This window comes from Mobula hypostoma, chromosome 11, assembly GCF_963921235.1.
Source record: "Mobula hypostoma chromosome 11, sMobHyp1.1, whole genome shotgun sequence".
In the NCBI taxonomy this organism is placed as follows: Eukaryota; Metazoa; Chordata; class Chondrichthyes; order Myliobatiformes; family Myliobatidae; genus Mobula; species Mobula hypostoma.
In genome coordinates this window covers 82,412,438-82,534,333 of record NC_086107.1, presented here as the reverse complement: position 1 = coordinate 82,534,333, position 121,896 = coordinate 82,412,438, and the positions used below count along the sequence as shown (strand labels likewise).

Here is a 121,896-nt window from a genome sequence, read left to right as displayed (position 1 = left end):
GCTGCTACTCCATCAACAGCCAGTAGGATCTCAAAGTAACTGACCTTTCAGCAAAGTGATCATCGCACAACCCAAACTGTGTCAGGGTTACCAAAATGTGTGTGCCACGTATGGACAGTTCTAAATGTCAGTCACATCCATAATGTGCTGAATGCCGCTGGTTAACCCAATCCTTTTGGGGTTCGATCGGAGCTGGGGATTCTTCACTCTCACTCTTTCTTCTCCTCCGATGGCGTAGCTACCAATGGTGGGCTCCCAACAAAACGAACTACGCAACAACTGCGGTTTCCCCTTATATACCAGTTGGAACATGCCATCACATGACCCCACTATCACAAGACAATTATATCATTCCAAAGGCACGAGACCATTACATCATTTCAATAGCATAAGACAATTACATCATATTCACGAGATACTCACGGGACAGGTAACATCACAAAAAACCCCAGGGTAATTTCTAAGGAGGTACAGGCCTCTCTTGCATTGGCTAATGTCAGTGTTCATGAGTCAGGCAAACACTGAACAACAATGGTGTGTATGGCAGGATTGCAAGGAGAAAGTCACTACTCACCATGAAGAATATTGAGGATCATCTAAAGTTTGCTAAAGACCATGTGGATAAACCAGAAGGCTATTGTTATAATGTTCTGTGGATGGTTGAGTCCAAAATATAACTTTTTTGGCTTAAATGAGAAGTGTTATGTTTGGCGAAAAGTAAACACTATTCCAGCATAAGAACCTCATCCCATCTGTGAAATATGGTAGTGGCATGCCATGGTCTGGGCCTGTCTTGCTGCCTTGGGACCAGGATGGCTTGCCATCACTGATGGAACTATGAATCCTGAATTGTACCAGCAAGTTCTACAGAAAAAATGTCAGGGTATCCATCCGTGAACTGAAGGTCAAGAAAAAGCAAGACAAGGATCCTAAGCACACAAGTCAGTCTACCAAAAAATGGTTAAAGCAGAAGAAATTTCATGTTTTGGAAAGGCCTAGTCAAAGTCCTGACCTTAATCCTATAGAAATGTGGAAGGACCCAAAACAAGCAGTTCATGCAAGGAAGCCCAACATCCTAGAGTTGAAGCAGTTTTGTAAGGAGGAATGGCCTAAAATTCCTCCAAGCCGATGTGCAGGACTGAGCAACAGTTAACCAGATATGTTTAGCTGAGGTTATTGCTGTACAAGGGGGTCACACCAATTAAAGCAAAGGTTCACATACTTCTTCCAATAAGTACATGTAATATTGAATAAGTTTTCTCAATAAAAATGAAAAAGTATGATTTTTGTGTTATTTATTTAATTGGGATCTCTTGATCCAGTTTTAGGACTTGCATGAAGATCTGATCACATTTTAGGTCATATTTATTCAGAGATAGCGCAAATTCTAAAGGGTTCACAAACTTTCTAACACCACTATATCTCCGTTTTCATTAAGGATATTGCACCAATACAAACCAAAGGTTGGCATAAGACGGTGGGAGTCAGATACATCTATCAAGGAAGCCATCTATTGCTTGCCGCGAAGACGGCCCAGTGAGCCCGATTGACAAGGATTACAATCCTCTCCTATCAGATTCCTCCTCCTCCTCCAGTCCCTTACCTTCCCCCATCACCTTCTAGTTTGTCCTCTTCCCCTCCCTATCTTTTTTATCCTGGTGTCTTCTCTCTTCCTTTCCAGTCCTGAGGAAGGGTGGGGATCGACACCGCCTGGCTCGCTGAGCTGAGGTGCTCCAACACGTGCGTGTGTGTTGCTCGGGACGACGCCTCCACTTTGGGACCTCGTTCAGAGCAAAGGAAATAAAGAATGTCGGTGGCCTGATACCAATTCAGATATTTTTTAATTCGCAAGACCATGTTGCTTTCTTTTTTAAAAAAAAGTTACAACAAAATTGAAATTGACTTTACGGAAAGGGACGGAGGCGGAGACGTATTTGATTGAACTCCGTGTTCCCCAATAGGATGGAAGAGATTCGCGTCTCTGGAAAGCAGTAACCAATAACATCTCAATATTGTGGCTGTTATTGGTGATTGACGTTTACCTGGTCCAACCAGAACGCGGTATCTACAAAGCGCGCCAATTATCAATAAAAATCTGCAGATGCTGGAAATCCAAAGCAGCACACACGAAATGCTGGAGAAACTCAGCTGCCCAGGCAGCATCAGTGGAAAGGAGCACACAATCGATGTTTCGAGCCGAGACCTTTCATCAATAAAATATATGCAGTCCAATGGGCGAAAGGTGGGCGGTTTCGCCGCGTCAATCGCTGAGTGGAGACCAATCAGAAGGACAGGATGACAGATCTGGGGGCGGAGCATCTCTGTGAGGTCATCACGCGGCGCCGCGCGCAGCGGAGCTGGTGGTCGGAGAGGCTAGTAGCGACGGGACGGCTGGGGTCCGCCGAGAGGTGAGCGGGTATTGTGGTCACGGGGGAGACGGGGCTTTGCTCCGGCCAGAGGGATCCATGGCCGAGGGTCTCGTCACAAACCGGGGGCGCATCCTGTTTGGCTCTCAACCGGCGCCTCCACCCAGCGGAACCTTCTAGAAATAATAGGGCTCTGAGTGCAACTACCTGGTGTCCGTGGCTTTGGTGTGAAGCCGAGATCACCCGCCCCACCTCGGCAGTCAGCGCGGTGCAGCCCATGTTACAGGGGAACGAGGCGTCATTCTCACACAGCAAGACCCCATGATTAGTGGGTTGGGCGACCCAATGGAAGGGTAAGGTGTTAGCCCTGGGTACACGGGGTGTGGTGGAAGGGCTTTCCAGTTGTGTGGACAGACACATGTGGCGAACCGTGGCCATAATCCCAGCCTGAACCAAAAACATTGTGTGCCCGGGATGCCCATTGGATAATGGGCAGCGAGTGAGTGTTTTATAGAACCAGGATTCAAAACCAACATCACCCATGTCACCACGGCAGAGAGCCTACTAAGTACTGCTTGCTATGGGTTGGGGGAAGAGTTGTTAACGTTTAGAAAAGCAACGATTCATTTTAGTTCTGTTTTCTCTGTGAAGTAGATAGCAACTTGCACTTTACGACTTGTGTCAGGTAATACCTGCCTTATGTGACAGAATGGAAAAGGTTGCAGTTACATTATAATCTCAGTCTCAACTTTTATGATTTTTTTTGTGTGGCAGCAGTACGCAGCAAGACATAATTGCTATAAGGCACAAAGAGAAATAAATAGAGAAAAAGTAAGGTGGCATTCATGGACTGTACAGAAATCTGGCAGTGGGAGGGAGCTATTTCTAAATCATGAATAAAATATTTTATTCACAATATTTGAGTAAAAGCATCATCAGGATGGTAGCAACACACACAAAAGCTGGTGGAATGCAGCAGGCCAGGCAGCCTGTATAGGAAGAAGTACAGTCGATGTTTCGGGTCGAGACCCTTCGTCAGGACTAATGGAAAAAAGAGATAGTAAGAGATTTGAGAGGGGGAGGGGGAGATCCAAAATGATAGGAGAAGACAGGAGGGGGAGGGATGGAGCCAAGAGCTGGACAGTTGATTGGCAAAAGGGATACAAGGCAGGAGAAGGGAGAGGATCAGGGGACGGGAGGCCTAGGGAGAAAGAAAGGGGGAGGGGAGCACCAGAGGAAGATGGAGAACAGGCAAGGAGTTATTGTGAGAGGGAAAGAGAAAAAAAAATTAAAAATTAGGGATGGGATAAGGGGAGGAGGGGCATTAACGGAAGTTAGAGAAATCAATGTTCATGCCATCAGGTTGGAGGCTACTATACAAACTTCACAACCATCGTATCCCTACTTATCTCTGTCGGTCTCAGCTTGAATATACTCAGTAACCAAGTCTGCATAACCCTCTTGGGTAGACTATTGTGGAGGTGTAATGGGGGCTGCACCTTCTCGAGCACCTCGCTGACTGCTGGAGGGTAGAGGTGGTCAGTAACAGTGGGGGGCTGATCTTGGTTTAACATCAAAGCCACCGACACCGGGCAGTTGCAGTCAGAACTGTTTTATTTCTGGAAGGATCTGCTGGGTGTGGGCCTGTGTGGTGAGTTTCTGCAGCTGAACATCACTACACAAGTTTGAACAAGTGTGCTTTTTTTTAAATTCTCTTGCTCTGTCTGCTTCTCTCTGCTAATGTCAAAGCACGCCCTAGGTTGTGAAAAGCATTTTATGAATTATTATTTTATTAATTAGCCATTCACTGATCTGTAAACTCACAGAACTGATTAAAGGCACAAATCATTTGGGATGCTCTCATTTGTTAACTGAGGCATAGAAAATAAAGGCACGAAACTTGTGCAACGCACACAAAAACTGGAGGAACTCAGCAGGCCAGCGGCATCTATGGAAAAGAGTCAAAGATATCTTGGGCTGAGACCCTTGATCAGGACTGGAGGGAAAAAATGGGAAGTCAGAGTAAGAAGGTGGAGGAGGGGAGGAAGAAGTAAAAGATGGCAGGTGATGGGTGTAATGGGAGAGGGGTGAAGTAAAGAGCTGGAAGTTGATTGGTGGAAGAGATAAAGGGCTGGAGAAAGGGGAATCTGAGGAAAGGACAGAAGGCCATGTAAGAAAGGGAGGGGGAGGAGCACCAGTGGGAGGTGTTGGGCAGTTAAGGAGATCAGGTGAGAGAGAGAAATGAGAATGGTGCGGGGGGGGGCAGTAATTACTGGAAGTTCAAGAAATCGATGTTCATGCCATCAGGTTGGTGGCTACCCAGACGGAATATAAGGTGTTGCTCCTGAGTGGCCTCATCGCAGCAGTAGAGGAGGCCGTGGACTAACATGTCAGAATGGGAAGTAGAATTAAAATGAGTGGCCACCAGGAGATCCGACTTATTCTGGCGGACATAGGTGCTTGGTGAAGCCGTCTCCTAATCTATGTCTGGTCTCACCAATATGCAGGAGGCCACACTGGGAGCACTAGATACAGTCGATGACTCGAGCTCATAGGTGAACTGTCACCTCACCTGGAAGGGGCCCTGAATAGTAGTGAGGGAGGAGGTGTAACGGTGGGTAACACTTGTTCCACTTGCAAGTATAAGTACCAGGAGGGAGATCAGTGAGCAGGGACGAATGGACAAGGGAGTTGCGTAGGGAGCAATCCCTGTAGTGAGCAGAAAGATGTGGTTGGTGGTGGGGTCCTATTGGAGATGGTGGAAGTTATGGAGAATTATGTGCTGGATGCGGGGGCTAGTGGAACGGTAGGTGAGAACTAGAGGAACCCTATCTGGTGGTGAGGGCAGACATGCGCAGAATGTAAGAATGTGGGTGAGGCAGCATTGATAGTGGAGGAAGAAAAACCCCCTTCTTTGAAGAAGGAGAGCATCTGTAGAAGTTTGTGAGTGTATTTGTTAACATATCAAATCTCTTCAGACTATTAGAAGTATAGCCGCTGTCTTGCCTTCTTTACAACTGCATCGATATGTTGGGATCAGGTGAGGTCCTCGGATCTTGATACCTAGGAACTTGAAACTGCTCACTCTCTCCACTCCTGATCCATCTATGGGGATTAGTATGTGTTTCTTCGTCTTGCCCTTCCGAAAGTCCACAATCAGCTCTTTCGTCTTACTGACATTGAGTTCCAGATTGTTGCTGCAGCACCACTCCACTAGTTGGCAATCTCACTCTTGTACGCCCTCTCGTCACCACCTGAGATTCTACCAACAATGGTTGTATTGTCAGCAAATTTATAGATGGTATTTGAACTACGCCTAGCCACACATAGAGTAGAGCAGTGGTCTAGGCACACACCCGAGGTGCACCAATGTTGACCATCAGCGAGGAAGAGACATTACCGCCAATCCGCATAGACTGTGGTCTTCCGGTTAGGAAGTCGAGGATCCAATTACAGAGGGAGGTATAGAGGCCCAGGTTCTACAACTACTCAATCAAAATTGTGGGAATGATGGTATTAAATGCTGGCTATAGTCGATGAACAGCATCCTGACATGGGTGTTTGTGTTGTCCAGGTGGTCTAAAACCTTGTGAAGAGGCATTGAGATTGCATCTGCTATTGACCTATTGTGGTGATAGGCAAATTGCAATGGGTCCAGGTCCTTGCTGAGGCAGGTGGTCAGTCTAGTCATGGCCAACCTCTCAAAGCTTTTCATCACTGTAGATGTGAGTGCTACTGGGTGATACTCATTAAGGCAGCTTACATTATTCTTCTTAGGCACTGGTATAATTGTTGCCTTTTTTGAAGCAAATGGGAACTTTTGCCTGTAGCAGTGAGAGGTTGAAAATCTCCTTGAATACTCCCGCCAGTTGGTTGGCACAAGTTTTTGGAGCCTTACCAGGTACTCCATCGGGATCTTCTGCCTTGTGAGGGTCTATTCTCTTTAAAGACAGCCCAACATCAGCCTCTGAGACAGAGATCACAGGGTCATCAGGTGCAGCAGGGATCTTCACAGCTATAGTTGTGTTCTCCCTTTCAAAGCCTGCATAGAAGGCATTGAGTTCATCTGGTAGTGAAGGATCGCTGCCATTGGGTTTTGCTTGGAGGAAGTAATGTCTTGAACATACCCCTGAGGTATTGTGTTTACTGAAGAGAAAATCACAGCTGCTCAAGAGATATGTGAAACAAAATGAAGACAGCAGTGTAGTGAATGTGGTGACAAGATTCCCCACGTAGGCACTTTCAGAAGGTCAAAAGGCACGGGATCCAGGGAACTTGGCTGTGTGGATTTAGAAATGGCTTGCCTACACAAGGCAGAAGGTGGTAGATGGAGCCCGGAGGTCGGTGACCAGAGGTGTTCTGCAGCAATCTGTTCTGGGACCCCTGCTCTTTGTAATATTTGTAAATGACTGGGATGAGGGAGTGGAAGGGTGGATTAGTAGGAGACGCAGGTGTCATGAAGGTTGGTGGTGTGGATAGTGTAGAAGGTTATCATAGGTTACAAAGGGACTTTGGCAGGATGCTGAACTGGGTTGAGAAGTGGCGGGTGTAGTTGATAGGGTTACCCTGCACCAAGCTGTTAGGATGCTTAAGAAGGCGTATAGTCATTAGCCAGGGGATTGAGTTCAAGAGCTGTAGGGTAATGCTGCAGCTCTACAAAATTGTGTTTGGGCCAGCTGGAGTGTTGTAGTCAGTTCTGGTCATCTCATTGTAGAAATGATGTGGAATCTTGAGAGGGTGAAAGTGATTTACCATGGTGCTACCTCGATTAGAGGGCACATGTCTTGAGTGAACTAGGGGTTTTCTCTCTGAAGGGATGGAGGATTAGAGATGACTTGATAGAGGTGTACAAGATGATAGGCATTGATAAAGTATATAGGCAGCACCTTTTGACCCCAGGGCAGAAATGGCTAACACAAGAGGGGATAATTTTAAGATGATTGGAGGAAAGTATAGGGGAAGTATCAGAGGTAGGCAAGAGTGGTGGGTGCGTGGAATGTGCTGCCAGGGGTAGTGATAGAAGCAGATACATGAGGGGTATTTAAGAGACGCGTAGCTAGGCAGATGAAAGAAAAATGGAGGGCTATGGGAGAGGGAAGGGTTAGTTTGAGAGGTTAAAAGGTTGGCACAACATCAGGAGCCAAAAGGCCTGTACTGCTGAGTGTTCTATGTTTTGGAGAATATTCATATTATCAGGAAGGTGCGATTTGCAGCCTGCTAGCAAATTAGGTAGATAAATTCCGTAGGTCTGACCAAGTGCATCCTCAGAGAGGAAAATGTGGAGGCTCTTGCGATGATATTTGCTTCATCATTAGCTACTGTTGAAGTGCCTAAAGACAGGAAGCTGGTGAATGTTGTTCCATTGTTTCAAGAAGCAGTAGCAAGTAAAAGGCAAACAACAGGAATTCTGCAGATGCTGGAAATTCAAGCTACACACATCAAAGTTGCTGGTGAACGCAGCAGGCCAGACAGCATCTCTAGGAAGAGGTACAGTCGACGTTTCAGGCCGAGACCCTTCGTCAGGACTAACTGAAGGAAGAGTTAGTAAGAGATTTGAAAGTGGGAGGGGGAGGGGAGATCCGAAATGATAGGAGAAGACAGGAGGGGGAGGGATGGAGCCCAGAACTGGACAGGTGATTGGCAAAAGGGGATGTGAGAGTTCAACGCTGTCCTCAACCGCACCTCTTTCATTTCATGCACGTCTGCTTTCACCCCATCCTCCTGCCTGGGATAGGGTTCCTCTGGTCCTCACCTACCACCCCACCGGCCTCTGCGTCCAGCACAGAACTTTCTGGAACTTCCTCCATCTCCAACTGGATCCCACCACCAAGCATCCCTTTCCCTCCACCCCTCCCACACTTTTTGCTTCTACAAGGATTTATGCAACTCCCTAGTCTATTCATCCCTCCGTCCTGGCACTTATCCTTCTAAGCGGAACACATGCTACACCTGCCCCTACACTTCCTCCCTCACTACCATTCAGGGCCCTTGTCTTCCAGGTGGGGCAACACTTCATCTGTGACTCTGTTAGGGTCATATGCTGTGCCTGGTACAACCTCTTGGTTATCAGTGAGACCCGATGTAGATTGGGGACTGCTGTGCCGAGCACCTACACTCCATCTGCCATAAGAAGCTGGATCTCCCAGTAGGCACCCATTTTAATCCCACTTCCCATTCCGATATGCTAATCCATGGCCTCCTCTACTGTCGCGATGAGCTAGGCCACACTCAGATTGGAGGAACAACACCTTATATTCTGTCTGGGTAGCCTCCAACCTGATGGCATGAACATTGATATCCTGAACTTCCGGAAATGCCCCTCCCCCACCATTCCCCAAGCCCCTTTACCTCTCATACCTGTTTGTGCCTTCCCATTGTCTCCCCATTTTCTTTTTTTCCCATGGCTTTCTGTACTCTCCTATCAGACTCTCCCTTCTCCAGCCCTGTATCTCTTTCACCAATCAACTTCCCAGCTCTTTACTTCATCCATTCTTCTCCCATCTTGTGTTTCTCTCTCACCTCCCCCACCTTTTAAAACTACTCATCTTTTTGCTGCCTGGCCTGCTGATTGCTTCAGCATTTTGTGTGTGTTCTTAGGATCTACCAACATTTGGACAGACAGAATCTAAATAGGAGTTAGCATGGCTTTGTACATGGGAAATCATGCTTAATGAAACTTCTAGAGATGTTTTTTTTGAAGTATCCAAAACGGAAGATGAGGGTAAGTGAGTGGATGTTGTCTATAACAAGATCCCACATACCAGGCTGGCCTGGACTGTGAGATCCTGTGGAATCCTGCTTGATCGTCGTCAGGTGGATTCACAGTTGGCTCAGAGGTAGGAAGCACAGGATGGTGATTGAAGGCTGTTTCTCAGGAGGCCAGTGACTAGTAATGTGACGCTGAGGTCAGTGTTGGGATTATAGTTATTTGTTATTTATATAAATGAACTTGATGCAGATGCACAGGCTTGATCAGTAAATTTGCAGATGACACAAAAGTTAGGAGATTCTTTGATAGAGAAGGTTATTGTACATTACAAGGGGCTCTTGGTCAGTTAGGGAATTAGGCCAAGGAGTGGCAAATGGATTTCAATACAGTTAAGCTCAAGGTAAAGTCGCTTGGAAACCTAAACCAGCATCACACTTGTGCTCTGAATGCTAGGACACTAGGGAGTATAATGAAATGGAGGGACCTAGGAACACGAATGCAGAGTTCATTGAATGCAGCGTTGCAGCTGGACAGTGTAGTGAAAACTACGGGTTTAGCATGGTAGCCTTCATTAATCCAGACAATGAGTTGGTACAAATATCATTCTTGAAGTTGCAGAACCATGTACAGTTTTGGTCACACTGTAATGGAAAGATGTGATTTAACCAAAAAGAGTACAGAAAGGATTTACAATCATGCTGCCATTACTAGAGGGTCTGGAGCCGGCCAGATCTGATCTCAGAAAATGTTTAAGATTACACGAGGCATTTAGATCCGGTGGGCAGTAGCAGCCTTCTGCTCTTGCCCCACCCCCAGGACAGGGTGTCCAGATTTAAAAGAAATCTGAGATGCAACTTTTTCCACAGGGAGGCTGGTGAGTACAAGGAATAAGCTGCCATAGCGACGGGTTGAGCCAGGTACAGTAGCATCATTTCAGAAGCACTTGGGTACGTGTAGGGGTGGGGCTCGGAGGGATATGGGCCAAACACAGGAAATTGGGACCAGCTGGGTAGACACTGATCACCACAGACTGGTTGAGCTGCAGAATCTGATTCAATGCTATATTGCTCTATGACTCAAATAGATGTTTTACCATAAATCTAATTTTGTGAACTAATATTCTCAGGGAAGAAAATCTGTCTTAATCTTTGATGGACCCTGTACCTGTGCTACTCTAAACCAGGGTCTTGGTATTGGCCTATGGCATAAATCAGGGGTCCCCAACCTTTTTTGCACTGCGGACCGGTTTAATATTGACAATATTCTTGCGGACCGGCTGACCCGGTGGGGGGTGGGGGTAGAGTTGCCAATGGACAAGAGTAGCAGTCAAATACATTGTGTTTACCCAGAGAAAGACTACAATGACCATGAAGCCTTGCGTGGGCACCAGTGCGCATGCGTGTACCAGCCGATTTTTTTTGTTTTCTGCAAATCATTTTTGGCGATTCTGTTGGGGGGAGGGGTTAATCACGACCGGAATATAGGTGATAAGTAGCTAATACACTCAATTTTTTTTGTAAAATGATTTATCTAACGAATTTAATATTAAACACACAGCGCATATTTTCCTCACATGAATATAGCGATAAGTCAATTATCAGGGGAGCTTCAGGTAAGTGTTGAACGAACTTCCAGTAGAAGTGGTAGAGGCAGGTTTGATATTATAATTTAAAGAAAAATTGGACAGGTATATGAACAGGAAAGGAATGGAGGGTTATGGGCTGAGTGCAGGTCAGTGGGACTAGGTGAGAGTAGTGTTCGGCACGGACTAGAAGGGCGAGATCGCCTGTTTCCGTGCTGTAATTGTTATATGGTTATATAAGTAAGTCAGTAGCATCATAACATTTTAAGTGACGTTTGGATATTAAACACACAGCGCATATTTTCCCCGTATGGACATGTAAAATCATTGCAACACACCAATATCACTGAATCAGTGGGAGCCCTGGGCTTGTTTTCCTGCAACAAGACGGTCCTATCAAGGGGTGATGGGAGACAGCGATACTCGAAGGGGGTTCCTTATGTCCAGTCTATTCCGCAATTTGGTTTTTGTTGCATTCATTGCAGAAAACTCCGCTTCGCAGAAAAATGTTGGAAATGAAAGCAATGTTTCAGTGCTTTTGTTTCTATCTCAGGATATTTAGCCTTGACTTTGATCCAGAATGCTGGCAGAGATGTTATATCAAACATACTTTTCAGCCCGCCGTCATTTGCAAGCTCGAGAAGTTGATCTCCTTCCCGCGCTGACATGGATGACGCGCTGTTAATGACCTCTCGTAAGTTCAAGCTCAACAGTGGGTGTGTCAGGGAATGAGGAAAGGTGCAGCTGACTCCTATCGCCAAATCATATCATTTCCTCGTGGCCCGGTTGTGCATGCTTTGCAGCCCGGTGGTTGGGGACCGCTGGCATAAATAAAGACTGGGAAACCCTGCCCTAATCCCACCAATGCAGCTAACTCTTCAGCCCATCAGGTGTGTCTCAACTGATCCTTTAAAATTATTCCTACAGCAATCCCACTTTTATTTTTCTCACACTCACATTAACTCTCCACATCTCCCCCAGTTCCACTACTTACCCACATACTAGAGGCGAAATATAATGACCAAGTAATCCATCAACTCTCACATCTCTGGGATATGGGAGACCACCATGTAATCACTGAGACAATGTGTAATCTTTGTGCGCACACACAGTACCGGAAATCAGGACTGAGCCCAGGTCTCAGTGCTACCAGACAGCAAATTCGTGCCAATGTACTGCGCCTTATCACATTATTCCTGGGGCAGCACGGTAGCGTAGCAGTTAGCACAGTGCGTTTACAGCGCCAGTGACCTGGGTTCAATTCCACTGTGGCCTTGAGTCTATACGCTCTCTCCGTGACCACGTGGATTTGTTCCAGGTTTTCCCGTTTCCATCCACGTTCTAAAGATTAGCAAGTTAATTGGTCACAAGTGTAATTGGGTGGCGCAGGTTCATTGGGCCATAAGGACTGCTGTATCTCTAAATGAATAAATAAAATGTGACAGAAAAATGTGTACAAAGTACTCTATCTGTGGCTTATCGAGCACAAGTTTCCTTAACACCAGACCCAACCACTTCAAAGCTCTCTGCTTCTTTCTGGACACCAGACCCACCAGTTCTCCTCCGTCTGGTAGAACTGGTCTTCTCTCAATTTTTCCTTCAGTTCCTCCCTGTTCTTTCAAACAAAAGGTGTAGCCATGAGCACTCACATGGGTCCAAGCTATGCCTGCCGCCTTTTTGCCAGCTGCGTGGAATAGTCTGTGTTCCAAGCCTACACTAGTATCACTCCCCAACTTTTCGTACGCTACATTGATGACTGCATTGGTGCTTGTACACTTTATTAGCTTTGCCTCCAACTTGCATCCTGCCCTCCATTTTCGACACCTCCTTCCCCTTTGTTGATCCCTCTGTCTCTATCTCCATCTCTGGAGACAGCTTATCTACTGATATCTTTTATAAACTCACTGATTCTCACAGAGGACTGTACCTCTTCCCACGCTGTAATTTATAAAATGCTAACCCCTTCTCTCCATTACTCCATCTCTGCCGCATCTATTCTCAGGATGAGGCTTTTCCATCCAGTACTAAGGAGATGCTCCTTAGTTTGTTTTTCTATGGCTCTTGAGACACTATTGTATGTGTGATTCACAAATACCTGAACAGTCACAATGAGTACCTAATGGCCCAGTTCATCATTGATGTGCTGAAGCTGAATCAGTCTATCACAGCTATTCTTCAGCTGATGGAGACTGGTTAGCAGACTTGATCAGTACATACAAGGGCAAGGAAGGGTGCTGTGCACGGTGGGAAGTAACATGCCCGAAGAAAACACTGTTTGAGTTTAATAATTTATCCATCTGTTGACATTGACTTCCAGATCACAGAATGGAGGGGGAGGTCAGTTTAGATTCTGTCTATCAAGCTGTTCAAGCTTTATACCATCATCCAGATCCACAGGGTAAAGAGAGAGCTTCAGCCTGGCTGGGTGAATTCCAAAAGTCGGTGAGTTCAATATACAATGTAGATCTGTGTTGTAGCCCAGTGTTGGTCTGTCTGTGGTCTAAGAGAAGAAATGTATCTTTACTGACTTGCATTAACATTAAGTGCAATTCCAGCTCTCCACGCTCCATTGTTGTACTTACTTTACTCCTGTGGTCTCCTCAAGAGAATTAAGGGACTGAAACCCATAGCATTGGTCCATTTGAATAGATGGTGAGATCTGATCAATTAGAAATCATTGACTAATCACGTATGTGGTGTCAATGATGCTTACCAAGCTGGTATTTTAATATCAAATCCAGTAGTGTCCATAACTTAGGTGAATTTACCTTTTGTGGCAACATTACAGTTTTTCTCTTTATTGAAAATTGACACAAGAACCAGAATAAAACGCAGGGCTCCCTTGTCATTTCTGTCCTGGCTGATGAACTTCAGCCCCCTGTCATCTTCCAGAACTGGTTGTGTTCATTGTTTATACCTCTCAGTATTTTGACAATATGCTTGTTTTCACAGCGATGTCCCTGGAGATGATATATTGAGGGACTAGGCAGGTGACATAGACTAAACGCAAACATGAGGAATTCTGCAGATGCTGGAAATTCAAGCAACACACATCAAAGTTGCTGGTGAACGCAGCAGGCCAGGTAGCTTCCTAGAGATACTGCCTCCCCTGCTGCGTTCACCAGCAACTTTGGTATGTGCTGCTTGACATAGACTAAAGGTGGTTTATTACATTGAAGTGTAGCCTTCTAGATAGTGGAAATTAATTAATTAAATGAACTTGTTCTAAGCAGGAAATTTTTACACGGCCTGGGAACTGTGCTGCTCTTTATATCAACATTATAGAAAAGAAAATTCCAACAAAGCCTGTATGCACGGGAGCATTTCAGTTACTGCGCGACTGTGCACCCTTGTGGCTTAGAGGGAACAGTGGTAGTTGTCGTGATCTGGGTGGCACACGAACTAAAGCTCCTCACTATCATGGTGCACATGCTAACAGTAAATCAACACCAATTCCATGTCTGATGGTATTTCAGTAAAAGAAAATTAAGGTTTGGACAAATGAAATAACTTGTATCAACTTCTGAAGACTCTTAAATTTCAGCTGCTGTGGTAAGTTTTAACAACTTCCTGTTGCTTCTCTTCTACTGGCCAGATGTTCTCATGGCAGATATCCGACCAGCTGTTGAGACTTCAGCGTGACATCGAGTCGTGCTACTTCGCTGCCCAGACTATGAAGATGAAAATCCAGTATTCATTTTACGAGCTACCCCCTGAGATGCATTCATCACTTCGTGATTCACTGCTCACACATCTGGAGAGCCTGAAGGACTTGTCCCAGGCCATTGTCACACAGGTAGCGTGCATAGGAACTTTGAAGGAGCTGGATGCTGGGGTCAAAGCAACACTCACAACACGCTGGAGGAACTCAGCAGGTCGGGCAGCATCCGTGGAAACGATGAGTCGACGTTTTGGGCCAGAACCCTTCGTCAGGGCCGAAACGTCGACTCATCGTTTCCACGGATGCTGCCCGACCTGCTGAGTTCCTCCAGCGTGTTGTGAGTGTTGCTTTGACCCCAGCATCTGCAGATTATTTTGTGTTGGATGCTGGGGTCACTGTGTCTTTTTCACCTGTGCCTTCTCTAGATTTTGATTCCCTTGGCCTGGGGAAAAGGAGTGTGTATTCACCCTGTCTGTGCCTTCATGATTTTATACAACTGTGCGAGGTCACCCCACAGTCTTCAGGGAGTGGAACTAACCTTCTCTATTTGTAACTGGGTCACTCAAGTCCCAGCAATATTCTTGTAAATCTTCGCACTCTTTCCATTTTCTGTTGTCCTGTATCATATTATTTCCCATATCTAACTGTTGGATTTTCTTTGATATATTTTTACATAATATTCTGTGCTTGGCTTTGCTCGCTTGTGCTACTTATAAATCTTTTTTTCAGGATCTGGTTGGTGCTGGCCAGCCCAGAATAGTTTACCCATTCCTTTTGCTCTTTGAGAAAGGGGTGGTTGTACAGCCAGGCCATTTCAGGAGATATTTAAGAGTTGACCATGTGAATGGTATTTGATGAGGAGTCACAGAAAGGTTGGACAGGATGAGGTGGCTAGCTTTTTCTCAAGCGCATCAGTGAACTGGGTAGCTTTTAAGCTACAGGTGAATACCTAGACTGAGGGTTGGACTGCTTAGGGATAAAGAGGGAAAAGTCCTCACAAACAGAAGGTCCTTATTGAATAATTCACTTCAGTATTCAGTAGAGGGACTTTAACAACTGTGAGGTCAGTGTAGAACAGCTCACTGTGCTGAGCATGTCAAGGTTAAGAAAGAAGCAGTGTTGGAACTCCTGAGGAAAAAACATTAGTATAGGTAAGTCCTTGGGGCCAGATGGAATATAACCAATGCTACTACAGGAAGCAGGGGAAATGATTGCTAGGACATTGATCATGATTGTCGCATCCTTTGCAGCAGCTGTAGTACCAGAGGTTTTAAAGATGGCAGATGTTCAAGAAAAGTAATATGAATAATCCAGGGATTTGTAGAGCAGTGAGTTTTAGGTCAGTGGTAGGCAAACTATTGGAGAAGGTTCTTAGAAACAGGATATACGACCTTTTGGAGAAACAGTCTTAATAGGGATACCCAACATGGTGTTATAAGGAGCAGGTTATACCTCACCAGCCTGTCTGAGTTTTGTGTGGAGTTAATGAAGCAGATTGATGAAGGTAGAGTGGTAGATGTGGTGTATATGATCTTAGTAAGTTGTTGACAAGGTTTCCTATAGCAAGCTCATCCAGAAAGGCATGAAGCGTGGAATCTTGGCTGAGTGGCATTGGCTTGCCCGCAGAAGGCTAAAGGTGGTAGTAAGTGGAGTGCATTTGGCCTGGAGGTTAGTGACTAGTGGTGTTCCCAGGACTTTTCTGGCACCCGCACTCTTATGATTTTTATAAATGCCTTAGATGCAGAAACGGAAAAACAGGTTAGTAAGTTTGCAGTGGCGTGAGGTTTAGTGGTATTGTGTGTAGTACAGAAAGCTGTTGTAGGTTACAGTGCAATATAGAAAGGACACCACTCTAAAACTCAGGTTAAACCTCACAGTATTGTGTTAAGTCCTGATTGCCTTATAGGAATGAAGTGGAAGCTTTAGAGTGTGCCAGGAAATTATAAGAATATTACCTGGATTAGAGAACATGTTTTATGAGGAAAGATTGAATTAGCTAGGCCTCCTTTCCTTGGAGCACAATACCAGAGAACATCCATGGAAGGTGAAAGTAGGATGACAGGCATGTTTTTTTTTCCCCAGTGTGGTATGTGAGTGGAATGCACTGTCAGGTGTGGTGCTTGATACAGTAGGAACATTTAAGAGACTGTTAGGCAAGTGAATATAAGAAAATGGAGAGTTATGTGCTGTGTATGAGGGAAGGGAAAGGTTAGACTGATCATAGAATAGGTTTATATAGGTCAGCACAACATGATGGGCTGAAGGGTATGATTTGTGCTACACTGTTCCATGTTTTAACAAACTTTGTGGTATTTTTTACTTGCAATGTTTGCTTTTTTTTAAAAAAAACAATTTTCAGAGTACAAACAGAATTTAAATCCTAGAAATACCCTGGTGAGATTTGAACTCTCATTGTGATGTTAGTTCAGCTCTCTGATTTTTTTTCTTTCATATCTTAACTGACAGGCCAATGCCATTTGATTGCATAATGCATTCCTGAACTTCTCAACTTTCTGTTTAAACAGGAAATGACCTCAATTTATTTAAATCTCTTCCAGTTAACTGTCTGCCCCTCTGGTTTGGAAACCAAATGTGACCTGCTACTTTCCAGCAATAAGTGTGTCTCATTAGGTCATTATCTATATTCCCTCTGTAATCTGAAGAGACTTTCCAAACTGGTCTTTATTTCTGAATAGCAAACAGCATGCTGGTGAATCTCAGAATCCTCTCTGGGCTTAATTGTTCTTGCACTGTGGAACCCACCTTTTTCATTCTATTCTGCTGTTGCATTCCTGCTGACACTTATCACTTCACATTTCATCTCTCCTATAAATTGTAAAACATAGTTGTGGTCATCATCATTATGTGCCATGTTGTATGACGTGGGCAGTCACGGTCTTATGACAGATTACTGTCTTTGGCAAATTTTTCTACAGAAGTGGTTTGCCATTGCAGCCTTCTGGACAGTGTCTTTACAAGACAGGTGACCCCAGCTGTTATTAACTCTTCAAAGATTGTTTGAACCAGGATTTGTGATGTACACCAGCTGCTCATACAGCCATCCACCACTTGCTCCCGTGGCTTCATGTGACCCTGATCAGGGAGGTGGGGGTTAAGCAGATGCTACACCTTGCAGGCTAAGACCTTGCAAGGAGTGCCTTATGCCTCCTTTTGTTAGTGATACATCTCCACCCTGTCACCCTAAGCGTAGTATTCCATTTAAAAACACAAAGATGCTGAAACCATACACTTGAGGAAGTCTACAGATGCTGAAATCCAAAGCAACATTCACAAAATACTGGAGGTGCTCAGCAGGTCAGGCAGCATCTTTGGAAATGAATAAACTGTCAGTGTTTCGACCTGAAACTACTTATTCATTTCCATAGATGATGCCTGACCTGCTGAATTACTTCAGAAAATGCTGAAAGCAGCTTTTGCTATGCTGAACTATATTTTTCTGCCTTGTCCATTAATCTTGCCTTCCCATTTTTTAAGCATACTTTAGGACTCGGTTGTCTACTCTTGTTTAAGTATCCTCTGCAACTTAGCACTGCACTTGTTCTGTTTATGTTTCTGGTGTAGGGAACTGCAGACAGCAGATCTTAACCTTATCTGATAATTCACCTAGTCAAAGACAAGAATTAGGATCTAAATTCTAATCTTGAGACTGACTGGTTAAAGGGATTTGTTCCTGTGCATTAGAATGGGAAGGACACTATAAACCAGGGGAGCAGAATTAAGCCATTTGGCCCATCCAGTCTGTTCCACCTTTCAATCATGTCAAATATATTATCCCTATCAACCCTATTTTCGTGCCTTCACCCCATAGCTTTGACACTCTTACTAATCAAGAACCTATCAACCTTTACTTTAAAAATTGAGTTATCTTAAGACTACTTCTATTTGTGAAGAGGTCCAGAGCTGTAGAATTTCACTGTTTCCTGCTCAGTGTATTATAAGCTGCAGTATTTCTCCCAATAACATTTAAACAAACCTCTAATAGAGTGGGTTACTCACAACCTTTTGCTGCCTTGATACTGCAACAAAAGTCCGCTATCAATTAACCCCAAAATTTCTGTCGTGCTGTTTTTATAAGGGTAATTCCTCATTTTTTTTCCGCTTTGGATCATAGCTGGCTCTCGCTGTTGCAGACCTTGCCATACAGATGACATCATGGAAGAGCTGTGTCCAGACACTAATTGAGAAGTGAGTATTGCCTTTACACTCAGTGGTAGCAACTCAAAGCGTAAAAGTATATAGGCATGGTCAAGAGGTTCAGTTGTTGTCAGACATCATCAGAATAGAAAAGAAATGTTATCTAAGTGACCTTGAGTGTGGAATGATTGTTGGTGCCAGGCAACAGTTCGAGTATCTCAGAAACTGCTGATCTCTTGGGATTTTCACACACAACAGTCTTTAAAGTTTACAGAGAATGGTGCGAAAAACAGAAAAATGTCCAGTGAGCAGTAGTTCTGTGGGTGAAAATACCTTGTTAATGAGAGCGGTCAGTGGAAAATATCCAGATTGGTTCAAGCTGACAGGAAGGCGACAGTAACTCAAATCACAAAGCGTTACAATGCGTAGAAAAAATCTCTAATCACACAAGTTGATGGGCTACGAATATACACTCAGACAGTTTATTTGGTGTGGGGGTACCTAACACAGTTGCCACCAAGTATATTGGGGACATGCCTTCCGCTGCTGGTTGCTAGTATTTCATTATATTTCCTCGCGTTAGGCATCTGAAATGTATGAACAGGGAGCCGTGATCTATTAAGTGCTCAGTTTGCTGGTACCGACTAAGTCTGAACTACTGTCCATTTATTAATAGTAGGTGTCACTGAAGATGGCTTTCAGAACATGAAATATCCTATATCTTGACCAAGTATGTCAGCTTGTAACACTCAGCATATTGTCCTGTCAACCAGCGGTGTTTTAGATAGAGGAAGGCATCTCCAAAATACCCCAGCATTCTTTTCCCCTAATCTTGATATTTTCACCCCCTAGGAAATTGTAATATTTCTATTTTCATTCTTGTAAGTTCCTGGGCAGGAAATGGAAGTTCAGTGAAGACCCTTCTGTATCTGCAAAGATTAAGCTTGTCAACAGCTCCCATTGATATTACTTTTTTAAGATGGGAAAACGTCCCCAGTCATCTCACCAAGACCTGAGAAAAATGGAAGAGATTTGGAGAGATATCTACAGTCCCAACCAGCATCTTGGAGCTCTCAAGTATTAGCAAGAGACCCTAAGTATTTCCAGTACTTCCTCCTGCTCTTGTTTGTCTCCATGTTATTGTTGGTTTATGGAACTGTGACCACTAGGAAGGGAATGGAGAAATTTGTATGAGTGCTTTGTGAAGGGACTAGAGGTTGGCAGTGGGGGAAACACTTAGCTTCGTGCTGGATTGAAATCCAGTTCTTGAAACAGGATGCCTCTAACGCTCCAGACAAATTCAAATTCGCTTCCAAGTTTCATCTTACTGGGTTTGGATGTCATGTGTTACTTTTGGGTGATTAATCTCACTCTTTGTGCTGTCTGCCCCAGGTATGGCAATGATGAATCTGCTCTACCGTTCCTGCTGGAGATTCTAACTGTCCTCCCGGAGGAGGTTCATAGTCGCTCATTGCGAATTGGTACTAATCGAAGGACGGAGGTCATTGAGGACTTGGCGTACCATGCCAGCCTGGTGATCGGCTTATTGGTAATTCATTGTGGGCATGGAATCTCATTTTGTGTGTGTTGGGTTTTCTTGTGTATATTTATAAGACCATATAACATAGGGGTAGAATTAGACCATTTAGCCTATCGAGTCTGTTCCACCATTCAATCGTTGCCAAGTTATTTTCCCTCTCAACACATTCTTCTGCCTTCTCCATGTAACCTTTGACACCCTTATTGATCAAGAGCCTATCCTAAGCTTTAAATGTACCCAAAGATTTTGCCTCCACAGCTGTCTGTGGCAATGAATTACACAGATTCATCACCCTCTGGCTAAAGAAGTTCCTCATCTCTGTTCTAGGGACATCCTTTTATTCTGAGGGTGTGCCCCCTGGTCCGAGACTCACTCACCATTGCCACGGTAGCATAGCGGTTAGCGTTACACTATTATAACTCTGGGTGTTGGAGTTGGAAATTCAGTCCGAGCATCCACGGTAAGGAGTTTGTATGTCCTTACTGTGGAATTTGTGCGTTTTCTCTTGACAGTCCAAAGACCTACCAGTCAGTAGGTTAATTGGTTATTGTAGTTTGTCCTGTGAATAGGCTAGGGTTAAATTGAGATTTACTGATGGTGTGTCTTGGAAGGGCTGGTAGGGCCTTTCTCCGCACTGTATCTCCAAAATATTGGAAACATCCTCTCCACGTCCACTTTCAATATTCAGTTGCTAAATGGCATTGTTGCTAGATCAATAGTTCCAGCCTCGATTTGGAGGAGGGTTAAACCTCCTTGCTGGAGCATGCCAGAGACTTTGCACCTGCCACAGTAAGGAGAACCTCGCTCAAAATCTGCCAGTCGTAGCAACTACTTGGGAATGCTTGATTCTGACACTGATGGAAAAAAAATGTTTAGCACCCCATTACTGACTACACTACAGATTTTAATTAAACCTAACTAAAGCCAAAAGGCATTACAAAACAAATCATTATACAATCAATTTAAAAGAAATATTAGCACAGCTTCTGCAAAAATGCTGGGAAATACTCTAACAATGATACATTACAAATGGAAACATATGGTTATTATGTAGGCCAAAAGGAAATTAGTTTAGTTGGACAGCACACAAAATACTAGAGGTGTATGTACAAATGTGTTGAAATCCGCACTGTTCAGAATTGTTTCAGAAATTTAAAACAGTACAATCCAGGCCTTTTGGCCCATGATATTGTGCTGATCTTTTAACCTGTCCAATGACCAATCTAACCCTTCTCTACCACATCATTTTTCTTTCATACACGTGGCTGTTCAGGAGTCTCTCAAAATGTGCTCCTACCACCTCCCCTGGCAGCTCATTCTGCATACCCACCACTTCTGCAGAATCATGGAAGCAGAAGCCTTAGTCAGTTGCCATTCAATGCTGGTTCCAGTAACCCATTTTGTAGTTTTTAAAGCAGGTCCTTGATCATGCATCTTTCTACCCGGTGATGCTCCAAAACTTTAGCTTAAGCCAAACCTCTAGAGTGATAAGAAAAGGCTGAAGATCAGTCAGCTTCTGTTCATCCTCAACGTTAATCTGTTCCATCGGGAATAAACTTAAAAACAGAATTTACAAAGGGTTTTTTTTAAAAAGGTGTAAAGCAGCATTGATTGCATATTTGCATGGTCTACGTTTTGTAATGTCTCTGGGCCAGTTGTATCTGCAGATGTTTCAACAGCTTCCATTATATTTCAATATGGAATTGCAATGGCAAGCATTGGTGGATATGCAATGGCAAGCATTTAAAGGTTGCATGGATGAACTACAACAATTGTTCATCCCAGTTTGGCAAAAGAATAAATCAAGGAAGGTAGTGCACCCGTGGCTGATGAGAAATTAGGGATAGTATCAATTCCAAAGAAGAAGCATACAAATTAGCCAGAAAAAGTGGCTCACCTGAGGACTGGGAGAAATTCAGAGTTCAGCAGAGGAGGACAAAGGGCTTAATTAGGAAGGGGAAAAAAGATTATGAGAGAAAACTGGCAGGGAACATAAAAACTGACTGTAAAAGCTTTTATAGATATGTAAAAAGGAAAAGACTGGTAAAGACAAATGTAGGTCCCCTACAGACAGAAACAGGTGAATTGATTATGGGGAGCAAGGACATGGCAGACCAACTGAATAATTACTTTGGTTCTGTCTTCACTAAAGAGGACATAAATAATCTTCCAGAAATAGTAGGGGACAGAGGGTCCAGTGAGATGGAGGAACTGAACGAAATACATGTTAGTAGGGAAGTGGTGTTAGGTAAATTGAAGGGATTGAAGGCAGATAAATCCCCAGGGCCAGATGGTCTGCATCCCAGAGTGTTTAAGGAAGTAGCCCAAGAAATAGTGGATGCATTAGTGATAATTTTTCAAAACTCGTTAGATTCTGGACTAGTTCCTGAGGATTGGAGGGTGGCTAATGTAACCCCACTTTTTAAAAAAGGAGGGAGAGAGAAACCAGGGAATTATAGACCAGTTAGCCTGACGTCGGTGGTGGGGAAACTGCTGGAGTCAGTTATCAAAGATGTGATAACAGCACATTTGGAAAGTGGTGAAATGATCGGACAAAGTCAGCATCGATTTGTGAAAGGAAAATCATGTCTGAGGAATCTCATAGAATTTTTTGAGGATGTAACTAGTAGAGTGGATAGGGGAGAACCAGTGGATGTGGTATATTTGGAATTTCAAAAGGCTTTTGACAAGGTCCCACACAGGAGGTTAGTGTGAAAACTTAAAGCACATGGTATTGGGGGTAAGGTATTGATGTGGACAGAGAATTGGTTAGCAGACAGGAAGCAAAGAGTGGGAATAAACGGGACCTTTTCAGAATGGCAGGCGGTGACTAGCGGGGTACCGCAAGGCTCAGTGCTGGGACCCCAGTTGTTTACAATATATATTAATGACTTGGATGAGGGAATTAAATGCAGCATCTCCAAGTTTGCGGATGACACGAAGCTGGGTGGCAGTGTTAGCTGTGAGGAGGAAGCTAAGAGGATGCAGGGTGACTTGGATAGGTTGGGTGAGCGGGCAAATTCATGGCAGATGCAATTTAATGTGGATAAGTGTGAAGTTATCCACTTTGGTGGCAAAAATAGGAAAACAGATTATTATCTGAATGGTGGCCGATTAGGAAAAGGGGAGGTGCAACGAGACCTGGGTGTCATTATACACCAGTCATTGAAAGTGGGCATGTAGGTACAGCAGGCGGTGAAAAAGGCGAATGGTATGCTGGCATTTATAGCGAGAGGATTCGAGTACAGGAGCAGGGAGGTACTACTGCAGTTGTACAGGGCCTTGGTGAGACCACACCTGGAGTATTGTGTGCAGTTTTGGTCCCCTAATCTGAGGAAAGACATCCTTGCCATAGAGGGAGTACAAAGAAGGTTCACCAGATTGATTCCTGGGATGGCAGGACTTTCATATGAAGAAAGACTGGATGAACTGGGCTTGTACTCGTTGGAATTTAGAAGATTGAGGGGGGATCTGATTGAAACGTATAAAATCCTAAAGGGATTGGACAGACTAGATGCAGGAAGATTGTTCCCGATATTGGGGAAGTCCAGAACAAGGGGCCACAGTTTGAGGATAGAGGGGACCGAGATTAGGAAAAACTTCTTCACACAGAGAGTGGTGAATCTGTGGAATTCTCTGCCACAGGAAACAGTTGAGGCCAGTTCATTGGCTATATTTAAGAGGGAGTTAGATATGGCCCTTGTGGCTACGGGGATCAGGGGGTATGGATGGAAGGCTGGTGCAGGGTTCTGAGTTGGATGATCAGCCATGATCATAATAAATGGCGGTGCAGGCTCGAAGGGCCGAATGGCCTACTCCTGCACCTATTTTCTATGTTTCTATGTTTAAATAGACAAGGATCCAGAAGAGGACTGGGAATACACGGGAGACTTGTGAACACTCCAGATAATAAACATGAGATTCTGAAGGTGCTAGACCACTAGGAAATGAACAGAGAAGCAATTGTGTGATTTGTGAATGAGTCAACAGGTTGGCAGTGGGGAGAAGCTTGCTTAATGCACTGGATTCAAATCCAGGCCTCGAAAGGATTTGAATTCTATTCCCTCTTTATTGGGTGGGATAACGTTTTATAATTCAGTCATTAGTGAGGACCGTTACAAGAGCTTGATGGTGGGGAGGTGGGTGCAGGGTGTATTTGATGTTGGAAAGAAAGTTATATCCACCTGGTCAGTACCATTTTAACCTCACCCATAATTTGACATGCCTCCCCTTGGCACTGTGCAGTCTCATCCACACCCTTTGTGTAGAATCTATACCTATTGACATAATAGCATTTTCACTTTATCCTGACTGTGGCTGTGCTTTCTCACTTAACTTCCAGCACAGTCTGTATGTACTTGATATAATCTCAAACACATTGTAGTTAGATCCCACCACCAAGTACGTCTCTCCCTCTCACCGCCACTTTCTGCCTTCCGCAGGGATCGTTCCCTACGCATCTTCCTTGTCCATTCATTCCTCCCCACTGATCTCCCTCCCAACACTTATCCTTACAAGCAAAACAAATGCTACACCTGCCCCTACACCCTTCCCACACTATAATTCAGTGCCCCAAGCAGTCCTTCTTGGTGAGGCGACACTTCACCTGTGAGTCTTTTGGGGTCATCTTCTGTATCCAGTGCTCCCGGTGCAGTCTCCTGTATATCGGTGAGACCAGATGTAGATTGGGAGGCTGCTTTGCTGAGCATCTACACTCTGCCAGAAAAATCGGGATCTCCCAGTGGCCACCCATTTTAATTCCACTTCCCATTCCCATTCTGACATGGCAGTCTATGGCCTGCTCAATTGTTGCGATGAGGTCACACTCAGGTTGGAGGAGCAACACCTTGTGCTCCGTCTGGGTAGCCTCCAACCTGATGGTGTAGACGTTGATGTCTCAAACTTCTGGTAACGCCTTTCCCACTACATCATTCTTCATTCCAATTTCCCTCTCTCCTTAACTCCATAACTGCCCTTCACCTTCTGGTGCTCATTCCCCCTTCCTTTTCTTCCATGGCCTTCTGTCCTCTCCTATCAGATTCCCCTTCTCCAGCCCTTTATCTCCTTCACCAATCGACTTCCAAGCTCTTTATTTCACCCTCTCTCTTCACCCCCACCTTCCCACTCTCGGTTTCATCGATCACCTATTACCTTGTATTTCTTTCTCCCCTCCCTCACCTTCTTACTCTGACTTCTCATCTTTTCTCTCCAGTCCTGATGAGGGGTCTCAGCCCGAAACATTAACTGTTAACTCTTTTCTACAGATGATGCCTGACCTGCTGAGTTCCTCTGGCATTTTGTGTGTGTGTGTGTTGCTTTGTATTTCCAGAGTCTGCAGATTTTCTCTTGTTTGCAGTAGATGATGCAGAAGGCTAGCTGCCAATGTTTAGAGTTGTACAGATACAGCACAGAAACATGCTCTTCAACTCACTGGGTCTGTGTCAGCCATCAAACACTATTTACACCAATACTGTGTTGGTTGCATTCAGTCATTTGCTTAATAATGTCGGATCGATGTAACTTATCACAAACCAGGGTATTATAATTTTTTTTTTTTACCCTTTTTCTTCCTACGTTTTTGTCAGGGAGCTCTTTAAGGTGTCAGCTGGTCTGTGGCTTTTATGTTGTCATGTGTCATTGAGAAACTTGACTCATTACTCTGTAAATTCTCCAGACAGCCTACATGGAACGTTGCAGCCATGATGAGAAGTTGGTGATAAAGGTTTTCCGATGTCTGATGAGTTGGATTAACCTGGGCATCCTGCATACCGACCACATCGCCAACAGCCAGCTGCTGGTAGCCCTCTTCCAGGTCCTTGTAAGTATCAGTTAAGCAGCTTTGATGTCATCCCAGCATTGGTCTATGCATGAATCCAGTGTAATGAAGGACACTTCTAGCATCAGCACAACCTGTACCTCCTTTACACTAACAGTGTTCACTACATTTCTCTAGTCTGACTTCTGCTAGATGTTGTTCTATGGACAGCAGTGCCTAAAATTTCCCCTTGAAATATAGTGGATTCTGGTTAATTGGGACCAGTACATTTTGGCCCAGTTAAGCAGCTGCTGTTAGTTAGTACAGTACAGCGTATTTCCTTGATCTTCTTTGAAATAGCATAGAGGATCTGTTATGTCTACTTGGAGGGGAGGGTGGGGGACAAATAGGGGCTTAGTTTAATATCTCATTTATTCATGATATGTTGGGCTACAGTGTTTAATACTACTATGTCTTAGTCAGACTTGAACCTTTAGTTACTAGTAGTCTTACATTTACTAAAGTGACAATTTTCAATGCACCAGTCCTGCTTACCTATCTGGTGCCACCTGCTGGGTAATGAATGTATGTCCATTGGAAGAGGATTAAACTAAGCTTAAGGTAGCTGTGCATGTTCAGGTAGCTAATGAATAATTAGAGACTAGAGAAGCACGGGGAGTGGGTGAGTGTTGTTTTGGTGCAAGGGAGGGAAGTGGCCAAAGTGAAAAATTTGGCTGACAAGAGAGAGCATTCTTGTGTCTGCACTTCAGCATTATAATTGTCAAGGAAACCCTTTGGGACGTGCTGAGGTTATGGAAGTCTTAACAGGGATGTAGTCATCAGTCCCAGTGAGTTGAGGAACTGCTCTCTACCTAATGAATCTGTTCCTGGTCATGAACTGCACTAAACTGCGCACTCTTGTTGGAAGGCATAGGGAAAAGAGGAAGCTGTCCTGACGAAGGGTCTCGGCCTGAAACGTCGACTGCGCCTCTTCCTATAGATGCTGCTTGGCCTGCTGCGTTCACCAGCAACTTTGATGTGTGTTGCTTGAATTTCCAGCATCTGCAGAATTCCTGTTGTTTAGGTGTTAATCAGAGTCGGGTTTATTATCACTGATGTCATGAAATTTGCTTTGTGGTAGCAGTGCAAGGCACAATACAATGTAAAAAGGGAATAAGAAAGTAGAGTTCATGGGTTCAAAGACCCCATGAGCACTACCTCTCTTATCCTCTTTCTGGTGATGGGAAGAAGCTATTCCTAAAATCTTCAGTGTGGGTATTCAGGTTCCTGTGCCACCTCCCTGATGGTACTAGTGCAAAGAGGGCATGTCCCAGACTGTGAGACCCTCTAGAGATAGATACGACCTTCTTGATTCACCACCTTTTGGATGGCCTCTGTGATGGGGAGTGTTGTCCCTATGAAGTCCTCTGCAGCCAATTTCAGTGAATTGAATTGACTTTATTTCTTACATCCTTCACATACATGGGGAGTAAAAATCTTTACGTTACATCTCCGTCTAAATGTGCAATCATAATAATTTATAATAAATAGAACAATCAGTGTAACATGGAGTACACTCAAATCAGCGTGAGTTGATCAGTCTGGTGGAAGAAGCTGTCACAGAGCCTGTTGGTCCTGGCTTTTATGCTGCGGTATCATTTCCTAGATGATAGCAGTTGGAATAGATTGTGATTGGGGTGACTTGGGTCCTTTTTACACACCTGTCTTTATAAATGTCCTGAATCGTGGAACGTTCACAACTACAGATGCGCTGGGCTGTCCGCACCACTCTCTGCAGAATCCTGCAATTAAGGGAGGTATAGTTCTCATACCAGGCAGTGATGCAGCCAGTCAGGATGCTCTCAGTTGTGCCTGGTAGAAAGTTCTTAGGATTTGGGGGCCCATACCAAACTTCTTCAACCGTCTGAGGTGAATGAGGTGCTGTTGTGCCTTTTACACCAAACAGCTGGTGTGTACAGACCACATGAGGTCCTTCGTGATGTGGATGCCGAGGAACTTGAAGCTGTTTACCCTCTGAACCCCAGATCCATTGATGTCAATAGGAGTTAGCCTGTCTCCATTCCTCCTGTAATCCACAAGCAGCTCCTTTGTTTTTGCAACATTGAGGGAGAGGTTGTTCTCTTGACACTGTGTCAGAGAGATGACGTCTTCCTTGTAGGCCACCTCATTATTTTTTGAGATTAAGCCAATCAATGTATTGTTGTTGGCAAATTTAATTAGCAGATTAAAGCTGTGGGTGGCAACACAGTCATGGGTATACAGGAGTAAATGAGGGGACTTAGCACACAGCCCTAGAGACACCATGCCAGGCAGAGATGCAACCAGGCAGAATGCTCTCCATGACATCGGTAGAAGTTTGCTAGAGTGATGATATCACTGGTCAGTTGAATAGTTAATCCTATTCCAGTGGCCGGTATACATCTACCAAATGAACAAGGTAGAATTTCTCAGAAAATAATGAAATGGTGTCTGAGTAAAGAGTCTCCATTTGAACATTAGCTCCAGAGGCTTTAATGTAGTTAGTGAAACATGAAAGTCATTCAGATTAGAAGAATTCTGGTTCACTGTCTGATTAACTGGTCCCACTTTTCCTGCAATTCCCTAATTCCTGCAGAAGTATGTGTGCTGTGTAAATACTGGACATATTCAGTATGGAGCTGGTTTTCTGGTGACCTCCCATGAGTTCAAATAAAAATTGACCTCTTGAATTGCATGCCAGCATCAGGACACAAGACCTGAGAGGGAATGAGGAGGGTGGAAAACTAATAGTTTGAGCTTGTTTCGTATTTTCTAACTTTTTTAAGTGTTTGTGCCTTTGAAGGGTGAACTTTGCAGCCACTGGGTTGACTTGGTACACTTAACGGAGGTTGACTTGGGATATGGATAATATTTAGCTAAACATTCATCTTTGTGTGAGTGGGATTTAATACTGAAGAGAAATGTGGTGCAACAGGTAATCAGAAATGCTGTAAAATCAACTGTTCTTGTATTTCAGAGGCATAACCAGACATCCTCAAATCTGCATGAGGTGGCTAGTGATTGTGTCTGTGCTGCCCTCTATGCTGTTGAAGGCTTGCAGGAGAGTTTACGCCTGGCACTGCAGTTGCAAGAAGGAGTGTTGGCACTTGAGGACGCTTACCACAATGCAGTTGCCTGTGAGGATATGGACAAGTAAGTATTGACCAGCTTGTCTATTCCATGGCGTGAGAATACCAATCATTTGTGTATGCAATGGCATTGAAAATAGTTTTGTGGTAGATTCCTTGAGTGTTCCACTGGTTAATGAGATGGCTACTCTCCTACTTGATCCTGGTCTGTACAAGGTTACCTGACCTTTTCAGCCAGTAAGTTGAGGGCAGAGCCAGACTTACAATAGATACGCTTAGGTGATAGTATTAAAATAGTGAAGTGGTTTTGAAAAGAAAGTAAGAGTCTAGTTAAAAAGAATATATAAGCTATTTTGTGCACTCCTCAAGAAGATTTGATTCTTCATCAAAATGACATGAGTACGTATGGTCATATCATTTCTTAAAGCTATAACTCGAAATTTTCTAGATCTGCTAAAGAACCAACAGATCTGTAGTTGATGCAGTTAACATCGATCTGGGTCTCATCACCCTGGCTGCCTTGGTACATGTGTTAGGATATCCTTTGTCAATTCCAGTTCAGTCTTCAATGCAGTCATCCTTGAACATCAGCAAGAGAAACTCCCCACGTTTAACGGACCAGGTTCCATCTGCAGGTGGATCGGAAACTTCTTCCCTAAAAAGAGACAGTATGTATGACTTGGCATGCATTACTCCATATTATCGCTCATCAACATGGGTGAGCCGGAGGAGTGTGTTCTCTTCCTTCCCCTGGGTGGGTTACTGGGTTGAGGTGTTTATCATCCTTGCTGCTTGGATAAAGTAACTGTTTTTGAGTCTGGTGGTCCTGGTGTGGATGCTATGTATCCTTCCTGATGGGAGTGGGACAAACAGGCCATGAGCAGAGTGTGTGGAATCATTCATGATGTTACTGACCCTTTCCTGGCACCTTTCTATGTATATGTCCTGGGTGGCAGGTAGGCTGGTGCCAGTAATGCATTGGGTCTTACTGTCTGCCACAGTGCAGCTTCCGTACCATGCAGTATGTTCGGATGCTGTCTACTGTGCATCTGTAGACTGTCATTAGTACTGATGTACATGGTCCAGCTCTCTTCAGCCTCCTCAGAAAGTAGAGAAGTTTGTGAAGAGGTAACATCGTAAGACATAGGAGCAGAATTAGGCCATTTGGCCTGTTGAGTTTGCTCTGTCATTCCATCATGGCTAATTTACTATCCTTCTCAATCCTATTCTCCTGCCTTCTCTCTGTAAACTTCGACACCCTGACTATTCAAGAAACTAGCGACCTCTGCTTTAAATATACTCAGTGATTTGGCCTCTACCTCCACCTTTGGTAATGAATTCCACAGATTCACTACCCTCCAGCCAAAGAAATTGCTCCTCATCTCTGTTATAGATGGTTGTCCCTCTATTCTGAAATTGTGCTGTCTGGTCCTAGACTCGCATGCTATAGGAAGCATCTTCTTCACACCACTCCAAACCTTTCACTATTTGATAAGTTTCTATGAGATTTCCTCCTCATTCTTCTAAACTCCAGCAAGTACAGGCCCAGAGCCATCAAACACTGCTCTTGTGTCACCCTTTCATTCATGGAATCATTCTTGTGGACCTGCTGTGCAGCCAGCACATCTTTTCTTAGATAAAGGGCCTAAAACTGCTTGTGTTACTCCAAGCATGGTCTCTCCAATGCTTTATAAAGTCTCAGCATTACATCCTTTCTTTTGTATTTGAGTCCTCTCAATGTTTGCTAACATTTCTTTTGTCTTCCTTACCACTGACTCAACCTGCAAGTTAACCTTAAGGGAATCCTGTACAAGGACTGTGCATGTGGATGTACAAAGTCCAGCTCTCTTCAGCCTCAGGAAGTAGAGGTGTTGGTGAGCTTTCTTGATTGTGTTCTGGACCATGAGAGGTTGTGTGAGATGTGGACTCCCAGGACTTTGAAACTGCTCGTAGTTTTCACCACTGTGCTGCCAAAGGAAAGTGGTGTGTGAGTGGTGCAGTTCTTCTGAAGTCAATAACCTCCTTTGGCTTACTGACATTGACAAAGAGGTTATTTGCCAGGCACCAAGCCTCGGGCTCTTCCACCTCTCTGCAAGTCGTTGCAATGTTGTTGGTGATGAGCCCCACCACTGCCGTGCCATCGGCGAACTTGACAGTGTACTTGCCATGTAGTCATGTGTGAGTAGAGTGTACAGCAATAGGCTCAGCACACAGCCCTGGGGCTGGCACCTGTGTTGAAGATAATGGAGAGGGAGGAGCAGTTTTGCACCCTGGCCATCTGAGCTCTTTTGTTTGGGAAGTCCAAAAGTCCAACACCTAGTTGCACTGTGGTGTATTTAGACTGAGGAGTAGGAGTTTGTTCACCAAAGTCTGTGAGACAATAGTGTTGAAATGAAATTCAGAAACAGTATTCTGACATAAGTGTCCTTCAGTGATCCATTAGAGTTTGTGGACGACAGTGCTGTCATTGGACTAGTCACCAGAGGCAATGAATCCAAGTGCCACCACTAATCAAACTCATGGAGGCGCACATTTCTAGTCTCCTCTCGCTCATCATCAACAACTCTACCGTTAACAGCATAGTTGTAGCAGGCACATATGGTCCACAAAGCAGTTTGGTCAAATGACCAGTTTCTATGCTAAAGCCTCCATGTAATTCTGTGTACTTTTATGTGGAATGGTCAGTAGAGATGATCCCATATTGTCTGGAATTAGACAAATCTGTGTTGCACTCCTGGCTATAAAGGTAAAGTTGGGGTCAGATGTTCAGTGAGGGATCACTTTAAATTATGAAACGGTGAAGGTACATTTGTGGGAACAAGCTCAGAACATTACTCTGAATGTGACAAGTGTTGAACTTGATGAGACAGTAGCTTTATTACAACATGAAATCTTAATGGGCACAGTAGAAGCATCTTTTGTGGTAGTTCTTTCCTATAGTCTGGTGGCCTTTGTGTGTTCCAGAGCCCTGAACTACTGCCGTATTTTCACTGAGCTGGCAGAAACATTACTGGAGATGGTTATCCGCTCACCAGGCCAAGGACTGGGTGATCTTAAAACACTCAACCTCATCTTGAACTGTGTTGGACACGAGCAGTACGAGGTGAGTTCCCACCCTTTGTGTTTTGAGCAGCTGAATATGTAGCTCACGTAGCTTCACCTATTGAGTACATAAGGCAGTAAATGCCTTTGACCATTCAATAGGTTTCAATTAGGTCACCCCTCGTTCTTCTAAATTCCAGTGACTATAGGCCCAGAGCCATCAAACGCTCTCCATATGACAAGCAGTTTAGTCCTGGCATCGTCTTCTCTCTCCATCTCCATTATCTTCTAAAATAAGTGGCCCAAAACTGCTCTCAGTACTCCAGGTGAGGCCTCACCAAAGCTTTATAAAATTTCAACATTGCATCCTTGCTTTTATCCTGCAGAGAGACCTAGATAGTTTAGGGGAATGGGCAAAGAAGTGGCAAATGAAATACAGTGTTGGAACGTGTATGGCCATGCACTTTGTTGGAAGAAATGAGCAGGCAGAGTATTATTTAGATGGGGAGAGAATTCAAAATGCAGAGATGCAAAGGGACTTGGGAGTCCTTGTGCAAGATACCCTAAAGGTTAACCTCCAGGTTGAGTCAGTTGTGAAGAAGGCCAAGGCAATGTTGGCATTCATTTCTAGAGGTATAGAATATAAGAGCAGGGATGTGATGTTGAGGCTCTATAAGGCACTCGTGAGACCACACTTGAAGTATTGTGTGCAGTTTTGGGCTCCTTATTTTAGAAAGGATATACTGATATTGGAGAGGGTTCAGAGAAGATTCATGAGTATGATTCATTCCAGGAATGAAAGGGTTACGGTATGAGGAACATCTGGCAGCTCTTGGGCTGTATTCCCTGGAGTTCAGGACAATGAGAGGGTATCTCATAGAAACATTCTGAATGTTAAAAGACTTGAACAGATTTGAAATGGCAAAATTATTTCCCATGGTAGGGGATTCTAGAACATATGTGGAGAACAGATGTGTCCTTTTAGAACAGATGTGGAGGAAGTACTTTAGTCAGAGGGTGGTAAATCTGTAGAATTTGTTGCCATGAGCGGCTATGGAGGCCAAGTCATTGGGTGCATTTAAGACAGAGATAGATAGATTCTTCATTAGTCAGGGCATCAGAGCGTATGGGGTGAAAGCAGGAGTGTGGGGATGACTGGAAGAATTGGATCAGCCCATGATTGAATGGTGGAGCAGACTCGATGGGCTGAATGGCCTACTATATCTTATGGTCTTGTATTCTAGTCCTCTTGAAATGAATGCTAACATCACATTTGCCTTCCTCACAGCAGACTCAACCTGCAAACTAACTTTTAGGGATTCCTGCACAAGAACTCCAAAGTCCCTTTGCACCTCAGTTTTTTTTGGTATTCCCTCTCCATTTGGAAAATAGTCAACCCTTTCATTTTCTCTATCAAAGTATATGACCATACACTTCCCAGTGCTGTATTCCACTTCTTTGCCCATTCTCCTAGTCTAAGTCCTTCTGTAGCCTCCCTATTTCCTAAAATTACCTGCCCCTTCACCTATTTAGGTAACGTCTGCAGACTTTGCAACAAAGCCATCAATTCCATCATCCAAATCTTTGACATATAATGTGAAAAGAATCAGTCTCAACAAAGACTCCTGTGGAACACCACTAGTTACTGGTGGCCAACCAGAAAAGATTCCCTTTATTCCCACTCTTTGCCTCCTGCCAATCAACCACTGTTTTATCCCTGCCTGAATCTTTCCATGGGCTCACAGCTTGTTAAGTAGCTTTATGTGTGGCACCTTGCCAAAGGCCTTCTGAAAATCCCAAATACACAACATCAACTGATTCTCCCTTGTCTGTGCTGTTTTCTATTCAAAGAATTCCAACAGGTTTGTCAGGCAAAAAATTTCCCTTGAGGAAACCATGCTGTTTACAGCTTATTTTATCGTGTATCTCCAAGTACCCCAATACTACATCCTTAGCAATAGTCTTCAACAACTTTTGATCCACTTTTTCCCAAGATAGGGAAGTCTAAAACTTGAAGGCATGGATTTAAGGTGAGAGGGTAAAGATTTAAAAGGGACCTGAGAGACAACTTCTCTTGGAGTGCAGTGAATATTTGGAGCAAGCTCCCAGTGGAAGCTGTAGAGGTGGGTGAGGTTAGATATTTGGACAGGTATGTGAATAGAAAATGTCGGAATAGGGCTAACATAGGCAAATGGGACTAGCTCATGAACATCTTGATCAGCATGAACAATGTAGGCTGAAGGGCAGTGGGCCTTTCTGTCATGAGATCCAGGCAGACACACTGAACGTACTACTGAGAAAGCCATGATGGGATCAAAATACTGTGTGAGGAGGAGACAATAAACCTGCCGGTCTGGATGGCCATGACACTGAGGTGAAGGGTGCAGTGGCCAATATCATTGAGTACAAAGGATTATCTGTTCAATGTCTCCTTGCTACTTGTTGGAGCTTCCCGTGTGCATGATAACTAATATGCTTCTTATAATATCAAATACACTACACAAACAGATGGTATGATTAGTTAACTATTGGCCTTGTCACTAATTACACTCCAAAGCTCAAAACAATTCTATGAAATGTGACACCTTATACAGTTGTGTTTGGTTAGTGTAATGCTATTTACAATGTGAGTGACCCAGACTCAATTCCACCTCCCTCTTTGAGGAGTTTGTATATTGTCTCTGTGACTGTGGGTTTCCTCTGGTTGTCCTGGCTAGCAAGTTAATTGATCACATGGGTGTAATTGGGCAGCATACTCTAGCTGGGCTGGGAGGGCCTGTTCCTGTGCAGTGTCTCTAAATGTATAAAAACAACAGAGCCCTGGGTGTGTGCAAGTTCTTCAGTTTTCATTGTGCAAGTTCTTCGGTTTTCATTTGGCAAGTGTCATTGCAATACTTAAGCCTGGGGCATAGCTCTGACTGCTTAGTGTGAGACTAGCAGAGCTATGACTGAGATTTACTTAAAAAGGCAGAATCTAGAACTATGGATCAGTGTAAAAGTAAAAAGTTGTCTGTTTAAGACAGGAGGTAAAATTTTTGCGCTTGGGAAGTTGAGTATATTAAGATCTCTTCCTCAGTGTCATTGAAATCAGTTTTTAGATATCTTTCAGATAAAAATAGATTCTTAAAATAGGGGGTGAAAGTTTACAGGAACTTACAGTTGAGGTTAGTAATAGCTGTGACTTTTTATTACGGTAGGCTTGAACAGCTTATTGACTTGCTCCCATCAATGCCTATGTATAATGATGCTTCATTTAAAAATTGTCTTGCTGCTGCTTTGTCCTGATAATATTGATGTGTTTGTGCAGGTGGCGGAGATCACGTTCAATTTCTGGTACAGACTGGCGGAAACGCTCCACAAGTTGAAGGATCCCTCGGTGAATCAGATTTTCAGACCGTACTTCCAGAGACTCACTCAGTCTCTTACCTTCCACTCTCAGATGGACCCTGATCATGTAGGTCACGTGGACTTGTGCACAGTAATGCATTGGGAGTTGAAGAAGTGGCACTGATTCTTAAATAAGCCACCCTTGTCGACTCAAACCTTAAGAGTCTACAGCAGGCAGTCTACTGGAGGAACTCAGTGGGTCGAGCAGCATCTGACCCAATGCAATTTCAAACTGAAACTTTTAACAATTCCTTCCCTCCCTACGGATGCTGTCGACCCAGTGAGTTCCTCAGACTGTTTGTTGCATCCTTGTTAACTTTTTTATGATAGTGTCGTCTTTTTTTTTGGACCACTGTGATGCTTTCAGTTTTCCATTGCTTCTGAGAGCTTGGAGAAAAAGGCATAAGACATAGGCAGTACTCATTGGTGGTGTAGGAAATACTGACCTTTTCCTTCACTAATGTGAATTCAATGTCACCAAGACCGATTAAGTTGAAGTCTCCTGCTTTCGCTAACTAAGTTTTTGTATCAAATGACCACATTGTAGTTCCTTTTTTGATTCCGATTGAGGTGGTGTCAGGGTAGAGTCCTATTGTACCAAACTGCCATTAATTTGTCCCTGAACTTTTCTTGGGAAGAAAACTGGGAAAAATACCTCAGCAGTTCAGTGAAGGAAATGCTGCTGCTTCAATTGAGGTGGATTGTGAAGCTCCCTCTTTCATTGTGGCATGTATCTGAAGGTGCCTAATACCGATTAGTGAAAGTGGAAATGCTCTCCTGTGTAAGCGCTTTTTTGAGTGGGTGAGCTATGTATCTTTTTAGGGAAAAAAAAACTCCCCAATATCCTTTTGATTCAAGCCAATAACCCCAAAAAAAAAATTATAATCCAGGAGGTTAAAATGATACAAGTAGATGCACCATGTCAGGTATAGGGAGAGGAATGGTATAAATGCTGAGCTTGGGTTTGGGTTGAATTGGGGTTTTTATTTTATTTCTAAGCCCTCCTGTAATATGAGCTGTATCTTTACCTTTACACAAACCGGTATTGCTACTGCAATGTTTCCCTAACAGGAAGGAGTTCTAGATGAGGCAGATGAGTTTTTCGAGTTCAGGCTACGGGTTTCCGACTTGTTGAAAGATGTTGTAGTCCTTATTGGTGCTTCAGAGTTTTTCCTGCAGGTGAGTAAGAATCCTCTTAACCATTGGTCATGAGGGCACAATGAACAAATCAAAGGAAGTTTTTGTTTGTGGAGGGGGGATGGGAAGCTGGGTTTATCTATACAACAAGTTCTGTCAGTTCACTTTTTCCACTACCTACCTAACCCAGCCCATCCATGCCTACCTACAGTTAATTCCATATTCTGCCTTGTCCTTGCCCCTCGCTTGAGCAACATCCTCACATCAGTTTAAATTCTCTTTTGGTCGTTATTTTAGTTTGGCATAACTTTGGGAATGCATTTGATGACTTGGGCCATGTTCTTTCCCAGTTGTATTCGACACTAAAGGAGGGCAGCCCGGCCTGGGAGGAGACAGAAGCAGTGCTCTTCATCATGACTGCATTAGTCAAAAACTTAAACCCGTGAGTGTGAATCTGTGGAGCTATTTGGCATTCTGTGAATAATGTTATTGTTTAAGACTAGAGCTGTCTTTGGCTGAGACTGTATAGAAGCATAGATTTAATTTCGAATGCTTGTAAGATTAGGAATTCACTGTGTACACAATTACCTTGTTGCCCCCTCATCAGGTGACACTTTCTATATCCTTGGGTAATCAGTAGGTGATGATTTGGGCCATGTCCTTTCCCAGTTGTATTTGACACTGAAGGAGGGCAGCCCGGCCAGTTTTTAGCCATTTTGGAGCAATGATGCACAATTTGGATAGGAATTGGGGTTGTAGTGTGCAAGGGTACACAGCAGGCAGGGGAGAAAATGTCTTTTTTAAATAGACGTGGGAAATAGTTGTTTGATTTTTAGAAATGTCTTCATTATCAGCAGAATTCTGACCTTTGATATCTTTATTTAGTACTCCCAATCCAAGTCAGTTGGTGTTTTTGCCTTCTGCATGTAGCACTTATTAATTTGGAGTTTGCACTACAATCATTTCAGTTCTTCGCAGCCGATTATATTCCACATAACTCCATAAAAGTGGTTGCGTATGGAGAAGCAGATGTGTCTTGGCAATGGGTCTGTCCCATGATCAAATTCTCTGCTAAATGTTCACACTCAGGTTTGCATATGAATAGAAGCTCCTTAAATCAAGTACTGCAAAGCTTCAAGCATTGCAGAGCAACCAGGGACGGCAAACATCAGAGATCCTGCAAGTTTAAATGAAGAGGCAAATTTAAAAGGGGAAAATATTCTGAGACTTAAGAAAGTAAATTAAGCCTAAAAGAAACGCTATGACATTAGTTGCTTGTTTTTTTAAATATTCATTCATGGGATCTTGCCATTTCTAATTGTTCCCTGAATTGTGTGACTCTCAGGACAAGAGGGGGCACGGTATAGCAGTGTAGCGGTTAGCGCATTTCCTTGCAGCACCAGTTTTCACTGGGGTTCAATTCCCGCTGCTGCTGTAAGGAGTTTGTTTGTATGTTCACTTTGTGATCGGGTGGGTTTCCTCCAGGTACTCGGGTTTCCTCCCACATTCCAAAGATGTACATTTAGGATTAGTAAGTTGTAGACACGCTGTGTTGGCGCTGGAAGCAGGGGATACTTGCTCAGCACATCCTCGCTGATTTGATGCAAAAGCACAATTCATTGTATATGCGACAAGTAAAGCTAATCTTTTCAGAGCAGTTCAAAATCTATCGCAATGAATATGAAGTTGTGCTGGAATCCAGTTTTGGGGTACTGAAGAGCATGATTGTAGTAGATGAGGCTACATGAAATTTATAGCAGTTTTATGGTCATCATTGCTGCTATCAATTTTCTATTCCAGATTTATTATTTAATTTCCGATGTGGCAAAGGTAGAATTTGAACTCTTGTCTCTAGTTATCCAAACATCTGTATGTTAATCCACTAACTTGACCATATCTTAAAGGGGAAAAATGATTCTGTATGAATGTCTCTGAGATTTGCTGATCTGCTGGTGAGCTTTACAGTTGTGGAAAGTCACTTTATATCTGAAGACTGTTTGTTACAAGTAAAATGTTGACTTTCCTTTACATTTAGGGAAAAGGAGTTGCGGCTGGGAGATGTTGTTCAGGCAGTGATCAACCTCCCTGATAATACACACCTGGCGGTGCAGCATTCTGGAGTGCAGCTCCTGGGGGAGCTGGGAGAATACATCAACAGCAATGTGCAGTGCCTAGGTTAGTACCGATGGGTTTGGGCAGCTCCCTTTCTCCATATGAGTGACATTGTGTGTTGGTTGCATTGCCACTGACTTGCAAGCAGACTTGACCGGTCATTCGGAGGAGTCATCATATTGTGGGTCTCATATAGAGTCATAGAGAATTACAGCACAAAGACAGACCTTCTGATCCACCTAGTCCATGCTGAACTATTAATCTGTCTAGTCCCATTGACCTGCACTTAGAGTTAGACCATAGCTCTCCTTACTCCTCCCATCAATGTACTTACCCAAACTTCTCTAACTTTTCAATCAAACATGCATTCATCGCTTACACTGGCGGCTCATTTCACATTCTCACAACCCTCTGAATGATGAAGTTCCCCCTCGTGTTCCCCTTAAACATTTCACCTTTCATCCTTAACCCATGACCTCTAATTCTGGGCTCACCCAAGCTCAGTGGGGGGAAAAGTCCCTTTGCATTTACCCTATCTATACCCCTCATAATTTTGAATACCCCTATCAAATCTCCCCTCAATCTTCAAAGTCTGCTTGTGTTTGCCCCGTCTGTGCCCCTTTTGCATTCTGCTATTCGGCTCTAGCCTATGTTAATCTGATTCTACAAAATCAGCCTTTAATTTATTGCAAACAGGTACATAAATGGGTCTGTCCTTTTGATTCAGTCCATAAAGCAGCTCTGAAAGTTCCCATGGTTTCCTCTCTGCACATTTTTCTCCATGGTTTTGCATTCCCTCAAAACCATTGCCATCCAATTTAAAACAGTAGGCCATGAAGACAAGGTTCAATAATTGATTTACAGATTAATTGGGGCTTGGCCTCGAGGCTCAAAGAAAATTAAGCAAGTCTCCTCTCCTGTTTGTTATCCGTAAGACATCGGAGCAGCATTAGGCCATTTGGCTGATAGTCTACTCCACCATTCAATCATGACTGGTGCTGTTCTCCCCCCTCCTCAACTCCATTCTCTGGCCTTCTCCCCGTAACCTTTGATTGTGTGTCCAATCAAGAACCCATCGATTTCTGCCTTAAATACACCCAATGACCTGGCCTCCATAGCTACCTATGGTAACAAATTCCATAAATTCACCACCCCCTGGTGAAAGAAATTTCTCCACATCTCTATTTTACATGGATGCCCCTCTATCCTGAGGCTGTGCCCCCTTGTCCTAAACTCCCCCACCAGCGGGGAAACATCCTTTCCACATCTACTGTTTAGGCCTTTCAACATTCGAAAGGTTTCACTGAGATCCCTCTCATCCTTCTAAATTCCAGCGATTACAGACCCAGAGTTATCAAGGGAATTGCTTTTGTGCATTCCCAGGTGAGAATTGGTGGAGGTCCCTCTGCTAATCTCAAGGCCCATTGCTGAGTGAACGAATAACACTAAAAATGGCTAAGATGCTTCAGTGTGGTGCAGCTTGAGTTAATGATAGGGACTTTGGACTATAGACTTTTTTTCAGTTTTAGTTTTTATGTTCTGTGATTTTCGCCTGATCTTTCTCATTTTTTTGTGCAGGAAGGGGGATTTAGGGGTTGATGTGCCTGTTCCGTTTTCATTTGTTTTTTTTATGCGGGGCGGTGGGATTTGGGGTTGATGATTGTGCTGCCTTTGTTGGTTTCATGGCTACCTGGAGAAGAATTTCAGATTTGTATACTTCGATAATAAATGAACCTTTGAACCTTTAATTGAGTACAGGAGTTGGAATGTTAAGTTGAAATTGTACAAGATATTGGTGCAGCCTAATTTGGAATATTGTCTAGATTTAGTCACCTACCTACAGGAAAGATGTAAATAAGGTTGGAAGATTGCAGAGAAAATTTACAAGGTTGTTGCTGGAACTTGAGGACCTCAGTTATAGCGAAAGGCTGAATAAGTTAGGGATTTATTCCCTACAATATAGAAGATTGAGGGGAGATTTGATAGAGGTATACAAAACTATGGGCTGGTTGGTGGTGTAGTAAATTAGCACTAGACTTGGAGGCAGATAGTTCTGAGTTCAAATCGGCCAGTTCCCAACCTGGGCAGCAGTGGTAACTGAAAGAAAGGCCTGGCAATCTATTTCTGTAGCTTGCTACGAAAGCCCTATGGACAGCTATGCTATCAATAGTGGCTCCATGAGTCGATGATGACTTGGCGGCATTTAACAACAACATATAAAATTGTGAGGGGTATAGATGGGGTAAGTGCAAACAGGGTGAAAGGTGAGATATTTAAAGGGAACATGAGGATGGTGAGTGTGTGAAATGAGCTGCCAGTACGTGTAGTGAATGCCGGGTCAATTTCAACATTGAAGAGAAAATTGGATGGGAGGCATATGGAGTGCTATGGTCCAGGTGCAGGTCGATGGGACTAGGTAGATTAATAGTTCAGCATGGACTAGATGGGTTGAAGGGCGTGTTTCTGTGCTGTAGTGTTCTATGATTTTACTCTAAAATATTTGGGTGGTGGGTTTCCCTGCTTAAACGGAGAGTTGTAAAACACTCATCAGTAAGCTTTCCTTAGCTCATTTGGAATAAAGTCAGTCATCTTATTTCTGTAAAGTGGAGTGGTGGAGGGAATGCAACTGTAGGGAGGTGTGAAATAAATTATAAAGTGTTGCAAGTGCTCAGCAGGTCAGGGTATACGGAGAGAGAAAAATTCAAATTGATGAACTTTCAGAACAGTACAACTTAGCCTGCTGCATATTTCCAGCACTCTGTGTTTTTATTTACCTCTTTGTTAAAACTGTGCAAATTAACCAAATTAATTGGTTATAACTTCCACCAATTAATTACACATGCACTTTAATGGCAATAGTCTGTCTTCCACTGTCTGCAGCTGAGAAATATTGGGCCTCTTCTTGAGTTTGAAGCAGGAGTGGGCTATTTGGTACCCACAACAGCTTCATCCTTCAATAAGATCAAGCCCTTCAATAGTTTATCTCAGTGCCACTTTCTCGCAGTAACCCCACATCTCTTGATCCCCTAACATACAAAACTTTATCATTCTCTATCCTGGATCGTGTACCATAGCTGCGCTACATGAGAGCAATCCCTACAGTAGGGTTTTTAATGCCATGGAACCCTGCTGTTAACTGAAGGATCTGTGGACCCCGGGTTGAGAACCCCAGCTCTATAGCCAGCAATGGAGAACATCAGACTGGACTTGAGTAACGATGGCACACAATCATCTGGTTCTTCTTCTATACTGCCGCACCTGAGCCTAAATAATTATGATTCTGGTTGCTGATCCGTGCCAGCAGTAAATTTTCCCTGACTGTTAGTGTTCATTTCCTCAGAGCCAGTGCTAAATTTCCTGACACAACGTTTGAAGCAGAGGGAGCTAGCGAACGCTGCGGCCAACTCGATCCAGAATATCTGCGCCATGTGCAGTGACCCGATGACACGGCACTTTGAGGGGCTGCTGCAGGTGGCCTCATCCTTGGATGCACTCCCCATTTCACACGACTCATCCATCGGACTTCTCCGAGGTACAGAATCGTTGATGTTCTCTTGCTGCAGTGAATGTCGTGAAACAGCCAGCAGTGTGCGCACCAAGGTTGGTTCACAGCGTAGCACACTAGCGAGCACATAGGCAGGGCTGGTGTCAGTAGCCTATTTAGAATCATTTGCAAGAGTGCATAATATAGTGCTGTTGTTGGAAATAAAATCAGCAAAGGGCATGAATCCTCATTAAGCCAAGTCACTTGTTTTGGTGTGAGTTATCAGTGTGGATATGTAATTTCCTTTAAATTGGCACGATATGAAATGTTAACTTTTTCTTTCCATGGATGCTGTGAGACTGCATTCGGAGTAACTTCTCTTTCTATGTTAGATTCTTTCATCCCACTGAGAAACTAAATTCTGTCTCTTTCTATTTCCTTGGAGCTGTTTATTCAAAGTCAGATTTTGTTCTGGTGCTGTCCTCTGGAGGATAAAACTTGTAAAACATGCAGGGCTTTGCTTTTGGGACGACTTCACTGGGCCAGCAATTCTGCATTAGTCCAGGACAAGATGCCTTCTCCAGAAATTGACCAAATTCATAAATGTTAATTTTAATTGTACTAATTAAGTGGACTATATAAAAAAAAATCATGATCTTTGTATAAACCTGGTTATAGATAAAATGAAGGTGTAAGTAGTCTGACTAACTGTCGTGGTATTAGTGCATCAGTGAGCTAGATGATTGCTGTATTGAACCTTGCAATGAGCTAACTGAATTTTGGCCATTCCAGCACTGCCACAAATAGTATTTGCATCTCTAGGCCCCAGGAAGTAGGGAAATTCTAAGCAAATTTATTATGAAGGTATGTATATATCACCATATACTACACTGAGATTCATTTTCTTACAGGCATTCATGGTAGAAAAAGAAATACAATAGAATCAATGATAAAGTACACAGAAACAAAAACTGACAAACAACCAATGTACAAAAGAAGACAAACTATGCAAAAACGTAATAAATAAATATTACTGAGAATATGAGTTGTAGAGTCCTTGAAATTAAGTCCATGGGTTGTGGAATGGGTTGAGGTGAATGAAGTTATCCATGCTGGTTCAGAAGCCAAGGCATCTCTACCTCCTTCCTAATGGCAGCAATGAGAAGAGAGCGTGGCCTAATTGGTGGGTTCCTTGATGATGGATGCTGCTTTGCTTTGGCAGTGCTCCTTGTAGATGTACTCAATGGTTTGCGGGGGGGGGGCAGGGGGAGGGGGTTGTTTTTTGCCTGTGGTTGTCTGGATCCATGATGGGTTCCAGCTGCTGTTCAGTATGTTGGAGAGCTTGTGCTGCCTAGTAACAAAATCATTTTCACATACGTGGAAAATATTAACTGAATGGGTTCCAGGAATCTGAGGATGCTTCTGTGGTCAAACCCTAGAACATGTCAGGATCTTGAGAGGGCCCAAACTAGAGAAGGTTGTATCAGCTAAACTATTACGAAGTGACAAACTGTTTCCATCTTGTCAGGCATTTCTTTGGTGTTGGCTCGGATGCCTTCAGAGAAGATCGAAGAAACCTTCCAACGCCTCTGCTCCATGCAGGTTACTGCTTTAAAGAAAGTAAGAAATGTGGTATTCATTGGCTTTCCTACTGATGGTTTCTTAGATAGCATTTTCTGCCCAACCAAGGAGAAGCAGCGCAGAAAATTGAGAAAGACTAGCTTGTCTTTACTAAGGGGTGGTGCAGTGGAGAACATCGTCCTAGACTTGCTGTAGAACTTAGTCCTTTTGTTGCCACTAAATACATGTTAATCGATAAATATGTATGTGGGGCACAGCAACATGGCTGTTAGTTTAATGCTATTACAGTGCCAGAGACCTGGGTTTGATTCTGCTGCTGTCTGAGGAGTTTATACGTTCTCTCCGTGACTGGCATGGGTTTCCTCTGGGTGCTCCGGTTTCCTCCTATATTCCAAAGATGCATGGGTCAGTAAGTTAATTGGTCACGCAGCTGTAATTGAGTGGCACGGGCTCATTGGGCCAGAATGCCCTGTAACCATGCTGTATCTCTAAACTTAAAGAAGCATGTCAATGTCCTTTTGAAATTGTGTACCACAAGCTTCATTAGATGAGAATTTCAAAAGCAGAATTCATTGCCTGCATTGCCAAGATCAAAAGTTCAGTTACTGATGAGGAGTTTCTGCCTTTGATGTTTCCCTTCTTCAAGGCTACCTGGAGTAACATCAGCAGTCAGGGTTAAGTGCAATGTTGTGTATATCTCAAACAGAGTAGCCTTTGGGCATTCCTGTTATTGAACCTTCAGCCCTCTGCTCCCCTGCAATTTCCGTTGTTGTACTTCTGGTGTATCAAATGCTGTTTTGCTGCATTAAGTGTTGAATCTCCGAACTTCTCTTTCAAGCACCTGGCGTCTGACATGACCAATGGCATCTCAGCGGACCCGGCCGTGTGGTTGGATAGACTAGCAGCTATTTTCAGGTAGAACCACTTCACGTGCTATCCATAACTTGTCGAACTGATGCACCTGAGTAACTAAGTCAATATTTTGCCATCAACTTGTGTGACAGTGTTGTACTGGCCACCAGAAAAGGAGATGCCCTAAGACTTTCCATGTTACTCTGTCTCAGTACTAGTGTGCACTGCCGCTGGACATCTGTATGCTCCAAGAAGGAGGCCTTGCTCTTTCCCTGGTTATTCTCTTGCCCTTACTTCAGCTCTGAAATGCTCTAGGAATCTCCTTAATCTTGTCTGTGTGATTGCACCATGTTTCTTTTACATACAACCCCTCCGCTGCCCCCATCCCCTACATTTTGCAGTGAAAAACTTGGCTGCAGCAGCATCACAGGCACTTGGGTACAGACAACACTGAATATAAATTACATGAAGAGGAAAAAACTGTGCAAAAGCAAAGACACAATCGTAGACAATACCTACTTTGTTCTCTAAACCTGCCATATGCTTCATTTTTATTCTTTATTCAACCCTCCATCCCTTGACATCTCTGGTTCTGAACTTGATATTCATCCTTGGGACCAGAATGGCTCCCACTTTTTTTTGCAAAGTATAGAACGGTACAAGCCCTTCACTCCATATTATGTCAACCCTTTAAACAGCACTAAGATCATTCTAACCCTTCTGTCACATGAGCTTCCAGTTTATTTTTTGTTATAATATTGAAATCAGCTTAACTCTAGCTCGGGTCCTAAATTTCTGGTCTATCATCATCTTTTTCCACAACTATCTTAAGATGTGGAGCTCTGATTATCATCTCCAAGATGTTTTCTCGCTAACATTCCAAATTCATCTCCAACTGTATTCCTGTGTCCAGTGTAAAATAGGGAAGTGTGCTTTAATATACTTTGTCACTCCTATGATTTGACATACAAATGGATCAACAAGAAGGAAATATCTTCTGGATGCAAATCCTTTCTGGGGTCAACTCTTCATCTACCACTGCCTCGGGTTTGGCAGTAATTGGCACAATTCCCAGTCTCATTCATTGTGGTCACAGATGCTGGTGGAGTCTTTAATATACCGGAACATATCATTATGCTGGCAGTCAGTCCTGAGGCAGCTCTACATCATGATGACATTTTCAGTTCAAATTTCCTTATCATTGAGGATTATTAAAATAAAATTGACTATCTCAGAGCCAGGGTGCTGTATCAAGGGGACATTAGGACCGCTTGTGTCCTTTATTTTACAGAATCTTGTTAACCCTTTCTGTGCCAGACAGTGATTTGAATAGACTGGTTCACCATTCACCACCAAGATAGGTCAGTCAGGTCTCTCAAAAGCAGAGGTGGAGGTGTGTGCTTCATGACCAATACCTCGTGGTGTACAAATCTAGCATTGCTTTCCTAATCCTGTTCACCAGATCTGAAATACCTCATGATCAAGTGTCGTCCATTTATCTGCCATGAGATTTCAGCGATTATTTTACTAGTAGTGTACAACCCACCTCAGGCCAATTTCAGACAGGCCCTAGACTAACTGAGCAATGTGATCAACAGGCGTGAAACAGCACATCCTGAGCCTTCCCCATCATTTTGGGGATTTTAACCAGGCCAACTTGATAATGTCACTAAATAATTATCCTCAACAAGTAACATAGTACGAGAGGAGGCACACTGTAACACTAAGATCAAAAGTACCTACCATGCTATTCCACATCCACAGTTTGGAAAATCTGATCACCTGTCTGTACTTCTGCTCCCTGAGTATAGGCAGAGACTTGGAGTGCAGCACCAGTGATGAGGACCAAGAAGGTATGGACAAGGGAGGCACAGGAGTGCTTATAGGACTGCTTTGAATCGGTGGACTTAAATGTATTCGGGGATTCATCTTTGAGTCTGGATGAGAATACCACAGTTGTTACTGACTTCATTAAAACCTGTGGGATGTGTGCGTGCCTACAATGACATACTGTGCATTCCCAAATCAAAAGCTGTGGATGAACCAGGAGGTTAGTCATCTGCTGAGGGCTGGATCTGTGGCATTTCAGTCTGGCGACCCAGGTCTGTACAGGAAAACCAGGTATGACTTGGACTTCAAGGGCAAGAAGCAATTCCAAGAGAGGTTAGAGGCAATGTTGGATGCTCATCAACTCTGCAGGGTTTATAGGTCATTACTTTCCTCCAGAGCAAAACCCAACATCATAAATGTCAGTGATGTCTCATTTCCAGATGAGCTCAACACCTTTTATGCTCGCTTTGAAAGGGAGAGTAAAACTACAGCTATGAGGATCCCTGCAACATCCAGTGACCCTGTGATCTCTGTCTCGGAGGTTGACATCCGACTGTCTTTCAGGAGGGTGAACCCTTGAAAGGCAGCAGGCCCCAGTGGAGTACCTGGTAAGGCTCTGAAAACTTGTGCCAACCAACTGGTGGGGGTATTCAAAGACTTTTTCAATTTCTCATTGGTAGGGTTAGAAGTTCCCACCTCCTTCAAAAGGGCAACAACTAAACAGTACCAGTGCCCAAAAAGGGTAGTGTAAGCTGCCTTCACAACTATCGTCCAGCAGCACTCGCGTCTACAGTGATGAAATGCTTTGAGAAGTTGGTCTTGGCTGTGATCAACTCCTGTCTCAGGCAAATTGCAGTGGGTCCAGGTTTTTACTATCATCACAATAGGTTTACGGCAGACATGATCTCAACGGCTCTCCACGCGGCCTTGGGTCACCTGGACAATACAAATTCATATGTCAGGATGCCATTTATTGACTATAGCTCAGCATTCAACACCATTGTTCCTACAGTCCTGATTGAAAAGCTACAGAATCTGAGCTGCTGCACTTCCCTCTGCAATTGGATCCCCAGCTTCTTAACCGGAAGACCACAATCTGTGCAGACTGGAAATAACATCTCCACCTCACTGATGATCAACACTGGCACTCCACAGGGATGTGTGCTTGGCTCACTGCTTGACTCTCTTAACACCCATGACTGTATGGCTAAGGTGTCGCTCAAATGCCATTTACAAATTTGCTGCTGGTAGAACCACTGTTGGCAGAATCTCAGATGGTAATGAGAGGGTGTACAGGAGCAAGATGTACCAGCCTGTTGAATGGTGTCATAACAACAAAGTTGCACTCATCATTAGTAAGACCAAAGAATTGATTGTGGACTTCAGGAAGGGTAGAACAAAAGAACACAAACCAATTCTCAAAGAGGGATCAGAAATGGAGAAAGAGAGCAATTTCAAGTTCCTGGGTGTCAGTATCTTTGAGGACCTAATCTGGTTGCCACTATAAAGAAGTTAAGACAGCAGCTATATTCATTAGGAGTTTGAGGAGATTTGGTTTGTCACTTAAACACTCTAACTCTACAGACCTACCATGGAGAGAATTCTGACTGGCTGCATCACTGTCTGGTATGGGTGGGGGTGTGGGGGCGTGTCTACTGCACAGGATCAAAGAAAATTGTAAAGTTCATCAGCTCCATCATGGGTACTAGCCTCCATAGTATCCAAGACATCTTCAACAAGCGGTGCCTCAGGAAGGCAGCGTCCAGCATTAAGGATCCCACCACCCAGGACATGGTCTCTTCTCACTGTTACCATCAGGAAGGAGGTACAGAAGCCTGAGGGGGCACATTCAGCGATTCAGGAACAGCTTTTTCCCCTCTGCCATCCGATTTCTAAATGGACATGGAACCCATGCACACTATCTCACTATTGTTTTAAAATTTATTTCTATTTTTGCACTACTTTTTTTAGCTTAATTATTTAATATGCATATTTATACTTGCTGTAATTCAGTTATTCTATAGTTATCGTGTATTGCATTGTGCTGCTGCTGCAAAGTTAACAATAAATTCATCATTTACCAATACATGAATGACCATCAATATAACCAAACAAAACAATGTTCCTCTGGGGCCAAAGTGTAAAACACAGTATCAACAGTCATACTCAACACAAGCCATATATAGATGGCAAGTAAACATACAGTTACACAAGAAACTGAGACAGTACTGTGCAAAAGTCTTAGGAACCATGTATAGCTAGGGTGCTTAAGACTTTTGCACAGTTCTGTAGTAATTTTATATATTGCATTGTACTGCTGCTGCAAAAAACTGATTTCATGACATATGAGTGACAATAAACCTGATTCTGATGTGAGTCTGTATTATGGACTGAGAGTGGGAAGGGAGCAGGGAGAGGGGAATCGTGGTTGGGAGGAAGGGAGGGAGCCGGAAGTGCCAGAGAGACATTCTGTAATGACCAATAACCTAATTGTTTGGAATCAGATGACCTTACCTAGTGTCTCGGGGCTGTGTGTGTCTGTACCCACGCTACCCCTCGCCCTGGCACTCCTCCTTTGCCACTCGTCCTACACCCCTCCCTGGTGCCCCACTCTTGCATTCCTAATGTTCTTTGCTCCCACCAGATTTGAGCTGGCTCCATTCCAGGTTGACAAATACAGTACCGTGCACATACACACACCTCAGACTTTTGCTTAGTACTGTTTATAACCCAATTCCCATGTGCTGTAAATTGATGGTGCACGGTGTTACCGGCAAGAGCAAGCAGTTCTCAGCACTGATTGAACACTGGAGGGTGGCACCGACAGGAGGGGCCAGTCCCCAATCCAGCACAGACACCGTGACACACCACCTTCTTTGCTGGATACAGCTTGAGGCCTAGTCATTGCTACGACCAAGGCCACACAGCTCCGCTGCTGCCTTGTCTCGCCCATAAACAAGGGAAAAGCATTTTACATTATCAATATCCAACAGGGTCTTGTGATTGCAAGAGAAACATTCGAGACTATTACCGCAGTTAGACTGCACACACCACCTTTGTGCACTGAATCTGATGTCTTCCTGTAGCAGGCAGTAACATGGTCCATGCTTGCTAATGGGGTAGTCCTGCAATGCATGAAGTTCTTAATGTCCAGCATTTGCTGCAGTTGTGAAAAGATGCTTTAAAAAAGGCAAACAACAGGAATTCTGCAGATGCTGGAAATTCAAGCAACACACATCAAAGTTGCTGGTGAACGCAGCAGGCCAGGCAGCATCTCTAGGAAGAGGTACAGTCGACGTTTCAGGCCGAGATCCTTCGTCTGACCTCTTCCTAGAGATGCTGCCTGGCCTGCTGCGTTCACCAGCAACTTTGATGTGTGTTGCTTAAAAAAGGCAAAATACTTTCTGGTTCTTCTCCCCCCTGACCCCCCCCCCCCCGGTGTTGAGCTATGATGGGATGGTGAAGCAGACTCGAATGGCCTAATTCTGCTCCTATGTTTTATAGTCTCATTCACTATAAGAGGCATGCTCTTTCTTTTATAATTATAAGATTATTGTAAAGCATCCAATCAAATTTTTTCCTCTGATTTAGTTTCCTGATCTAACGTGGTAGTGCCTAATTTTGTTTTTTAAAACGGCAGACTTTCTGTTGGCAATCCAGTGATAATCCTCTGCCATGTCACTCCAACAGGCACACGAACGCCACTGTGGTGGAGGGGAGGCCACACCCCTTTCAGAAAGTCATCCAGGAGGTAAGGTGACCTGAAGTCCTGGGGGTAAAAAAGTGTAAATTTGAAAAAGGATTTGGGATTCACAACCAGGAAACAGTTTCTAAAGTTAAGACAATGAAGAATTTACACAGATAGGGTTTACCTTTTCACCAGGTTCAGCGTAAAGTACACGAGATTCGGCAGACGCTAGAAATCCAGAGCAATGCACACAAAATGCTGGAGGAATTCAGCAGGTCAGGCAGCAGCTATGGAAAGAAACAAAGAGTCAATGTTTTGGGCTGAAACCCTTCATCAGTCCTAATGGAGGACCTTGTCCCAAAACATCGACTCTTTATTCCTTTCCATAGATGCTACCTGACCTGCTGATCTCCTCTAGCATTTTGTTTGTGTTACTCAGCATAAGGTAGGGTTTTTTCCCATCAGGATGTAAGTAACTTGGAAATGATGCATCCGACATGCTAATCTGCCTTAACAGGTGTAACTGAGTTGAATCATGCTCACCTTGCTTAAGTAACACCCCACACCCTGACTTACAGCCCCCATATTGATTTTCTGATGTTTGTGACCCTGCTGGTCAAGAAGCACTCTTAAGTCTGTGGAATAGCCAGAGGGAAATTGGCAAGCTAGGCCTCAATCCTGAGACTTCTGCCTTGTGATTTTTTTTTTTCTTTTTTTTGACAGCTCACTCCTACTGAAGACCACTTCAACTAATCCAAGTCATTTAAACATGTAATTCCTCAATCTGCAATAGTTCATTTTACAAACTTGAACTTTATCATTGATAATGTGAAAGACTTGTACATTATAATGGTCAGAATGCTGGCTCAGCTTTTTCCTGTAACCAACTTTTTGCTGGGACGTTATAATAATGTCGAGAGACCAGTCTCTAATTTAGAAGCAGTTAATAGTGCAGCTTAAGCTTCGTTCCTCAGGCAGACCATGCTGGGGAGTGTGTAATGCTGACAGACTCAGCCAGTTGGCTGCCATAATCAGAAAGCCTTTTGCCTTGGATAATGCAAACATTCTATTTATTTCTTTGAAATATTATTTGGTTTCATGATTGCAAACTAAGGGCATCTGGTTCTTAATAAAACCGACATTTTTAAAAATCAACTTTCTTCCCATCTTTGCCACTGCAGATCTGGCCAGTGATTTCCGAAACCCTGTACAGGCATCAGGCTGATAATCGGATGGCAGAGCGATGCTGTCGTTGCCTGCGCTTTGCAATCAGATGTGTCGGTAAAGGATCTGCCATGTTGATTCAGCCTCTGGTGTCTCAGGTGCGTGTGTGCTCACATACCTATGTGTCTGTTTGGTTCTGTGAATGTGCAGGTTGAATAACTGGGAATAAGAAATAATTATTGAGCCATAGGGAAATGAGCTGCCACCATAACCATAAAAATCATACTTTTGGTAGCCTTAAGTACACAGTGGCACAGCTTGTAGAGCTACTGCCTCAGTGTTGGTGACCAGGTTAGATCATGACCTCCAGTGCTCTGTGTATGATGTTTTCATATTTGCTGTGTGATCACATGGTTTCTATTCATGCATAAGGACCGTATCCCAAAGGTACATGGATGGGTAGGTAAATTCGCCACTATAAATTGCCCCTTGTATGTGGATGAGTGATGGAAACTATTGAGAGTTACTGGTAATGTGGGGAGAATAAAATGGACTTGATGTAGTAGGATGAGTGTGAGTGGGTGCTTGATGTTCTTCACGGATATGGGCCAAAGGGTTTGTTTACAAGCTGTATGACTCTTTGATGGATGGTTGCTGCAAGGATAAATTTGGAGTGAGCAGTTAGTCACCAAAGTGGGACGTGGGTTAAATGGAACTTTAGAGAGGAGCAGAGCACTGGGAAGTGGTGGACAGGAATTTAATAGTAAGAATTTTTAAGTGTATGGATTTTTTTTCCCGGCTGATAGCTGGAATTGTTGGTCAAGGCGAGGGTGCTTTCTTTTGTGTCAGGCACCCTCCCTGCCTTGCAGCCAACACTGATGCAGTTTGCAAATGGGAATGGGGAAACGTTCTCTTAGCCGAAGCTGTGTTCTGCACTGCTTAAAGCTTTCCAATCAATACCTTTTTGAGCTTGCCTTTCTGAAATAGCTGGCCGGTGGCATAATGGCATCAGCGCTGGACCGGGGCGAGACGTCCCGAGTTCGATTCCAGCCAGCACCCTTGCACGCTCTCCATCCGCGTTGGGTTAAGAGCTGGTGATCCCTTTTATTTAAAAAAAAAACACACTCACCCGGCAGAAGGCAATGGCAAATCACTGCTGTAACTTGCCTCGTACACGATTTCCCAATACGTCAGAGCGGTGTGGAAGGAAATTGCCCGCTAACCAGAAAATTCCGGATGTGACAGACCTTTCTGAAATGCCAGCTCTGTTTATGCCACATTTTTCCGTGAGGTGGTGACTTCACATCACAAAATAAACTGGAATCGTTCGGAGTCATATGTTATGAATTCCTATAACGACATCTCTTTCATCTTTTTAACCCCAGATGGTGAGCGTGTACCAGTCCCACCAACACTCCTGTTTCCTGTATCTGGGTAGTATATTGGTGGATGAATATGGCAGTGAAGAGAGCTGCACACAAGGTCTACTTGAGATGATGCAGGTTAGTTGATGAATTATGCACACATTTTTGTCGGACTGTTTTATAAGTCTCCTGATCAAAAATCAGTTCTCCTCACTTGATCCATCGAATTGCTCGGTCCAAAATATCTTGCTAAATTACTTTATTATTGTCCCATGTACTGAGGTACAGTTTTTAAAAAAAGATATCCTGCATACTGTTCATATGGATCAACTTGTTGAGCTAGTACAAGAGAAAACAACTATGCAGAATAAAGTGCTGCAGTTACAGGGTGCTGGATCATAACAAGGTAGGTTGTGGGGTCAAGAGGCTGGTCTTCCAACCTGAAAATGTAGCTTCTAATTGAGATGTAGCAGAAGTCACTGTAAGAATATTCTTTTGTAAAGCTTTTTTGAAAAAGACCTTTTTTGAAGAGTATAGACATTATGGTCCTTCAGTCTACAGTGTTGTGTTGACCTTTTAACCTACTTGAAGATCAATCTAACACTTCCCTCCCACAAACCCCCCATTTTTCTTTTATCCATGTGCCTATTGAAGTCTTTTAAATCTTCCTGATGTATATATTTCTAACACTACTCCTGGCAGTGCATTCCATGCACTTACCATCTGTGTTTAAACAAAAACTCTGACATTTCCCCTACGCTTTCCTCCAATCATCTTAAAATTATGCCCTCTTGTATTCACCATTTAAATTCTGGGTGAAAAGGCACTGACTGTCCACTCAAGCTATGCCTCTTGTACAGCTCTTACCCTGCTCCACTCCAAAGAGAAAACCCGTAGCTCACTCAACCTTTCCTCACAAGAAATGCTCTGTAATCCAGACAGCATCCTGGTAAATCTCCTCCGCACTCTTTCTAAAGCTTCCACGTTGTAGGAGCCAAGTATCTATTCTCTGTTTGTATTGTATTTTGTGTTGCACATTTATTATGGGTAGTTTGTCACCCGGGTTGGGGTGTGCTAGAAATAAATGAGCACAGTTACATACTAAGACTTTTGTCTTAGTTATGAGATCATTAATCTTTTGGTTTCATAATAAAGGATGGAGCATCCTTTTCGACTTGGAACTTAGTTATTCTAGAAGTGCATCATACAGTGTCGACTCCTGTACTCAGTCTCTCAGCAGTTTTGGTTTGTTTTTCAAGTGACCGGGGGGACTTCCGGTAGCGCTCATGGAGTGAAGTCGCGTTCTTGACTCGCTCCATTACCTCTGAGTTTTGTTTCTTCTGATCAGCTATATTTTAATTAACCATTAAGGCATCAACTTTTACAATACTTTGAATTAAATTGGGCTCTTCGATAACTGGATGCGTTTAAGATCTGCTATGTCTAAGAATGGGAAAAACGGGAAGGATGGCAAACCTCCGGTTAAACCGAAAGGTACCGATTTCCCTCCGACTGAACCACCGGTGACTTTGAAAGCTATATCGGAGTTAATTCAAAGGGAAATTTCAACCTCTGTTACGGAGCTGATTCGTGGGGAAATTTCAATTCAGTTCCAGAAAATTGCCGATTCAATCGATAAGATACAAACATCTATTACGGAACATCAGTCGGCTATATCTGATCTTCAAAAATCCACACAACAAAGTGAGCTTAAGATGGGGAAAATCGAAGAAACAATTAATGTAATGAAGAAGAAACTTGATTTTCTGACCTTTAAAAACTCTGACTTAGAATCTAGAATGCGACGGCAGAATCTACGAATGATCGGGGTGCGTGAAGCTGTTGAATCTGATAACCCTATGAAGTATTTTCCTCAACTTTTAAAAGATGCATTTCCTACTGTATTTCCTGACCAACCACCGTTATTGGATCGTGTTCACAGAGTTCCATCATACTCGCCTAGGTCAGATAGACCTCGACATGTTATTTTACGGTTTCATTACTTTCAAGGCAAGGAGAAACTGTTTCGTTTCGTTCGATCTAAGGGTTTCATTGATTTTCTGGATCTTAAATTCCGATTCGTGGAAGATTTCAGTAAACCAATCCGGGATCAACGGGTTCGTTACAGATCTGTGATGTCGGAACTCTACAAGATGGATTTAAGACCAGCGCTGCTTTACCCTGCACGTCTAAGGATTCGTACGTTGGATGGAGCCCTCCGTTTTTTTGACTCTCCATTGGATGCCCAGAGTTATTTGGATCAATTTTCACCTTCAACATCTTAATTGTAATTTTTTAACTATCTCCGCTGATCGGAGGCTGTGAATTTGTCGGTCTTAATTTTTTTTTGCCTTATATGGGCAGAAAAGTTTATTTTTGATTACTTAATATGGTTGCTAAACTTTCTTTTTAACTGCGTCATTTCTTTCCTTTTCCCAGGGGATTCTGGGTGGTTACTTCCTTATTGTCATTTTACGTATTTCCTTTGTGGCCTTAAATTTTGTAGTTTTTTTAAAATCTATTTTGTTTTGTAGGTTTTTATAACTAGTTTATGTTAATAATCTTATTTCTTTTTTGTTGTTCTGTTTATTCATGGGTCTGGGGTTTATTGCGGTTTTTTTCATGTTTTTTTTGAAGTGACCGCTACACACATCCTTCCTATAATATGGTGCCCAAAGCTGAAGTCTAACATGTTTTATAGAGCTGCAACATTAACTTGCGGCTCTTGAACTCCATCCCGTGACCAATGAAGGCCAATACACCTTCTTAGCCACCCTATCAACTTGCGCTGCACCTTTAGGGGATCTATGGACATGGACCACAAGATCCCTCTGTTCCTCCAAATTGTTAAGAATCCTGTCACAACAGCAAGACGTGAGTGACTGTCAAGGAAGGATGAAGCATCGAGACGTATATGGAGGAGGTCAGCAATCATCCTCCACAGAGGCCACGCGTAGGTGGTAGTTGATAGCTTGGTTGGTGGCACTCAGAAAGCTGCAGATCGGTGGCATGGCAGTTGCTGTTCATGGAATGAATGAGTTCAAGCAGCTGCTCTCCTTGACTGATGGGAGGATATTTTTGAAGTTCTAATATTTATGCGATTACTAGTTTATGTTGCTCTCCTTCAGTTTTCTTTCTTGTTGCAGATTGGCGAGTTGGAGTTTCAAGTGGGCGATATGTTTTTTTGCAAGGGAGGTTTAGGGGTTTGATGGTGCTGTATTTCTGCAAAGGAAGGCATTGGGGGTTAGGGGGTTAATGACATTCTAGCTGCTGTTTTCTGGTGTGGGTGATCTGTTTTTTTTTGTGCAGGGGAGGTTGGAGTTTGCAAGCTTTGTGTCTTTTTCCTTTTCATGTGGGGAGGGGGTTGAAGTCTTTCAATGATCCCATGGTTTTCCTGTATTTCATGGCTATCTGGAGAAGACTAATATCAGAGTTGTATTGTACATGCTGTTACGTACCCCGTAACTGGGTTGCCAAACCAGCAGAAATGGATCACTCAGTTGGAGTCTGGAGTACTAGAACTAAGAAAGTTTTATTAAAGAAACAAGCAACACAGTAATCGAAAGGATAATAAATGCAACAATTCAACAATGATAACCACACATGTGCACAGAATTAAGATAACAGCATCAATCAAGCTCTATCGTTGTCTAGGGGTAAATGACCAATTTCAAAATGACTCAAAGTTCAGTTCGCAGTAATCGTTGCCATGGCGATGGACAAGGTGGGGGAAGAGAGACCGAGAGAACAACTCATCATTCAGCACAGCTTCACTCACAGACCAGCGAGATTGCTCACGAGCAACTTTTGGGCGGGTCCTTGGTGATGTCACCTGAGGTCACCGACTGTGACCCCTCCTCCAGATGCGGTCGATCCTCTGCAGTGAACCCGGCACCCAGGCAAGGGCGGACACACACCGGGTTCCCGCTGATCGTACCTTTCCACCCTGTGCGTTGTCCGGTACTTCTCACCACTCGTGAGAGGCGCACCGCTTCCAGGGTCTCGTTACCTCGGGTGGCGTGTGTGTGTGTCTTAGCGAACCTGTCCCCTTTTTATCCCCCTGCTGGGGTATCGCCTGTCCATCACTTCAAACAGTTCAGGGTTCAAAGGGGGGAGCCGCTCCAGACAGCTCTTCCTCCCACATCCCTTCATTACACATCCCCAGACGCTGCTCCATTGTTCCTTATCTCTCCTTCCCCTGAGGGCAGGTGGCAGACCAACTGCTGATGCCACTGATGCTAGCCCAGGCCAGCAAACATCTTAATTTTATGTGTATTCTCGTAACACTTCCCCCCTTTAAGGATTTTTACCGGGAGGTAAAAATTACAAACATGACTACATTATCTGATACATACACAATATACATCTTTAACAGTTATTTAGCTAATACAGAGAATTTGAAGCTGTCAACACCTTGACAGACAGTCATCACATTTTCTGTTCCTTTTACACGTGTTATTAATAATCCCTTAGACCAGGCTCCAACTCAGCAAACTTCATAGTGGCCAAAAACACTGATGAATTGCGACCAATGTAACCTCTCATTTGGTTTTTGTCCCGGACCACAATAACAAGGGTCGTCCCATTCCGACTCAATTTTCTCTCGCAAGGGCTTAGTAGGAGGGGGACGGGTATTGACCGCAGAGTTATTGCAAAACTTCCTGCAGTACCCCACCATCTCCAAAAGCCTTCTGAGGGCCCTCTTGTCTGTCGGGGTTGGGAGGTCAGCGATAGCCTGCACTGTAGCTTGCATCACTGCCAGCTGCCCCTGTGTCACCACAATTCCCAGGTAAGTGACTCTCGTGTGGCCGAATTCATTTTTTTCAAGGTTCACTATCAAACTGGCTTCAGACAGCCGTGTTAAATTGCCAATACACACCTCTGTGTTCATCAGCCCTTTAGTCACTGAATTACTCGAAAAATATGGGTGTTGTTTACTTGGCTGCCCTATTGTAACAGACATAACCCAACGTCCCAGTTCTTTGCATTTCCTCGGGACAATCAAACACATGGGTGCGAGTCGTTTAATTACTCCTTCGGGGATTAAGGGAGAGACCTTATCAGTAGACCTGGCCAAAACAATAGCCTTCTCCCATCTGACCGATCCCATCCTAATCTTTTCAAAATGGTTTTTTCCTCTTATCAAGGGGCCCCTAGCATCATTGATTTCCACGCTAACACCGACTAGGTTTGTTAGCATATCAAAAGCCGGTGACCGTCTCAGTTCGCGTCGGTCATGATCAATAACATTCTTCCCCCTGGGCAGCCGGTAAATCTCTTTCATGATTCCACCAACTGTTTCCTCCAGCACCGCAAAATGTCCACCGGGGGGTACCTCGTGGGCCATGTTAAAAACCTCATCCCCATAACTCTTTTGCACCACCCCCCATTCCTCATCTGCGGGTACTGTACTTGATTTCCCTTTCTTCCTTAGCACTTCCTCCTCCGCACAATAGCTTGTCAAGGCTGTGTCAGAGAGAGCGGTCTCGGCAAAAACCATCAGCCCCTCGTCTCGCTCTTGCGTCTGCACAAATTCTTTCCTGGCTACTGCTACGTCCGTCCCAGCTCCCTCACTACCTCTTATCTCACTACACCCTGTCTCATACAAGGTTGGCAGAAATGTTTCAGCCAAATTCACCATCGCGGGCGGGGCCTCCATGCTGGCAGGCTGACCCGTCAATCTCACGACTGGGAACACGATTCCTCCGGCGATGTCATTACCGAGCAAGACTTCCACGTCTTTCATCGGTAATTCGGACCTCACCCCGATCGTGACTAGTCCAGAGACCAGGTTGCTCTGTAAATGTATCTGGTGCAAAGGGACCGACTCTGTCCCTTCCCCAACACCTTTGACCTCTACCTCCCCAGTCTGGGTCTCTGAGCTAAACTCTAATACACTCTTCAGTATTAGTGACTGACACGCTCCCGTGTCTCTCCAGATCCGCACTGGAACTGGTTTTAACCTCTCCTTCACTGACACCAGTCCGGCCGAGATAAACCTCTCGCGCCCTTCCTGGACTTTTTCAGACCTGTCCTTCCCTAGCGGTTCGCTTAACAGCTCAATACAGCCATTCAAAATTTCCGCTTTTCCTTTCCCCGTCTCCTTCCTTGGGGCAAAGCACCTGGACGCAAAGTGTCCGACTTTCCCACAATTATAACAGACGACCCCAGGAGACTTCCTACCAGACTGCTCCCGGTCTACCTTATCCTTTTCACTAGTCCCCGGCTTACTTTCTGACTTTTCCGGTGGACTCTCCCCGCCGTCCTGACTACCCTTCTGGTAGCCTTTACTCGGGGCAACCTTCATTTTATGCGTCAACGCATACTCATCCGCTAACTTAGCAGTTGCGGCTAACGTGGCTGCCTCTTTCTCATCGAGGTAGGGTCTCATACCCTCAGGGACACAACCTTTAAACTGCTCAATCAGAATCAGTTGCAGCAGTCTGTCATAATCCCCCTCTACCCCTTTCGAGGCGCACCAACGCTCACAATATGTTTGCATCTCACGAGCAAACTCCAAATACGTGCGGTCCCACTGCTTCCTCGCATTCCGGAACCTCTGCCGGTATGCCTCCGGGACCAACTCATAAATCCTGAGGATGGCCTCCTTCACCACCTCATACTTCTGGGCATCTTCCGCGGATAAAGCGGAGTAAGCTTGTTGGGCCTTCCCTTTCAGTACACTCTGAAGTAAGACAACCCACTTATCCCTCGGCCATTCCTGACTTATAGCCACCTTTTCGAAGTGGAGAAAGTACCGATCCACATCGGTATCGTCAAATGGGGGAACCAGCCTTACCTCCTGGGTCGCCCGGAACCCTCCACCTTGGTTCGGCACGAGCCCCTGCTCGGCCCTTATCCTTAACTTTTCCAGCTCAAATTCCCTTTCCCTCTGTTTCTCCTCTCTCTCCAACTGTCTGTCCCTCTCTCTCTCTTCTCTCCAACTCTTTCTCTTTCTCCCGCCTTTCTAACTGTCTCTCTTCGTGTTCTAACTGCCGTACCCGGAACTCGTGCTCGAGTCTCAGTTTTTCAAGCTGTACCTGTACCGCGTCTCCAGCAGGTTTTTCAATAGACACCACCCCCAGCTCACCTTGGGGAAACACACCTTTAGATACATAGTGCTCTACAATAGCTCTGTGTATCTCCTCTCTCCTCATTGTCGACTTCACCTTAGCAAGATTCACCCGTTTGGCCACAGCTATCAATTCCGATTTCCTGGCATCCTCTAATGCCTCCAAGGTCAGCGCCTTTATAAATTCCTCAACCTCCATTTCTGCTGTTTGTCTTTTCTTTCTTTCGGGAATTTTAACCCAATCAATTTACTCCGTCCCAAATTTAGCGTTCAAAATCGCGGACGAGAACCCCACTTATGTTACGTACCCCGTAACTGGGTTGCCAAACCAGCAGAAATGGATCACTCAGTTGGAGTCTGGAGTACTAGAACTAAGAAAGTTTTATTAAAGAAACAAGCAACACAGTAATCGAAAGGATAATAAATGCAACAATTCAACAATGATAACCACACATGTGCACAGAATTAAGATAACAGCATCAATCAAGCTCTGTCGTTGTCTAGGGGTAAATGACCAATTTCAAAATGACTCAAAGTTCAGTTCGCAGTAATCGTTGCCATGGCGATGGACAAGGTGGGGGAAGAGAGACCGAGAGAACAACTCATCATTCAGCACAGCTTCACTCACAGACCAGCGAGATTGCTCACGAGCAACTTTTGGGCGGGTCCTTGGTGATGTCACCTGAGGTCACCGACTGTGACCCCTCCTCCAGATGCGGTCGATCCTCTGCAGTGAACCCGGCACCCAGGCAAGGGCGGACACACACCGGGTTCCCGCTGATCGTACCTTTCCACCCTGTGCGTTGTCCGGTACTTCTCACCACTCGTGAGAGGCGCACCGCTTCCAGGGTCTCGTTACCTCGGGTGGCGTGTGTGTGTGTCTTAGCGAACCTGTCCCCTTTTTATCCCCCTGCTGGGGTATCGCCTGTCCATCACTTCAAACAGTTCAGGGTTCAAAGGGGGGAGCCGCTCCAGACAGCTCTTCCTCCCACATCCCTTCATTACACATCCCCAGACGCTGCTCCATTGTTCCTTATCTCTCCTTCCCCTGAGGGCAGGTGGCAGACCAACTGCTGATGCCACTGATGCTAGCCCAGGCCAGCAAACATCTTAATTTTATGTGTATTCTCGTAACAATGCATACATTGACAATAAAATGAACCTTTGGGTGCCACTAATGCACTTGGGAAATGCTGTGACACAGTAGTCAGCAGTTTTTTTTTATTAAACATAGTTTATCAAACATTTGCCTGGATTTCCAGTGAGTCGAATGATTACAGCACTGAAATGTTTTTAAAATGTTTGCTTGTGATTTCTTTCAGGCATTTTGTGGACCAACATTCCATCTTCTAGAACAACCTAGAGGGTTCCAGAATCATCCTGACACTGTAGATGATCTTTTTCGATTGGCAACAAGGTATTGAAAACTTTCCTTGAAGGGTTATTTGGTCTTTGCCAGTTTTTCACAAGTTGAACATTGTGGTTTGTTTATTTATTGAGATACAGCGTGGAATAGCCTTCAAAACGTGCTGCCCAGCAAATGCCAAATTAACCTGATTGGGACAATTTACAATGAGCAAATAACCTACCAACTGGTGCATCATTGGATTGTGGGAGGAAACCAGAGCACCCAAAGGAAACCCATGCAGTCATGGGGAGAATGTACAAACTCCTGACAGACAGTGGCGGGAGTTGAACCCGCTTTGCTGGTATTGTAAAGCATTGTGCTAACCACTACGCTACAGTGCCATTCTCTCATGAAATGCAAAGGAAACTGTAATGTTGATCAGCAAAGCTTCACGTGTGCTTGAGTATGTTTCAGGACTGGTGGTATGAGGTCCTTGTAATGGCCTTGAATATAATGGCATCTTCAGTTGGAAGTGTTCAGCATAGAATGGCATTGTGAAGCAACTAACAGCTACTACCTCACAGCTCACTGACCAAGGATCAATTCTTTCATACTTTCTGTACAGAATTTACGATACACTTTCTCTCTGTGACAGTGTGGGTTTCGTCCATGTGCTGCAGTTTCCTCCAGAGTCTCGAAGATATGAAAAGTAGTATGTTAGTTGGTCACTGTAAATCTCTACTTGGAGACAAGACATGCTGAAATCTGGAGCAAAAAAATCATAGGAGCTCATCGGGTCAGGCAGGATCTGTGGAAGAAAATAAATAGTGGATATCCACATATTGGTGAGGGATATAATCTAGGGGAGTTATTGAGAATGAGGAGAGAATATATGAGAGAAATTTGATGCTAAGTGATTGCTGTGTGAGCCAAAATGGCAGCCTCTATGTCACAAAGAAATATGGAAGCCAACTTCAGTGCCACCATGGATATGAATATCAACCTGGTCATGAGGACAGGAATCATGCCTCGCTGCTGACTAGATGCCATTGTTTTATAGGTAAATAAATTTGCTGCTGGTTTCTGGGAGGAGAATGGCTGCAAAAATCAGCTTCTGTGTGTCCTCAGTTTTTAATAGTTCTCACAAGTGTGTCATTGCCAGGCTGGCATTTATCACCCAAACTTAACTGCTGCAGTCTTTTACAGTGTAATTAGGAGATTCAGGATTTTGAATTCATGATGTTGAAGTGATGATGTTGGAAAGTGTGTGGTAACCTGTCTCAAAGACAATCATCCAGTAGCACTTGTTCTAAGAGTTTGGTGATGAATCTTATCAATTCCTGCCTGAGAAGCAACTTGGATCCATTCTAATTTGCCTACCACATAGCAGGTCCACAGCTGATGACATTTCATGGGCTCTTCACGCAACCCTGGAACACCTGGACAGCAAAGGTGCATACACCAGGATGTTCTTTATCGACTACAGCTGAACATTTAAAAACTATCATCCTCACAAAACTAATCAATCTTTAAGACTTTGGCCTCAGTACCTCCTTGTGCAACTGGATCCTCAATTTCTTCACTTGCCATACCCTGTCAGTTTGGATTAGTAATAACATTTCCTATACAATTTCCATCAGCACAGGTGCACCACAAGGCTATGTGCTTAGACCACTGCTCTACTCGCTTTACACTTAAGACTGTGGCTAAGCACAGCTCCAATGCCACTTTCAAGCTTGCTGACAATGCCACTGTTGTAGGCCAAGTCAAAGGTGATAACGATTCAGCACATATGAGGGCAACTGAAAATCTGCTCAGTGTCAGCAGGACCAATGAGCTAACTATTGACTTCAGGAGCAGGAAACTGGAGGTCCTTGAGCCGGTCTTCATCGGAGGATCTGAGGTTAAGAGGGTCAACAACTTTAAACTCCTTGGTATTATCATTTAAGAGTTCCTGTCCTGGGCTCAGCACGCAAGTGAAATCACATAGAAAGTATGGCAGCGCCTCTACTTCCTTAGGAATTTGCGAAGATTTGACATGGCATCTAAAACTTAGACTAACTTTCTTTCTTTCTTTTCAAATCTTTTTATTGTGTGTGTGTATATATATATATATATATATATATATATATATATATGAAAAATAACATGAGTACATTGAAGTAACAACACTTACAATGCCTCAAAAAAAACCATCATCTTAAAGATTGAAAACAAAATTTTGTGATAACAAAAAAACCCTACTGAGCAGAAAAGTGAGAAAAAAAAAAGAGAACCCATTAGGTGTACAACCCCGGAGCCATGCATCATACAAAAAGCTTCTAAAAATAAACATCAAACCGCCAGCAAGAAAAGAAAATACACTAAAAGAATTTACAATTAGATCGTGGAAAAATTATATCAATTAACTCAAATTATAATAACGAGCAAATGAGCCCCATCTTTTCTCAAAATCAAATAATGGTTCAAAGGTTTGACTTCTAATTTTCTCCAAACTAAGACATAGCATCACTTGAGAGAACCATTGTGACAAAGTGGGAGCTGATGTATCCTTCCACTTCAACAAAATGGCCCTCCTAGCTATCAATGTAACAAATGCAATAACATGTTGGTCAGACACAGAAATACCATGAATATTTTGAGAACTATTCCAAAAAGCACAGTTAATTTATTAGGTTGTAAATTAATTTTAAGTGCTTTAGAAATTGTTGAGAAAACCGACTTCCAGAACTGTTCCAATATAGAACAAGACCAAAACATATGTGTCAGTGTAGCTATCTCAATGACTATCAACATTAGGAAAGATTTTAGAAAGTCTCTCCTTTGTCAAATGATAACGATGTACAATTTTAAATTGAATCAATGAGTGGTTAGCACAAATTGAAGAAGAGTTAACCAACTTCAATATCTGCATCCAATCCTCCGTCATAAAAGTCAAAGGCAAGGCTGTCCATTAAGTCCTTTGTTGTTTAATTTAATATTAGAACCCCTTGCTATTGCTCTTAGTGAGGCTAAAAATATCCATGGGATATTTGTGAATGAGACCATGCATAAGGTCTCTCTTTACGCTGATGATTTATTGGTTTATATATCTAACCCTGACAAATCCATTCCTACCCTGTTAAAATTATTTAATGAATTCGGAGTTTTTTCAGGATATAAAATTAATTTTAGTAAAAGTGAATTACTTCCTTTAAATGATTCTGTTTCTATATATGATACTCCTTTTAAAGTTTCAGACTCTTTTAGATATTTAGGTATTGTAACTACTAAAAAAAAAATAAGGATCTTTATAAAGCTAATTTTGTTCCCTTAGTAGACTCTACGAAGTATTTATCTAGTAGATGGAGTCCACTTACATTATCACTTGTTGGTCGTATTCATATAGTTAAAATGATGACTCTACCGAAATTTTTATATTTGTTTCAGAATATTCCTGTTTTTTGACTAGGAAGTTTTTTGATCGGATTGATTCGATTATTTTATCTTTTATTTGGAATAATAAAAGACCAAGAATTAGTAAATGTCATTTACAAAAATTGAAAAAGGATGGAGGTCTTGCTTTGCCTAATTTTAGAATGTATTATTGGGCTGTTAATCTGCGATATATGTCTTTTTGGTTATACTGGGTTGATAAGACTGATCGGCCAATTTGGGTAGATCTGGAACTAAAAGTTGTAAAACAGTTTTATTTAACGTCGTTTCTGGGGGCTCCTTTACCTATGCAATTAGGTAAAGTTGTTAATTTAAACTTATATCCTGTGGTTAAGTATTCTTTACAAATTTGGCTCCAGTTCCGCAATTCTTTTAATCTTAAAGAATTTAAACTTTGTAGTTTAATTTACCGAAATTACTTTTTTAAGCCTTCTTTGAGTGATCCAATTTTTCTACTTTGGAAAAATAAAGGTAATAATTCTTTTTTGGATTTATTTAAAGAAGATAGATTGATGTCCTTTGAACGATTAACTGATAAATATTCTCTTTCATATTCACACTTTCTGCAATACCTTCAAGTTAGATATTTTTTACAAAAATATTTAGGTAATTTCCCTTACATATTGGAGGCTGACCCGTTAGATACTATTATGAGTATGAATCCTCTGATTAAGGGTTCTATTGGAGGAATTTATAATTTATTATTACAACGGGATAAGCGTCCTTTATCTAAGATTAAACAGGATTGGGAAAAGGAACTTAACTTAGACTAACTTTTATAGATGCGTAGTGGATAGTATATAGTATAGTATATGGCTGAATCATAGCCTGAATGGCAACACCAATGCCCTTGAATGAAAAATCCTACAGTTGTTCACAGGTAAAGCCCTCCCCACCATTGAGCACATCTGCACGGAGGGTTGTCACAGGAAAGCAGCATCCATCATCAGGGTCCCCCCCACCCAGGTCATGCTTTCTTCTTGCTGCTGCCATCAGGAAGAAGGTACAGGAGCCTATGGATTCTCACCATCAGGTTCAGGAACAGTTATTACCCCTAAACCATCAGGCTCTTGAACCGGGGGATAACTTCACTCAACTTCACTTTCCCCATCAATGGACAGTTCCCACAACCTATGGACTCTCTTTCAAGGACTCTTCATCTCATGTTCTCTATTTATTGCTTATTTATTATCATTATTTTTTTTCTTTTTGTATCTCCAGTTTGTTGTCTTATGCACAGTGGTTGTACGCCCAGTTGGTGCAGTCTTCCATTGATTTCATTGTGATTAGTGGATTTATTGAGAATGCCCGCAAGGAAATGAATCTCAGGATTGTATATGGTAACATAGATGTACTTTGATAATAAATTTACTTTGAGCTTTGTAACTGAGGAACCTTGTCCCTTCTTGAGAACTTTGGCAGCTCTGTGACCCCATCTGTAATCTCTGTTACGGGTGCTTCCTTTGTTTTGGATATGAAAAAAGATCATCAACATGAAATAGAAATCTTTATTTTCGGTCACCAGGTCCTATCTGGCCTGAATATTTCCAGAATTTCCTCTTTTTGTTTCACTTTTTAAGACGTAAAGGCATAGGAGCAGATTTAGGCCATTGGGCCCTGCCATTGCATCATGGCTGATGTATTATAGCTCTCAACCCCATTCTCCAGCCTTCTAATAACCTTAGATGCTCTTAATAATCAAGAACCTATCAACCTCCACTTTAAATATATACAAGGATTTGTGATGGACACAGCTGTCTGTGACTGAATTCCACTAATTCACTGCCCTCTGGCTTAAGAAATTTGTGTTCATCTGTATTCTGAATGGATGACCTATTCTGAGGGTGTGCTCTCTAGTCCTAGGTTCCTCCACGATCAGAAACCTTTTTTCCACATCCACAGTATCTAGGCTTTTAATACTCAATAGGTTTCAACGAGGTCCTCCTCCATTCTTCTAAACTCCTGTGAGTACAGGCCCAAAGCCATCAAAAGCTCCTCATACGTAAACCCATTTGTTCCTGTGATTATTCTTGTGAGTCTCCTCGAGACCCTCTAATGCCAGCACATCCTTTCTTAGGTAAGGGACCCATAACTGATCGCTGTTTTATAAAGCCCCAGTATTATTGTAAACGTAAATTTGCTGGATCAAATAACCACAGCACAAAAAGATCGTTACTTATCTTTTCACCAGTTTATTTCTTAGATCTCAGCCGGCGAGTGATCTTGGTCCCGACGTCAGGAGAGAAGCGTTCTTATCCTGCCGACGGTTCAACAAGTTCACTGCCTGACGTCAGAATTGTTACAAGTTATAAGGCCACCGATACAAAAGAACAATCAGTTCGATAGACATCTCAGCTACTCAAATACAGCAAAAGTTAATAACTTGGGTAAAAGACTCCACTGAAATTTAAATTTTAATTGTTAAAGGAATGTCCTGTCTTAAGCTCCATCAGCAACAGCCTTTTGTCGAAACCAAAAGGTGTGAAAAGTCAGGAGACGTCTTTTGTGGAGAACTTAACAACTTTTCATTCCCTCCTTTTTATCATTTGATGATAAAATTTAAAGTAATCCATCATGTTTACAACAAGCTATAAAAAGGGGACTAACATATCTTATAAGAATTACTATAGTTATAATTAAAACTATTATCATAGCTACATGCAGAAGCATTCCCCAGAAGTCTCCAAATATGTTAAAAGGCCATGGCCAGGTTCCCTTACCATCGGTAAACTCATGCATCTTTTCTCCAATTCCCTTAATTTTCTGGAATTCCTGAGTGATATGCTGAGATAGATCTGTAATATTAGAAGCCTCATCTGGAATATAAGTATAGCATTCCTTTCCTATGACAGCACATGTCCCTCCTTTCTCTGCTAGCAATAAATCCAATGCCATCTTATTCTGTAAAACTACCATCCTCAGAGCTACTATTTCAGTAGTTAAATCCTTAATCTGGGTCTGGACATCAGTTAAAACCTCAGCAGTACTAATCGCCAACTCCTCCAGTGCGGCTGCCAGTTTGATAGTTCTCACGAATTTCAGGCTCTCCTATAGAAAGGAAAAGCTATCATCTAAAATCTCTCGCTTTCTGTAATTCCTCTCCTATTTCGTTCTAGCTGAGTATGATGAGAAGTGTTGGCTAATGACTATATAGAGGGTACTACATAAGCTAAGTGGCAACATCCCATCCAATTTCTCGCTGTGATAGTTCCCTTGTCATTATAAGGCCCTGAGAGCCATGGCTAGGCCCTCATACCACATACCCAATACGTTCCATTAACAGCGTGCAGAGGGAGATCAGTCCCAATTTCTGTACAAGAGCTATTTCCCAAAAACGTTCCCTCTTCCTCCAGTACAGCAATAGCAGGTCCCATTTACCCCTCTCAGGGTATGGGCAAGTCTATAGAAGGTCTCTCAACCACTTCTGTAGGTATACGCAAATGCCATCCCTTAAAACAGAGACACCCACAATTCTGGGTTGATTTACATCCTGATATCCACCATTGTTCCAAAAATGGGTCCGAGGATTTACTCAAAGAATTCATAAATCTCACAGATTACCTTTGAATAGTAGTGAAATGTTCTCTTTCCAAGGGCATTCCTGACTCTGCCTGCTGGGGTAACCTGGCACATACCCAACAAGCTGACTGCCTTATTTGTTCTGCATGTGTGTGGCATAGAGAAAGGAAAATATTCATTTGGAGACTTGGGGTACATAGTATAAAAAGTAACATTAGTACAGTCATCATGATATTATTCCCCCTTCCTTTCTCCTATTTCCTTAACGACGGGTTTAAAGTTGGTTAGGTGAATCACCTTGGTTGCCCTTCCACCTTCACAGCCATGGGTGTGGTCAGCAGCACCTGATAGGGTCCTTTTCACCGAGTGTCCAATTTCTTTCTGTCCCTAGGATTAACAGTGAGATAGTCCCCTTTAGCTTGATCCTCGTCCTCTTGGTGGGCCTGGCGAACCTGCAAATGCAAACTTTGGAAAGTATTGGTTGGCTGACACAAATATTTTCCCATTTCCTCCCCTAGAGTATGCATATCTATTTTATCAGGGAGGGGACAAGTTAACCCCGGTGTCCATGGGGTATGCATAGGCTTTCCATAGATGATTTCTGCTGCGGATAATCCAGTTTTAGTCGAGGGTGTAACTCTCATATGGAACAAAGCCACAGGTAAAACCTTAAGCCAGGTTAGTCCAGTTTCTTGCATAAGTTTAGTTAGCTTATTCTTTAAGATTCCATTTGCTCATTCTACTATACCAGCTGTTCTTGGATGGTGAGCACAGTGAAATTGCTGTTTTATTGCCAGTTCTTTACAGATTTTCTCATTTATCTTAGCAATAAAATGAGGTCCATTGTCTGAACTTATTGATTCAGGTAATCCATAACGGGGAATCACTTCTCTCAATAATATTTTTACAACCGTCATAGCAGTATTATCAGTAGTGGGTATAGCCTCTATCCATCTGCTAAATACATCTACTATTACCAAGCAATATTTATAACAATATACCCTAGGTAGTTCAATAAAATCAAGTTGTAGACAGGAGAAAGGTCCACCTGGCAAGGAGGTGTTCCTGGGGGCACAAGGTACCCCTTCCCAGCATTTGCCTTTTTACATAACAGGCATGCTTTAATTCATTTTTCCGCTGCTGGTTGAAAATCAGGGTGCCACCAGGATTGTAATAATGTGGTTACCATTCCCTCCTTGGCCAGGTGGGTACAATTGTGCACATAATCAAGACAGGTAAAAAGACATTTGGAACGCAAACCTGTCCCGCAGGGGTCAGCCACAATTGGGTGTTTTTTTTATCATAGTGACATCCCATCTGAGACCATAATTGGCGTTCCTCAGCAGGGGCATCCCCCTGAAGTGCGTGAATTTCCCCTATGTCTGGCATACCAGTTTGCTGTGGTGATTGAACTGTGGCCTGTTTGTTCCCCATAGGTATGATAAGTGGCTGGTGGAGAGCTGCTTGTTTTGCTGCCTCGTCCGCCCTGGCGTTTCCCCGTGATACCACATTGGAAGCTCGTGTATAATAGCTGCTTTGGATGGGAGCTGAAGAGCCTGTAATAAGTGACAAACATATAGGGCATTACTAATGGGCTGTCCAGCGGAGGTTAAAAACCCACAATGCTCCCACAGGGCACCATAATTGTGGGCAACACCAAAAGTGTAGCGGGAATCAGTGTAAATATTGGCTGATTTGTCTCTAGCTAAAGTACAGGCACGAGTGAGGGCATAGAGCTCTGCCTTTTGTGCCGATATAGGGGTCTCAGAAGATCCTTGTTCAATAACTGTGGAGTCAGTGGCGATGGCATATCCTGAGCATCGTTAACTGGTAGGGCTGACAAAAGAACTGCCATCGACATAGAGGTGGAGGTTGGCATTAGACAATGGTTGATCAGTCAGATCTTCTCGTGTGGTGGTGAAAACACGATTTCGTAATAGACAATCATGTGCCGGAACGTTCAAGAGTTGTGGTGGGTCATTTAGGAAGGTCATAGGGTTCAGAGTTGTGCAGTGAGGAAAAAGTCGGTAGGGGATTATTCAGGAGAGCCATCTCGTATCGGCCTTACCGAGCTTGTGTTAGACGTTGAGTCTGGCGAGTAGTAAGGAGTTCCACTGTGGAATGTGGTGTGAGCACAACAACTGGTTGGTGTAAGGTAAATATTTGAAGCGACTGACACAAGTGTGTATACAGCTGGGAGAATCTGTGTGCAGGGTGGCAATCCTGCTGCTACGGGATCTAATTTGGTAGAGTAATCGGCTACTGGACGCTGTCGGTCACCATGTTTTTGAGTGAGTACTGCAATAGCACAATCATCTTTAATGGTGACATATAGCTGAAAGGACTACCCAAAGCAGGGGCTCGTAATATCCTGTCCTTTAATTCAGTGACAGCCTCTCTTTGTTCGGCAGTCAGAGTGAAGGTAGGCGGAGTGTTTGGGGATGCCAACGGAGATAGCTGACGGATGTAAGTGGCAATATTCGGTATCCATTGTCTGCAGAAATTCAGGAGTCCGAAAAAGGCCTTCATCTGTTTCGGCGTAGTTGGAATAGGGGCATCTGCAATCAGTCGTATTCGGTCTTCTGTCTGCTTCCATTCGGCTGCTGAGAACAGGATCCCTAGAAACTTCTTTCTGGGAACGCTTTACCTTATGGGGTGGGATCACGTACCCCAACGAGGGGAGAAAGTTCAGTAGTATCGTTGTGTCAGTTACAGAGGCTGAAACGCGAGCGCTGGCGATCAGTAAATCATCTATATACTGTATCAAAGCTGAGCTGTAAGCAACTGCAACTCATGTAATTGGCACTGGAGAGTCTGCGAAAATAGCGTTGGAGAATGAATAAACCCTTGGGGCAAGCGAGTCCAGATGTATTATCCTTGGTACATAAATGCAAACAAATATTGGGAATCTGGATGTATTGGAACGTGAAAAATGCATGTTGCAAATCTACTATTGTAAATATAGAGGTGGCTGCAGGTATGCAATTCGAAATAGTTGCAGGGTTTGGGACAAGGGCATGTGGGGTGCCACAATTTCACTTATCTTCCTTGGGTCTTGTGCTAGGCACCATTCTTTTCTTTCTGGCTTTGGAACGGGGAAGATTGGTGTATTGCAAGGTGATTGGCAAGGGACCAAAATTCCCTGAGTCAGAAAGGAGGTTACAAGGGCTCGTACTCCTTCTGCCTCTGGTTTCAAGTGGTACTGAGGAACTGAAGGCAACACCTGGTCCTTTTTGAGTTCAGTGCAGACAGGGTTGCAAGAGACTTCGTGGGGGGAGGTCACCCATAGCTGTGCTGCTATCTCCGTCGTTGGGTTAATGCTGGATGCATGCCGGGTCAACTGTCCAGTCAGGTTTTGTGGGCATTCCCAAAATTGTAGGCGTCCCTGAGGGAACTGCTGCCACGATCCTTCTACATCCTGGGCAAGTTGCGTTAAGGTATAGGCGAGAGTGCCCAGACTTTTTGCCTTATAACCTGGATTAACGGTTCATGTAATATGCAGAACCACCAGTCCTGTTTGTCGCTAAAGGTAATCAGGGATCTGAGCAAGGTAAGCAGTGCCTTTCTTACCTGCTATTTCTCTGATTATGGAAATCGGATATTCCTTTCCTTCGAGAGAGGTATAATACTGGTTTTCTTCAACCGAAGCCCCAGTGGCGTCATAACAGACTGTTACATGAGGATCAGCTGTTGAGAAGGGAGGCACGAAAGCGGCTGGGTCTAGGCTGATTCCCCACCATTGGGGAACAGCAAACTGGGGACACTGCCTTCCCCCAGTCAGTCCCAAAGTGATGCCTTCATCTGTGCAGAGTATTTCAAACCCTAGTAGACAGAGCAAATCTCTCCCTACCAAGTTGCATCCTGGATAGGTGGTCACTGTAAATGGAATGACACAGTTTTGTCCACAGTATTGAACAGGCAGCGGCATAGTTTGACGATACACATTTTCGTGTCCCTCAAATCCTTATAAAACCACAGTTGTATCTGATAATTGGAATCCTTTGTCCTTTACTGTTTCCTGATCAAGGGTTGAAGCGGTTTCCCCTGTATCAATCATAAACTGAATTGGAATTCCTGCCACTTGTAGCATAACATGTGGTTCTTGATTAGGGGACGTAGTGACGACTGGGAGGTTTTGCCCCTTGCCTCGTGAAAGGATTGTTCATAGTGAATGAGGCTGGAGGGAGGTTCTGTCCTTGATTGATAGGGACATTTTGCCCTCCAATGGCCATATCTTCCACAATTAAAACAGGGTCTAGCCATTGCTCCGGGTCGAGGCTCATCTCTGGGCAGTACCCGGGGTCTGGTTCCCTGTGACCAAGGTCTACTATCAGGTCCTCCTCGATTTCCCCTTCCAGAGTCCTGGCTGAAAGGGGTTAGTAGGTGGGTACCGCTGAGCTGGTCTCTGGGGTAAATTCTTCCCTCCATAGAGGTACTTATCCCATCCTGTATATTGGCCCCAGTCTGCCATATCAGGATTGGGGAACGGAGATACCCAGTCTGGGTATTTCTGGTCAGGATTTCTGGGTTCCTTCCCACCGTCCAAAGGATCCCCTTGCCCCCTTGCCTTCATGGTCGTTGAACATACTCAGTCTTCACCTGGGATTTGGAACGTGGTTTGGTCTCATTCTGACCGCTCCAATAATAAACAACAACTCGTCTCATCTGGGTTCGAGTATTGTCAGACCAATCCATACTGTTAGTCCGAATCATATCTGCAACACTGGGAGGAACACACTGCAATAACATGGCATTAAACAAGGGCGAATCTTGTCCTTGGTTAAAAGTGAAATCTCCAGCAAAGGTTCCATAACAGGCAACAAAACGTTCCCAATACTCACTTCCTGTCTCTTCAGGCTTGGGCTTGCATTGGAGCACCCTGTTAATATTTACTGGTTGCTGAACGGCTTGCTGCCTTAAACCCTCCTTTCTGTCTTTTTCGGCCTTTTGCTGTTTTCGCTGTTGTTCTTTTTCCCTTTTCCTTCTACCGTCTACCCATTCACATTCAGCTTTAAGGGTTTCCCAACTCTTAGAAGTTCCGTCAACAGCACATACATCTATTCCTCTATCGCATGCATTATTCCTCCAACTGGCCAGTAAAGTATTATTCCATTTTACATCCGCTATATCTTTCCATTCCTTAATCAGGAATTTCTATTTCTTTCCACAGTTCTTTTTCCAGGTTAAATTAACCACTTGTTCACATGACTCTATATCCCAAGCTCCCCCCAGGGGCCAAATTTCAGATCCCAAACGTTTAGTAAGTGCAAAACTTAATCTTTGTAAATCGTCCTCTGATTCAGGTAATTCTTCACACATACTTTGGAGGAGAGTTTCTTTTCCAGCTGTATCAAGGGCCTGTCCCATTATTGCCCTTTTATATTACCAGTTATTTATCTAGTCAAGTCAAGTTTATTTATATAGCACATTTAAAAACAACCCACGTTGACCAAAGTGCTGTACAAAGCAAAGCAAATAGCTAAAATCACAAATACACAAAACACAGACAAACCAACGAGGCAAACAGCTTATAGGCACAAAATACACAAGGGCCTAGGCACAAGCCAAAAAACAGTCACTGTTTATGCCACTGAGTGAGAAATTTAGCCAGCCTGCCTCCCCCTTAATCAATTTCAACCAGCCATATTATCAGGAAGCAGCTGATATGGTCAAATCTGTCAGGTAGCGGTGGCCACCTCTCCTGACCGGGGTCCCCAGGCCCGACTCTTTCCTTAGGAACAATACAGAATACCCAATGTCGCCCACAGCCTTTAATTCTCACAAAAACTGTTAGCCTATTTTCGGTTAATACTCGCCAAAAAAAAACAACACTCACATACTCTAGAGGCCTTTCCTCCTTTATCCTGAACTTGTCTCATTAAATTTCAACCAGCCATATTTCTGCTGCCAAGGTGAGAATTTTACCGGGCTGCCAGTCTCGTATCATTTTCAAATTTCAACCGGCCATATCTTGAGACATGCGTAATCCCTTTTCCGAATCATCAAATTTCAACCAGCCATATCCTGTCACCCACAGCAACATAAAAGAGACAACTGCTTACCTTAAATCTTGTATCCAAACAGGTTGTCTGATCCCGTCAAGGTACCAGTCTCAATGGGCAAGGGGCAAAAATGCTCCGTTGGACACAAGGAGTAGCCAGAGGTAAACTGCCTTGGTGCCCTGCCACTCAATTGTGTTCGATTCAAGCCCCCTCTCACTTACTCAGCCCAGAGAGACATTTCCTATGTTGGGATCCGAGTCACGGCACCAAATGTAAATTTGCCGGATCAAATAACCACGGCACAAAAAGATCGTTACTTATCTTTTCACCAGTTTATTTCTTCTATCTCAGCCAGCGAGTGAACTTGGTCCCGACATCAGGGGAGAAGCGTTCTCATCTCTGGTGGTTCAATAGGTTCACTGCCTGATTGTTACAAGTTATAAGGCCACTGATACAAAAGAACACTCAGGTTAATACAAAAGAACAGTTGGATAGACATCCCAGCTACTCAGAGCAAAACTTAATAACTTAGATAAAAGACTCCACTGAAATTTAAATTTTAATTGATAAAGGAATGTCTTGTCTTAAGCTCCATCAGCAACCACCTTTTATCGAAACCAAAAGGTGTGAAAAGTCAGGAGATGTCTTTTGTGGAAATCTTAACAACTTCATCATATCCTTGCTGTAATATTCTTGTCTTCTCAAAATGAATGCAAACATTGCACTTGCCTTTCTTATCACTGACTAACCTGCAAGTTAATTTTCAGGGAATCCTGCACGAAGACTCCCAAGTCTCTTTGCACCCCTGGCTTCTGCATACCTATAATTTTTTTTTGATTGACATTTATCTGGGTTTTCTGCAGTTTTTTTTTGTGAACACATTCCTCTTTTACCTGAGCCCCAGAGGAGTTTTGAAAATGTCGATTCTCAGTATCTGAAAAGTCAGCCCTCTTTATTGATCTGCTGTAAAGAGTGCAGAAACCTACAATCCTCTCAAAGGCACAGAATGGTTGCAGCATGGCGTTTATGGGCCAACTTGAGGTGGTAGAGCCTGGGCCTGAGAGTGGGGTACGAGCTGCTAGCGCAGACTTGGAGGTGATTTGAAGCGGCAGAGTTGAGACAGCAGCGCCCTGGTCCAAGAGTGGAGGTTTGACCAGTTTAAGCGCTGGGCTAAGGGCCAAATCAAGGAGATGGGTCCCTGGGCCCGAGTGTGTATGGAAGCGGTAGGGCTCTAGTCCAGGTGCAGGGATCAACATGCTGTATGGCCCATTTTAAGCACTCAGCCAGATGGAAAAGATCAGGGTGCTGAGGCCGGAGGCAAGTGACTGGCTCGTGTTCACCTTGCTGCTCCGCGAGATTTACTCATCTCTTTGCTGAATTGAAGCTGTGGCTCCTGGATCGGCTGCTGTGATGCCTGCTTCATGGCTTTGGGATTGCTTTCATGAGCTTGAGTTCTCCTGGGTTTCTTTGTTTTATGGCTACCTGTAAGGAGACACATCTCAAGGTTGTATATAGTGTACATACTTTGATAATAAATGTACTTTCTACTTTGAACTGCTCACAATTATATGATGCAAGAAAGAAGCAATGTTTTTGGAATCTGATCTGATCTAATCTAATCTGTCTGACAGTTATCACCTTTTGGAGCTATGAAGCTGTTGCCTTCTGTATTAATGTTTTGCTGGCAACAGTTGTGCCCTGGTAGTGTAGCAGTTAGTCTGACACTATTACAGCTTTGGAGTTCTGTAAGGAGTCTTTATACATCCTCCCTGTGGAGTGCTGGGTTTTCCCTGGGTGATCCAGTTTCCTCCCAAGCTCTAAAGACTTACTGGGTAGGTTAACTGGTCATTGTAAATTGTCCCATGATTAAGTTAGGATTAATTGGGGTTGCTGGGGCGGTGTGGCTCAAAGGGGCGGAAAGCCTCCTGAGCTGAATCAATAAATAAGATAAATGCTCCTTCAGGGGTTGTTCAATTACAGCTTTTCCAGTGCAAACCATAATTTTCATATCCTGCATTTCAATGTATTCATTGGTAAACAGAAAGAGCTTAAAAATTCCAGTGCGCTCAGTCACGTATGCAAGTGAATTCCTTCCCTGGCTCTGGAATCCTGTGCCTCCGGGTGATTTGCTGCAGTTTGCTAAGGGGAGAAACCTAAGGAATGGTAATTTTCCACCCACACTCCATGTTTACAGCAATACCAACTTAATGATCTCTATTCATAATATTTTTCTTACAAAAATAATCATAAGGCATTTCTATCATAACAAATTCCATAAATATAGTTCCCAAGTGCAAGCTGCTGAGAATCTCTCAAAAGCTGGCCTCTGTGGGATTATGGGTCACTGACCAGGTCTGTCTTTATTTTATCTGCTGACAGTGATGGAGCATTCAATTAAATATGTATTTTTTAAACTTTTGCCTCATCTGAAATAGCATCTCTCTATGCAGGAAGTTTTGGTAGGTTGCAAGTCTGCAGTTTTACCTAGCATTAGAAAATGTTTTCAATCAAGCCCTTTCTCTCTATGGTTCAGTGCTGGGTCAAAAAGCCATCTTAACCAACATTCTGGATGTTAAGATACTGTATCAGCAAATTTGTGAATGACACCAGGATTGGATGTATAGTGGATAGCGAGGAAGACTACCTAAGCTTGCAGTATGATCTGGACCAGCTGAAAATGGCAGATGGAAGTTAATGCAGACAAGGGGTAAGGTGTTGCACTTTGGTAGGACTTGCACGTTGAACAGTAGGGCACTGAGAATTGCAGTGGAACAGAGATATCTGTGAATACAGATCCATAATTCCTTCAAAGTGATATCACAGGTAGATAGGTTCACAAGGGAACTTTTGGGATGTTGGCCTTCATAAATCAGAGTACAGGATTTGTATTGTTTGGTTGAAGTTGTACAAGACTGATGCCTAATTTGGAACACTGTGCAGTTCTGGTCACTAGGAAAAATATTAATGGGGTTGAAAGAGTACAGAGAACATTTACAAGAATGTTGAGGACCTGCGTTATAGGAAAAGATTTGATCAGTTAGGACTTCATTCCCTGAAGCGTAAGAGAATGAGGGGAGATTTGATAAAGGTAGAAAATTTTGAGTGGTATAGATAGGGTTAATGCAAGCAAGCTTTTTCTCACTGAGCTTGGGTGAGACTAGAACTAGAGGTCATAAGTTAAGGCTGAAAGCTGAAATATTTAAGTTACCTGAGGGGGAACTCTCGCTGGCTATCCATCCCATAGGATGATGATGGTTCCTTTTATTCAGTTAGTGGAGTTTATACCCCACTCCTCAGAAAGGAACAGCGTGTGCGTGAATGGATTTTAGGTGAGTAGGGGGTTGCACAGGTCCAGACCCACCCTCTCGACATCCCCTCACGGATCCAGCGACATGGTGGGGCCCAAGACAGCTGGGGGAGGTTCTGTTGCAGTGAATGGCCAGACCAAGCTTCGAGGCAAGGGATGACCTTTACACGGCACGTGTTTGCTAGATGGCTGTTGACCCTACGAGAGGGTTCATCTGCCCTTTGACAGGTCTTGTTTTTCATCCTGCAGGGTGTCTAGCCACCCTCCTCACCTGGCAAGCCTGGTGGGGGAGCTGGTTTAGTCGCCAACCGCTCGACCATGCAACAGGTAGTACTGGGTTACATGGTACCAGTAGCACTCAGACGAATGACCTGACCTGAGGGGAAAACTCAGGGAGTTGCAAGTGTGGCACGAGCTGCAGCGTAAGTGGTGGATGCGGGCTTAATTGCAACATTTAAGAGAAGTTTGGATAAGCACATAGATTGGAGGGCAGTGGTCCAAGTGCAGGTCAATGGGACCAGGCAGAGTAACAATTCGGCATGAACAAGATGGTTCAAAGGGCCAGTTTCTGTGCTGTAGGGCTCTGTGGCTCTGGAGTTGTGCCACTTGAATTCATCTGTTCTTGATGATCTCTGATTTAAGTAAAGAATTGTTCCTATTTGCACTTCAGAAAGAAAGAACAATGTTTCTGTCATGCCGTTTAATATCCTTTCCAGGGTTTCAAAGCATTAATTTTGAACTATGATCACTTAGAAATGTGGCAGCTAATTTACATTTAGGAAAAGATGCTACAGTCAGTATAACAATAATCTGTAATAGTGAGGGAAAATGTTGCAAACATTTGGCATTTCTGGAAAGAGAAACATATATGGCCACGCTCAACTGTTGTACGTTGTGTTTTATAAGATTGCTTTTATATTTATATTTTTTTAATGCTGCATCCGAGCCAGAGTAACGATCACTTTGTTCTCCTTTGTATTCATGTAATGAAGAATGACAGTAAACAATCTTGAATCTTTTATTTCGTATTTTGAGATGGGTTGGGAAGAAGTCAGTGCTGGGAAAGGAAAAGGGGGTTTTCAATAGCAAAGAAGGTGAGAGAAGAAAGAAGTGAGTTATTGGGAGCATGAATAATGTTTCATCTGTATAATAAAATCTACAGAGAATCTCAAAAAGGAAGTGGAGAAACTGGCCAAAGTTGTTAAGGGCAGTAATGGCCAGTTCTAATATGGTTTGAAAGAGCAAGTCACCTGAAGTTGGAAAATTCATTATTGGGTCCAGAATCTGTTTTGAGGTTGACCAGGTCAGGAATTTTGAACAGATAGTGTCTTGGCATTATCTCATGCAAGTATGAAGCATTGCTGTGTGCCATAACAAATGAAACAGCTTACTGTACTCTATACAAGTGACCAACACCTAGATGTCTAAAACAATGCTATGAGAACATCACAGCTGAACCCATTACTTCACAAATGTTGAAATAGGTTTTCCCATTGAGATAAGTATTGGGAATCCTGGCTGGTTACCTTGTTTTGTGTAGGGTCAGCCTTTTCAGTCTACAGGTGTGACGAGGTGCCCACAAACCTGGAACATTTCTGTCCCATATGGTTAAGTATCATCGATTTTAGCTGTTTTAACAAGTTTGAAAATTTCCTTTAATTCTGAAGCTTTAAGGTTCTTGGCATTGTCTCATTTTAGCCATAGGTTTAAGTTGACAATAGGTGATTAATTTTCTGTTGTATAAACCAGAATCAGGTTCATTATCACCAACTTGCATGATGTGAAATTTGTCATTTTGTAGTAAATTGCAAGGACACAGAAATAAGTAGTCCAAATAAAATGGAATAATGAGCTGATGTTTATAGACTACAGAAATCTGATGACAGGGGAAGAAACTGTTTGTTTCTGAAGACATCTGATGGCTTGTACTGTATGTCATACATTTTGCAGAATAATATTGAGCCAAACAGATGAGTAAATTGTGTGGTTAATCACTCACGCCAGTAATCCCCCTGGTTGTGCAGAATAATCCTACTCTAATAAAATGGAAAATCATCTAGGTTTTGTGAAAAAGGATGTGGAAGCCAGAGACAATATTCCTGATTATCCTTCGGTATTGGTCCACATGACGTGATCTGTAAGTGGAACACAGTTCCACAGAGTGCTTAATGTCCTCGGTCTGGGAACAGAGAGCAAAATGAGGTGAAGTCATTGAAATGAACACTTTTCTTTACAGATTCATTCAGCGAAGCCCGGTGGTTTTAATCCAAAGTCCAGTCATGTCTTTGATTATCCGTTGTGCATTGGCAGCAACGACACTGAACCATCGTGATGCTAACTCCAGTGTGATGAAATTCCTGCAGGATCTGGTTCATGTTGCGACCGTCAATGAGGTGAGTATGCACTTTAACCACAGTCTGCTATATCTGATCTATACTCACTTTACAAATAGTTTTTATCCTTGCTGGTGTGGTTCGGTTGTTGCATTTTCTTTCAATGTATCAGCAGACAAACTCCATCCATCCATTGTGCGTACTATCCAGTGACACTGAAATACACGGCTCTGATTGTGCTGCAAAGTACAAGTATGAACACAAAGCAACTTGAATCCATTCCAATTTGTCTGCTGGCACAACAGGTCCACAGCAGATGCCATTTCATTGGCTCTTCGCTCAACCCTGAAAAATCTGGACCGTAAAGATGCATACGTCAGGATGTTCCTTATTGACTACGGTTCAGCATTCAATACTATCATCTTCTCAAAACTAATCAATAGTCTTTGGCCTCAATACCTCCTTATGCAACTGGATCCTCAGTTTCCTCACTTGCAGACCCCTATCAGTTCAGATTTGCAACAGATGTTTTCTCCAATCTCCATCAGCTCAGGTGTACTGCAAGGCTGTGTGCTGTACTCAGTTTACACTTATGACTGTGTGGCTAAGCACTGCTCCAATGCTATATTCAGGTTTGCTGGACAACACCACTGTTGTAAGCTGAATCGGAGATGGTGATGAATCAGCATATAGGAGGGAGATTGACAATCTGGCTGAGTGGCACCAGAACACCAATCTCTTAATGTCAGCAAAACCAAGGAACTGATTTTTGACTTCAGGAGGAGGTAATCGGAAGTCCATGAGCCAGTCCTCACCGGGGTTCAGAGATAGAGAGGGTTAGCAACTTTAAATTCCTCAGTATTAATATTTCAGAGGACCTGTCCTGTGCCCAGCACATAATGCAATTACAAAGAAAGCACGGAGCACCTCTACTTCCTTAGGAGTTTGTGAAGATTTGGCATGACATCTAAACTGACAAACTTCTAGAGATGTGTGGTGGAGAGAATATTGACTGGCTGCATCACAGCCTAGTAGGGAAATGCCAAGGCCTTTGAACAGAAAATCCTACAAAAAAGTACCCAGTCTATCACCAGTAATGCCTCCCCACCACTGAGCACATTGACACAGAACATTGCTGCAGGAAAGCAGCATCCATTGTCAGAAACCCTTATCACCCAGGTCAATGCTGCTTTTTCCCTGCTGTTGTGAGGAAGGTTGTACAGGAGCCTTAGGACTCACTCCACCAGGTTCAGGAACAGTTATTACACTTCGCCCATCAGGCTCTTGAACCAAAGGGGATAACTTCAGTTGCCCCATTACTGAAATATTCCCACAACCTATGGACTCGCTTTCAAGGGCTCTTCATCTCATGTTCTCAATATTTATTGCTTATATATTTATTATTATTATTAGTTGGGTTGAGTTGTTCTCTGACCTAATAAATTTTCAATTATTATTATTTATTCTCTCTTTTTATATTTGCAGTTTGTCTTTTGTGCCCTTGTTGTCTGCCCTGTTAGTCCAGTCTTTCATTGATTCTGTTACGGCTCTGGCTCCGGCTTGCGGCTTGAACCTTGACCGCCAGCACCTCCTGGTCAAGACTTTACACGCTACCATTGGACCCCCAGTTTCCCCTTCTCCCAACACCACTTTGCAACCCCGTGTCTCTCAGGGTACCCCCCCCCCCGGTCAACTCTTGGGTCCTCGGAGCCTCCATCTTCCTCCCAACCCACCTTCCCAAACACCCCTACATTGGTGAGACCCATAGTAAAATAAGGAACTGCTTCGTGGAGCACCTCCACTGCATCCACCACAAGCAGCAGGTCCTGGTGGCCAAACATTTTAATTCCCATTCCCATTCCTGTTCCGACTTGTTAATCTATAGCCTCTTCGTGCCAAGTGAGGCCACTCTCAGGGTGGAGGAGCAACACTTTATATTCCATCTGGGTACTCTCCAACCTGATGACATCCTTTCTCCTTCCATTAAAAATATTTATCCACGCCCTTTCCTCCACTCCTAACTGACCTTTTACTTCCCCTTGGGTCCCCTCCTCCTTCCCTTTCTCCTATTGTCCACTCTAGGTGCTTTCTTCTCCAGTCTTTGACCTTACCAACCTACCTGGCTCCATTTATCACCTTCCAGCTAGCCTCTTTTCCATAGATGCTGCCTGAGCTGTTGAGTTCCTCCAGCGTTTTGTGTGTGTGTTGTTTTATTATGGTAATTTATTGATTATGCCCACAAGAAAATGAATCACAGGGTTGTATATGGTGACATATGTGTACTTTGATAATTTGCTTTGAGCTTTTGAACTTTGAAGGCAGTCTGCTGTCCTTTGGCTAAATCTAGCAGATGTGGGCGTAAGCATATACTGTGGCTTTTCTGGAGGAAAGGTATTGGAGGTCCCACATTACCTGACCAGCTTTTGCCCTAAGGGCAACCCTAAAACTGGCTGCATTGGTCATTTATTTACTTTTGGAATTTTATTCTATCCAATTCATGGCTGCCTTTGCCTTTACTTACAATAATAAACCTTTAACTGCTATGGGAGCATTTTCTAAGGAACTTTATAAATGTAGTGCAAAAATGTGCATTTCACTGTATGTTTCTATATACATATGACAAATAAATCTGACTCTGTCCTCTGGTTGCTCTACTTTGTGCAGAACCAAGGCTTTTATAAGTTACTGTCAAGTAATGAGCAAGGCATTGACCTCTGTGTAAGCAATATCATTTCCTTAAAGGTGCACACTGTTCCACATTATTTTTACGAATGTACAAAAAGTTTTTTCACTCACAAAAACATAGAATAATCAGTGGTGTATAAACCTATTTACAATTTCAGATTAAAATAAGATTACTATATCTACAAAACAGTCAAGCCCTTGAAGGGTCCACCATTCTCAAAACTCTCCAGCTGGGCCTATAGAGACAGCATACTCATCTCCAAGGACACCCGGGCCTAGACATAACCATGGAAAAGGGGCAGGCAGTCAACTCAGGCAGGGCCCAAGACTGCCCGCCACCTGGACCAGTAAATTACCTTCCTGGCCAGGCCCAGAAGCAAGCTGACCAGGAGAGCCCCCACCCCCCACACTTCCGTATTGGATGACGATTGATCAGCAGCATGGGTCTGAAGGGCAGTCGGAATTTGTGGAGCTGTGCTTGAGATGCCATAATGCTGTACTTGTAAATCAGGAGATCCTGTAAAGGTGTTCAGTGTCCAAGTAAGATTACTTTAATTGCATCTGTTGTTACTTTTCAGCATAAGGAAGACTTTGAGCTTCGAAAGAACCTGGTTCACGGATTCTTGGGGGAGAGTGGGGCATTGTTAGTTGCACAGCTTGTACAGGCCTGCTGCTTCTACCTTGTGCCAAGCATGCTTGGAAACGTGGCAGACGTTTTGTGGGAACTCCGCATTTTTGATCGGAAGGTGAGCTGGGAATGGAAGCTGGGTGATGTCTTATTTCCTGACCTTGTCTGCTGATACTTTTTTTTGGGTAAGTGCACTGCATATGCAAAAGTGGCAGCAATAGGTTATTTGGCATCTTGGTCCTTACCAATAAGAACATGGCTGATTCTACACTCTTGCACCAGTTCCTAATGTCCTTTGGTACTGTTTGTCAAAAGCCTCTTCCTTAGTATTGAATATAGTCATTGACTAAACATGCAGAGGCCTCAGAAATAAATCATTACAAATATTTATAACCCTATTTTAATTCATAGATAGCTCATCGCTGATGGTTTTCTCAATTTCTACTTTCTCTCAGAATCTACCCTATTGATATCTGTCATAATCTTATAAGAAAATCAACTTCAGTGAGCACAGGATAGTCTCCCTTGGTTTCTACTGAAGGACGTTACCTTCGGTCAGGGAATGAATTTAGTGAATCTACACTCAGTGGCCACTTTATTACACACCTCCTGTACCAAATAAAGTTGCCACTAAGTGTATGTGGCAGTAACTCAGTGCCAAGGGCATGCTTCACAAACAATGCACAACAGAAGTTTGTGCACATAGTACACCAATTCCTTGCACTGTCCCCTTTAATTGCTAGTTATACTTTTAAGTTTACTGCTTCTGTCACAGTAATCATCATACCAGGATACCATGCCATGCCATGCCATGCCATACCATGTCAATATATACTTGTTCCATCCATTAAAAGAAATTCTTCCAACTTTTTAGTCTTCCTTTATAATCTCAGTTTTTTTTCCGTATTCATTCTGACTCTACATTCAGTTAACCTGTTTATATCCCATTGTAGACGTTTTTTCATCCTCGCTTTTTCAACATGCTTCATGTGGTTGTGCTATAGCGGGGCACCAGCTGGATCTGTGCTGCATTTCCTGATCTTAATAATGGTGTCCAGAACTGGCGGGACTCCACCTAATCCCTGATCCAAACCTAATGCTCCCATCCGTGTAAGTGAATGAATGTAAGTAAAATAGTTGAATGTCCTGCATTTTTTTTAATTCATTCACTTTTTGGGATCTGGATGTCACTGGCATTTCGAGTGATTCAACTTGGAGGATATTTAAGAATCAACTAAATCAGAAGGGACAATTATAACTGTCCAAAGGCTAGATAAAGGTGATGGATTTACTCCTCTGAAGAATTTTAGTGTAACATTTTTTTCAGACTAACAGTTTTTTCCCTCCCTTTTCTGTTTCCACCGAACACCTACAAACAGCTATCTCAGCACTCCCCATCGCTGTCATTCACCTGACTCCATCTACCTGTCACTTCCCCTCCTCCTTACCGGTTCTACCTGTAACCTATCAGGCTGTATCTAATTTCTATATTCTGGCAATTTTTCCTCTACACTCAGTATTGATACAGCGTCTTGACCCAGAAAGGTTGACTATCCCTTGTCTCTGGTGATACTCCTCAATTCGCCAAGTTCTGAATTTTGCTCAAGGTTCCAGTGTCTCCATTCTGATCTCTATTGTTAGTGCAGGTTCCTGGGCTACCAGTCTGATGACCCGATCACTGTGTGCTCTAATGTGGATGGGGGAGAAAAGCCGCATTCAGCTAGTGGCCCACTATATGTCAGTACGAACCATCTTTTTGATGTGTGGGGGGAGGGAAGTAAAAAGAGCACAAAAGAAGGATTAATCCAAGTGGTTTGTAGAAATCTTGAAGGAATGAATTGTTACATTTGTGCAGTATAGGAGAAGGCTTTTAAATCTATCCTGGCTCAGTCTCCTCGCTCAAATTCACCCTCTAATCTTCCTGAACCCTTGTAAAATTCTCTGTTGAATGGCTCAGCTCCCCTTGATTCTTTTTCGCTGGAGGTGTGTGAAAGCAGTTCTAGCTGGTACACCTGAATACCGGAATACAAGGCTGGCCTCTGAAAGGAAAAGGCAGTCTCATTGGAGGAAGAAGTGCAAATCATCCTGGGTTGCTGGTTTACTGGGGTAATATACACATTAAACTACTGATGCAGAGGTATGAGTGTAAATCCCACCATGGTAACTGCAGAATCAAAGTACCTTGTAATTGTTTTAATAATTGGTTGTGAAACACTGGACTGTGCTTTTAAAAGCCCACCCAACTCACTATCATCCTTCAGGAATGGAAATCTGTCACCATCCAGACCATCAATTGCCCCCTGAGTCTAGTTTAGATGAGCAGCAAGTGAATGAATTTATTTAAGTATTTATTTACTGTTTATAGTTTGGATTTCTGACATCCACCATTCTGTCTCTGTCTAATGAAAAATTTTTTTCACTGGAGCCTTTAGTGGAAATGTTCTGAAGTATTCAGTAAAATAAAATATTAAGTTCTTGCTGTTCCCCTGTTTTACCTATTACCTTTTTTGATTTTGCAGAAGGGAGTCATTTGGGGAAGTGAATCAGACTACAAGTTTGCCTCTGGGACTGGGATTGAAATTGAGCACTCCGCACTAGACACTCATTGTTCAGGAGTTGCATTTAAAAATGGGCCCACTGGCAGTGTTGACTTCTTTCTCCCAGATGATGTCACTTATGAGCTGAACTAGTTTCCAATAGTAGATGTCAGAAAACTCTAAGTTAAGTCAACGTACTAAGTGTTATGGAACTGAGATATGCCGATGAAGTTGAGATCCAAAGCAGCCACTCTCTGAATAAAGAAAGCAGACAGGCTTAAAAGGACCAAGTGGCTCATGGGGGTCAAGAAACTTGGTGCAGATCTGGATACAAATGCGGCCACTTATTCTGTTGGAAAATTGTTGAGGCCTGCAAGAATTAATTGAAATCTCTTTAGGCATAGTGTATTTTAGGTGTAGTGTTTTTAAGTGAGAACATTGCAGTGCATTGCGTGCCTAATTTGCCTTGCTCTCCATCTCAAATCAATCTGAATTCTGGATACTGTCATGAGTCTGCACTCAGCTAGATTACATCAGTAAGGTGAGCTGAACAGGCAGATAACTCTTGCCTTGCAATTTGGGATTGTATATTTCGTGTCAGATGGACATTCAACAGCAACTTAAGTTAATGTTGCACACTTGCTAACCATATCCTAGGTGTGTGTGCTAAAATATCCAGCCAGCTATTGCCAAAACCCATGGCTAAGATCTGAAATATCTGGGTATTGAGCAATGAGGAAGGGTTAGTTAGCAATCTTGTCGTGCGAGGCCCCTTGGGTAAGAGTGACCATAATACAGTGGAATTATTCATTAAGATGGAGAGTGACATAGTTAATTCAGAAACAAGGGTTCTGAACTTAAGAAGGGTAACTTTGAAGGTATGAGACGTGAATTAGCTAAGGTAGACTGGCAAATGATACTTAAAGGGTTGACGGTGGATGTGCAATGGCAAGCATTTAAAGATCGCATGTATGAACTACAACAATTGTTCATCCCAGTTTGGCAAAAGAATAAACCAGGGAAGGTAGTGCACCCGTGGCTGACAAGAGAAATTAGGGATAGTATCAATTCCAAAGAAGAAACATACAAGTTAGTCAGAAAAAGCAGCACAGCTGAGGACTGGGAGAAATTCAGAGTCCAGCAGAGAAGGACAAAGGGCTTAATTGGGAAAGACAAAAAAGATTATGAGAGAAAGCTGGCAGGGAATATAAAAACTGACTGTAAAAGCTTTTATAGATATGTGAAAAGAAAAAGATTGGTGAAGACAAATGTAGGTCCCTTACATTCAGAAACAGGTGAATTGATCATAGGGAACAAGGACATGGCAAACCAATTGAATAACTACTTTGGTTCTGTCTTCACTAAGAAGGACATAAATAATCTTCCGGAAATAGTAGGGGACAGAGGGTCTAGTGAGATGGAGGAACTGAGCGAAATACATGTTAGTAGGGAAGTGATGTTAGGTAAATTGAAGGGATTGAAGTCAGATAAATCCCCAGGGCCAGATGGTCTGTATCCCAGAGTGCTTAAGGAAGTAGCCCAAGAAATAGTGGACGCATTAGTGATAACTTTTCAAAACTCTTTAGATTCTGGATTAGTTCCTGAGGATTGGAGGGTGGCTAATGTAACCCTGCTTTTTAAAAAAGGAGGGAGAGAGAAACCAGGGAATTATAGACCGGTGAGCCTGACATCGGTGGTGGGGAAAATGCTAGCGTCAGTTATCAAAGATGCGGTAACAGCACATTTAGAAAGTGGTGGAAATCATCGGACAAAGTCAGCATGGATTTGTGAAAGGAAAATCATGTCTGACAAATCTCATAGAATTTTTTGAGGATGTAGTAGATGGGGAGAACCAGTGGATGTGGTATATTTGGATTTTCAAAAGGCTTTTGACAAGGTCCCACACAGGAGATTAGTGTGCAAACTTAAAGCACACGGTATTGGGGGTATGGTATTGATGTGGATAGAGAATTGGTTGGCAGACAGGAAGCAAAGAGTGGGAATAAACGGGATCTTTTCAGAATGGCAGGCAGTGACTAGTGGGGTACCGCAAGGCTCAGTGCTGGGACCCCAGTTGTTTACAATATATATTAATGACTTGGATGAGGGAATTAAATGCAGCATCTCCAAGTTTGCAGATGACACGAAGCTGGGCGGCAGTGTTAGCTGTGAGGAGGATGCTAAGAGGATGCAGGGTGACTTGGATAGGTGAGGTGAGTGGGCAAATTCATGGCAGATGCAATTTAATGTGGATAAATGTGAGGTTATCCACTTTGGTGGCAAGAATAGGAAAACTGATTATTATCTGAATGGTGGCCGATTAGGAAAAGGGGAGGTGCAACGAGACATGGATGTCATTATACACCAGTCATTGAAAGTGGGCATGCAGGTACAGCAAGTGGTGAAAAAGGCGAATGGTATGCTGGCATTCATAGCAAGAGGATTTGCGTACAGGAGCAGGGAGGTACTACTGCAGTTGTACAAGGCCTTGGTGAGACCACACCTGGAGTATTGTGTGCAGTTTTGGTCCCCTAATCTGAGGGAAGACATTCTTGCCATAGAGGGAGTACAGAGAAGGTTCACCAGATTGATTCCTGGCATGGCAGGACTTTGATATGATGAAAGACTGGATCGACTAGGCTTATACTCTCTGGAATTTAGAAGATTGAGGGGGGATCTTATTGAAACGTATAAAATTCTAAAGGGATTGGACAGGCTAGATGCAGGAAGATTGTTACTGATGTTGGGGAAGTCCAGAACGAGGGGTCACAGTTTGAGGATAAGGGGAAGCCTTTTGGGACCGAGATTAGGAAAAACTTCTTCACACAAAGAGTGGTGAATCTGTGGAATTCTCTGCCACAGGAAACAGCTGAGGCCAGGTCATTGGCTATATTTAAGAGGGAGTTAGATATGGCCCTTGTGGCTATGGGGATCAGGGGGTATGGAGGGAAGGCTGGTACAGGGTTCTGAGTTGGATGATCAGCCATGATAGTACTGAATGGCGGTGCAGGCTCGAAGGGCCGAATGGCCTACTCCTGCACCTATTTTCTATGTTTCTATGAAATGCTATTTGTTCATGCCGCTCCATGGTTATGGTTTTTTTTAACCTATAATGTGGCTTGTCCTGTTTTTTTGACATCAGACATTCTGTCGGTGGCTGGAAGATGCGCTCAAGAGTCTACCAAAGGAACTGTCAGCAGGGGCTATCACAGCGACAGAAAAGCAAGTCACAGAGTTCCACAAACAGGTCATGTGGTAAGGCAAATGTTATTAGGTGCCGGCATAGATATTCCTGTACCTCGTGTCACTTTATGTACGCACAATCATTTTATGTATATAAGCTAATCTTGTGTGTTTATATTGAATTTTTTTTGTGTGTTCCTTACACTTGTGTGTTTTGTATGCTGCATTGGATCAGGAGTAATATTCATCTCATTCTCCGTTATACTTGTGTACTGAAGAATGAGAATACCCAGTCTTGAATCGCAGGCTGGTCCTGCACTGGCTAATCTAGAAAAGAGCACGCATTTTCTGGTATAATTCTTTCTGACTGTCGTGGACTACATTGTATACTGACAGCGATGGAACTGCTGGTATCTGGACAATTAGTCACTTGTCTGCTGTTTAAAATGTTCCTCGTTCTCACTCTGTGAATTAAAATTTCAGATCTTTCATCGTGGTATCTAGAATATGAGACCACAGAAGCAAGCCAGCACAAACTTTATCTCACTCCATCAGTTTGCCCACCGAATTCCTCTGTTGCTTGGATTGAAAAGTCTGTACTTTGCCTCTACCTGCCTCTGCAACATTTTGATGCCCTGATCGTGATCTGCCTGTTTGCTCTCTTTATTCCACATTTTCTCTCTAGTAATAGCAGTTAGCAATCCCCCAACATTCAGGATCTGTCTTGCCTTGCACCTCCTGTTTGCTTGACACTTTCAAAACAGTACCTTCAACTGGAGAATAACTGGCCATTCGGCCCATTTTTTTGCTTCATGCTTGTAAGGCATTTCATTAGATCTAGGGGTGTTTTGTTCGGATGGTTTTCAGCATTTTAGTAATAATTTACTAAAAGCATTTGAAATATAAAACTTCTCATTATTTCCTTTTCCCTTTGCCTTGCAGTGCTGAAGATGCTGCAATGATAGGTTGGTCCTTAATGGAATTCTCTGGCTTCTACAGATAACGTCAGGACATAACCACAGACTTGCTATGTAAGTGAAAAATCAAGAAATTACAGGTGCTGAGAATCTGGAATAACAACAGAAGGTGCCGATAAGATTCCACAGGGCAGCCGGCATCTGGAGAGAGAGTGTATGGTGTAGGATCTCCAACCTGAAATATTAACTGGTTCTGCCTGGCCTATTGAGTGTTTCTAGCACTTTGGTTACTATGTACGTGTGCTTCTTGATACTTGTATGAGTGCTTTTAAGATTTCCTTGCAGAGAAGCCCTATTAACACAAGGGTTTCTTCCTCTCCAGCACTAAATCTCAATTTGAAGTGTTTGGTGTAATTTACAGCATCAACACCAAAGAGAAATACTTAACAGGAGTTTCTGCAGTCTATCATATCCTTAAGCTATTTTACTGTCAGGGTGTGGCCACTGTTGCACTGCTGTTTAGAAAGTGATCTTGGACTGAATACATGCCATAAAGACCCAGAGGATTAACGAGAGTGTGGAGTTGAATGGAATGCTCTTTTAAAAGCAGAGCTTGTTGAAACAGTAGGTTGTTAACTCCCAAAACCTAAATGATATACATTCCAAAACTTTGAAAGGGATAGCTATGGAGATGGTGGATGCTCTGATTATCACCTCCATAAATTTTCTGCAATTCTATGCATAAATACTCTGCAATTAATTATTCCTGCAACCTACCATAGTTGTGGTTGCGTTGTTTGTACAAGAGGCAGTGCAGGGAGGGAACTACAGACCTAACATAAGACTATCAAAAATGCTGCAATTTGTAATTTATTATCTCTTTTGTACGTGACATGAAACTTGGTGTTTTGTAGCATCATTGCAGAGTAAATATATGGCATTACTATAAATTACAAAAAAAATCATGCAAAATAAAAAATAATGAGGTGGTGTTTATGAACCATTCCAAAATCCAATGGAGACCACTCACAGAGCTGGATTTGCAATCCCGGGTCATCACACTAGATCAGGGGTTCCCAGCCTAGGATCTATGGACCCCTAGTTTAATGGTATTGGTTTATGGCATTAAAAAAAAAGGTTGGGAACCCCTGCGCTGGATGGAGGAGATGCTTTAACCACACTCCCAGCTTCCTGTCTGACTATTAAGCAGTTGATATCTGAGTACAAACACACTTTATATCTAGTGAATTTAGTATATATTTTAGAAATGGGTGTGTAACCCTGAGAGATTTGCTTTCTGCTCGGTGTTGCATATAACCATCCTTAAGTGGGAAAGCACCAGTATTCTGCACATCATGTTTTTGTGTCTCTGGATATGGTATCCCAGCGAATTTTAACCTAATGTTGATACAATATCGATGCTGTGGTCTGGAGCAACAGACAAAATGTTCAATCTGAAATGTTAACTGTCAATTTCCCAGCATGGAAATGTTGTGTAACCAAGGTATATATAACCATAGTAACCAAGGACCAGTGATGGGTGGTACAGCAGTTAGACCTGCTGGTAAAAGGACCCTTCATTAGTGTCCCAGCACATTTTATAAGCACGCAGGACCCAGATCAATCAGATGCATATATGCCTTTGGCTGATTGCCGTTAACTTGTTTATAGGATTTTTCATTTCACTTAAGATTGTATGATATGTTGGCAAAATCCTGTTCCCGTGGTAGTGTAACAGTTAGCATGGCACTATTACAGCTCAAGGCTTCAGAGTTCAGTTTCAGCGCCATCTGTAAGACGTACATTCTTCCCATGAGCACGTGGGTTTCCTCCCACATTCCAAAGTTGTACTGGTTAATTGATCATTGTAAATTGTCCTGTGATTAGGCTGGTGTTAAATAGGTGGGTTGCTGTCTAGCATGCCTTGTTCGGTCGAAAGGGCCTGTCCTGATAAAGAAAGCTTTATCTCTCACCTTGGGCTGGGCATGCTCCTTAAAGGTTATATATTGAAAGACTTCTGGTATAATCCAGCATCCAGAAAGGATTTGGAAGGAAGGAACCAGGGTGAAGGAACCTAACCTGCCTTGTCAGTCCGTGTTGGGTTGAGCAGTCTCAGCAGCAGACTCTCTGGCATTGGTCATGTGCTACCTATTGAATTATCCCACAGAAAAATCCTCCAGGAGAGGAGTAAAGAAGAAAATGGAATTGTGGTCACTAATAAATCCCGTAAATAATTCGGACAAACTTCTCTCTGCGTGCTGGTGGAAATGTGAAATTCGGTGCCACATGAAATAATACATTTAGTGGAAAACTGGGGCAGTGCAGGCTGCTGGGTTATAACTGGAGCACTAATACTAACAGAGACCAGATTGACCAAATCGAACATGGAACACTACAGCATAGGATCAGGTCATTCACCCCACGGTCTGTGTGTGTTCCTATTACTGGTGAATGGAGGCACGTGAATCATGTGCAGGCAGATTTAGTACCATGGTTGCTACAGACAGTGTACTGAGATGCTTCTTTGCAGTGCACTCTTCATATAAGTTTGGGGGGGGGGGCAGTGGAAAATGGAAGTGGTTGAAAAAGTAGTACTAACTTGAACTTTTCTTTCAATCCCTAGATTTGTACGACATTCCTTTCCAGCTCCCAGACATCACGGCCGGTGCTCAGTAAATGCCTGGAAAGACAAGAAACTAACAGGGAGCAGGGTGCTTTTCCCACTGGAAGGGCTTGTCTTGCTGCTGGTGTGGGGAGGGGGGAGGGTACACGTGAGGTTAGAGGGAGCTGCGATTCAGCAACTGCGGCTTCAGCAGCAAGAGGGTGGGAGAAGCGGGGTCTTGTTTGTCGTACATCAGATTGATTAATCAGTTTTGTTCCAATGCACCTTGTTTTAATTTTGGCATCAGGAATGTGATTATCACTTCCAAAGAAGAGATGGACTTTCTCCTGTTGGTCTGCCTTAGGCCAGACAGCTATTACGGAAAATGTTTAAAGCATTAATTCCTGATACTACTTTTGAGTCAATGTGGAACAAAGTGCAAATGTGGCATAACACTTGCTGACAAGCTGCATATGGAGAGCGGTGTTGAGCAAGGAGAAAGTATTTTAAATATAAATATCATTTGTTTTATACCCAAAATGTGAATACTAGCACTAGTTTATCACCTTGAATTTGTTCGAGTTGACCATTTTGCACCAATATTAGTTTTGATTGGTAGCCAGCAAATCAATGATCATGACTGCCCTTTGATCAGAGATATTGTCATCTGATTAAACTCCTGGCCCAGGGTATGCACATCACTCGCCAAACCCTGCCTAGCAACTAGAGCAAGGATAGACGTGACTGACTTTAGCTGCACTCCCTAGAGTCAGGAGGTCCAGGGTTGGAACACACTCTTGGACATGAGACTGATGGTCCTGTATGGCAGAGTGCTGCACAGTTGAAGATTCATGAATTAGAAATTAAAATGGATCCCAATAGAAGGCACTGTTCCACCTCCAAATGCAAGTATTTCTCATTTCATTTGCTACTTGTAGAATTTCTGTCTGCAAGGTAGCTAACTGCCGTTTCCCTGTATGAGTGATTAACTTATTTTGATTTTAAAGATTGAGGCCTTTCTGGTGGTTGAACAACTGCAGCTTTGTTCCTCCTGCCTGGGTCCCAGGTCCCGGTGAGATTCCTCCCTGTCTTACCGCAACCTTCACACTGCAAAAACAGATATAGTTGGTGAGATTTCAGGGACAAACACCAGTCTCATAGCTTATTTACAGGAAACTTGGTGCCCTCTTTCACTCTAATAATAATTTCCTGTATTACAAAGGAAAGTAATGTTCTTAATAGAATTATTACAATCTGTCAGGTCTACAGGATATGCAAAAGAATTGATTACGGCATAGAGGCACCTAATAATTTTATATTTTTAAACATAAGTCAAAGCCAGCTCTTGTACTCCGGTGATGGTTGTACTGGTTGTTGAGGGAAAGCAATCAGAATGAGCCTTTGAGATCATGAGGGAACATGCAATGTTACAGTGAAGTTACTCTTGAATGAGCACTGGGAGGTTTTTTTTAATGCATCAGTAATGCTTTTTGAAGACTGGAGTATTTTGAAGTTGTCAGGTCTGTCCCTATAATCTGGAACTCCTATAATATGCCAGTGGAGGATCTGCATAGCACGACTGTGGGCAATCAGCAGAATAAAGCAGATGGTAAGCCCCAGACTTGCATTTATTTGTAGCTGTTCTTGCAAAAACCAGTGAGTGTAGATCTTCCTCTTTGTTGGAAGACCTGAAGGTACAAAGCTGTTAGCATCGATATTGAAGTGAGTAGTACCATACTAGCACCACAGCAGCCAATGCTGTGACATGGCACTGGTCTCCCATATACTGCCCATTGCAGCCACACCAAGTCATGGCTGTAACTTGAGAGCTAGGCCCCTTACTGCTAAGGAGATGAGGTACCCTATCCTGTGCTTGTTTTGGGTGATAGATGGATGGTGCAGTGCACCAGAAGTTACAGAAACTTTGGCTAAGTTTGGATCTCCATGTCTAGATGCCACAGTACCTACTGGTAAGTGTACACAGTGGAAGTTATAGAGACCAGCCATGTGTATGATGGCTCTGGTAAATGACACCTAATCTGTGAACCTGGTGTCACATTTTAAGAGTTGTTTTTAATAACTGGCATAAATTTAAAACTTTTTTTCAGTTTTACAGCAATTTAAAAAGTTAAAATATCAAATGAATCGTTTTTGGTGTACTGTTCTTTAATTTAAGTATATGTCCTGTCAGATTATGTGAATTGTTTTGTCAGACTCATGCCACTGTACAGAACTTTTTCTATTAAACTTTGAAAATATGTCACTTGCTATGTTTGTATCTGTGCCTTTTTAATCCTTAACACAATTTGTTTTTTACTGGTATAGGGGAGTGGGGACTCCCCTGTTCAGTGGATAAGTAATTTCTATTGTTGGGAAGAGAACGGGAGGCCTGTGTCTCAACTCCATTCTTCTCAGGCAGTTCTTTGGGATGGAGGCTGACTTATTCACTGAGTTTTTAAGCTTCTGTAGTGGTTGATGAGGCTAATATGGGAACTATAGATTAGCTTTATTCTTTGAAACATAGTGAAATTCATCAACAGTGAACAGTTGGAGGATTACTTGGGTCAGCCTGCAAGTGTCACCACAATTCTGCCCACAATTTAATAACCCTAACCCCTTTGGAAATCTGGGAGGAAACTGGAGCACCTGGAGGAAACCCAAGCGGTCACGTGGAGAATGTACAAACTCCTTACAGACAGCAGTGGGAATTGAACCTTGATCACCAGTGCTATAAAACATTGTGATAACCACTATGCTACTGTGTTGCCACCCATCCAATAGATGAGGCAGGTGGGTAGGTATTTGTGAGGCATGGGTGGACCTCTCCCTGCAGGGCCTCTGTGCTCTTCAATACAATCCTGAATACTACTACCTCACTTCAAGTAATCCTGGGCCAGAAGCTCTCAGGAATCAATAGGGATGTTGCACTTCAAGTGGCCTTTGAACACATCCACTAACCTTCTGTCCAACTGTTAATTTTACTTTATGGAGCTCAGGATCTGTTTGATTCTTGGGCATGGTAACAATGTGCTTGGCTAACCATAGGTATGGATGTTGATCTGGGAGAAGGTGTCTATCCCACAATGCAGTTAGTTTTCAAAATTGACAGGTTTAGAGTTAATTGTTACCCCATCAATTGCTTTTCACCAAAAACTGTAAAAACTTATACCACTCTGTACTCTTTATATTTTATACCACTCCCACCTCTCTACTTCCTTAGTGCTAAGCAGAAATGTATTTTGCCCACCCCAACAGTTTCTTAGTTTCTGGACAAATCAACACTTGACCCACACAACATCTGAGGGATGAAAAGGAATAGAAGATGTTTCAGGTGAAAACCGTGCATCAGTCACAAAACATCAGCAATTCCTATCCTCTTACAGATGCTGCTCAACCCACTGCATTCCTGCACCTATTATGTATCAAACTTTAATCCAAATTCAGGGGAATTCCAAGCAAATGCTGACAAATTGTGAAATGCTGGGAGCACTCAGCAAGTCAGGCAGTATCTTTAGAGAAATGTAAAGATACAAGCCTATTTTGTAATTTAATCTTTGTTGTTCAGGCATCTTTCATTATTTTAATTGGATTTGAACTCTTGTAACTGGGTCTCTGCTGCTGTAATTAATTATGGCCCCTGATGGGATTGTGAGGCATGATTTTCCCCTTTAAAAAATCATGCTGACTTTGGCCTTTTTTTTTTATTATTATGTGCTTCCAAGTACCCTGAAACCTCATCCTTAACAACCAACATGAGGTCAGGCTAATTGGCCTATAACTTATTTTCTTCTGCCTCCCTTCCTCAAAGAGTGGAGAGACATCTGTAATTTTCCAGTCATCCGAATTCATTCCAGAATCTAATGATTCTTGAAAGATCATAATACCTCCACAATCTCTTCAGCTGTCTCTTTCACAACCCTGGGGTATAGTCCATCTGATTCAGGTGACTTGTCTACCTTCAGACTTTTCATTTTCCCATGCACCTTCTTAGTAATAGCAGCGACACTCACTTCTGCCCCTGATACTCATTTCCGGCATTCTGCTAGTGTCTTCCACGGTAAAGACTGACACAAAATACTATAAAGTTTGATGTCATTGCTATCTCTCCAGCGGTCTGATGTATCTCTTTTACTACTTGTATATTTGAGAGGCAGAAAAACTTAGTATGTACATTGTATACATTTGACATAAATGGGTTTCAATAGGTACATTTAGCTTTTCTTTATGGCTTCTTTAGTTGCCTTGTGGTTGCACGTGGCCAAGTGGTTAAGGCATTGTGCTAGTGACCTGAAGGTCGTGAGTTCAAGCCCCAGCCGAGGAAACGTGTTGTGTCCTTGAGCAATGCACTTAATCACACATTGCTCTGCGACGACACTGGTGCCAAGCTGTATGGGTCCTAATGCCCTTCCCTTGGACAACATCGGTGTTGTGGAGAGGGGAGACTTGCAGCATGGGCAACTGCTGGTCTTCCATACAACCTTGCCCAGGCCTGGGCCCTAGAGAGTGAAGACTTTCCAGGCGTAGATCCATGGTCTCGCAAAACTAACGGATGCCTTTACTAGTTGCCTTGTTTTTTTAAATTCCCGAAACTCTTGCCCTCTCCCTTCAGAATGCTGTGGAACTCCTTAATAGCAAAAGTCTGCTAAGGGAACAGTTGTTAAACCAGAGGGGATCTGTATCCAGTACCAGTAAAGCCTATAGAATTCTAGGAAATGAATCCAAACTGGTCCTTGCAACAAGAGATATAGAACACTATATGTGTTTCTCAGAACATCATGTAGTCTGGAGCCAATGCAGTGACAATAACGAGGCCATACTTGAACAAGTCAAGCTCCCTCCCATTCAGTGGTTAGTATGCATGATCTTACAGTGGCAACAAAGGTTTGGCTTTGCACATTTTCATCCCTGAAGGCTTCATAGGAGCATTATCACAAAATGGGACATCAAGCCCGATAAAGGACAAAGTTGGACAAGGAGCAGGGATGGAGATGGTGGTTAGTGAACAGAGTTTCTACTGGCTTTTGAAGATTAGGGAATAAAATTGGAAAATACTGGAGATCAGAAGGCACAAAGTGTATTAGCCTTCGTTAGTTAGAGATTGAGATCAGGAGCCACAAAGTAATGTTGCAGGTCTATAAAACCCTGGTTTTGAGGCAAGTGTGTTGGGGACATTTATGAATCTCTTAGACATGGATAGTAGAAAAATGATGGGCAATGAGGGAGGAAAGGGTAAGATTGCTTTTAAAGTTTAAAGGTCAGCACAACATTGTGGGCCGAAGGACCTATTGAATACTGTATGTTACTGTGCTGTAATATTCTGAGAGTCGGGTAGCATTGAAGGCCTTCATTGGAACTGAAGATGAGGATTTTGGTCTTCCCAACACTCAGAATCTCTCAGCAGAGAATCCTGATGAAGGGTCTCAGCCCAAAGCAGACTGTTTTCTATAGATGCTGCCTGGTTGTCTGAGTTCCTCCAGCATTGCGTCTATTACCACGATCTCTCAGCTTGTCTTGTACATGGAGTTAGGGAAGTCTCTGGCAATATGGGGAGGTTGAAAGGGACAATATATGGTTGAGAAGCAGAGCTGTTCTTGGAGCAGTGGGCTGTTGAAAATTACAAAAGGAATGCAGTTAATCGGTTAAGAAATCCTTGACTGAACTCAGGCTGAAACTCCGCATGGACAGGCTTGCAGTGGCTGTTGAGTGGATTCTGGGAATTTTGTCCATCAGTTTGGAGGAGACCTTCCGTCGGAAGGCAGACAGAGCTCCACTGCTGGCCACCTCCCGGTAAAGCAGGCTGAAGACAGCCACTGTTTCTTCATAACTGTCCCGGGCTGAGATCTCAAAGAACGGGCACTTGAGTGCCTGGGCAATGCTGCTGCCCTCTTCCGTGGTGACCATCCGGTCATACTGGAGGTCCTTCTTGTTAGCAACGATCACCACTGGGGGCAGTGCGTCACCATGCCGCTTCAGACCAGAGTGAATGTGGCTGATCAAGAACCGAAGCCGCAGAATCTCGTCAAAGCTGCAACGGTCTGTCACCGAGTAGGCGATAATAAAGCCTTCCGCCCACTTGATCTTTTCCTCAATTAATATCGTGTCTTCTTCCTTCACAAAGAAAACATTGCTATTATTATTTTTTAAAAAGTGATTCGATGGAGATGGAAGTGAATTTAAGAGCAGGTTAGTGTGTCACGTTCCTCATTGGAGTGGTGATTCGTTGAGTTAACTGGCATCCTTTAACACACAGACAAAAAAAAAATGCTGGTAGAAGTTCAGGATGTTCCAAGGATGGAGGAAATGCAGGTTAACTTTGTTGAAGGGTTCTAAGTCTTAATTAGCTCAGATCTGGAACATTTCCTCCAAAAGTGGTGGAAGCTAGGTCTGGATATTTCATAAATCAGACGTTAATAATTTTGAGATGAAGTTTAGCTTTATTTGTCACATGTACATTAGAACATGCAACAAAATGCATGATTTGTATCACATCCATAAGGATTGTTCTGGGCAGGCTGCAAGTGTCACATGCTTCAGGTGCCAACATAGCACACCCACAACTCACTAACCCCAACCATGGAATGTGGGAGGAAACTGGAGCAACTGGAGGAAATCCAAGTGGTCATGGAGAGAATGTATGTAAAACTCCTTGCAGACGGCAGTGGTAACTGAATCCTGATCGGTGTTTGTTGGCTTTGTAATAGAATTATGCTACCATGTCACCCTTAAACGGGGGGGGGGGGTTGGAAGATTACGGTGGGGGAGATTATAATTAAATCAGCCATGATTTTACAGTGACAAAAGACTTGTGGGGCCAAATTTGTTGGATGTCCTAACCCGGGAATAAATGCTGGGCTGTGTGGCATTACCTGTCCAGCAGTATCGAGAACTTCAAACTGCACACACTCTCCATCCACTGAGAACACGTGTCTGTATATTGTTTCTGAAAACAAGAGGAAATAAAAATTTAGATATTGCACTAACAACTGTGGCTGTTCTGGTTTTAAATATGAACTACTGAACACCCCCCCACACACATTTGGATGGACCTCAGCACCAAATTCTCTCCCTATATCAGCAATTCAATGTCCCCTCCACTTTAAACTTCTCTGAGCCTCTTGGGCTCAGTGGCAGACACTCACGGGATGCACTTTGAGATACTGGCTGAGCTCTATCGCACAGCTCTACTGCTCTTTGAAGGAGTGTACCTTCTCCCCAAGACTGTGTGGGATCTCCCCCGGCTCCTCCCAAAGACCTCCTGTATATGTGAGCCGGTGAGACTGGAGTTCGAGGCCTACTCTTTGGGGTCCTGATTTCAAAGAGTGTGGAGTTCAGGGTCCTCATTGTCATCATTAGCAAGTCCTGGGGTTGGGGATCAAAAGTCTGGAAGTCTAGACCAGATAGCCAATACCTGGATCTGCAGATCTCTGTGATTCCACTAGGAAAATCAATGGCCCATTGTCTGTGAATCTGAGTCCACTGGAGATTGGAGCTCGTGGCCTGTCCTGGGATACAGCACCGTCTCTGAATCAGAGAACACTAGAGATGACCTGTCCTGGGGTCAGAAAACACCAGAGATGTCCTGTCCTGGGGATAAAGCACTGTCTCTGAATCAGAGTCCACTTGGAGGACTAGAGATGGCCTGTCCTGGGGATAAAGCACTGTCAGTTTGCGGGTGGGTGGGAGGAAGGTAAGTAAAGGGCTTGTTTTGCTGTTGACGTTTGTTTCTGTTGTTCTTTGAACATGGTGGGCATGCTATGTTGACGCTGGAATTTGCGTCCCCGCCACATTCTTGGGTTGTACTGGCTGTTAATGCAAATGGGACATTCGTTGTACTTCTCAAAGTGCATGTGATACAGTACTGTGCAAACGTCTTAAGCACACATACACTTGTTTAGCTAGTGTGCCCAAGACCTTTACACAGTACTGTACCGTAAATAAATGGAATTTGAAAGGCATGCAGTTCGGTGGGTTAACTGGCCGTCTGCAGCGTAGGTGAGTGGTGAAGAAGTGGGGGGAATTGATGTGAATATAGCAAAATAAAACAATGGGATTAATACTGGCCTAGTGTAAATGATTAGTTGGATGGCCGGCATGGAGAGTGCGAAGGGCCAGTTTCCATGACATTACTTTACGTCAACATCACAAGTGTACCTGCCTTTAATGGACTTTCAGTTTATCCCTGACGTGTCCAGTAAGTAACTGGAAAATGAGATTACAGTATTTCATTGTTTACAAATGGCTTGGTTTTCACTGCTGTGTGTGAAGCCCTACTGGGTTTTTATTACCTAGGTGTCGGTGAGATGTTAGGGAGGCACACAGTCGCTCTCATGTTATAGACTAGAACCTGTGCTCACTCATCTATCTCTGCCGGCTCACCGGGGCTTAATGTGGCTCAAACTCACCCAAGGTCGGATCATACTCCCCAATGAATCTCTTTGTGATGAAGCGAACTGTGATGGCTGGAAGAGAAAAGGAGAGTTTGATCTGAAGCCCGAGTCTGTTTTAACCCAATCATGTGTCCCTGTGCCCTCTGGATCTGTAATGAACTGAAGCAGACTTGACTAGCCCAATCTGGAGTCTGTGCTCCATTAAGGTCTATTCCCACCTCTCCTCTTGGAAACCTCTCACCATGTTTTCCAGTTGCTCTCTGCATCGTGAATATTCATGTTTCCATTAAATACATTATCTGCATCTCAGATGTTTCTCTCCGTAAAGACATCTCTGCTGAGCTCTACAATGAATTTACAAATGAAGCAGCCATCAGGGCGATGCCACAGGAAACTCAGGACTCACACCACCAGGTTCAGGAACAGTTGCTACCCTCAACCATCAGGCTCTTGAACCAGAGGGGATAACTTCACTCGCCCCATCACTGAAATGTTCACACAACCTTTGGACTCACATTCATTCACTATTCATCTTATATTCTTGATATTTATTGTTCATTACTTTTTCTTCCTTTTTGTATTTGCACAGTCTGTTGGCTTTTGCACAGTGGTTATCCACCCTGTTGGCTGCGTTCCTTCATTGGATCTGTTATAGTTATTGGATTTATTGAGTATGCTGGCAAGAAAATAAACATCAGGGTTGACACATTTATATTAATAATAAATTTACTTTGAACTTTGAAATGAACATCTTCCATTTAAGGTGCCTGGTTTGGCTTCTCCCCAAAGTAGAAACGTTTTTACTTGCATACTCCATTAAATCAACTCACTTAATTTTTATTTTTTGAGTTGGTCCCCAAGTCTTGACAAGCTGATTGACACTTGCAGCTTTGAACAAGCATTTTCCAAATCTGGACCCAGCCAGATAAATTTTGAACAGTCTTGCCACTGAAGCACATTGTCTGCATTTGGAGAAAGCCTTTGGCAGCTGTATCTGTGCAAGTGTGTGTGTCTGCACACACCCATGAGCCTAACCAACAAGAGCTGCCAAGCTATTCAGCAAGGGGAAAGGGCAGTCTGTGCTGGGGGAAAAGAGAATTGCAGAAACAGGTGGAATAACACCCTTCCTCAACTTACCCATGTGGACTAGGCTGATACAAGCAACAATTCCTTAACCACCTTCACTGGTGCAAGTGTTTCCTGCCAAGGCTCCATGACACTGGCCCCCACCCTCGCCATGACTCCAGGACACCACTCTGATTCCTGTGGTGGCTCAGTAACACCATTGCAGTAGTGGTTCACTCTCTTGCCAGAGTTCAGCAACAGTGCCCCCACTCATGTGGCTCAGTAACACCACCCTCAATACTGTCGTCTGCTCAAAGACACCCCTCTCACTACTGCCGTGGATCAGTCACATGGCCCTCGATCCTGTCGTGGCTCAGTAACTCCACTCCTGTCCAAAAGACATAGAAGCAGAATTGGGCCATTCAGCCCAGCGAGTCTGCTCCAGCATTCCATCATGGTTGATCCCAGATCCCATTCAACCGCCCTCTCACCATATCCCTTGATGCCCTGACCAATCAGGAATCTATCAACTTCTGCTTTGAATATACCCACAGACTTGGCCTCCACCGCAGTCTGTGGCACAGCATTCCACAGATTCACTGCTCTTTGGCTATATATAAAAAAAAAATCCTTACCTCTGTTCCAAAAGGTCGCCCCTCAGTTTTGAGGCTGTCCCCTCTAGTTCTGGATAACCCCACCATAGGAAATATCCTCTCCACACCCATCCTATCTAGTCCTTTCAACATTCAGTAGGTTTCAATGAGTTCCCCACGCATTTTTCTAAATGCCAGTGAGTACAAGCCCAAAGCTGCCAAACACTCCATGTTAACCCTTTCATTCCTGGAATCATCCTCATGAACCTCTGCACTCTCTCCAATGACAACACATCCTTTCTGAGTTAAGGGGCCCAAAACTGTTGACAATACTCCAAGTGCAGCCTGACTAGTGTCTTATAAAGCTTCAGCATTATCTCCTTGTTTGTATATTCTTTTCCCTTTGAAATAAATGTCCACATTGCATTTGCCTTCTTGACCAAGATTCAACCTGTGAATTAACCTTCTGAGAGTCTTGCACGAGGATTCCTGCCAAAAGGTTCCCTTTTCAACCACTTCCAGAACTCTGGGATGTAGACCACCTGTTTCATGTAATTTATCCACCGTAAGACCTTTCCGTTGTGACAAAAGACCAAGTTATCAGAAGATTGATGCCGATAAGAGAGACAATGGGGAAACATTCAAAATGCTAATATGAGAGACGAGAGAGATTAATGAAAAGAGACACAGTTCCAAGTATTGTCAGACCGGTTGCTTTGAACCTGAACTGTTTGAAGTTTGATGGACAGGCGATACCCCAGCAGGGGGATAAAAGGAGCAGGTTCGCTAAGGCAAGCGACACACCACGACACCACGAGATAACGAGACCCTGGAAGTGCGGTGTGCACCCCCCACAAGTTGGTGGGAGTTTTGGAGGTCTGGTCACAGGACCGACCATAGACGCACAGGGTGAAAAGGTACGATCGGCGGGAACCTGGTGTGTGTGTCCGCCCTTGCCTGGGTGCCGGGTTCACTGCAGAAGAATGATCGTATCCGGAACGGAGGGGTCACACTCGGTGACCTCAGAAGATATTAAAAGGGCTCGCGCCGAAAGCTAACTGCAAGGAATATCAAAGGTCTGTTTGAATCCGATTTGAATATCATCATTCACTCCCCCTCTCTCTCTCCCCAACGGCACAACAGTGATTACTGCGAACTGAACTAAACTGAACTGAATTCTGCGTCACTTGAGACTGATCATTTTACCCCTAGACTGCGATAGAGCTTGATTGATCCTATTATCCTAGTTCTGTGTACATGTGTTTTAGCATTGCTGACCTGTTGCATTTATATCCTTACTATTAGAGTACTGTGTTACTTATTTCTTTAATAAAACTTTCTTAGTTCCAGTAATCCAGACTCCAACTAAGTGGTCCATTTCTGCTGGTTTGGCAACCCAGTTACGGGGTACGTAACACCGTTTACCTAGCTCTTCTTCCTTTGTAATAACAATGGCTCTCACTCCTGCTTCCTGACACTCAGACCTCTAGCATATAGGTAGTGTCTTCCACAGTAAAGAACTGAAGCAAAGTAATTATTAAGTTCATCTGTCATTTCTTCGTCCCCATTACTACCTCACCAGCATCATTTTCCACTGGTCCAATATCAACCCTCACCTCCCTTTTATTCTTTATATATTTGAAAAAACTTTTAGTATCCTTTGTTATCAGATAGTTTGCTCTCATATTTCACCTTTTCCTTTCTTTTAGTTTTTAGTTGCCTTTTGTTGGATTTTAAAAACTTCCCAATTGTCCAATTACCCACTCGCTTTTGCTACCTTTTATGCCCTTTTCTTGGCTTTAATGCATCCTCAATGTCCCTTGTCATCCACGGTTACCTAGCCCTGCCATTTGAGACCACCTTCTTCTGCAGGACATATCTATCCTGCACCTTGTGAACTATTCCCAGAAACTTCAGCCACCACTGCTCTTCCATCATCTCCAACAATATCCTCCTCCAATCCATCTGAGAAAGCCTCTGTAATTCCCTCTGGCGAAAAATGATACTGTCTCCATTAAATAGAGGCCGTGGACAATTCTGACTTGATAGAGATGGATGTGAAAGCACAGAGGAACATCTGGAGAAATTTCTGAAACGCCAGTTCACTGCTGTTGTTACTGTGCGGTCGGGAATCTTCCGGAGGGAAGGCCTCAAAATCCCTGGCTTTGCCTGCTGTTGGCGACCAAGATTGAGGTCGAATCGTTTGGACAGAGATGGCGCTCGGTACTCGGTGTTGGAGAGCTGATTGGAGGCTCGAAGTTTTCGGATGACTCAGAGTCTGACTGTGGTCAGGCATGGCAGGGAGAGTTTTTCTTCCTTCCCCCGTCTGTATGAGATGTGGGACACTTGAGAGACTTTGAACTTTTTACTGTGCTCATGGACTTCTTCATCAAGTTATGGTATTATTCCGCTGTTGTAACTGTGTTATAACTAAGTGGTTTTGTTAGTTTTTTCAGTCTTGGTCTGTCCTGTGTTTTGTGATATCACACCAGAGGAAATATTGTATAATTTCTTAATGCATGCATTACCAAATGACAATAAAAGAGGACTGAGTGTCTTCATAATCTAATCTGATCTAATTTATTCCATTGTGATACTAATACATGTGTTTTATGCTTCTCCCCCTCAATTTACATTATGAATTCAATCATTATGACCACTGCCTATTTGGAGGTCTATATATAATCCCCATAATTTGTTTTTTACCCTTGCAATTTCTTAACTCCAACCACAAAGGTCCAACATTCTGTGACCCTATGTCACCTTTCTAAAGATGTAATTCTATCTCTTACCAACAGAGCCACACCACCACCTATGCCTTCCTGCCTATCCTTTCTATACAAAGTATATCATTTGATGTTAAACTCCCAACTACAGCCTTCTTTCAGCCACGACTCAGTGATGCCCACAATGTTCTACAAACAATCTCCAATTGCACCATGAGTTCATTTGCCTTATTCTGAATGCTATGCATATTTAAATACAGCACCATCAGTCCTGCATTCTTCACCCTTTTTGAATTTTGCCTCTGTGGTACAACTTAACTCTTTGTTCTGTCTGCAGTTGTACCCAATCATTGGCTTGTCCCTCCTTACAATTACGTTACATCATCTACTTATAAACCTGTCGTGGCTCTCCCGCGCTGCAGTGGAGGCTCATCTGCCATCCGCACTGCCCACGCTCCCCCTTACCACAGTGGTGGCTCTGTGACACAACTCTCACTCCTGTCACTGCTCAGTGACACTGCCCTCACTCCTGTACCAATACAGCCTTGTTGCAGGTAGGATAGATCTCTTGAAACATTAATGAGCCATTTACAATATGTCCACTTATCTGAGTACTGAGTGCTTGAGTCTACTGCCTGGTCTCAAGACTGAAAAAGTTAACAGCATCTCTCCCTCCACAGAGGCTGCCTGGACTGCTGGGTATTTCCAGTATATTCTCCTCTCACTTCAGATTTCCAGCATCTGCAGCTTTATTGATTTTGCTAGTGATGTGTTTTAAAGTAATTTTAATGCATTACCATGCATTCACCTCTTTCTCTCTGTAACCTGTTGCAATTATCCAAGATATCCAGGATAGGGTGGCGTGGTAGCATAATGTTTTAGAGAACTAGTGACCTGGCTTCAATCCATTGCAGTCCTGTAAGGAGTTTATGTTTTCCGCTGTGACCACATGGGTTTCCTCCAAGTATTCCGGTTTCCTCCCATATTCCAAAGACGTACAAGTTAGTAGGTTAATTGGTTCACATGGGTGTAGTTGTCTCATTGGGCTTGTTATCATGCTGCATCTCTAAAAACATCGACAGTGCTCTGGTTCCCGCTGTGCCTGACGATGGCATCCCGAATTCCAAGTGGTGTTGTTCCTGCTCCAAACCTCCAAGTATGAGGCTGAAAATTGATTCCCAATGAGGTTTAACTTCACATTGATCACGGTATGCTGAGAGCTATTGGGATATTCCAAGGCACAAGAGAGGCGAGTGACTGCAGATGCTGGAATCTGGAGCAACACTCTTTTGTGGGGGGGTGGGGGGGGCAGAATACACTGCTGACATTTCAAGCTCAGGATTGAAATGTGGAAGAGGAATTACCGCGGTGAGGGGGTTTTATACAGTTTGAATCTGACATTTCCTGGGTCATTGGTCAATACCCCCATTCCCACTTGCCCAAGACTGCCCCTGCTGAGTGAGGTACGGCAGTGACCCAGGTTCAGTCCTGATTTCCAGTGCTGTTTATGTGGAGTTTGCAACCTCTCGTGACCCTCGGGTGCTCCAGTGTCTTCCCATATGTGCATTGGTAAGCGAATAGAGGTGAGTCGTAGAATCCAGGGCCACCTGATGGTGTGTAGGGTGAATGGGATTAGGGTCGGATTAGTCTAATTTGGTGCTAATGGTTAGCCCAGACTCACTGGGCTGAAGGGCTTCTCTGACAAACTCAAAGTATTATTGAATAGAAACAAATCAGCAAGGCAGCAGGATTCCCTTTTTTACCCCCTTGAATCATAGAACATACAACAGTACAGGCCTTTCATCCCACCTATACAAACCTACTCCACCATCAATCTAACCCTTCCCTGCTACACAGTCCATAACCCTCCATTTTTCTTATACCCACGGGCCTAAGAATTTCTTAATGTCCCCTTTGTATCAGCTTTTCTCACCAACCCCAGCAGTGTGCTCCAGGCACCCTCCTCTGTAAAAATATAAAACAAAACATACCCATGACACCTGCCCTATACATAAACAGATGTCCTTTGGTATCGGCCATTACTGCCTTGGAAAAAAGAAGTTTTGGCTGTCCACTGTCTGTGCCTCTCAATCTAGTTGTTTCACATCCTCCTTCGCTCCAAAGAGAAAAGGCCTAGCTCACTCAACCTTTCCTCATGAGACTTGTTCTGTAATCCAGGCAGCATCCTGGTAAATCCCTTCACCCTCTCTAGTCTTCAAATCCTTCTTCTGGCGAGGAGAACAGAACTGAACACAACACTCCAAGTAGGTCTAACCAGGGTTTTACAGAGGTGCAACATTATCTTGTGCTCAAATACAATCCTGTTACTAATGAAGGCCAACACACCACATGCCTTCTTAACCACCCTATTAACTTGCATTGGCACCACTGAGGGATCTATGAACATGGGTGCCAAGATCCCTCCTTTCCACCATGCTGCTAAGGTATTTGCTATTAACCTTCAAGTTTGACCTTCCAAAGTGTATTACTTCACACTCTTCTGGATTGAACTCCATCTGCCATTTCTCAGACCAGCTCTGCATTCTGTTAATGCCCCATTATAAACTACGACAACCTTCTACACTGTCCACAACACCACTAATCTTCATGTCATCTGCAAACTTAATAACCTACCCTTCTACTTCCTCATCCAAATTATTTATAAAAATTAGAGTGCAGTGGTCCCAAAAAAATTCACTGTGGACAGCACTGGTCACCGAATACATTCCACCCACTACCTTCAGTGGACAAGCCAATAATGATTTCTTTTCAAGATGCCACTGACAACAAACACACTGACACCAGCGTACTTGAGGTTGACATGAACAACATCTCGACTGTGATAAACACCAACTCCAATGGATAGGTCATGTCAACTGGATGCCTAACTCACGTCTCCCCAAACAGATTGTTTATTCTCAGTTGAAGGAAGCCTCTGGTGGGCAAAGGAAATGCTTCAAAGATGACATCAAAAATCAGTCTGAAGAAATTCAACATTACATCTAAAAACTGGGAAGACATTGCACTCAATAGATCCAGCTGAAATCTGTTCAAGAGGGAGCTGCGCTACGAGATCGACCTCCACAGTACCGCAGAGGACAAGTGGCAGCTAAGAAAGGAGAGACTGAACAACCAAAAGACCCAACAACTAACCACAGCCACCACTAACCCTTGCCCATGCTGCTCCAGAATATGTGGATCCTGGACTGGCCTTTACAGCCACCTAAGGACTCTACAGTTAGGGGGACATCATACTCAATTTGAGTGATCGCACTAATCTTACTATTACCGGGAACCTGTATCACCATATCCACCTCTCCACCTTCATAAATTTTCGTCACCTCCTCAAAAATCACAATCAGGCTAGTGAGGCACGAACTGCCCCTCACAAACCCATGCTGACTACCCCAATAAGATTATTCTTCTGCAAAGGCTCATAAATCCTATCCTATGAATCTTCCCTATTAAATTGCCAACCACTGAATTTAGACTCGTTGCTCTATAATTCCAGGATTATCTCCATTACCTTTCTTGAACAATATTTGCCACCCTCCTTTACTTCTGTAGCTTAGGAGGATGCAAAGATCATAGTCAACTCCCCAGCAATCTCTAACCTCACTTCCCGTAATATCCCAGGGTGTATCCCATCTGGCCCCTGGGATTTGTCCACCCTAATTGTTGTCAAAAATTTTTTTCAAAAAGATGTAAAGATGAAAACCTCAGCACTGTCCTTCTTGAAACAACCAGTACTCATTGCAAAGCCTGAAATCCTAACGGGACTGCTGTGAGCTAACCGAAGATGTTAATCTCTCCCAAAAACAAATAGGGTGGGGGAGATTTAGAAGCACAGAAACCAAACAATTCTAAATCTTCTGGGAGAGATAAAGAGCTTCCACCAAAAAAGATGTCAAACAGAAATGATTTAGTTGGCATTACAACACAGAGCAAACAGGAAGTCTCCCATATCCCAGGCGTGACTCTGACCAAGTTGAATAAACAGTGACTCTGCACTCTCGCCCCTATTCCTGCTGAACCAATGGACCCCAGATATCAGTCACACTTATTCAAATAAATAACCATTTATCACATTCGTATGCAAAGTGCTTGATGATCTCCAGAATGAGTGGAAACATTTAAAACCAGACGCTTACTCTGCCAACAGCCAGCGACCCATAAACCACTCCCTCCACACACACACACACACACACACACACACACACACACAGTGAGTGACCCTCACCCAGCACTATACACTCAGTGGGCACATTATTAGTACACTTGAACACCAGACCCTTAAATATCTAATCAGCCAATCATGTGGCAGTAACTCAGTGCATACAAGCATGCAGACATGGTCAAAAGGTTCAGTTGTTGTTCAGACCAAACATCAGAATGGGGGAAGAAATGTGACTGAAGTGACTTTGACCGTGGAAACATTGTTGGTGCCAATCGGGATGCTTCGACTATCTCCGAGACTGCTGATCTCCCGGGATTTTTACGCACGACCATCTCTAGAGTTTACTGAGAATGAGAGAAACAAAAGACAAGATATCCAGCGAGCAGCAGTTCTGTGGGCAAAAACGCCTCGTTAATGAGAGAGGTCAGAGGAGAATGGCCAGATTGGAAAACGACAGTAACTCAAGTAACCACACGTTACAACAGTGGCGTGCAGAGGAATATCTCTGAACGCACAACACACTGAAACTTGAAGCGGATGGGCTACAGCAGCAGAAAACCACATCGGGGTCCATTCCTGTGGCCACTTTGTGAGGTACACCCATAAAGTCGCCCCTGAGAGTGCAGTAACGATTCTTTGGTTTCGACCTGAAACGTTGACAATTCCTTTCCTGTCCCACAGATTCTGCTCGGCACGCTAAATTCCTCTATCAGATTGCCCCAGGTTCCAGCATCTGCAGCCTTCTGAGCCAACTGCCCCAAACTAACGTTTGCACCCTCCCTCACCCCAGTTCTAATGAAGGATCCCAGATTCGAAACTTCCACCCTTTCTTTACAGATGTCCCCTGACCTGCCGGTTTTCAATATTCCTGTTTCTTTTCAGGTAACCTCACCCTGGTGCGCGGGGATGACCCTTACCCAATCCAATAAACGGGAACTCACCAATGCTTGCAATTGGTAAATCATGATTTAACAAATGGTATCGTGCATCAGCTACAGATAAAAACACACTCAAGGAGGAACTCAGGCGGGTCAGGCAACATCTTTTTTTGGTGGGGGGGCGCGGAATGAAGTTTCAGGTCGAAAGTGATCTTAGCATTTTGGTTTTTTTTAAACTCCAGATTCCAGCATCTACAGACTCTTTTAATCTCCATATACAATCAGCCGTGTCCATGCACACAGCCAGCGACCCAAACCATGCACCGTTTACAGGAGAATTGAATTCCCGCTCAGAGATAGGATCAAATGGGCACACCAGCAGATGAAGGCTCTCCGGGAGATTGGCAGCTTACCGGTTTTGCCCACGGCTCCCTGGCCCAGTACCGCTATCCTCACGGTCCTGCAGCTAGCCAGCTGCTGTGCCTTCTTCAGAGGACGGGGTAACCGCTGGAAATTAGACGTCATGTTCAAACGCGCAGTCAGCAACTCAATCAGAAGGCATGGCGACTGCAGAGAGCCGCTTCACCCTCAGCCCCAAGTCCCGATTGAAACTTTTCTTCTCACGTTTAACGAGGTTTTCCCTCACTCCCCGCGCACTGGCGAGTCTCAACACTTCGCAGCTCCTACTCCCAAAACTATTCTGGAGATGTGATGCTAAATACTTTGAACCAGGCATCTGTTCCACAATGACGCAAGTTGATTGCAACCGCCAGCGAGCATCCTCGGGTCCCAGTGCCCCTCTGCTACTTCCATACAGAAGGGATTGCATTTATATTATCACCTTTCAGCTGGAGAAGTCTTTGAGGACTTGTAGCCAATTTGTAACAGACTACATCCCAATAACTAAATTATATGTTTATTATAGACATAGAGCACCACTGCAGAGAAACAGGCCCTTTGGCCCATCTAGTCCATGCCGACTTGTTTTTCTGTCCAGTCCCATCAACCTGCACCCCGAGCATGTCCCTCTCGGCTCCTTCTGACTCATGTACCAATCCAAACTCCTCTTAAGTGTTGCAACTGAACTCACATCCATCATTTCCACTCTCTTAAATGTTGCAACTGAACTCACATCCACCATTTCCACTGGCAAGTCTGAGTGAAGGAGATCCTCCTCAGGTTTCTCTTAAATATTTCACCTTTCACCCTTAATTGTGACCTCTTGCTCTAGTCTCACTGAACCTCATGAGGGAAAAACACTTGCATGTATTTACCCTATCTGTACCCCGTCATTGTACAACAGGAACAACAGTGCTTGGCTTGAGAGTATTCGATGGCACAGAGGTTGTGGAAAGTGCCACAAAAAATCTTCTGTTTCTCGATAGCTACTTGGTTTGGTTGTCAGATGTTACATCATGAAAGTCTGAGTAAAAGTAGTAGTTAGGCAGTGTCCATTATTAAGGACCTCCGGCACCCAGGGCATGCCCTCTTCTCACTGTTACCATCAGATAGGAGGTACAGAATCCTGAAGGCACACACTTACTGGTTCAGGAACAGCTTCTTCCCCTCTGCCATCCAATTCCTAAATGGATAGTCATAGTCATAGTCATACTTTATTGATCCCGGGGGAAATTGGTTTTCGTTACAGTTGCACCATAAATAATTAAATAGTAATAAAACCATAAATAATTAAATAGTAATATGTAAATTATGCCAGGAAATAAGTCCAGGACCAGCCTATTGGCTTAGGGTGTCTGACCCTCCAAGGGAGGAGTTGTAAAGTTTGATGGCCACAGGCAGGAATGACTTCCTATGACGCTCTGTGCTGCATCTCGGAGGAATGAGTCTCTGGCTGAATGTACTCCTGTGCCCACCCAGTACATTATGTAGTGGATGGGAGACATTGACCAAGATGGCATGCAACTTAGACAGCATCCTCTTTTCAGACACCACCGTGAGAGAGTCCAGTTCCATCCCCACAACATCACTGGCCTTATGAATGAGTTTGTTGATTCTGTTGGTGTCTGCCTGCCGCCCCAGCACACAACAGCAAACATGATAGCACTGGCCACCACAGACTCGTAGAACATCCTCAGCATCGTCCGGCAGATGTTAAAGGACCTCAGTCTCCTCAGGAAATAGAGACGGCTCTGACCCTTCTTGTAGACAGCCTCAGTGTTCTTTGACCAGTCCAGTTTATTGTCAATTCGTATCCCCAGGTATTTGTAATCCTCCACCATGAACACTACCTCACTTTTTTTAAATATACAGTATTTCTGATTTTGCAGGTTTTTTAAAATCTATTCAATATATGCAATTGATTTTCTTGTTTATTTATTATTATTATTATTTTATTTATTTATTTTTCTCTGGTAGATTATGTATTGTATTGAACTGCTGCTGCTAAGTTAACAAATCTCATGTCACATGCCGGTGATAATAAACTGATTCTGATTCTGAAGTCACTCAACCTTGGGCCCTAGCTGAGGGTTTGCAGCTCTTGCAGATTGTCCTGGGAAGAGCAGAGGAGGTCAACAGGAGAATGAACAGAAATGTTCCAGGAGATTTATAAGGGCCACACCATGGTGCATCTGATTGAGCCTCTACCTCATGGCTCCCGAGTCATAGGTTGAATTCCTGCCTTCAGTACTGTCGGCATGTTCTCCTATACTGTGTCCGCTTTCCTCCCCTCTGCTTATTGGGTCCATTCACCACTGTCAATTGCCCCTAGTTATGGTGATATCAGTGGGTCGGAAAGTGGAGGCTCGATGGCCAAGTCCTAGGGCTGTGAGTCTGCAAGTCCACTGCAGGCTGGAGGTCCAGAGTCTGTGTGGGTGGGTGAGAAAGGGCAAAGGGGCTTGTTTTGCAGTTATTATTGCTGCAGCTTGAGTTGCTCTGCTGAGCTTACTATGTTGATGCCAGAGTGTGTGGAGACACTTGCAGGCTGCCCCCAGCACATCCTCAGACCGTGTTGGTTGTTAACGCAAACGACACATTTCAGTGTATGTTTCGATGTACCTGTGATAAGTAAATGAATCTGAATCGGAAACGACGGTGAGAATGTGAGGAGAAAACATGGGATTGGTGTAAATGGGTCCAATGTCCTAAAGGGCTGTTTCTGTGCTGTGTGTCTCTACAAGATTACGAGGGCTGCTGATGAAAGCCACCGACGGGCAGGAAGGTACTGTAAGAGAAGGGGATCAGCTATGAGGAGGGACCGGGAGGCCTCTCCGTGGAGTGGATGAGGCTGAGATGAGAGGGGGTATAAAATCAGGAGGGCTACATAGGGTAGATACAATAAGAAACTTTGGCCCATGGCAAAGGGTCAGGGAAGGAGTGCTGAGGGGATCTGAGGAAGAACTTGTGAAGCGTAGAATGGACTGCCTGATGAAATGGAGAACGAGACTCCCATAGCAACGAGTAAGAACCTAAATGAGCACTTCCGTCGTTGAGAAAGCCATGGACCAAATGCTGACAAATGGGATGAGTGTAGGTGAGCGATTGACGGTTGGCATGGACCAAATGCTGACAAACGGGATGAGTGTAGGTGGGCCATTGATGGTTGGCATGGACCAAATGCTGACAAATGGGATGAGCGTAGGTGAGCGATTGACGGTTGGCATGGACCAAATACTGACAAACGGGATGAGTGTAGGTGAGCGATTGATGGTTGGCATGGACCAAATGCTGACAAACAGGATGAGCGTAGGTGAGCGATTGACAGTTGGCATGGACCAAATGCTGACAAATGGGATGAGTGTAGGTGGGCGATTGACGGTTGGCATGGACCAAATGCTGACAAACGGGATGAGCGTAGGTGAGCGATTGACGGTTGGCATGGACCAAATGCTGACAAATGGGATGAGCGTAGGTAGGCCATTGACGGTTGGCATGGACCAAATGCTGACAAACGGAATGAGCGTAGGTGAGCGATTGACGGTTGGCATGGACCAAATGCTGACAAATGGGATGAGCGTAGGTGAGCGATTGACGGTTGGCATGGACCAAATGCTGACAAACGGGATGAGCGTAGGTGAGTGATTGACGGTTGGCATGGACCAAATGCTGACAAACGGGATGAGTGTAGGTGAGCGATTGACAGTTGGCATGGACCAAATGCTGACAAACGGGATGAGCGTAGGTGAGCAATTGATGGTTGGCATGGACCAAATGCTGACAAATGGGATGAGTGTAGGTGAGCGATTGACGGTAGGCATGACACAAATGCTGACAAATGGGATGAGCGTAGGTGAGTGATTGACGGTTGGCATGGACCAAATGCTGACAAACGGGATGAGTGTAGGTGAGCGATTGACAGTTGGCATGGACCAAATGCTGACAAACGGGATGAGCGTAGGTGAGCAATTGACGGTTGGCATAGACCTAATGCTGACAAATGGGATGAGCGTAGGTGAGCAATTGACGGTTGGCATGGACGTGCTGTGCTGAAGGGCCTGTTTCTGTGCTCTGAGACTCTGGAGGAGACGTATGTTTTCAGGCAGAGTGTTGCTTTGTAAGGCTGAATGAAAGAGCGACAACAGAACCTCTTGGAGTTGAATGACCTGTCAAGGGAATATTTACAGGGCTGACAGGAAGGGTGGGGGGTGCAGAGAGTGACATTAATTTTATTACAGTTTTAAAGAACCAGCACAGGTATCCTGTGAACCTCAACCGCTTCGGCATTTTTGTGGGGTTGAGGAAGCAAGAGATTGAAGAAGGGCAGGCTTTAGGACCTGGGGGAGTTGGGTTTGAGAGAGGCATGTAGCTGGAGCTGGAGAGGAGGGTCTTGACATTTCTTTCTAATTTGCTGTTATGTTCCTCTTTAAGTGACATTGGGAAGAAGGAGACTGACTGCAGAGAAAATAGAGTTAAAGAATCACAAAAATGTACAGCACTGAATCAGGCCCTTTGACCCATCTAGTTGATGCTGAACCATATAAACTGCCTGCTCCCATTAACCTGCACCGTGACCATAGCTCTCCACGCCATCTGTGACCCTATCCAAACTTCTCTTAAACGTTGAAATCCAGCGTTTATGCATCACTTGTGCTGGCGGCTTGTTCCACACTCTCACAACCCTCTGAGGGAAGAAGTTTCTCCTCATGTTGCCCTTAAACTTTTCACCTTTCACCCTTAACTCATGACCTCTGTTTGTAGTTCCTCCCAAGCTCAGTAGAAAAAGCCGGCTGAATTTACTCTATACCGCTCATAATCTTGTATCCCTCTATCAAATCTCCTCTCAGTCTTCTATGTTCCAAGGAATAAAATTGTAACCTATTTACTCGTTCCTTTTAACTCAGGTCCTCCAGACCCTGCAATGTCCTTGTAAATTTCCTCTGTACTCTTTCAACCTTGTTTACAACTTTCCTCTAGGTAGATGACTGAAACTTCATACAATACAACATCACAAACAAGAGAAAATCTGCAGATGCTGGAAGTCCAAGCAACACACACAAGATGCTGGAGGAACTCAGCAGGCCAGGCAGCATCTATGGAAAAGAGTAAACAGTCGATGTTTCAGGCTGAGACCCTCCATCAGGACTGGAGAAAAAAAAGCTGAAGAGTAGCTTTAAAAGGTGGGGGAGGGGAGGGAGAAACACAAGGTGATAGATGAAACCTGGAGGGGGAGGGATGAAGTGAAGAGCTGGGAAGTTGATTCGTGGAAGAAATTCAGGGTTGGAGATGGGGCAGTCTGATGGGAGAGGACAAAAGCCCATGGAAGGAAGAAAACGGGGAGAAGCATCAGAGGGAGACAACGGGCAGGCAAAGAGATAAGGTGAGAGAGGAAAAAGGGGGTGGGGAATGGTGAAGGAGTATGGGGTGGGGGGGCTTTACCAGAAGTTCGAGAAATCGATGTTCATGCCAGCAGGTTGGAGGCTACCCAGATGGAATAGAAGGTGTTGTTCCTCCAACCTGAGTGTGGCCTCATCAGAACAGTAGAGGAAGCCGTGGATTGACATATCGGAATGGGAATGGGAAATGGAGTTAAAATGGCTGGTCACTGGAGGATCTTGCTTCTTCTGGTGGGGTGAGCAGTCTCCCAATCTACACCAGGTCTCACCTATATACAGGAGGCCACAGCAGGAACACCACACACGTTGTATGACCCCAACAGTGAAGTGCCGTCTTACCTGGAAGGATTGTTTGGGGTCCTGAAAGGTAGTGACGGAGGAGGTGTAGGGGCAGATATAGCACTTGTTCCGCTTGCAAGGATAGGTACCAGGAGGGAGATCAGTGGGGAGGGATGAGTGGACAATGGAGTCACGTAGAGTGTGTCCCCTGTGGAAAGCAGAAAGTGGCGGGGGGGTGAAGAAAGATGTGCTTAGTGGTGGGATCCCGCTGGAGGTGGCAGAAGTTTTGGAGAATTCTGTGCTGGACGGGGAGGCTGGTGGGGTGGTAGGTGAGGACAAAAGGAACCCTATCCCTGGTAGGGTGGCGGGAGGATGGGGTAAGATCAGACATGCGTGAAATGGAAGAGATGTGGTTGAGGGCAGCATTGATGGTGGAGGAAGACAGCACAATACAACGTATTAGGCCTCTCCATTAGAAAGAAATTATCTTTATATAGACACAGCGAAGAGCAGAGACCCTAACGCACTGGCAGATTCCCCTGGCTCTTCCAGGCACCTGGACAGGAGCAGGCATGTTCTCTGAGTGGAATCTCCCCCTGGTTCCTCTCCTCCTTCCCTTTCCTCTATAGTCCACTCTCTTCTCCTATTAGATTCCTTCCACTTTAGCCTTTCACCTTTACCTCTTATCACCTCTCAGCTTTTTACTTCCCTCCTCCCTCAGCCACCCACCTTCCTCCTCACCTGGTTTCACCTGACACCTGCCAGATTGTACTCCTTCCCCTCTCCCAGCCTTCTTATTCTGGCTCCTGCCCCCTTGCTTTCCAGTCCCGATGAAATGTTGAATTGTTTATTCCCCTCTGTAGATGCTGCCTGACCTCCAGCACTTTGCGTGTGTTGCTTAAGATTTCCAGCATCTGCAAAATCTATTTATCCTTTTTCCGTCATTTGTTTATCCAAATTCTCCATTAAATTCATCTTCTCTCTTATACGGCATTCCCTATGGGAGTGACCTTCGCTTTCCCTCCTCTCTCCATGTATAAAAAACTCTGGAATTCCCTAGTGTCTGTTTGTACTTGTCTCACCATCAAGTGGAAAAAAATGTCTGTGTGTAACCTGCCATACTCTTCACTGATCTAAAAGATCTCAGTCGGGCCCCACGGGTGCTGGAAATCTGAAGTAACAATGCTAGAAGCACTCAGCAGGTCTGACAGCATCTGTACAAGGCGAATTAACATATCTGATCCGAGATCTTTCAGTACAACTGAGGAAGAGAAAACCAGTCAGTTTCCAGAACACATCCCACTCCCCGTCTGGATGGAGGACCTTGACCCAAAACTTCATTTGCCCAGTTCCCTCCATGGACGCTCCCTGTGGCATGGTACAGAGCGGTAGGTTGGCATGGTAACGTTAGGGGGACATGATAGCGTAGTGGTTAACTTCACACTTTCCAGTGCCAGCAATCAGTGATCAGGGTTCTATTCCCTCGCAGTCTGTGAGGAGTTTGTACGGTCTCCCCGTGACTGCGTGGGTTTCCTCCGGGTGCTCCGGTTTCCTCCCACAGTCCAAAGACATGTAGGTTAGGGTTAGTAAGTTGTTGGTAGGCTAGGTCAGCCCCAGAAGCACGGCAACACTTGTGGGCTGCCCCCAGCACATCTGCGCACTGCGTTGATCATTGATACAAGGGCAGCATTTCACCGTATGTTTTGATGTTTCAATATACATGTGAGTGTGGGCACATGGCCAAGTGGTTAAGGCATTGGACTAGCTACTTGAAGGTCGTGAGTTTGAGCCCCAGCCAAGGGAACGTGTTGTGTCCTTGAGCAAGGCACTTAATCACACATTGCTCTGCGACGACACTGGTGCCAAGCTGTATGGGTCCTAATGCCCTTCCCTTGGACAACATTGGTGTCATGGAGAGGGGAGACTTGCAGCATGGGCAACTGCTGGTCTTCCATACAACCTTGCCCAGGCCTGCGCCCTGGAGAGTGAAGACTTTCCAGGCGCAGGTCCATGGTCTCGCAAGACTAACGGATGCCTTTAATTTAATTTAGTTTTAATTAATACATGTGAAAAATAAAGCTAATCTGCAGCAACACACACAAAATGCTGGAGGAGCCCAGCAGGTCAGGCAGCATCTGTGGAAAAGAGTAAATAGTCGACATTTTGGGCCAAGACCCTTCATCAGCAATGGAAAGGAATGGGGAGGCAGGTGGGGGTGGGGGGGGGAGGAGGAAGAAGTACAAGGTGGCAGATGAGGGAGAGAGGGAGGGGTGAAGTAAAGAGCTGAGAATTTGATTGATGGGACAGGTACAAGCTGGAGAAGTGGTAGGAGAGGACAGAAGACCATGGAAGAAAGAGAAGGGCAAAGAGCACAGGAGGGAGGTGATGGGCAGGTAAGGTGTGAGAGGGAAACAGAAATGGGAAATGGTGAAGGAGCAGAGGGGGGTAATTACTGGAAATTGGAGAAATCGATGTTTATGCCATCAGTTTGGAGGCTACCCAGATGGAATATAAGGTGTTGCTCCTCCAACCTGAGTGTGGCCTTAAGGTGACAGCAGAGGAGGCCATGGACTGACATGTTGAAATGGGACTGGGAAGTAGAATTGAAACGGGTGGCCACCAGGAAATCCTGCTTTCCAAGGTGGACAGAGCAAAGGTGCTTGACGAAGCAGTGTCTATGTCATGTCTGACCAATACACAGGAGGCCACACTGGGAGGGGAGCACTGAACACAGTAGGTGACCCCAACAGATTCACAGACAAAGTGTCACCTCACCCAGAAGGACTGTTTGGGCCCCTGAATCAGAGAGGGAGGAGGTGCAGGGGCAGGCGTGTCACTTGCCCTGCTTGCGAGGGTAAGTGCCAGCAGGGAGATCAGTGGACAAGGGAGTCGTGAAGGGAGTGATTCCTGCAGAAAGCAGAAAGTGGGTGGGAGGGAGGAAAAGATGTGCTTGGAGGTGGGATCCTGTCAGAGATGGTGGGAGTTAAGGAGAATTATGTACTGGACATGGAGGCCAGTTGGGAGGGGGTAGGTGAGGACAAGAAGAACCCTATCTCTGGTAGGGTGTCAGGACGATGGGGTAAGGGGGTAAAGGTAGATGTACATGAAATGGAAGAGATGTGGGTGAGGGTAGCATTAAGAGGAAATTAAGAACCTGGTGGCATGGTGCGAAGACAATAACCTATCCCTCAACATCAGCAAGACAAAGGAATTGGTTGTTGACTTCAGAAGGAGTAGCGGACCACACGACCCAATTTACATTGGTGGTGTGCAAGTGGAACAGGTCAAAAGCTTTAAGTTCCTCAGGGTCAATATCACAAATGACCTGACTTGGTCCAACCAAGCAGAGTCCGCTGCCAAGAAAACCCATCAGCGCCTTTGCTTTCTGAGAAAACTAAAGAAATTTGGCCTGTCCCCTAAAACCCTCACTAATTTTTATAGATGCACCGTAGAAAGCATTCTTCTCGGGTGCATCACAACCTGGTATGGAAGTTGTCCTGTCCAAGACCGAAAGAAGCTGCAGAAAATCGTGAACACAGAAGATCGGAGCAGCACATCAGACAAACCAATCTTCCGTCTGTGGACTCACTTTACACCACACGCTGTTGGAGCAGTGCTGCCAGGATAATCAAGGACACGACCCACTCAGCCAACACACTTTTCATCCCTCTTCCCTCCGGGAGAAGGTTCAGGAACTTGAAGACTCGTACGGCCAGATTTGGGAACAGCTTCGTTCCGACTGTGATAAGACTGCTAAACGGATCCTGACCCGGATCTGGGCCGTACCCTCCAAATATTCGGACCAGCCTCTCTGTTTTTTTTTGCACTACCTCACTTTCCATTTTTCTATTTTCTATTTATGATTTATAATTTAAATTTTTAATATTTACTATCGATTTGTAATCCAGGGAGTGGGAAGCGCAGAATCAAATATGGCTGTGATGATTGTACATTCTCGTATCAATTGTTTGGCAACAATAAAGTATAAGTATAAAGTATATAAAATATTAATGGTGGAGGAAGGGAAGCCCCTTTCTTTGAAAAAGAGAACTTCTCAGTTGTTCTGGAATGAAAAGCCTCATCCTGACAGCAGGTGCATAGAGATGGAGAAACTGAGAAAAGGGAATGGCATTTTTACAATTGACAGGGTGGGAAGAGATATAGCCAAGACAATATTTAAATGTTTGCTCCAGCAGATTGTTTCTTGCTTTAGGTTCCAGCATCTGCAGTTTCTGTTGTCTCCTTCCAGCGTCGTCTGCTATTGAAGAACAGGTGGAGAATAAATGTGAATGTAAATAGAAACATAGAAAATAGGTGCAGGAGTAGGCCATTCGGCCCTTCGAGCCTGCACTGCCATTCAGTATGGTCATGGCTGATCATCCAACTCAGAACCCTGCACCAGCCTTCCCTCCATACCTCCTGATCCCTTTAGCCACAAGGGCCATATCTAACTCCCTCTTAAATATAGCCAATGAACTGGCCTCAACTCTTTCCTGTGGCAGAGAATTCCACAGATTCACCAGTCTCTATGTGAAGAAGTTTTTCCTTATCTCGGTCCCAAAAGGCTTCCCCTTTATCCTTAAACTGTGACCCCTCGTTCTGGACTTCCCCAACATCGGGAACAATCTTCCTATATCTAGCCTGTCCAATCCCTTTAGGATTTTATACATTTCAATAAGATCCCCCCTCAATCTTCTAAATTCCAGAGAGTATAAGCCTAGTCAATTCAGTCTTTCATCATATGAAAGTCCTGCCATCCCAGGAATCAATCTGGTGAACCTTCTTTGTACTCCCTCTATGGCAAGAATGTCTTTCCTTAGATTAGGGGACCAAAACTGCACACAATACTCGAGGTGTGGTCTCACCAAAGCCTTGTACAACTGCAGTAGTACCTCCCTGCTCCTGTACTCGAATCCTCTTGCTATGAATGCCAGCGTACCATTCGCCTTTTTCACCGCCTGCTGTACCTGCATGCCCACTTTCAATGACTGGTGTACAATGACACCCAGGTTTCATTGCACCTCCCCTTTTCCTAATCGGCCACCATTCAGACAATAATCTGTTTTCCTGTTCTTGCCACCAAAGTGGATAACCTCACATTTATCCACATTAAATTGCATCTGCCATGAATTTGCCCATTCACCTAACCTATCCAAGTCACCCTGCATCCTCTTAGCTTCCTCCTCACAGCTAACACTGCCGCCCAGCTTCGTGTCATCCGCAAACTTGGAGATGTTGCACTTAATTCCCTTGTCTAAGTCCTTAATATATATTGTAAACAACTAGGGTCCCAGCACTGAGCCTTGCGGTACCCCACTAATCACTGCCTGCCATTCTGAAAAGGTCCCGTTTATTCCCACTCTTTGCTTCCTGTCTGCCAACCAATTCTCTATCCACATCAGTACGATACCCCCAATACCGTGTGCTTTAAGTTTGCACACTAATCTCCTGTGTGGGACCTTGTCAAAAGCCTTTTGAAAATCCAAATATACCACATCCACTGGTTCTCCCCTATCCACTCTACTAATTACATCCTCAAAAAATTCTATGAGATTCGTCAGACATGATTTTCCTTTCACAAATCCATGCTGACTTTGTCTGATGATTTCACCACTTTCCAAATGTGCTGTTATCACATCTTTGATAACAGATTCTAGCATTTTCCCCACCACCGATGTCAGGCTAACCGGTCTATAATTCCCCGGTTTCTCTCTCCCTCCTTTTTTCAAAAGCGGGGTTACATTAGCCACCCTCCAATCCTCAGGAACTAATCCAGAATCTAAAGAGTTTTGAAAAATTATCACTAATGCATCCACTATTTCTTGGGCTACTTCCTTAAGCACTCTGGGATGCAGACCATCTGGCCCTGGGGATTTATCTGCCTTCAATCCCTT

The 121,896-nt window shown here is 43.8% G+C and overlaps 2 protein-coding genes across 5 annotated transcripts; one reads left to right on the top strand and one right to left on the bottom strand.

Moving 5' to 3' along the window:
- Positions 1-2,337: 2,337 nt before the first annotated feature.
- Positions 2,338-94,392, top strand: LOC134353877 (transportin-3-like). Of its 3 annotated transcripts, none has more exons than XR_010019694.1 (24): positions 2,338-2,408; positions 12,975-13,099; positions 14,253-14,453; positions 18,451-18,524; positions 19,866-20,022; positions 25,688-25,831; positions 28,785-28,960; positions 31,861-31,999; positions 35,246-35,392; positions 36,397-36,504; positions 36,813-36,904; positions 38,498-38,637; positions 41,915-42,106; positions 43,587-43,678; positions 44,478-44,554; positions 50,012-50,072; positions 51,191-51,331; positions 52,559-52,675; positions 60,932-61,026; positions 79,457-79,613; positions 82,817-82,984; positions 83,820-83,990; positions 88,546-88,658; positions 89,529-89,551. XR_010019694.1 is itself a non-coding variant. In XM_063062377.1 (24 exons), the coding sequence occupies exons 2-23, from the start codon at positions 12,983-12,985 to the stop codon at positions 89,587-89,589; spliced, it is 2,769 nt and encodes a 922-aa protein (XP_062918447.1). In that variant the 5' UTR covers positions 2,338-2,408; positions 12,975-12,982; the 3' UTR covers positions 89,590-89,617; positions 92,127-94,392. The 3 variants fall into 3 exon arrangements, 1 of the variants encoding a protein (XP_062918447.1); XM_063062377.1 differs by lacking the exon at positions 83,820-83,990 and adding an exon at positions 92,127-94,392 and having other exon boundaries at positions 89,529-89,617; XR_010019695.1 differs by lacking the exon at positions 89,529-89,551 and having other exon boundaries at positions 83,820-83,976; positions 88,546-88,642.
- Positions 94,393-94,556: 164 nt separating this feature from the next.
- On the bottom strand, positions 94,557-110,618 carry LOC134353878 (ras-related and estrogen-regulated growth inhibitor-like). Of its 2 annotated transcripts, XM_063062378.1 has the most exons (4): positions 110,345-110,618; positions 100,508-100,564; positions 98,972-99,045; positions 94,557-98,213 (listed from the first exon to the last, which is right to left on the bottom strand). In XM_063062378.1, the coding sequence occupies exons 1-4, from the start codon at positions 110,454-110,456 to the stop codon at positions 97,737-97,739; spliced, it is 720 nt and encodes a 239-aa protein (XP_062918448.1). In that variant the 5' UTR covers positions 110,457-110,618; the 3' UTR covers positions 94,557-97,736. The 2 variants fall into 2 exon arrangements, with proteins under 2 accessions (XP_062918448.1, XP_062918450.1); XM_063062380.1 differs by lacking the exon at positions 100,508-100,564.
- Between the last annotated feature and the right edge of the window lie 11,278 nt (positions 110,619-121,896).

Coding starts and splice junctions, on each gene's coding strand:
- LOC134353877 (XM_063062377.1), top strand. CDS start 12,983: ATGGAGGGGGAGGTCAGTTTAGATTCTGTCTATCAAGCTGTTCAAGCT. Junction 20,023..25,687: donor GCCTGGTGATCGGCTTATTG/GTAATTCATTGT, acceptor TAAATTCTCCAG/ACAGCCTACATGGAACGTTG. Junction 32,000..35,245: donor TTGGACACGAGCAGTACGAG/GTGAGTTCCCAC, acceptor GTGTTTGTGCAG/GTGGCGGAGATCACGTTCAA.
- LOC134353878 (XM_063062378.1), bottom strand. CDS start 110,456: ATGACGTCTAATTTCCAGCGGTTACCCCGTCCTCTGAAGAAGGCACAG. Junction 99,046..100,507: donor GGAGTATGATCCGACCTTGG/GTGAGTTTGAGC, acceptor TCTTGTTTTCAG/AAACAATATACAGACACGTG. Junction 98,214..98,971: donor TTCTCGATACTGCTGGACAG/GTAATGCCACAC, acceptor TTCTTTGTGAAG/GAAGAAGACACGATATTAAT.